Source organism: Tamandua tetradactyla, chromosome 6 (genome assembly GCF_023851605.1).
Source record: "Tamandua tetradactyla isolate mTamTet1 chromosome 6, mTamTet1.pri, whole genome shotgun sequence".
Classification (NCBI taxonomy): Eukaryota; Metazoa; Chordata; class Mammalia; order Pilosa; family Myrmecophagidae; genus Tamandua; species Tamandua tetradactyla.
Window position 1 is genome coordinate 60,502,628 of NC_135332.1, and position 138,866 is coordinate 60,641,493.

Below are 138,866 nucleotides of genomic sequence, written 5' to 3' on the forward strand. Positions count from 1 at the left end.
CCAGTCACCCTGGGCTGCTGGAGAGTGTGTGCATGTGCGTGTGTGTGTGCGTGTGTGTGTGTGCGTGTGTGGTAATCCTCCAGGGGTGGGACTTCTGATACGCTGTTTCTGCGAGAGAAGCCAGGCAGCAAGCTGATGCCTGTGGGATTCCCTGGTCTGAATAAAATCAAATCCACAAGTCCACAGTCCCAGCCACGGATTCCTCAGCGAGGTGCTGTCCTGTAGGGTGATAAATGGCTGGGACCCACGCTGCAGCGGAGGGGGCTTGGGGGTCAAGGGAGGGAGATTTCCCCTCAACTACTCGCCTCTATGCAGGCTGCTGGTCCAAATGCGGTTTTGACTCATTATTGTACTTTACATGGTGTGTGTGTGTGTGTGTGTGCATGTGTGTGTGCACGCACGTGCAATATACATGGTGTAGTGATCACGGTTCAATTGAGGCCTTAGTTCACAGGTTTGAGAATGGATGAGACAGTACTTAAAACAGAAAACAAATGGACTCTGAGGTAGAGAGTTTTTTGCAGAGCCCTGCCACAATCACTTTTCTCTTTCCTTTGGGGGTGGGGTAGGAAGTACATGGACCTGGAATCGAACCCAGGTCTCCCGCATGGCAGGCGAGCATTCTACCACTGAACCACTCATGTACCCCCACAATTAATTTTGGAAGCCAGACTTCAAGTTTCCATCCTGCTGGGGGAGGATATGGTGAATTTCCAGTTGTAGCAGGTGTGAATGGGATTGTGAAGGGGTATCTTGGGCACAGCTGTGCAGGAAGCAAGGCAGATTAATTGGGACTGATAGCACTGGACATGTGGCCCAACGCAGGGCCTGCCACACCCTCTTGTCCAAGACCCTGCCCTGTCCACTCCAGCCTCCGGGGCAAAGGCTGTATTTGCTGCATCTGCACAGAAACGCCAAGAGGTTGATGTGAGGCCAAGAGCGTGGTGGTATTATGTGGAGGCTGTGAGAAAGCAAACAGAAGCTACTCAGGAGAGGAGAGAAGAGATGCAAAGCGGAAAGAAAAGGCAGCTGGCTAATAGCAGGGGGAGCGCTGACAGAAGGGCAAGGGCCCAGCGAGCCGGGAGGGGTGGGTCCCCAGAGCTGCCTCGGCCTCTGGCAGTGGTCCAGTTTGCTCAGTCCATGTGTAAACATATTGTTAAGCCTAAGTAAATCTTGTTTTTCTTAAGATAGAACTGAGAGGATGTTTCGTGTAACACGCAAAAAAGCTAAGTAGCACAGTAGCCTTGCTGCAGCCTCCATGGCTCCTGTGTTTTGCTCTTTTGACAGTTTTGGGTTCACTGTTTTCAGATCTCTTCATTAAGCTAAAACTCCTTGAGACCATGTCCTGTTCACCTCTTTAATCACAGCATCTGGCCCTGGGCAGGGAACCCATATCTGCATTTGTAAGAGCTCCACTCCAACAGCCGCAGAGTCTTGCCCTGCCCTCCCGGCCCCCAGGCCCCCAGCTGCAAGTCGTCCCTGCGTGCTGGCCCCACCTACCTGCTCCTGAGAGCTGTGGCCTGAGACGCCCCCATGTAGGTCAGCCCCACTGCCTCTGATTCCCAGAGCCCAAAAGAATCGGCCCGCAGGCTGATTGTACGGGGTCCCGGATAAGACAGGCACACAAGGCATCTCCACCCTCACCTCCCCTGCCTCTCCCACCCGGTGTCCTGCCAGTGCCTTGACTTGCTCTGGGCTGGAGGGCTGCTCTGGCCCTGGTTTCCAGCCCTTTTGCTGCCTCTGCTGACAAACCTGCCCACCCCCTCCCAGGCCGCTCTCGGCGTTGGTGCTTGGCCCTGGGGGCTGTGCCTCACTCAGGTGGCCCCGTGCCCCCAGCCTTTAGGAATGGGCAGCACCTTGCTTCCAAGAAGCCCCTGCCAGGACACCCCTCAAGTCCAGGAGCCAAGGGCTCGCTGGAATGCGGCAGGGCCAGGTCTGGGCCCCACTGCTCGCAGAGCTCAGGGAGTCCTTAGCCTGAAACATGCCTCTTTAGGCAGCAATTTCCCCTTCTATCTGCACCCACCCCCCTGGGGAACGGTGGCGTGCGGGACCCCCAGTGGGGTGCGAGGCCGCCTTCCCCCGGCTCCATCACTAACAGCACACGCAGACTTGAGCATCAGAACTCAGAATCTTAGTATTTCAGGACACACAGCTGCTTCTGAGCTGGGCTCACGCTGCAAGTGCAGTTAGCAGTGCTGGGAGCCTGTGGGTGACAGCTGCCTCTTCTGGCCCCCGGTGGGGGAGCCCCGCCGCTGCCGCCTCTCCTCTTCTGGGACTGAGACCAGCGCGAACACTCTTCTCCCATAAAAGTGGAGGCGGGAGGGGGCCAGAGTGTGCGAGGCCCAGCGGGTGCCCGATTTCTAGGAGGGGACTCGGTGCTGTCGGCTCGTGGGCAGCTTTCCGGGAAGGCTGGCAGCAAGGCTGGCAGCAAGGCTGCCCCTGCTCTAGCAGCCAGCACTACTGCTGCGCCTGGGAGCTGGGAGGGTGTCCCGGGCCGGACGCGCCCAGATCTGTGACTCCTGCCCCCGCAAGTCTGGTTGCCCCTTTGCCTCTCCCAAGACAGAGACACGCTATTTGGTCCACCGGGACAATATCACTGATGCAGGAGACAGACGCTGAAAAATACCCAGCTTTAGACACAGACACACAGGGAGGCAGGGACCTGCGCCGCCCCTGAGGAGGCAGGGCCACCCTCCAGCTCCTTCATCTCTCCTGAGCAGCTCACCCCATCCCTCCCCAGACAGAGGTGAGGAGTTGCGTCTTCTTCACCACCTCAACTACGACCCCCAAAGCCGCCCAGTGAGGGGGCCTGAGGACACTGTCACCATCTCCCTTGTTTCTAACCTGCTTTCCTGCCCGCCCTGCAATCTTCCCATTCGACGGTTGTGTCCATACACCTAGTGTGTTTCTCATCTCCCACCCTTCACCCCTATCACCGCAGCGAAGCCTCGCTTGTCTTTCTGTCTCAGTCTGCATCTCAGTGGTGTGCATTGGCCCCAGGCAGCTGCCGGCCTGGCCCTTTCCCTGTAGGAACCCCTCTGGGTGCTCAACTCCACCTCCAGATGCTGGAATGAATGAATTTATATTATAAAATAATATAATATATATATATATATATATATTTTAAGAACTCCACTCCCCAGAGCCACGGAATGAGCAGCAGCACCAGAGTTTTGAGACAGGACATAAATCAGCCATAGGCAAAGAGATGAACTGGGCCACAAAGATTCCTTCTCAGGATCTGAATGAGAAAAGCTGGAATGATAAGGCAGTCGGCAGCGAAAGCAGAGGCTGTGAGGAGGGGTGAGGACTGGACAAGCCTCACATCATCACGAGGCCCTCAAAGGCAGGAGAAAGGGACCCACTAGATGATGGACATAAAAGTATTTGCAGAAATTTGAAGTGGTGATAAACAGGTGTACATGATCAATAAAGTTGATTGACAAGTCTCGTGCATGATTGTCAATCTACTTGGGTGACCTTGGACCTCAGCCTTGGAGTTCTCTTCTGTATTCAGAACAGTAATTGCTCTTCTAGATTGGGGTGAGGAAGTACAAGTGCTTAGCTTAGCACTTCCTTCTTGGTGCATAATACCTGGATACTTCTTAAACATAGATTCTTGGTACTCCATCTTCCTAAATCAGAACTCTCCGAGAATGTAGCCTAGGGATGTGCATTTTAAATAAGCATCCCAGGTGACGGATTAGGATGGGCCAAGAAGTAAGCTTGAAGAGACACTAAAAGGAGCAATTAAGGTAGTGGGAGAGTGAACTGCACTATCTGTGGCCACAAGGTGGCAGCAGGGAGAGGTACGGTGAAACCCACCTCTGACTGGTGCCGGATCCCAGAGGGGGTCGGGGGGTTGACCCGGCAGAGCTCAGGTCCAAGTTGTGGAAGGAGGTGGGGGCCCCTGTATCGTTGACATTCACTCCTTTGCCGGGGAGGAGGAGGGACAAGAGCAGGGTTCTGTTATTGCAAATTAATCCTCTCTTTGGGTTTGTTTTTGTATTTGGGGTGTGTGTGTGTGTGTATGGGCTGGGAATCGAACCCTCATGGCAGGCAAGCACTCTACCACTGAGCCACCTGTGCACTCCTCATTGCAAGGTCTTTACGGAAACCTTATTTTGCCAAACCGTCAGCAGGTACCACATGAGTGTGATGTGGACTGGGTTGTGGATGATGTGCCTCCCACGTGGATGAATGTGCAAGGTGAGCGGTGAGTCACGTCCTCGGTGTGTTCACCAGGCAATCACCTACATAGGGCAGCTTATTCAAAGGGCAGTGGTATATGTCGAAAGCAGGGTCCCTTCACACACACACACACACACACACACACACACACACACACACACACACACCGCTCACTGCCAGCCTGGTGTTCCAGGTGCTAATGAAGGATCTGCCTACCTGCACCCAGCATGCTCTAACCAGGAGAGGTGCAGATCTGTGGCTGGGGAGCTGCTGAAGACCAGACAAAAGATACTGGGGTGGGGCAGGGGCAGGGGGCAGAGGGCAGGGAACGCAGGCTGCAGCAGCTGCCTCTGGAAGCAGCCAAGAAAGATGTCCTTGGCAGCAGCAGGGGTGGGAAGAGGATTAGATGACAGTCCCCTAACCCAGTCCGGAACTAACAGCCTCCTCCCCCTCACACACACACACACACACACACCCTGGCCTGCCCCCACCCCCACCCCCACCCCCGTCAAAGCTCAGAATAACCCTGAGAACCAGACAGCAGGATGGCAGGGGTTCTGCTCTGTGCCCTGCTCCTCTTGGGACTCCTCGGTATGGCCAGCAGTCAGGGACGGCAGGGAGGCAGTGGGGGACGCACACACAGACATTGATGTAAAGGGATAATAGCAAATCAGACCACGACAGAGATACAGTATTTGGTCCATGGGGACAAGATCACTGATTCAGGAGACAGACGCTGAAAAACACGCAGCTTCAGAGACAGACACACAGGGAGGCAGAGACCTGTGCAGCCCCGGAGGGGACAAGCCGCCCTCTAGCTCCTTCATCTCTAACGAGCACCTCACCCCCACCCCATCCGCAGACAGAGGCGAGGGGAAGAATGAGGAGTTGCGTCTTTATCACCACCTCTTTGACAACTACGACCCCCAAAGCCGCCCAGTGAGGGGGCCTGAGGACACTGTCACCATCTCCCTCAAGGTCACCCTGACCAACCTCATCTCGCTGGTAAGTCTTCCCTCTCACTCCCCCAGCCCCAACCCCGAGCCTCAAATCCCATCCCTGGCCCTGAAATCCCACTCGTCACCCCAGTCTCCCGTTTGCAGAACGAGAAGGAGGAGACCCTCACCACCAGTGTCTGGATTGGAATCGTGAGTCAAATCTGGGGAACAGGGCGAGGCTTGCGCACCGGGCCCCGCGCTCCTCTCCGCCGCCGTGTGGGCGCCGCAGCGCAGACGTCTTCCGCCCCTTAGGACTGGCTCGATTACCGTCTCAACTACAGCAAGGAGGACTTTGGGGGCATAGACGCCCTGCGGGTGCCTCCAGAATACGTGTGGCTCCCAGAGATTGTGCTGGAAAACAAGTGAGGACCTGGCTGGCGCTGGACCTGGAGAGAAGTCCAGTCTGGTGGGGGGGGGGAGGAAGGGGCCTGGACCGGGTCGGGGCAGGGGGTGCCTGGAGGGGGGGCGCGGCGCGCACCCGGGATGAACACGGTTTCCCCGGACACAGTATTGACGGCCAGTTCGGCGTGGCCTACGATGCGAACGTGCTGGTCTTCGAGGGCGGCTACGTGAGCTGGCTGCCCCCGGCCATCTACCGCAGCACCTGCGCCGTGGAGGTCACCTACTTCCCCTTCGACTGGCAGAACTGCTCCCTCGTTTTCCGGTGGGATGAGTTCCTCCGGGGGCCGGGCGCGTTACCGAGGCGGACTGGAGCAGGGGGCGGAGTCAGAATGGGAAAGTCGCGCCCCTGGGGCGGGGCTTTCGTGCTGTGGGCGGAGCCAAGACGGGGAAAGGGGTGAGGCCACCCAAGCGGGGTCCCTCGCAGAGATGGGAACTGCGCCGTGGGGGCGGGGCCTGGCGGAGGGGCGGAGCCTGAGTAGCCCGCGAGGTCTAGGCTCTCCGAGTCTGGCCGAAGCGGGAGCCGAGGTCCGAGCTTCTCAGGCCCGGGCCCTGCTGCCGCAGCTCTCAGACGTACAATGCCGAAGAGGTGGAGTTCATCTTTGCCGCCGACGATGCTGGCGAGACCATCAACAATATCTTGATTGACACTGAGGCCTATACTGGTGACGTCCCCTCCTGCTCCGAAACACCCGCTTCCAGACGGGGTCCAGAGAGGGGACCAGCGATATTGGGAATTTGATTTTGGCAACCGGGCTTTAGTTTGCCCTCTTCCCGAAACCATTCTTGGTGGTCAAACTCCTCCTGCGCCTCGCTTCGCCGTCTTTCCGTACCCTCACCCGCAACGCTGTCTGCGGCCTGCGCTGCCCCCATCCTGCAGCCCATGGCTCAAACAGTGCAGGCCACCTGCCCAAGCCCCCCGGTCAGGGCACCGGCGTCCTCCTCCTCCTCCGCGGGGCTGCAGGTCCCGGCCGGCAGGTGCGGCGCCGGGAGCAGAGCAGCAGGCTGACCGCGCCTCCTGCCCTGCAGAGAACGGCGAGTGGGCCATCGACTTCTGTCCCGGGGTGATCCTGGAAAGGGACTCCGCGGACGGCCCGGGGCACACTGACGTCATCTACATGCTCATCATTCGCCGGAAGCCCCTCTTCTACGTCATTAACATCATCGTGCCCTGCGTGCTCATCTCGGGCTTGGTGCTGCTCGCCTATTTCCTGCCTGCGCAGGGTAAGGAGTCACTCCCACCCTAAGCCCGGGCGTGCTCCCGGTGCCGGGCCCCGCACTCACCGGGGCCCCCCCTCCAGCCGGCGGCCAGAAATGCACTGTCTCCATCAACGTCCTGCTCGCCCAGACCGTCTTCCTGTTCCTAATTGCCCAGAAAATCCCCGAGACGTCTCTGAGCGTGCCGCTGCTGGGCCGGTGAGCGCAGACTGAGTACCCGCGGCGACCACGCGGGGGCGTGGCCAGTGTGAGGGGTGGGGCGGGGCCAAGAGGAGTTCGGTCGGGTGGCGGCCGGGACCAAAACCAAAGGACTCCGGGACAAGCTTTATTTGGACGCCAACTGGGACGGGGACTGTGGTGGAGTCTCCGGTCCTCCGTCCTCCGCACTGCTGCTGGATGCCACCTTGAGGTCTCCTGAGTAGCTCTGTTGAGGGACGGTCCGGCTCAGTGACTCCCCATCCCCGCCTCCTCTGGTCCTCAACCCACTTTGCATTCTGCACTCACCGGTTTCCCGGAGGGTCCGAGGCCCAGCTGGCGTCGCCATTGTTGGAGGAAAGAGGCGGACCCCTGCAGACCCCGTACGGACAGGCAGAGCCACGCCCCCTGGAAGAGGAGCCGGGCGCTCGCGCTGGCCGCAGCCCCTGCTCGTCGAGCCCCCTGCTCTGCGGCCTGGGCTACCCTGGCCAGGGCTCGACCCGGGTCTCCTGCGTCTGGGGTTGGATGCAGACTGCCATCGTCGCCGTCTAGTCGCCGCGCTTCCTGTTGGAACCACAGGGCTGAGATCTGTAATAGGGGTGCACCGGTTAGCAGGGATGCAGAGGTCCTATCCCTCCCTCGGACCCTTTTTCCCCGCCCTTCCTTAGCCCTCCCAGCTCCCCACCTCCAACAAGGTGGCGCCAAAGCTCATAACGCTGGCTGTGGCTTCTCGTAACACCAGACCCAGGGAGGGTTCCGGGGCCGGCGGCTTCTCCGGCTCCCTCGGCTCCCGCGGCTCCAGGGTGCTCAGCTCTCCGAATCTCTGCGCTAGATATTCATGGGCCGCGGCCAGAGCGAGTTCCAGGGAAGACATAAGTGGGGGCTGGAGAGCCACCTGGAGAAGGAGTAGGAGCTGTGGAGTCATCGGGTCATAGGCAGGGGTTACCTGTCCAGAGGGTCGCGAGGTGCCACCCCTGGAAGAGGCAACTGGCGTAGCCTCACCTCGGTGGAGCTGTGGAAGTGGTAGACCCACAGCAGGGTGTCCAGGGAGCTGGGGATCCCCTTCATGTTGGTTCCGGTAGTAGGAGACGGAGAAGGGCCAGGGGACGCGTCTGCCCCGCAGAGGGGAGCAGCTAGGAGACGTAGGGGGGTTTGTGAGGTCAGAGGACGAGTGGGGCCCTTGTGGCCCAGGGGATGGGGAGGCTCCGACGTCAGGTGAGTACGGTGACGTCACGCAGCCCGGGCTCCTCAGGTACCTAATGTTCGTCATGGTGGTTGCCACGCTTATCGTCATGAACTGTGTCATCGTGCTCAACGTGTCTCTGCGGACGCCCACCACACACGCGCCGTCCCCGCGGCTGCGCCACGTAAGCGCCTGGAGGGCGGCGGGGGGGAGGGGGGAAGGGAGAGGCGCGAGTGCCGGCTGAGCCCCGCCGGGCCCCCAGGTGTTTCTGGAGCTGCTGCCGCGCCTCCTGGGCTCCGGCCCGCCCCCGGAGGCCCCGAAGCCCTCCTCACCCCCGAGGCGGGTTTCGTCGGTGGGCATCCTGCTCCGTGCTGAGGAGCTGATCCTGAAAAAGCCGCGGAGCGAGCTCGTGTTTGAGGGGCAGAGGTACCGGCACGGGACCTGGACCGGTGAGCCAGGGGACCCGGGCTGCCAAGCGGGTGCCCGCAGAGGGGAGGCGCCCACCAACCCATCCCCGGTGTTCCCCCACCAGCTGCTCTCTGCCAGAGCCTGAGCGCCGCCGCCCCCGAAATCCGCTGCTGTGTAGATGCAATGAACTTCGTGGCTGAGAGTACGCGAGACCAGGAGGCCACGGGCGAGGTGAGGCCGGAGCCAGAGAGGTCCCCACTTCCTCCGGTGCCGCTGGCCCTGGCAACTCCCGTCACAGCTCCGCTTGTGCCCGTCCCCTCTTCAGGAGGTGTCCGAGTGGGTGCGCATGGGGAAGGCCATTGACAACATCTGCTTCTGGGCGGCGCTGGTGCTCTTCAGCGTGGGCTCAGGCCTCATCTTCCTCGGGGGCTACCTCAACCAAGTACCCAGCCTGCCTTACCCCCCGTGCATGCAGACCTGAGCCAGGGGACTTCCACTTCTACACCCGCCTCCAGGAGGAAAGAAAAGCTGCTGCCACTGCTGTATTAGGATCCTTTCTTGCTGCTAATAAATCTGCCTTTTTTCTTCTCAGCTGGGATCATGTGTGCCCAAGTGTGGAGGTCTCTACCCACCCAGACCCTCCAGAAAACAGGGATCATCCTCAAACCAGCCTTGTGGCCCTCCCAACATTTCTCAGGCCCCACCACAACACAACTGCAGCATTCATACATCTGTCTTTATCCATCTGGTAGCTAGGCTGTAGGGAACCCCCCTTACAGGCTGTACCCCAAGGGATGCTGAAGCCAGGAAGCCCTGTCCCTCTCTGGTCTGGCCCTTTTTGAGGTGCAGGGTCCCCACAGGTCCACAGGCTTAAGGCTGACGATGCCTGGGACTTGTCAGTTACTTCTTGGTTTTCTTGGCCAAGCAGCCCCTACCCCACCCCCTGCATCCCATCTCACACCTGACTCTCCTCAACTAATATCAGGGATTGAGAGAAAACAGAATAAAACGGGGCCCAAAATGGTGGGAGCTGGTTGAATTGTCTTTATTAACAAACGGGATCTCCAAGGCCACTACATTGAGGAGGGTTGGGGAAAGGGAGAGGAAGGGGAAGGGGCTACTTGCTGCTCACACTATATACAGATGCAAGCAAGGGGATGTGGAGGGGGAGAGCTCCCTGCTCTCTCCCTTCACTGGGGAAGGGCAGAGGCTAGAAGAGGAGATGGGGGTTGGAAGAGGGGAATGTTTTGGCTGGCAGGGTCCCCCCCCTCCATTCCCTGGGGCTTTGGGGGGAGGGGAATCATTAAAGTGCTTTCAGAAAATGAGGAAATGGTCCCTGCCCCTGGAGTGGCTGGTGACCCCCCCCAAACCTAGGGCCCAGTGACCCCCCCCAGGGTCTGGTACATTCAAGGGGGGAGCCGGCTCCCCTGACGTGCAAATGAAGGGGTCCGGGGCCCTGCGCAGTCAGCAGCAGTGGGGTAAGGGGTCCGAACCCCAAGCGCTCTCACTCTTAAGTGGAGGAAAGGGGGAGGGACTGGTCCCACTCAATTCCTGGTGAGGAAAACTGTGCCTGTCCCCCAAAAGTTGGGGGCAGGCACAGTTTAGGAGAGAGAAAATGTTGGGGAAGAGAATGGTCACGTGATCACAAAAGCATCAGGGGTCAGAGGTCACGTTCCCAGCAGGCTCCAGTGAATCAAACCAGTAAAAGCAAAAGCCCAAGGAAGGGACAGAAGGGCGGCCTGGGAGGTCTGGCTGTTGGGGGAGAGCCGGGTCCAGAATGGGACAGCCCAAGCCCAGGGCCTGGTCACCAATTCATGATGCAGTTACGGTTCAGAGTCATGAAGTAAACTTGGCTGCTGCCCCCAGAACGGACTGAAGCAAAAAATACCTAGGATGGGGTAGAGGAAAAAGTCACAAGGGGTGAAGTGGTGTGGGGGCGGGGGTCTTACATGACTGAGAAAGAGGCAGAGGGAGAATGTATCACGTGTGTCTGAGACAGAGAGAGAGATTCTCAGAGTGACCCCCACTGCTGCTGAAGGGCAGAAGTGTTTGGAGAAGAGGGTATGCTACAGGTGATGGAAGCTGGAGAATTCTCAGGAGTGGAAGGGGCAGGGTGGGCAGGCTGAGACTGTGCTCTGCTCCCAGTGGGGAAGAAGATACTACAGTCCCCCTCCCCCAAAGTTGGTCCAGGAGTCTAGGGTCAGGGGAGTTGGTCCAGCCAGCCCAGGACAGGGGCACAGAGGAAGAGCCTCCTACCTTGTCATTCCGCTCACACAGGAACTTGAGCCTCTGGGCTCGTTTGTGCATGAAGACCCCATCTAGGTGGCCAGTCTCCACTGAGCGGATCTCAATGGCTTTCTCGCCCCAGCCCATGATCTGGTTGGAGCAGATGTAGGCTGGGGGGGAGGAGTTGAGGGACAATGAGTGGGTGGGAGGCCACACCCATGGGCCCCTTCAGGGGTACGTGGCATGGAGGATAGGCACCTCACTCACCCACAGAGGTGGGCATCTCTCCCCACTGCAGCACCACGTCCTTAATGATGCGCCCATACGTGTTGACGTACACGCCCTCGTCTTCGTAGCACAGCAGCATCTCCAGGCCATCAGCGTTGGGGAGGAAGATGATGGCATGGGGCGTGATCTGGCTCTGGATCTGGCGGGAGAAGGTATGCCAGTCAGGTTACCAGGTCGGGTGCCAGACTGGGAGTCTCCCCACTGCCTGCAGTCCCCAAGCCTACGTGCACAGGGATGTAGATGTCATAGCTGTTCCCCGAGTCGACATCCACGGCATGGAAGCCAGCACTGGAGCCGTAGATCACCTTGAGCCGCTGTCCTTCCTCTACTGTCAGGTCAACCAGCAGAGGGCGGTGCGGGAGGTCAGCAAAGGACTGTGGGGGAGAGAACCACTCAGGGGGCTGAACTGAAGGAGCCTCCCCTGGGACCACGGTTGAGGGGCTGAGGCTGCGATTACCTTGAAGGCCATGAATTTATGGTAGGGTTTGGGGGCCCAGGCATAAACCTCCACAGAGCTCTTCAGAGCGATGACCAGGAACTTGATGCGCTCGTATTTCACTGGGGGCAGAAAAGGGTAGGGATGCAGGGATGTCCTTTCTTGGGCTGCCAATTGCCCTCTCTAGGTCTGTCATTAACCACCTCCAACCCCAGGTCCCAAGTCTCTGGCCTCAAGGTGGTTTTGGCCATTAAACCCAGGCCCTCCCAGTCTCCTTCTATTTCTAAAACAAGGTGCCCCGCCCACACTGGCACAGCCTCCTCACCAACGCGGTAGTGCCCACAGCCCTCCATGTCCCCCACAGTGGTCCAGCCCTGCTTCTTCTCCACTTCCGGATCATTGTGCAGAATCTTGTTCCGGAGCCAAGAAAGATAATACACCCGCAGTTTATTCCTTTTCCCTGAGGGACAGACAGACACACACTTCCTCAGCAAGGTCCAGCTTCTGCTCCCCACTTTCTGCCGTCCTTTTTCTACCACCCACCACAAAGGCCAAGGAAATGGGGCTCCATCTCTGGCTCTTGGACCCAGGCTGCTTTCCTCCCAGGCTGAAGATGGTGGCAGAGAGCCAAGGAGCTGAGCCCCCTGTCCCCACCCCATCCTCCCACCCTGGACTCCATTAAAATACCTGAGATGGTGATGAGCAAGTTGAGTCCTTCCAGCACATCCATCTGCTGGAAGCGTCGCCGCCCAATGAGTCCGTACACCTTGCCCTGCCCGCTCCGGTCCAGCAACATCAGCCCGTTCTCCGTGCCCACCAGCAGGTTGACCCCTGCAATAGGAGCCCTTGGGCAGGTCAGAGACAGCCAGGCCCTCACCTGACAAGGAGCACAGGAACCCCACCTGAACCCTTCTTTCACTCCCCAGCCCTGACTTACCCCAAAGAGCTGCACAGAGGATTTCGGAATTGAATCGCTTCTTGTACTTCCGAATCTCAGGGGTCTCACTGTGGGCTCGGGTGTTGGTGGGATTCACGTTGACCACAGAGCCCTTCCGCACATCGTACTGCAGCTGATCGAGCCTACCGCCCTCTCCACCCACCAGGGCTGAAGAGGAAAGGAGAGGAGAGGAGGGTGGACTGCGGCCCTCTCCCCTGTCCTTTTTTACCCTCACTTGGTCTTGGCTCCTCACAATATTCAGAAGGAAAGGAAAAGCCTGGAGAGTAGAGGTGCACAGAGGCGGGGAAGCAGAACACTGAACTCAAAGTCAAAAGGTCAGGTTAAGTCTTAGTTCTGCCACTCATTAGTGGCAGAAATTCTGCCCAGCTCCCCTGGCCACTCAGCACATTTCCTCTTCTGCCAAAGGGGTTTCAGAAGCTCTTGTCTGCCCCTAAATCAGGGGAAGTGCTAAGGCCCAGAGAAGAGGGCCTGGGGTTCTGCTCTGTCAAGCAGTATCATCAGAGGCCGCAGGAGCACTCAGCCCTGAATCTAAGCCAGCCTTCTGGCAGATCCCACCTCCTCACCTGTGATGGGGATGGTGTCCCCACTGCCTCCGGGCTGGTAGATCCCTAGATCCACAAACATCGTGAAGGAGCTCTTGCCAGGGGCCTTTACCAGCCCGCGAGACTGGTACTATGAGGAGGGAGGGGCAGCAGTCAGGTAAAAGAGCAGGGTTCCGCAAGACTCCAGGCTGTGGCCAGACCCCTGCTGTTACCACCAGGCCCCAGATCTCCCACTGGGAAACCCTGACCCCAGCAGCTCACCGCAGAGCCTCCCTTGAACCTCCCCCAAGATCTCCTGCCAAGGTTCTTCTCTTCTGCCAGATCCCCCATGGATCTGCCTCCACCCCCGCTTACATCACTGCCTCCATCCTTCGAGGGGGGGCTTTGACCTTTGCTGTTCTCAGTGGGAGAGTGGCTGGGCTGGACCACGTCGGGCAGGTTTGTGTAACCATTGCTGTCAGCATGCAGCAGGCTTCGCTCCTCTTCAGGAGTCTAAAGGAATGGAGGGAAGGGAGGTCACTGCTGGGGTAAAGGAGGGGACAGGGCAGTCCCTGGCGAAGAACGGGGATGGGGGAGGGTGCACTCACACGCTGGACCACCATGGTACCGCCCCCGTATGGAGTCTGGGTCCCAGACATCTCCTCAACATCGTGGACCACCATGGTGCTGACGCTGTCCGTGTCCCCATCACTGCTGTGGGAGAAAGGCAGGTCAGAGCCCTCCAGGTCCCGTCCCCCACATGAACACCACCAGAAGCAGGGGAGGGCCAGGCCAGGGCTTTCAGTGCCCATGGTTCTGCTCTGTCTGGCACTCCACGCATAGCACCTAGGGGAAGCTGGCGGCATAGAGGCAGAGACACACCTGAAAAGGGAGCCCAAAGGGCACCCCACTGACAGACAGTGAGGGAGAGGTGGGAACACCTGCAGCCACCCCATTCTCTAGGAAGGGGAGGATAATGTGACCAGCAATGGGGACTCAGGCTCCCCACTCTGGGAGAAGGGGAACGACCTTCCCTCAGAGAGGCTGCACGCCCCATCCCTTCCTCCCCTGCCTGCATCCCTTCTCTCCCCTGGGCCTGAGATGTGGGAAGACCCCTGCCCTAGAATGCCCCATACCGAGCCCCAGGGGTATCTCTGCTCCCCTCTGATGGCTCGCCATCGCCTTCCTCCTCGTCCTCATCACTGCTCTCCACCTCCTCACTGGATGACGAGTAGTCCATGGCTTTTTTGGGAGGCCGGGGTGCCTCGTCCAGGGTCCGCTCTTTCAGCAAAACAAAATCCTGCAGGGGAGAAGATGCTTGAAGAGAGGAGGTGGTACAAAGGAGGCCAGAGGGGAAGCCAGGGCAGGGTAACCAGAGAAGGCTCCCACAAGCCCAGCCCACCTCACTAACCTCACCAATTGCACGTTTATAGCTCTGAGAGGGGCCACAAGGGAAGAAAGGCAGCCAGGAAGAGGCAGGAGAGAGGTTAATAAAGGTTAGTATTGTGAGAAGTGCCAGTCCCAAGTCCCATCCTTCCCTCTCACGTGGGTTCATGAATGCCCCACCCCTCACACTGGCTCCTGGGGTGCCACATTCGGCCCCTACTCCCCAAACCAGGATGACTCACTGCGGGCCGGCCTGGCCGGGAGCGGTGGTCCTCAGGCTTGGCTTTGTTCCCAGGGGAGAACACTGGGGAGCTGTCCAGTTTGGAGGAGGCTGGATAGAGCAGGGTAGGAGAAGGGACATTGTGGACACATGGTCACGATGGGCTTCAAGCCCACACCATGTGCTGGCCCTTGGCCCCAAGGCCCCGAGCCCAGCACCATGTTACATGCCTCCTGGGTCCCCACCTCAACCCCCAGAGGGACTCAGTCTAAAGTCTGTCAAAGGCAGGACCCACCTTGACAAAACCCAGTCCCCAAAGCAAACTGCCCCTGCCCAGGCTTACCTCCCACACGGTTTCGCTCCAGTGAGCCAGCCTGGGGGAGGTGCCCGTGAGAGGCTGGGAGGACACTGTCCGAGCGCTCCCAGCCAGGGTCGCTCCTCCTGAGGTCGGGGTTACTGTGGGAGAGGCAGAGTCAGGGTCAAGGAGACTGGGGCGCCCCTCTCCACTCTCTCCAGAGTGTTGAGCTGAACTGCAGAGGGGACCCATCACCAAGGTTGGAAAGAGCAGGTGGCAGAAGTGAGGAGCAGGAGTGAGTGGGAACAACTCCATTACCTACAGGCGTTGGGCGGGCCAGGGGGCTGAGCAGGGGGCCCTGGAGGCTTGGGGGTCCCCCGCTCTGCCCGCCTTTGCAGATAGATTTGCCAGGCGGAGTTGCTGCGAGGTCTGTGGAGGGAGCACAGGGGTGCCGGGGGGTGGCGGTGGGGGTGGCTAAGGTGACTGGACTGTGGCTTACCCACCCCTGAGTGGGTAACCTGGTAAACTCCCCTAGGCCCACCCCCACTCCCCAGCCTGCCACATAACTGCACCAGGTGTTACCTGGCACGGACGGCCTGCGCTGGCCGGGACCCTGCGGCCCCACTGGTGTTAAGGGCAGTGGCAATAGATGAGGTCCTCTGAGGCACCTGAGGACAGAGGGAGAAAAAGTAGTCAGCATGCTCTATACTGGCACCATGCTGAGCACTCACCAGCACTTCACCCTCACTGTGCCCCTGAAAAATTTTCTCCCCAGTGTTCACACGTGAGCACTCCGAGGTTCAGAGACACTCACTAACTTACATAGCGTTATGAAGCTAAGAGGTGCTGAGCTGGGATGCTAACCCACAGTTTGCTCCCCGATGCTCCCCAAAACACCCTGGTCATTCTTCCATCCCCACACTTGCCACTGGGATCAACAATACCAACTGACGTGCCCTCCTACCCTCTAGGAGCAGGGCTTAGAAGACACTGTAAACTTTCTCCCTTTTAATGCTGAACCCCATCTCTACCTTGCCTGCTTCTTCTATTCTCCCTCCTTTTCCTCCCCTTTTTCCTGGTTCCACAAGACTGTACTTACCTTAGGTGGGGCCTCATTATCTGGCCGGACCCAGGTTGGGGGGTTTGGGCTGGGGCTGGGGCCAGGTCCTTCAGACGTGGGGTCTGAGTTCTGGCGGATGATAGCTCCTCGGGCACCGGGCGTGGCGGTAGGGGTAAGGGTGGCAGGGTCAGGGTCATGGGAGGCTGGGAAAGCAGCCAAGTTTCGGGTGGGCTGGTCCTGCAGGGACTGGGATCTGGGTACAGGTGCTGCGTATGGCTTTAGTGGGACCCGGTGTGCCACCAGGCTCTGCAGGGAGAGAGCAGGGTGGTCAGTAGCTTACAATGGGGAACAGCCCCACGTATAAGTTGGGCCTGGGCTAAGAGAAAGGGATAGGACATGTCTTCTGGCCTGATTACCCATCAAAGGACAAGACCCTCATAGAGCCAAGCACAGGGAAGCAATGGGAATGGACATGTGCAGCAGTAAGCAGGTAATGACCTCTGCCATGTGACCTGAGGTCTCTGCTAAGAGCTGAGTGTGCCTGTGTGCTTGTGTGTATACCGGGGCTCTGTATGTTAAGGCAGGCATGGGGTGGACTCACCTTGTGTGGTCCCTCCTGGGGCTCTACTGGCCTCTGCATAGGAGGGGTTTGGGAAAGGGGTCCTGGGGGTCCAGGGGAGGCCTGGGGGACAGGGGGCTCAGGCCCTGTACTGCTTGGCTTGGTCTTGGCTAATGGAGAGTTCTGCTGCTTGTTCATCCTTGTTCTCTCTTCTACCTGTGATGCCAAATGGTGTCAAGTAGGTCAGCTCTTTCCTCCCTGTTCTCAAAATTTAGGACCCCAACTGCCCCAACAGTTCCAGCCCTACAGCCTGTGCTGTGCATCACTTTTCCCTTCTCAGTGTCTGCTATCGCAGAACAACTACTTCTCAAAACTACCCTGGCCTCGGGAGGACAGATTGGGAGGCAAAGGAGGTAGCTGAGTACCTCTCGGGCCCAGGCAGGTTTGTCGGCAGGATTAATTCCCCGACCATAATGATACAGGGGCTTCCTGTCCCCAGGCAGGATCTGCTGCTGCTGCTGCTGCTGCTGCTGTTGCTTCTGGAGCTGCTGCTGCTGCTGCTGCTGCTGCAGGGACTTGAGGTAGGCGTGCTCCTGCTGCAGCTGCCTCTGGAGACGTTCTGACTGCCGCTGCTCCTCCAGCTGCTTCCGTTTGTATTCCTGGGGCCAAGGGTAGGGAGAAAGGGCTTAGCAGGGTGTGGCACTGGAAGTCAGAGCAGGCATGCCCTTTCTTTTCTCCAACTGCCTAGGGAGAAGTTTGCCCCTGATGTCTTGGGTGGATCCCTTCCCCTGAAGTGTTCCCATCCCATTCTGGCAAAGGTATTCTGAACAGCATCTTCCCAGAGGAAGCTGAGGGACCCCGTTACCAGCAGTAGGGCCTGTTCCTGGAGCAGCTGTTGCTGAAGGATCTCGAGCTGTCGCTGCTCCTCCTCTAGCCTGTGACGAATATATTCCTGGGGGGTGGGGATGGGGTGGGGGGCAAAGGGCAGGGAGAAAGGAAGAGGAGGACGGGCGGCGGCAGCAGTGGCGGAGGCAGAGGAGTTGGAGGAGGAGAAAGGGATCAGCAGGTGAGGATGAGGAAGGGAGGAAAGGAGCAGTAATAGAGAGGACCGGGAGGGATGAGCCCCAAAAAAGGGCAATGCCGCACAGATGGGAAAGTAGGAGGAAGCCAGGGTAGAGCAGCCACGAGAGAAGGTGCAGGGAAGAGGGGTCAGGGGTGGGGTAAAGAGATGGGGATGAAGGCACAGAGACAGGAGGAGGGTAGGGAGCAGGGTTGGGGGTTGAAGGGTGGGAGAAAACAGAGAGAAAGAGTGAAGCTGGAAAAGATAGGGGGAATCTAGGGGAAGGGGAAAGAAGGGAAAAGGTCCTGGGGAGCAGGGGAGGCAGGCGGCAGAAGGGGAGGGAGGGCAGGGGCGTGTGCAGTGGGTGCTGGGGCTGCTGTACCTGCTCCCGTTCTGCCTGCCGCCTCTCCTCCTCCCGCCGCAGGGCCTGCCTGTCCTCCAGCCGCCGCTGCTGCTCCTTCTCCTGCAGCTTCCGCTGCTCGCGCTCACGCCGCTGTTGCTGAGAGAGAGAGATGTACTGTGAAGTTGTCTCAGGTATGAGACAGCATGGCCTAAGGTGGGGAGCCAGGTACACCTCCAGGTACCTCCAGCAAAGGAGAGTCTTCCATGGACAGAGAGAGCAGGTCCCTTTCTCATTAGGGGTAGTGGTAAGAGAATGGCTTCAATCTGTTTTTATAAACCTATCTACCCCTGTACAAAGGTCCACAGGAGCTTGGCTCAGGAAAAATTACTTGCCTAAGGTAGCCGTGGGCAAGAGACTGACAAAGGCTGAGGCTGACCTGGATAATACCTTCCCCTGCCCGCTCCCCCACCAAACAAACAAACAAACAAAATCAAGAGTTAACAATAAACCCCACACACATTCAGGGCCTCTCAAATCAACCCTTGCCTGGAAGTCCGACAGTAGGCTGTTATGACAGCCTGTGGCCACAAGAGGGACCCAGGGCACCTGCGCCCAGGAAAGCAGCCTTTAGAAAGAAGGCAACCTAAAGGAGGAGAACTTGACCCATCAGTAGCCCAGGCTGCATTTTGCTTTCACAATCTTTGTCCCAAAAAACAAAGTTTATCACAAGTCCTAAGGAGCCATGATGCTCCAGGGAACTTGTCCATGCCTTTTTGTACATGGAGGATTTGGCCGGCCTTTTCCAGGATGCCTGGTTAGATATGATTTTGTTACCCTGCTGAAAGTTAAAACTTAATTTTTTAAAAAACCCTGTGGTTATTTAAAAGTAAGCCTCTCTATATTAAGTAAAACTAATTACTCCTCACTTACCTCTAATTAGTCCAAATTGACAAGACCACTTTAAAGAAAATTGAAACCAAAATAACCAAAAATAGAAAGACGGTCTTTAGAAAGATCTTTTTCACCATCAGATCAGAGAACCGCTTGACAGAGCCATACACCAACAGCCAGATGCCAAGTTTGGGTAGGGCCCCCTCGCCACCTGAGATTTCAGTTCAGTGAACCTAGACAAACCTAGAGCAGAGGTCTATATGCAGAAACAAGGCTGGGCTTTCCAGAAATGACTCTGATCTAAAGGAATGCTGATGGCAAAACCAGCCCCACAGGGTGGGCAGGGGTGGAGAAGCAGTGTGCCTGGGGACTGGCCTGACAGTGGGGGCCTCTAATAATGGACTATAATCTTTCCATAAAAGTCTCAAAGGAAAGGGTCCAGGAAGCCCCAGATTACCCCTTGTTCTCCTGTTGCCCATGTGGAGCCGGGGATGGAACCAGGACACATCAGTTGGTAGCCAAGTCAGGGGGCCCCCTCTGCCCTGTGAAGACCACTCACCTCCTCAACCCTCCGCCGCTCCTCCTTCTGCTCCTCTATGCGCCGCTGCCGCTGGTGCAGGAGGTGCTTGATGTGCGCCTCAGGGTCACGCTGTTGCTGCTGCTGCAGCTGCTGTTGCTGCTTTAAAGCCTCTGAGTTGCTCTTGTTCTCTTGCTGAAGCCGGAGAAATTCCCGGCGTAGCGTTGACTCCCCAGGTACATTCATGATGGAGCTGGACCAGGGTGGCACAAAGGAACTTTGAGATCAGCATCAGGATATTTCCCACCCTCATCCCTGGGGACCTGCCTGGGTAGGCGCTAAACCTGGACCAGACCGGTCTGCCTCTGGTCACTTTCAGGCCCAATCCTGGCCCTCTCTTCTGCTCAGTCTTTAACCCTGCCCTTCCTTAATATCCAAACCTGCTCACTTCCGCTCCATATTACCCCTCCCTACCTCCTTGCTCATTCATTCACTTCTTAGCACACAGGGATTCAGTTTATCCAGCTTTCTACCTCTTCATGCCCACCACCCCTAGACTGAGCCAGGCGGTGATGGCCCTCAGCCTCCCACCCCCATCGGCCAAGCCCACCTTGGTTCTCCCTCCTCTCCGTGGCTGTCATCTTCCTCTTCACTGCCGCTGTATTCATATTCTGTCTCCTCTGCAGGAGGGGAGATCACTGCTGTCTCTTCACCCAGTGCCCCAGACCCCACCCTGGGCTAGGGAGACCTTTGATGGGGATAACCAATAAGGCATGTCTGGGCCACCAAGCGCCGGGATGCCCACCCCCCTCCTTGGGTCTTTTGAGTTTGAGCCTGGACAGAAACTATAGAAGCTTCCACCGTGGGTGGAATGTGTATGTACATTAGCATATGCAGGGGGTCAACATGAAGTGTATAAGAATGGAACAGGGAGATGCTCATTTAGAAGGCTGACTTGGATCAGGCAGCAAAAGAGGAAAAACCCCTGGGGGATGGAAGTTTAGGAAAGGAGATCTCCTTGGACAGGAAGTGCTGGGGCCTGGGAAGGGAGCAGGAGGGGGAGGTAGGAGGAGTTGGGGCTGGTGGAGACAAGCAGGGGCTGAGGTGCCCCCTAAGACCCACCGCCTCCCACCTTGCCCACTGACCCTTCTCGCCCCGCTTCTTTCGAGACCGGTCAATGTGGTCCTTGAGCTGGATGCGGACCTGCCGCTCCGTGGGCTGGTCGCGGATGAAGGGGAACTTGAGCAGCTGCTCCGTCGGTGGCCGGCTCAGGTAAGTCTTGATGAGACACGTGTCGATGAAGTCAATGAACTTCTTAGACCTGGGAACAGTAGCAGCTCACACTGGGAGGGCCCCATTGGAAGGACGAAGTGGCAGGAGGACGAGTGCATTCACCTCCTTTCCATATCCCAGCGTCAGGCTCATAGACCCCCAGCTGCAGTGCCGCCCACTCTCCAACACCTCTTCCATGGGTCCAAGCCAGACATAAACACTGAGGGTGTTAGGTGGGTCTGGCATTGTCCAGAGACCTTTATTCCTAGATACTAGATGCCCAGAGACCTACCATTTCTTGGACTTGAGCCTGGGTGGAGGGTTCCGGGGGATGAGGAAGAGGGCTCGCATAGGATGCATGTCACACAGAGCTGCGACACCAAAGAAATACCACCAGTCCCTTTGGTCTTGCTGAGAGCCTAAAGAACACCTTCTCAACCTCCCAGAGCCCACGGACAGCCACTCTTGGGCCTCCGTTTCTCTCCCATCACACCCCTGCAGACTCAGCACTTACGGGGAGCTCCTTCTGCCATCTCAATGGCTGTGATTCCTAGAGACCAAATGTCGCTCTATAGGGAAAAGGGAAAAAAAGGACTGGTGACTATTCCAGAGAACTCTGTCCAGTAAACTCTTCACCAACTAACCCTGGCCTCTTCAGACCACTTCCTAGTCCACACCCCTGCTGGGGGAGCCTCTCCTCCAACACTGCCCTGTCCTCCAACTCACCCAATCTTCCCACCTATACTTTCCTTGCTGTAAAATGTTACCCTACCTCCCACTGCTCACACTTTATTAACCCTTCAATTTGTTCCCCACCCTGCTCAAATCCCCAATATTTTCAACCTACCCATCACCCCCATCTCCCTTTATGTCTCTGGCAGTCCCCATGCTGCCTACTTTCCACTTCATACCCTGTAATCATAGGTGGCATCAGGGTTTTCATCACAAGCGATGACCTCTGGGGCCATCCAATAGGGGGTCCCAATGAAAGTGTTCCGCCTGCCCACGGTGCGGTCCAGCTGAGCACTCACCCCAAAATCCACTGTGAAGACACAGAGGGGAGGGTCAGGACAGAGTCATGTCTGTTCCCCTTGCCTCACACCCTGTACCCATGTGCGTCATGAGAGCTGAAGTCCTTGCCCTACCCAGAGACACCTCAGGTGCCCTCTCCTACCCCATCAACTTTCTGAACCTGGTGTGGTCTTCCTGGGTCTTGGGGTGAAACTGAGTTGAAGGACCAAGGGGCAGTGCTGTAACCGAGGAGGAGGGGTCATAACACCCCATCTCCCCAGAGGGACATGTACAACACCTGATACATAATAGGTTGCAGGCAAAAAGCTTCTTGAGTGATTTTCAGCAGGTGGCAGGGCATCCCAGAGGAGGAGATGGGAAAGGAGAGGGAATAAGCCTCCTGAGCATATGGGAAGTTGGACTTGAGCCACCCAAGGGGAAAAAGTGGGCCTCCTATCTCTGTCCAGGAGGTAAGAGGGCCCAGCTGGCCTCAGGAGGAGCCAGCGCACCTAGCTTGACCTCGGCGTTCTCTGTCAGCAGCACATTCTGTCCCTTGATGTCTCGATGGATGACCTTATGGGCATGGAGATGGGCCAGACCCTGGGACAAGAGAATGGGGGAAATCAGCCTTGGTATTAGAGGCAATGGGAAAGAACAAGGTGTATGTGTGCTGAGGGGAGGGGGATTAGGTCACTCTGGACAAGGCTGGGATGGCTGAAGGAACAGACCCTCTCACTAGGGAGCCCAACTATAGGCTGCTGGAGTTTCCTCAGAGTGGTGACTCCTTGTGAATTCCCAGCAGTTGCAGGGTTACAAGCAAAGAAGTGGCAGAGCTTGGAAGAAACAGAAGGGCTTTGTTCCTCCAACAGACTTAAAATCCCCCAAATCTAAAAATCTTCTCTCCCCCATCAGACTTGTTCCTTAAAGAAGACACTTATAATCTCTTTCCCAGTGCTGGGAAGGGTCTATGTCTACACAGAAGGTCCAGCCAGGGGTGGCACAGCCCAGGGCCCTGGGCATGTGTGTTGAGGGTGGGGCTCAGGCTCACCCTGAGGATCTCCCTGCAGATGTAGGCAATACAATCCTCCTTCAGGGCATTCCCTTTCGTGTTCTTTACCAGGTCAGTCACTGAGCCAGCACCACAGAACTCCATCACCAGCTGCAGTCCCAGGAAGCATCAAAAGGAAAAACATCAGTCAGGTAAGGCTGCTCCCTTTCCCTGCTCGGGCCCCTGGAGGAGAGGGACAGGGGACTGAGGGCTGGCCGGGACTGCATGAGCTGGAGAGCAAGGGACATGTGACCCCCTCATAAACACTGCAGAACTTCATGAGATTAGGAGAGAAAAGGGGAAAAGAATCCAGGAGAGAAGGACATGGCAGGATAGGACTGACTTTAGAGCAGGTATCCAAGGAACCCCCTGAAATTATAGATAAAATTATGAGTTATGTTCCTTGGGGAAGGGGCCAATGATTTCATCAGATTCTCACTGGAATCTATAACCCACAAATGGTTAAGAACTATTGCTCTGGAGTAGAGCTTGTCCTACACGCAGTTTTTTTTTTTACAGCCAGTGAGCTAGGAATGTTTTTTTACATTTTTTTTGTTTTTTTCCTTATGCTTTTATTTTTTTTTTACATTTTTAAATGGTTGAAAAAAAGTCAAAAGAAGAAAAATATGTCATGACACATGGAAATTGTATGACATTTAAATCTCAGTGTCCTAAATAGTTTTTTGGGATAAGGTTATATTCACTCATTTGCATATTGTCTATGACTGCTTTTGTGGTTCAACAGCAGAGTCCAGTAGTTACGACAGAGGCCTTGAGGCTCTTGATGCCTAAAATATTTACTATCTTGTCCTTCAGAGAAAAAGTTTGCCAACCCCTGACCTAGAAGCAAGAAAGAGGTTAAGTGTCAAGGGACTGAGAAATCCTTCTCAACCAAAAGGGGGAAGAGTGAAATGAGAAAAAATAAAGTGTAAATGGCTGAAAGAATCCAAACAGTCGACAGATTATCTAGGAGGTTATTCTTATGCATTATATAGATATGACCTTTTTAGTCAAGATGTACTGGAGAGGCTGGAGGGAACTGCTTGAAAACATAGAGCTGTATTCCAGGAGCTATGTTTCTTGAAGATGACTGTATAATGATACAGCTTTCACAGTGTGACTGTGTGATTGTGAAAACCTTGTGTCTTTTTTATCTACCTTATTGACAAATGAGTAAAACATATGGATTAAAAATAAATATATAATAGGGGGAACAAATGTTAAAATAATTTTAGTAGATTGAAATGCCAGTGATCAATGAAAGGGAGGGGTAGGTAAGAGGTATGGTATGTATGAATTTTCTTTTTATTTCTTTTTCTGAATTGATACAACTATTCTAAGAAATGATCATGATGATGAATATACAACTATGTGATGATACTGTGAGTTATTGATTATATAACAAGGATGGAATGATCATATGACAAGAATGTTTGTGTTTGTATGTGGATATGTTTCATAAATAAAATAAATAATAAATAATTAAAAAAGAAAAGAAAAAGAAAAAGAAGAGGCTAAGTATTGGTCATTCTCCGGGTCTTCTAGAGACGAAAACAGTGTCTGGAGTCTACCTAGAGAGCTACAGGAGGGAACCACATAAGACTTCAGGAGAAACTCCCCAAACAGAGACACTGTCAAGCCAGGGAGATGAGGAGAGCTCCTGTCTGTACCTTAGGGAAGTACCACTGACTCAAAGTGGCCAAATGGGAAGATGCTTGAACCAGCCCAGCTAGGAATTGGTATGCCTGTCCAAGGGTGTTCTTCATTAGACCTTTTCTAAAAGCAACATCCAATACAGCAAAGTGCTGGGTAGGTCACGTACTTGCATATGCAATAGTTATTTGCAAACACCTGGTCTGGGCCCTCCCCTTCATCAGCAGAGCACAGGGGAAGTGAGGACTATGCTGAACAGATTCGGAAAGCAGCACCTGGTCTCCAGCACTTACCCTCTAGTCCTCAATGCTTTCCTATCACACACATTGGCAAGTAAACCCACCTGATGTATTACTTATCTTTCTTTGGGGTTGTGTGCCTGTGCATGTGTGAACCCAAAAACCAAGTGCATGGGAAGCAGGGACTGTGGCTCACGCTGATCTGTGCAGGATACACAGAAGGTGCTCAATCAGTACGTGCTAGCTGTCTGACTGCTGGGAGGGGACACCAGGAAGGAGCTCCAAAGCCCACAGCTGTTGCCATGCCCTCAGCTGCCCTCTCCTCAGGGGTTGAGGACCACCAAGGGCGAGGTGGGAGGATCAGTCAGCACCAGGAGGGAATGTGGGGGAAGGCCAAAAGAGCTACAGCAGGGTCTGGCAAGAACAAACCACCCAGAGGGGCCTGTGTACTGACAGTGGGTATCCAAATCCTGATGACCCCCACAAATATTCTGGTTCTGTTGCATTCCCAGGAGCTATACTCAAAGGTGGGAGAATCAATGGACTGATTGATCTGTGGTCTCTTCTAGTCCTCCAGGATTAAGTTGCTATTTCATAAGTGCCTGCCTGACTCCATGTGAGGAACTAGTTACGGCAAAGGTTGGATCAAACACCAGGGCCCCTGCCACCAAAACACCCAGAGGACAAGATACTGCAATGCATCATCCTGGGCTGGAGTGTGGGCCCCATGTGAGTCATGAGGTCCCTTGGATTCAGAGTGGGGAAAGGCTGTCTAGACTCTGGTCCTGACAATGAGCTCCATAAGCAGCCTGGGGATAGGGGAGCGTGAGAGGGGCAGGTGGGCAGGTGGAATGGCAAGTCTCACCCAGAGCTGGTCATCGTTTCCTGGGGGGCTCTTCTTGATGAAGGCTCCGTAGTAGGTGGCAATGTTACGGTGGTGAGAATATTTTTTCAACATGTTGATCTCCTGTTTAATTTCTTCCTCCTCATCCTAGGAGAAGAAGAAGAGGTAAGCCCTGAGGTTTCCCCAATACCCCCTTTTCAATATTCTGACTCTCCCTCTGCCCAGGCTCTACTCCCTACCTCTGTGACGTCCATGACCTTGATGGCAGCCAGCTGCCCCGTCTTGACATGTCGACCCTGCAGGACAATATGCCAAGCTTGGAGGGATCTGGGTCTAAACCAGGGATCAGAAAGGCTGAAGGGACTGGTTCTGGGAGAAGCCATATCCTTTGGCTGTTTTCTGTCTTAGAAAGTGCCCTACACCATGACCAGATTCTTCAATTTATATGTTGGTTGTTTAGGTGGGGACACAGAGGAAGAGTTCCCAAGCCATCATGAATAATAGAAAAACTATCTAGACTATACTTTCAAGCGATAAGTTCAACAAAGAGGAAGGGTCTCCTTCCATCAAAACAAAACAAAACAGGGCAGTGCAACCGTGGCTCAGCGGCAGAATTTTTGCCTGCCATGCTGGAAACCCAGGTTCGATTCCCGGTGCCTGCCCGTGCGGAAAAAAAAAACAAAAAACAAAAACAGAACAACCACAAAAATACCCTCAGAGAGATGAGAAGCGATAACTTGTGTTCTGTTCCAGGCTTTCTGGCTCAGCCTTCTGTAATTTGAAAGTTATAGCAAGGAGTGAAAGATACCTTCTCCATCCTGAGATGGGGGGTGGAAAGAGCTGACTGGGGAAGGGGGCAAGGGAGAGAGGGGCTCTGGTGTCTCCCTCATCTTCTGTTCAAGACAAAATGCCTTGGTGCTTTCCTGGCTCCCTCTCCTCTGGACCAGCAGCCTTTCCCAGAGCTAACAGCACTACCCCCTCCCCCAGGCTTTTTATTGTTGATAACGAAAGAATAAAGACGGAGCTGAGATTTCTAGAGAACTCAGGGAAACACAGAGGGGCTGGTTGTCATCACCTGTCCTAATGGGAAGAAACTTCCTTTTCCAGAGCATGTCCCTGCCAACACCCCTTCTCCGCCACCATTGTTCTGAAATTCCTAGCAGGAGCCACATAAGGCCAGACAGGAATGGCCAAGGCTTCCTGGGGAAGAGCAGGTGGTGGAAGGCAGCCCCTGGTGGAGAGGAATGTAGGTACTGCCAACCCATGGATTATTTTATCCTCAGAAGCCATTTAAGACCCTAAGGCCAGAGAAGTAGCAGAACACAGCAGACCTACTATTTCCATGGCAAAGACGAGGTGAGAGACAGGGGATAGGGTGGTGTGCCTGTTTCTCTAAAGCCTTCAAAGGAAGAAGGGGAAGAAAAAGGCAGGTGGGCCCAATGACCCAGAAAACCCAGGAAGATACAGGGGCACTTGTGAAAATAATATGTGTCTGATCTAGAGATAAAGCCCAGGGTGTATGCACCAGGGGGTTTCTCCAGCTCCGGGGCAGCATCCACCTTGAAAATTCCTCCTTCTGGTTGTGGCTCCTTCTCTCATCCAAGTGTGACCAGCGGGCAGGCCACTTGGGAGGGCTGGCCAGGCTGCAAACTATAATCATGGCCAGGAAAATACCATTTCTGTGGGTAGAAAGGTACCTCCAAAGCAGAAGACCTGAGTTCTGCCTCCAGCTCTGCCTCAGGGCAACTGTGAGAGCTAATGAAAGCTACTTCCCCTGGGAAGGTGACCCATTAGGGCCCACCAACTCCAAGTACTGGGTCTCTCTGTGGTCTTGGAAGGACCAAACCTGCACTCTGACCTTTAGCTCTGACTCTGAAGTCCCAGTTGAGCTCTGACATATGCATATTCCCACACCCCTCCCGTCCCCTGTCCAAAGCTCTAGGCTGCACTCCTGCTTTTCTGGCCCACCCCCCAACTGGCTCCACACCTGCTCTTGCCACACCCAGGATTAGTGCTGGACAGAGGCCAGCAAAAACACCCCACTTCTTGCTGCTCCCTTTCTTCATTATTTTTATTCTCTCCTTTCTCTCCCAGGTCCTCTCTTTCTTTCCAGGGTAACCAACCCCTGTAATCTCCCATATAACTCCTCCCAAATCTTCAGCTCTGGGGCGCCCTTCTCACACCCCTCTTGAGAGGGCCCAATGGACATGGAGGTCACATTTCTGCACCACTAGTCTCACCTTGTACACTTGTCCATAGGTTCCATTGCCAACTACTTCCACCAGCTCAAAGATTCCAGCAGGGTCCTGGATGGGAGGGGAGGAAAGAGGAGGGAGGAAAAAAGAATATGGTGTCAGGACTTGAGAAAAGGATTATATAGCTAAAGGGGAGTGTGGAAAAGGTATTTGGTGAGAGTGAATACTAAGTCTATTACTAGGGGACTTGAAGAGGGAGGAAATCCTGATGGCCAGCTATCCTTTCCTGGGCTGTCTGACTTCTGTGGAAAAGTCAGAAAGAGGTAAGAGAAAACTAAAATCAAAGTCTAGCTGGTTTTTCACACACATGTCCCTAATTTCAAATTCAGTGAGTCTGTCCCCTCATCAGTAAAATGGAAATGCTAGAGCACTGCCCTCCAGAGGAGGTTTGAGTTTCAAATGAGGTAATGCCCATAAAATGCTTAAGATAGTGCCTAGCACAGAGCGTGTTGCTCAACAAAAGTTCATTATCATTATTGTTTCATTTTTAAAAGCAGGGATGAGGAAAGTTAGCAGAGGGTAGGAATTTGAGATCCAGCATCCTTTGATTCTTTTCTCCCCTTCTCAGACCTTTGCAGACTGAGGGCTTCCAGGCCAGGTATTTGAGGCATTTGGGGACAGCAGATAGGATTTCCAATGGGAGAGGGAGCAGGTGACAGAGAAAGGGCTACAAGGAGGGGCAGGCTGAGCTGGGAGAACTTTCAGATCCTACTTTCCTGAGCCCTGCCAGGAGAAGAAGGCTCAAGAGGCTCAAACAAAGCCTCCAAAGAGGCTCATCCTCCTGCTGGCCAAAAGCAAGAAGGCCTGGCCCCCAAGCAACACAACTGCCATGAGGAGACCACCCCCACTGGGCTGGCAGGGCCCTTTTTTTTTTTTGAGAGGTGGAGCTGCAAACTGAAAGAGAGAAACCCCCCTAGTGCTATGCACACTCCTGCACAGCAGTCCTTGTATTTCACAGGGTAGGCCCCTCCCCAGTACCTGCAAAGGCTGAGAGGAGAGGCAGAAAGTGAGGATGGCATTTAGGAAATAAACTCTCCAGGCAACGCTGAGACCTCTGGGCTGATAATTCTGAATGTGATCCCTGATTCTGAGAACCAATACAGGATTTCTGAAAACAACAACAAAACTTCACCCACTGAAGTGGGCCTACAGAAGAAGACTGGGCATGTTGTGACCCAGGGAGAGAGAACGTCCTCTTTGTCCATTTCCTCAGAAAGGGGAACTGGAGGACAGGCAATGTAGCCCTGGCTCCCTGTACTTGCCCTCCCAGAGCCTCCCTCACAGTGCATTGTCACTGGACCCCTACTTGTCTGTAGAGCCCCCAACCGCAAGGAGGACTGAGTCCTTGTTCACCAGGGTGCACCCAGTACCTAGGCCAGGGCCTGGCACACAGCAGCCGGAAAGGACATCCCAAATCCTGTCTCCTCCTGCTCCTTGCAGAGGGTGAAGAGGGGGTTCTTTCTATGTGCTCTGAAAGGGGCTGAGCTGACTAGACAAAGAACTTCTTGGCTCTATGTTTAATTATTAAGCTCTAGCTGAAGCTACTAAAAACTTTTAACAAGTCTAAAAATCTGCAGGCCCCACAGGAAAAAGAGAAGTTCGTCACTGCAGTGGTGGTACTAATGAGTGGTTCCTGAGAGCTGCAAGGAACCTGGAAGAAGTTGAACTGCTATCTACGATTCTAGACTTAGAGGCTCAGAGAACCTAGTTCCCTAAAGATCAACCCAAAAGCAGAGCTCATCCATTCTGGGGCCTCTTATCTCTACAGTCCTTTCTTGCATCTAACTCCACTTTTTTCTGAAATGGTGGGAGATAGGAAAATGGAGATATGGTCATGACTTTCTGGAAACCCTTAATCTCTAAGAAAGGAAATGAAATACGATTGGCCTGTATCATAGTGAAACACCACCATCACCTTGAATCTGCACAAATAAATTTAATTTTATAACATTAGCTCTCAACCTGTCTCTTTCCCACAAGTTTGGACAGTACTCAAGGATAAAGAACAATCTCTGAGGTCAGACACACGGGCTTCAGATATTGATTTTAGTGATTTCAAGCCTGTTTTCTTATTCATACGGTAAGGATAACCACACTTACTCCCTGAAAAAGTCATTCTTACAGTTATGCTGAAACAATGCAGGTAACACACTGGTCATGGTCCCTGACTCCACAGTGGTCTGCTCCCTTTCCTTGTTTCAAGAGCAGCACCATTTTTCCACACCAAAACCCACCTTTGCTGTATCTCCTGCTCCTCCTTCCTTCTCCACATCACAATTGCCCAGTCTTATTTCCCCCTTCAAAATGTCCCTGATTTGTCTCTTTCTCTCAGTCACTGGAGCTGATGCCCAGACCAATCTCTTCTCTCACCCTTCCTGGAGCTCCTGCCTCCCTACACCTTTTACATCTTTCTCTTCTGCCACTGCCACTGCCACATTTAATCCTCTTAAAACAGAGCTTTCCTAATTTTACTCTTCTGCTTCAGAACCAGCGTGACCCCCCACTGCTTACAGAAGGAACCAAACACCTCAGCCTGGTATTTAAAGTGGCTCCATTATTCATCAACCAATGAAGATTTTTTTGAGCGAGTGTCCCAGCTCACGTTTATCCTGCCCTGGGCTAGGTCTTAATCGAGGAAAATTGATAAGGCAATCTTATCTTATTTCATCCATTCATTAAATATTTCTTGAGCACTAACAACATGTCAACCCCTGAATGAGGCATAATGGGGAGCTCAAAGATATATAAGAAACATTCATATTCCCTTAGGACCTTATGATTTTATAGAGGACCAAGTACCCACATTTGGATAGAAGGTGGTATATGATTTATGCCCTAAGAGCAACCAAAAACACTAAAGGCAAGAAGAAACTGCATAGTGTGGTAGAGAGAGCACTGAATCAGGTGCCTGAAAAGGGATTTCTAAGTGAGAACTTTGACACTTGCTCTGCGTCCCTGGGGAAGTATTTAACTGTTCTCTGACCTCATTTTCCTCACGCAAACAAGAGGGAGCAGGATTGAATAAAAAGTCTGTTTTATGATTCCAGGAGACAGAAAGAAATTGTGATTGGGAATCTGAGGCAGCCTCCCTGGAGGAGATGGTATTTGAGCTGGGCTTTGGAAGCCGGATACGTTTTCAATTGGTGAGACAGGAATTTAAGCACGCGGAAGGCCATGCTAGGCTGCGGGACAGGAACTTGGGTTCGGATGTTGAGTATGAGATGTTAAGAAACATGTAGAAGTAAATGTCTATCAGGTAGTTAGAGAGAGACAAGGGTCTGGAGATAAGGTTTTAGGAGTCATTTATGAGTATGAGAGTTGGAGACAAGAAATCAAGGAGAGTGTCTAGGGAAAGAATAAGGACCAAACCTTCATACCAAAGGAATGGCCCTAATTATTAGAGAGCAGAAGAAGGGAACCCAGAGGAGGTGGTCATGAAGGGTGCCCCTCAGGAAGGACAAGGTAACGAACGGCTGTACATGCTGCACAGCACTCCTCTGCAGGACTAAGAAAATACTGCTGTCCAAAAACAGGCCAACTCACTCTCTAAGCCAAATTTGCAGGTGAACTCACAGCCTTCCCCCCTACATGGGACAGGACTCCCGAGGGTGTAAATCTCCCTGGCAACATAGAACATGACTCCTGGGGATGAGCCTGGCCCTGGCAATGTGGGAGTGAGGAAGCCTTTTTGACCAAAAGGGGAAAGAGAAATAAAATAAAATAAAGTTTCAGTGGCTGAGAGATTTCAATTAGAGTCGAGAGGTCATTCTGGAGGTGTTTCTTATGAATGGATAGATACCCCTTTTGAGTTTTTGGTGTACTGGAGTAGCTAGAGGGAAATACCTGCAACTGTTGAACTATAATCTAATAGCCTTGACTCCTAAAGATGATTAAAAAACTGTAGAGCTTTTAAGATCTGTCCGTGTGATTGTGAAAACCTTGTGACTGACACTCCCTTTAACCGTGTAAGGACAGATGAGTAAAAAAAAAAAAAAAGAACAAAAAATAAACAATGGGGAGGATGGGATGTTTTAGGTGTTCTTTTTACCTTAGTTTTTATTTTCTTAAAAATAAATGTACAGAGCTCCTACTTGGAATGATGGAAATTGTTTGGTAATGGATGATGGTGATGGTGGCACGACACTGTGAACATAATTAACAGCATTAAAACATATATCTGAATGTGGTTAAAGGGGGAAATGTTATTTGTATATATGGTTAATGGGATAAAAAATTTTTTTAAATCCATGAAACTGCACAACACAGTGAACCCTAAGTTAAACCACGGACTGTAGTTAATAATACAATTATAAAAATGTACTTTCACCAATTGTCACAAATGAACCACACCAATGCAAGGTGTTAATAACAGAGTGGTATATAGGAATCCTGTATCTTACGCATGATCTTTCTACAAACCCACATTTCTCTATTAAAAAAAAAAAAAGGCCAAGGACTTGAATAGACATTTCTCCAAATGACCAATAAATACATGAAAAGATGCTATACATCACTAGCCATCGGGGAAAGGCAAAACAAACCACAATGAGATAACCACTTCACACCCATCTAGAAGGCTTACTATTAAAAAATAATAATAAAGGAAAATGGAAGCATTGGCGAGGATGCAAAGAAATTTAGAAAACTCTCATGCCTGGTTGCTGAGAATGTAAAATGGTGTGGCCACTGAGGAAGATGGTCTATTGGTACAGAGTTATCATATGACCTGGCGATCCCAACTCTACACACACACACAAAATAATTGAAAGCAGGGACTCGAATAGGTAATGTTCATTGCAGCATTATTCACAACTGCCAAGAAGTAGAAGCAATCCAAGTGTGCATCAACAGATAAATGAATAAACAATATGTGGAATGTGCATAAATGGAATATCATTCAGCCATAAAAAGGAATGAAGTTGAAAAAGAAGTTCAGGTACATGCTACAACATGAATGAACCTTAAAGTCATAACTGTTGAATGAAGTCAGACACAAAAGGACAAATATTGTATGATCTCAGTGATATGAAATAATTAGAATGAGCAAATTCACAGAGGCAGAAAATAGACTACAGGTTGCCAGGAGAGCGGATGGGAGTGAGATATGGGGAGTTAATGTTAATTGGTAAGAGTTTCTATATGGGGTAAGGGAAAAGTTTTGGTGTTGGAGGGTAATACAACATTGTGAAATGTAATTAACACCACTGAATTGTATATGTGAAACTGGTTAAAATGGGAAATTTTATGTTTGTAGATATGTTACCAAAAAAAGAAAAAAGAAAGAAAAACATCTCCAGCCTTGGCACCTAGGAAACCACTGATAACCTCTACAACAACTGTCGCTGTGAGAATAGAAGGCAGACCGTGGGATTGGAGGCAAAGGCTGTGGGTGCAGCACACTTTCTGGAGAAGTATAACTTTCAAAGGAAGTGGGGGGTGGAGGGTGGGATCAGATGATGGCCAGAGGAGGCAGCAGGGTCAGACAAAAGGGTTTTCAAAATAGGGAAGATCTCTTACAATTGCGGAAAGAAGAAGCCAAAAAGGGGAGAGACTGATGGTGCTCAGAAGAGGGAAGATAACTGAGGAAGATGTATTTTTTATGTCAAATACACATGCATATTTCTTAGTATATAAATTTATCTTCCACTGATTTACAGTACCAATAAAAAAACCACAGTGCCTATTTCTCTTTTAAACACACATCCAAGGATTTCAAATGCTCAGAAATGCACAACCACCACTCAAATATGATTTATACATTGATCTGGCCCCAAATAATTTGGCCTTCAAATCCTGTACTGTCTGTGTGCTCTCCAGAGAGAGCCACCAAGGCAGGCCTGGCCTGCCCCTACACACTAGCGCAGCTTTGTAAAGATGTTGCTGCAGATCTTCTCCAGCTTCTTCACCCGAGGCTCAAATTCTTTGTTTTCAGCAACCTGATCCAGCCAGCTGCTGGAGGTGGGAAGGGAATAGGGATAACTAATGAGGATGAAGGAGTGAGAAGGACAGGAAGAGATGAGCAGTAAAGAGACTGTTCTGTTGAGATAAAGAAGGGAGATGGGGGAGCTCAATAAATACTCAATAGTCTCGACCTTGCTGATTCAGTGGTCGGGAAGATCATCTGTTCAGTAGGAGCAAAGACCTGCACAAGGTAGAAAAGCTTGGGAATAGATAATGTACAGTAGGCTTTAGGACAGTGGTTCTCAAAGTTCAGAGTACACTTGGGAATCACTTGGGAAACAAGATTCTCAGGACCCACCTCCAGAGATTCTGATTTAGCACCACAGGTCTGAAGTGAAGAACTGGAAACACCTGGGTGATTCTACTGCAGAGAGTCGGGTGGACCCATTTTGAGGAACTCTTTTAGGAAGTTACTCATAGGTGAATAGAAGTTGTAGGACCATCTGGGAGCAGCAGGGATCTGACTAAAGACAGGTAGCCTGAGTGAGCAGGGTGGGGGGTGGAGTGACCAGCAACACGCTAGGTGACCAGCGACTGCTTTCTCTTGTGTTCACTCCACACCACCTCTCTCCTTACTGACTCCCTTCCCCAGCACACAATTCATGTCCATCTTTTTCCGTGTTGATGTAGTCAACCCTGCCTAAAAATGACCTCTCTCCTCTTTGTCAAGCCAAACCACAAGTTTTTTCAGGAACTCTTCCCCAGCTACTCTAGACCACCACAAACTATCCCATCCATGACTTTCAATCTTAATTTCACATATTAATCTCATCTCCACCATGAGTTTAAATTCCTCAGGAATTAGACTGAGGATGTATATATTTTTTAAAGCAATCCAAAGAAAAAGACAAAGATGTTCACTCTTGACACCTTCTATGAAATATTGTACTGGAGGTTCTAATCAGGGTAATTAGGCAAGAAAATGAAATTAAAGGCATCCAGATTGGAAAGGAAGGAGCAAAACTATCTCTATTTACAGATGTTATGATCTGTTTGTATAGAAAATCCTAAGATATTCTTAAAAAAAAAAACCTCATTAGAATTAACAAACCAATTCAACAACCTTGAGGATACAAGATTGATATAAAAAATTACTATGTTACACTGTTTCCATATGTTACAATGAATAATTAAAAATGAAACTACATAAACAATTCCATTTACAATGGCATCAAAGGAATAAAATAAATAGGAATAATATAAAACTTGTATACTAAAAACTACAAAAAGACAGTTGGAAAAAAAAACATAAATAAATAGAAAGATACACTATCTACAGATTCAATGCAAAGCTATCCAAGTGATCCCCAGTCAATGCACTGCCATCAATATCAAGATCCCAGCCAGCGTTTTTGTAGAAACTGACAAGCTTATCCTAAAATCCATACAGGAATACAAGGGACCCAGAATATATAAAACAATCTTGAAAAAGAACAAAACTGGAGGACCCACACTTCACGATTTCAAAATTTACTACAAAGCTATAGTAACCAAGACAGTATTATACTGACATAAGGACAGACATACAGATCAACTGAACCGAATTGAGAACCGCAAAATAAATTTTTACATTTACAGTCAATTACTTTTTGACAAGGGTCCAAAGACATTTCAAGTGGGGTTGGGGGGAGAGTACTCTTTTTTTAAATACTGGATAGGGGTCCAATTTCAGCCATCATAAGAATGAAATTGGACCCCTATCTCATACCAGATACAAAAATGAACTAAAACGGATCATAGACCTAAAAATGTAAGAGCTAAAATTATAACTCTATTAAAAGAAAACACTGGAGTAAATTCATGACCTTGGAACAGGTAATGGGTTTGTAGTTATAAACCAAAAGAAGTAAAATCAAAAGAAGCAACAACAGAAAAACAGATAAACTGGACTTCATCAAAATTTAAAACTCTTGTGCTTCAAAAGGCATCATTAAGAAAGTAAAAAGGCAACCTATGGAATGGGAGAAAATATTTGTAAACCTGGTAAGAGACTTGTGTACAGAATTATAAGGAATTCTTACAACTCAATAACAAGACAAATATTCAAATTTTTAAAAATGGGCATTATTGATAAAAATGGGGAAAGGATCTGAATAGACATTTCTCCAAAGAAGATATACAAATGACCAACATGCACATGGAAAGATGCTCAATGTCATTTGTCCTAGGGAAATGCAAAACAATACTGAAACAATATACCACTGCAGTCCCACCAAGATGTCAACAGTCAAAAAGACAGACAGTCACAAGTGCTAGTGAGGATATGGAGATATTGGGACCCTCATAAATTGCTGATGGAAATGTAAAATTGTACAGCCGCTTTGGAAAACAGTTTGGCAGTTCCTCAAACCATTAAACATAGAATTACCATAGACCCAGCAATTCCACTCCCAGGTATGTACCCAAGAGAACTGAAAATATATGTTCACATAAAAACCTGCACATGAAGGCTCAGGGCAGCATTATCCATAATAGCCAAAAAGTAGAAATAACCCACATGATGAATGCATAAACAAAATGTGGTATATCCATACAATGGATTATTATTTGGCCATAAAACAGAATGAAATACTGGCAGATGCTAAACATGGATGAACCTTGAAAATATTAAGCTAAATGAAAGACACCAGACCCAAAAAGCCATATATTGTATGATTCCATTTATGTGAGATATCCGGAAGAAAAGTAAATCTATATAGCACAAATAGATGAGGGCAAGGACTGGGGAGTGACTGTTAATGGGTACGGGGTTTCCTTGGGAGGTGTTAAAAATGTTCTGAAATTAAAATAGTGCTGATGGTTGAGCAACTCTGTGAATTTACTAAAAACCACTGAATTGTATATTTTAAAAGGAATTTTATGATATGTGAATTACATTTTGTGCTACTTTTAAAGTATTGTACACCCTAGAAAAGCCATGTCCTTTAATCCTCATTCAGTATTGTGGGATAGAAATCCTTTTGATTAGATCATCTCCACAGAGTTGTGACACACCCAGCTGTGGGTGTGATCTTTTGATTAGATTATTTCCACGGACATTTGACACACCCAATTGTGAATGTCTTTTTGGTTAGATGAAGATGTGACTCCATCCATTCAAAGCGGGTCTTGATTAGTTTACTGGAGTCCCTTTAAAAGGGAAACATTTTTAAGAAACTTCAGATGCAGATGCTTGGAGAATAGCTGCTTCAGAGCTGACAGAGACACAGATGTTTGGAGATGCTTAGAGTGCCAACAGAGAAAGCAAATGCCTAGACACAGGCAAAGCCTAGCAGATATCACCATATGCCTTCCCATGAGATGCTAAGTAAGCCAGAACCCAGAGTTGTGTCCCACAAGAGTTAAGTGAGGCCCACAGACACTTCAAGAGGAAACTACTGGCATCAGAAGCTGGAAGTGGTGGAACCAGGAACAAGGATCAGCCTATACCAACCACATGCCTTTCTAGCTGATAGAGGTATTTTGGATGGCATCAGCCATTCCTAAGTGAAGGAAACCTCTTGCTGATGCCTTAATCTGGACATTTTCACAGTCTTAAAATTGTAATTTGCAACTTATTAAATTTCTTTTTCAAAAGCTGTTCCATTTCCAGTATATTGCATTCCAGCAGTTTAACAAACTAATACATAGCTCAATAAAGCTGTTATTAAAAATAATAGTCGGAGAAGATGGCGGCTTAGTAAGACGGGTGGGTCTTAGTTCCTCCTCCAGAACAGCAACTAAAGAAACAGAAACAATACGAAACAGCTCCCGGAGCCACGACAGAGACCAAAAAGACAGCGTACCCCATTCTGGAACGGCTGAACGGGCAGGGAGAATCCGCTGCAGTGAGATACCCGAGGGGTACGCGCTTTCCCGGGCCAGGGCGGCTGGCGACCGGGGTCCCTTCCACACACGTGGCTTCCCGGTCCGACTGGGAACGTTGGATAGCGGGGCCCTCCCGCCACACTTGGCGTCTCGGGCCAGCTGGGCAATTTGGACCAGCACTCCCCCAAGCCGCGGTGGCTGGCGACCCCCACTCCACGCGCGGTTTCCCGGGCCGACTGCGAGATTCGGATTGACAAGTTAAAGGAGCCACAGCATCTTTTACTGGTGGGACCCGCAGACAGACAAGCGCCACGAGCACCACCTACTGGGCAGGAAAAGAAAAACAGAGCCCAGAGATTACACAGAAAAACCTTTCAACCAGCCGGGTCCCACACCCGGGGAAACCTGATCAAATGCCCAGACACCAGCAGAAAATAACGGATCACGCTCGGAAAATTGAAGATATGGCCCAGTCAAAGGAACAAACCAATAGTTCAAATGAGATACAGGAGCTGAGACAACTAATTCTGAATATACGAACAGAAATGGAAAAACTCTTCAAAAACCAAATCAATAAATTGAGGGAGGACATGAAGAAGACATGGGCTGAACAAAAAGAAGAAATAGAAAATCTGAAAAAACAAATCACAGAACTTATGGGAGTGAAGGACAAAGTAGAAAAGATGGAAAAAACAATGGATACCTACAATGGTAGATTTAAAGAGACAGAAGCTACAATTAGTGAACTGGAGGATGGAACATCTGAATCCCAAAAAGAAACAGAAACTATAGGGAAAAGAATGGAAAAACTTGAGCAGGGGATCAGGGAACTGAATGACAATATGAAGCGCACAAATATATGTGTTGTGGGTGTCCCAGAAGGAGAAGAGAAGGGAAAAGGAGGAGAAAAACTAATGGAAGAAATTATCACTGAAAATTTCCCAACTCTTATGAAAGACCTAAAATTACAGAACCAAGAAGTGCAGCGCACCCCAAAGAGAACAGACCCAAATAGGCGTTCTCCAAGACACTTACTAGTTAGAATGTCAGAGGTCAAAGAGAAAGAGAGGATCTTGAAAGCAGCAAGAGAAAAACAATCTGTCACATACAAGGGAAACCCAATAAGACTATGTGTAGATTTCTCAGCAGAAACCATGGAAGCTAGAAGATAGTGGGATGATATATTTAAATTACTAAAAGAGAAAAACTGCCAACCAAGACTTCTATATCCAGCAAAATTATCCTTCAAAAATGAAGGAGAAATTAAAACATTTATAGACAAAAAGTCACTGAGAGAATTTGTGACCAAGAGACCAGCTCTGCAAGAAATACTAAAGGGAGCACTAGAGTCAGATACGAAAAGACAAAAGAGAGAGGTATGGAGTAAAGTGTAGAAAGAAGGAAAATCAGATATGATATATATAATACAAAAGCCAAAATGGTAGAGGAAAATATTATCCAAACAGTAATAACACTAAAAGGTAATGGACTGAATTCCCCAATCAAAAGACATAGACTGGCAGAATGGATTACGACCCAGCAATACCACTGCTAGGTATCTACTCAAAGGACTTAAGGGCAAAGACACAGATGGACATTTGCACACCAGTGTTTATAGCAGCATTATTTACAATTGCAAAGAGATGGAAACAGCCAAAATGTCCATCAACAGACGAGTGGCTAAACAAACTGTGCTGTATACCTACAATGGAGTATTATGCAGCTTTAAGACAGAATAAACTTATGAAGCATGTAATAACATGGATGGACCTAGAGAACATTATGTTGAGTGAGTCTAGCCAAAAACTAAAGGACAAATACTGTATGGTCCCACTGATGTGAACCGACATTCGAGAATCAACTTGGAATATATCATTGGTAACAGAGACCAGCAGGAGTTAGAAACAGGGTAAGATAATGGGTAATTGGAGCTGAAGGGATACAGACTGTGCAACAGGACTAGATACAAAAATTCAAAAATGGACAGCACAATAATACCTAATTGTAATGTAACTATGTTAAAACACTGAACGAAGCTGCACCTGAACTATAGTTTTTTGTTTGTTTGTATCTTTTGTTTTTGTTTTTTTCTTTTTCCTTTTTATATATATATATTATTATTATTATTATTTTAATTTTCTTCTCTATATTAACATTCTATATCTTTTTCTGCTGTTTTGCTAGTTCTTTTCCTAAATCGATGCAAATGTACTAAGAAATGACGATCATACACCTATGTGATGATACTAAGAATTACTGAGTGCATATGTAGAATGGAATGATTTCTAAATATTGTGTTAATTTCTTTTCTTTTTTTTAATTAATAAAAAAAAGTTATATAAAAAAATAATAATAATAATAATCCAGGGTGTATGGGTAGCTCAGTGGTAGAATGTTCGTCTTACATGTGGGAGATCCGGGTTCAATTCCCAGACAATGCACCTCCAAAAAAAAATAATAATCCAAAGAGCACCTACAATAGTGCTCAATAAATTACTGCTGATAATATTATAGTTTCCACTCTAAGAAAGCTACCCTATTACATGGAAGATGTGGATTCCCTCAAAATGCTTCTGTAGATACAACCCGTATGAAAAAACCCTGAGATAAACACAGAAAATTATAAAACAACATGGTTTCTAGTCTTGGCTGTGGTGCTACCTGGAGCTTCTAATTGGCTATGTGTTTGGGGCAAGTCACTTAATCATTCTGGGTTCCCTTTCAACAAGATAAGAAACTAGTTCTTTCCAGTTCTTACTTGATGAGTCCAAATGCTCAAATCCACACTCAATGAAATCTAATGGTTATTCATTGCTTCTTGGTGGTGTACCAGGAACTGTGCTAGACTTGGAAACACAGTGGTGAACAAAATGAGGCAGACTGTGCTGGAATGATGTTTCCATTCTAGTGAGGAGACACACATTAAACAATTCTACAATGAATTACTTCACTGTAATTGTGGTGAGTCTTACATGCTACAAAGAAGTAAGACAAAGTGCTAGGAGAAGAAACTTGACCAAGTCTGGGGAATCAGGGAAGGATCCTCTAAGGAAGAGAGAGTCAACCTATGGTCTAAAAACTTTCCAGAACTCTCTTTGTGAACAATGAGGGCTACTTTCTGTCCCATCCTTCTAGCCCTTATCTTTGTTGCCTTATGTTGCCTCATATTTCTTGTCTCAGAGATGTCTTTCCTTATCCACCCTCCCCACATCACCTTAATAATTATGTTAGCCAAAAGTTTTGACCATTTTCTTTGTTCCTCATACTGCTGAACACTTTAGAGGTACAATCTCACAATAAACTTTAAGGTAAGTACTGTTGTTACACCCATTTTACAGGCAAAGGAAGTTTAGAGCAAGCAAATGACTTGCCTAGGGTTACACACAGCTAGGAAGTGATGGAACCAAGGTTTGACCCCCCCAAATTTGGTCCCAAGGCCTACAACGTGTTCTACCCTGCTTATAGTAAATCCTGCCAAGGGACCATGTTTTGAACCATTTGGTCTTCTTTCTCACCCAAGATGGTTCCTAAGCCACAGGCAGCCAGTCCTAGACTGAAGAAAGAAGACAAGCTAGGGCAAATCTCCCCCTTACCCATTCCAGAGAAGAAACCCAGAGGGAAGATTCCAGGTAGTATATACAGAGTTAAGGCTGGAGAGGCCATTATTATTTCAGATAAAGGAAAGTTGAGGCTGTTTATGAGCAGAGGGACAGCTTATATATAGACGATCAAGAAAATGTAACGGGAGAGGGAATGAGAGTGGCAGTGAGGAAAATAGAATTGGGAGAGAAACTAATTTCAACAAGATAATAACCCAAAGAGCACTTACTATAGTGCTCAATAAATTATTGCTGATTATATTATAATTTCCACTCTAGCAATAATTTATTGAGTACTACCGTAGTGAATGTGAGGATAAAGGACTGAAAGAAAAGAAGACGGGCAAAGCTTGGTGGGAGGAGAGGAAGACACAGCCTGAGGGCGGCCAAGGGAACAGAAGTGAACCAGTTGTTGCCCCTCCTTGATTATTTCAAATGTGTTAATCTTCCCAACTAGCCCCCAAATTTCCTGAAGATATGCCCCCAGCATTTGGGACATGAAGGGGTTAAATAAACACAGGCTGAACAAAGCTTAGGCAGGATACCTTGACCCTTTCTGAGTCATCAACTAATGCCTCCATCATGGAGCACTCACTGCAGCCGACCAGAAGGGAACCAGGCACAAACTGGCATGAACACTTTCTTCCTTGCTCTGCTGACCCTCAAGGAACTCTCTGGGCTTCTCCCACAGTTCGCAACTGGAGAAAGAGCCAGGAGGAAATGACAAGCATAGCTCTGACAAACAGCAATCGTAGTCACTCTGATGTAAAATACAATAAATTACAATTCTCCTTCACAGCTGGTGAGTGGAAAAGTTTGCAGTTAGCAGAATCCAGTTTGAAAGGGGTGGGTAATAGAATGGGCAAATGGAGATAAGCACCTTAGGTCGGGGGCCAGATTTCTTGGACCTGGCCCAGGGCTGGAAGATTAGAACCAGGGCCTCCAGTCCTCACTGCACTAATAATACCTTCTCTATCAACGTGCCTCTCCCTTTGGTACTTCAGATTGCTCATCTCAAATGGGAAAGTAATTCATGTTGTGTCTGCTTTGCATGCAGTTGAAATCCCTGGAGGGATAAAGTTTTTTTCTAAGTACTTGAACAAATGCAAACTGTTATTATCAACATTACCCAGCATCTTTATTAAGAGCCTGTCAAAGAATGCCTCCTTAAACTTTAGCTCTGCCCTCTGGGAGCTTATAAAGCAGACACCAACACAAAAAGAAGAGCATTAGCATGTAGAGAAAAGTTACATATGCTAAAATATGAAGGGTGAGATTGCTTGTGAGGCAACTGTAGAAGCAAGTAGCATAGGAAAATGCATCCCCCACTTTTTTTTGCTCATCCATGAGACTTACATAATTTCAAACCTGGAAGGGATCATTAAAGATTCCAGGAGATTCTAGGAGGTTGCTAGAATGGTAGAAAGAAGCAGAACCATAAATCCCGCTGAAGGGCTGTAAGTCCTTGGCATAGAAACATTAAAAAAGAAAAAAAAAAAAAATCCAATGGAGACAAGGGAAGGACTGGTCCCTCCTGTGCTTCAAGCCCAACAACAATTATTCACTCGAATATGCCCTGGCAGGTACTGCTGCTGTAACCAGCACTGTTTCCCAAAGCAGGAAAGGTGCCATCCTACTTCCGACAAGGAAACAGCTCCAGGAGGTGGGGCTGCCATGGCATGTGTGGGGACAGGAGGACAAGTCAGGGTAAACCAACCATGAGACCGGGGAGGGGGAGGGGAACCTTCCTTACCTGGGCCACAGCTCCAACTCCTCAGGCTTGTAGGAGACAGGCCTCCTCCTACCCGCTTATTACCATCCATCACTACCACCACCACTCCCGCCCACTGCCCCAGGACTGCTCAGAAGACAAAAAAGACATAGAGAAACCTGCAATAGTGGAAAAAACAGATAGAGGAAGGAGAAAAGGAGTATGAGGCCCAGTAGGGAAAGAGGAATGGGAACTTGTGGTCTAAAAAGGGAACCAACAGGGCAGTGGAGCCTCTATTTCTCTGATAACATTTCAAAGGGGAGTGAGTCTGGGCAGGGTGGAGGCCTTCCCTCTCTCCCAAAAGAAAACAATAGGCCTGTTTTCCTGAGCTCTTCCTGTAATCCAGAAGAACTAAGCAAGAGGAAGCCGGGAGGTGGGGGAGGGTGATGGTAAAGGCTGTGTCTGTACCAAGCGATGCCTTGGGGGAGGGGTCTTTTACTTCCCATAGGCTCCTTCAGCTCTCTCAAAACCATCTCCCCCCAAAACTCCAACAATCTAAGTACTAAGACATGACTGCTACGTAAAGGCAGCTTTAAAACCCATCCATCCCTCAGACCTGCTACCAACCAGATTACCATCCCTTAACTCGTATAGGAGTTATGCTAAACCACCACCAGGTGAAGGCCTAAACCCAGAGAGACTAGGGGCAGACGGAGTTTTCCCCAACAGGGACACAGCACTTATCCAGCACCAGGGGAGAAAATGGAAAGGAGTGGGAGCTGGCAAGTAGTCTGGGTAGAGAATGAGACATTCTTCAATTGCTATAAGTAGCTAAAGAATGTGTGTGCACAAGAAAATATGGAAGAGTACGTGTGTGCGAGAGAAATGGGATGTGTGAGTGCATAAGAAAGAAAGAAAACAGGAGTGGATTTGTGGGCTGGGGGAAGGGGATTGGGGATAAGAAAAGTCTTATTAGGTAGCCTCCTCCATCCTATCCAAGCAGAGAAGCTAGACACAGCTCCCAAGGACCCAAAGGGAAACTAGAGACTCAGATGGCTGCCTTTCTCAACAGGACCCCTGAGTCAGTCTCCCTCTATCCCAAAGCCAACCAGGGGAAATATGTTCAAACCCAAAGGGTTCAGCAGGCCCAAAGCCAAAGCATGAAAGACGGATGAAATTGTCCTACGAAGAGAAAGGAAGTAGAGAGAGGAAGAGGGGTTATCAGAGCATCTCTTAATTGAGCCAATAAACTGGAAGAGAGAATGGAGGTAAGGTTAAAACCCTCCTCAATTCCCTATTGCCTATCATGCCCAATAACAAACTGGATTCTTTAATAAAGCCTTCAAAAACCCTTTCCCACCTTTCATTACTCTAAAACTGACTGTCCACTCTGGATTGGGTTAACCCTATCTCTCACACTGTGGGACTGAATCAAATCCCTTTTATTCTCATTCCACACTGTGATGTCCTAGTCCTCTGTGTATCAGCTGCTATCCATGTTTGAAGGGTTTTTACGGGAATGGTGGGCAGGAGGAAAGGAAATCAAGTAGGCTCCATGAGTAGAGGGGAGGGAAAAAACCCAGGAAAGATATTTGTGTGCTGGGGCATGGAGGCGGGGAAGTTTTTAAGTCACTCCTCCTGGGTCTGTGCCAGAAGGACCTGTAACACACATACATACTTGCCAATACACGTAGAGGCAGAAACAAGTTCAGACGTAACACAGACATGAACATAAATACCGTTCTAATCAGAGACCAGCCAGAGCAGAGGGGGCCCTGCCTGGAGCACAGAAGTTGCTTCTCCTCTACCAAGCTGACTTTGCTACCTCTATGCCTGGGTTCCCTACAAATCCAGCTGCCTCAGACAGGAGCCCTGGGGTGATGGCGTGATCCAGACTGGAGGTCTTCACAGATGGAGAGGCCCACAGGAGGTGGGCAGCTGACACATGAAGAGATGAGAACAGTTTTAGGAGGGAGTGCAGAGTAAGAGAAAGTCAGGCTGGGTGTGAGGGTTGGTGGGGAGACGAGGGGACCAGAACTCAAGCAGCTGTGTGCTAGTTCTAAAATGGCCGCAGACAAGGCAGGGGACAGATGGTCCCTTTCTGATGCCGAGCTGGGGAAGTGGGGAAAGAGAAAAGGAAAAAATAAACACCATCACAGTCAGAAATTAAAAATAAACCAAAAACCTAAAAGATAAACAGCTTGCTTCTGAGCTTCCGCCTGCCTCCAGAGCCTTCTAAGGGAAAGTAGAGAACTGCAGGCCTGGGGGGCCAACCCCTTGTCTCAGGTTTGCAAACTGTTAGAGGTCCTTCTAGCCATCCCAGACTCGCAAAGTTTTCTAGGCAGCTGAGACAACACTGCACCTTTGCCTCCCTAACGTTCACTTTCCAAGTCTCACCTTAGGCAAGTAAGGCTTTTGCTTTAAAAATGTTACAAGCTGTCAGAACAATTTAATTCTGCCTCTTCTAATGAGGTGTAAAGCTGATATGTACTTTATAGCAACCGTCTAAAAGGTTTTGAGAATCAGTGGCCAGCAGAACAATCTCACTGCCTCACAGTTTGCTGTGCTGCTGCCACCCCAACCGCCCAACACTTTCCAATCTACAAGATGCATTTACAGTCCTCTCATGTGGGTCCCAGACCTGTGGGGAAGCAGGGCAGGAATAGCAGCCCATTTCACAGATGAGAAGTTAAATGATCATGAAGGTACAGCTAGAACTCAAGCCTAGTTAGTCTTCTGAGGGCAAACCTAAGGTGTCTTCCCATGGCACGTACGACATTGCCTTCCCCAGAGCTTTGTCCCTTAGATTCTATTTGCTATCTGTGGACCAGAGAGGTTCTTCCTCAGGTTCAGATTTGACTGCCTTGCAATGGATCATCCCAGGGAAGGTTTGATATTGGAGCCTTGACAATTCCTATCGTGGTGTCATTTGACTTTCTGCTAGTGCAAGAATCAGGCAGAGGAGCAGGAGTCCTACATTCAATTGTATTTCTCCCAGTTCTTCCAACACTCGATGTTCTCACCTCAGTCTTTGCACATGCTGCTCATTCTTCCAGATACGTTAATCTCAATTCTCCTGGATGCCTCATGTCCATGTTTCCAGACTTCTACTCATATATCACCTCCTCTAGGAAGTTTCTCTGACTATCCCACTGTTTTCACAGCACTCTAAACTGTCCCTACACCACCCCACTTTATGGCACCAATTATATTTCTGTGACCGCTTGTTTTTTTCCAGCATAAACCTTCTTTATTTTATGGTTCAAAGGGTGATGCATGGTCATATGACTGTTGACAGCCCAAGATTTAAGTCTATCATGATATAAACTGCAATTTTAAAACCTAGGGAAGAAATCATAATAACAGGTCTATAACAAAAAAGAATTGGGGCGGTACAACGGTGGCTCAAAGGCAAAATTCTTGCCTGCTATGCTGGAGACCTGTGTTCGATTCCCAGCGCCTTATGACTGCTTCTTTAATTGTCTGTCTCCTCTGAGTTCTCAGAGTCCAGACTGTAGTCAATACCCATCCACTGAATGAATGATTATATAAATAAAAGAAAGTTAGCATTATCTAGAAAATTCTTCCCCTCTCCTTAATGCAATGGCTTCTAACATTTACTTTTGGCTTCTGTCCTTTCTTCCAAAATGATCTGTGAATATTCACTTAAGTGCAATACACTAGGACAACTGGTAAAACAAATCCTTTTTTGTCATGTGAATCAGTGCCCCCTAATTTATTTGTTTGGTAAATACGCATTACCAGAAAGTGGATTTTCTTAAAGAGAATTCCCATGTAGTCAGCAAAAAACAAATAGGAACATTAATAAGGACAACAGGGCAAGAAGAGATGAAGGGAAGGCTTCCTGGAGTAGGGTAAGCCTTTTGGAAAGGATAAAGAAATGAGCAGAAGCTGGCCTGAGTGAGAAGGGCAGAGGAGGGTCCCACCTCAGTGTGAGGATGACTTACGAGAAGGTTTAAAAGCATAAGAAGATGACTCAGGGACAGATGTTCTTAGCTAAAGCAGAAAGAAAGAAGAACAAACCAGAAGCATAGCAAGATACTACATAGAGTATCTATGGTTAATGGGTTATACTGTACTAAGAATAAGAAGGCCTGGGCATTGGTTCTGAGTCTTTATGCTATTTAGCAAACCAGCAGATCACTTATCCTTTCAGGTTTTTCCCTTATCTATTCAATCCCATCTCACAAGAATTCATGGACATAAAAACATTTTGAAAACCACTAAGACACTGGCTCCACAGATCAAGGAAAACTGTTAAATGGTGATTTACTCAGACCACTGATGTCACTAGGATTTAGGGTGAAGAGTGGAAGCACAAGAGAAAAGAAACAAGATAAAAAGGGAGAACTGGGAATCTACTCAAAAGACTTAAGGGCAAAGACACAAATGGATATTTGCACACCAATGTTTATAGCAGCGTTATTTACAATTGTAAAGAGATGGAAACAGCCAAAATGTCCATCAACAGACGAGTGGCTAAACAAACTGTGGTATATACATACGATGGAATATTATGCAGCTTTAAGACAGGATAAACTTATGAAGCATGTAATAACATGGATGGACCTAGAGAACATTATGCTGAGTGAGTCTAGCCAAAAACTAAAGGACAAATACTGTATGGTCCCACTGATGTGAACCGACATTCGAGAATAAACTTGGAATATGCCATTGGTAACAGAGTCCAGCAGGAGTTAGTAACAGGGTAAGATAATGGGTAATTGGAGCTGAAGGGATACAGACTGTGCAGCAGGACTAGATACAAAAACTCTAAAATGGACAACACAATAATACCTAATTGTAAAGTAATCATGTTAAAACACTGAATGAAGCTGCATCTGAGCTATAGGGTTTTTTTGTTGTTGTTGTTGTTGTTTTGTTTTTTGTTTGTTTTTGTCTGTCTGGTTGGGTTTTTTTTGTTTGTTTGTTTTTACTATTATTATTACTTTTATTTTTTTTCTCTATATTAACATTCTATATCTTTTTCTGTTGTGTTGCTAGTTCTTCTAAACCGATGCAAATGTACTAAGAAACGATGATCATGCATCTATGTGATGATGTTAAGAATTACTGATTGCATATGTAGAATGGTATGATTTCTAAATGTTGGGTTAATTTCTTTTTTTTCTTTTTTCCGTTAATTAATAAAAAATAAATAAATAAATAAAAAATAAATTTAAAAAAATGGGGAGGATAACGGGCATGGGATATTCTGGATGTTCTTTTTTATTTTTATTTTTCTTGGAGTAATGAAAATGTTCTAAAATTGATCGTAGTGATGAATGCACAACTATACGATGATATTGTGAACCACCAATTACACATTTTGGATGATTTGGTGTGTAAATATATCTCAATAAAACTATTTAAAAAAAATTTAATATAAAATATTAAAAGAAGATTGCTGACTGCTGCAGTCTGCAAAAAAAAAAAAAAGGGAGAACTGAGAGAAAGGCAAGTGAGAGAGAAGGGAGAAAAAAGATCTATGATATTAAGGCAGGGCTGAAAGGGATGGAAGGAGGGATAGTCCCAGGAGGGCAGACACTAGAGAAAGCAAGAAAGGGCAGCGAGTGGAGTCAAGAGGCAGGCAAGGAGGGAGATGTCAGGCCCATTCAAGCTGCAGATTCCAAGCTAACGGAGGAGGACGGTACTAGTAATCAGGGGTTGGATAATAATAAGGTTTCTCTCTGCTGGTTTTCAATGGTAACACAAACAAATCATTACACTTCATTGCCAGCCTCCTTCTGGGGAAGTCAGGTGTCCACAAATCCAAGGGAAGAGAGTGGGGAAGTTTCATGACCAAGGAAACCTATGACTTGCCTTACCCCCATATTACTCCTAATTCCAGGGAGTGTCAGGAGACAATCAGACGCCATGAAGGAGAACTTAAGGAAGAAACCAGTGAAAGGCTTTCACAGGAGACTACGAAGAGAGAACCTGGAAGGAAGAGCAGAGGGTGCAAAACTGAGTCAGGTGGGAGAGCAGGAAAGGGTGGGGCCAGCAGACATAGGGAGGAAGTACTGAATCACAGACCTAGAAAGGAATATCCGGCTTCTTCTCCAAAGGGTGGAGACCACATATTCTCTGGCCCCACCAAGGCACAGCCCAGAATAAATTGCAGAAAGGATGTAGGTGAGATAGGAGGAGGAACTTCCCGACCAGTGGGATGGAGCAAGCATGCTCATCCAGTTTTCCACCAGGCCTGTCCCTCCTCTTCTTCCTAAGAAACCTTCCCAACTCCCTTCATCCCAACTCCAGGGCCTGGTGAACTGGTTTATGCATTCACTAAATAAATACTGCTATGTAATAGAATATAGCCATGAACAAAATAGAAATGGTCGGTTCCTTCACAGAGCTTACAGCCTAGACGAAGGAGCAGGCATTAAAGACATAAAGAACTACTACAAAAGTACAACTGTGTTAGAGACTCTGATGAAAATGTAGGGAACTAGAGAGTTTAAAGGGAGGACATGGGTGCGTGTGTGTCTAGAAAGGCCTGCTGGGGAAGAAATATTTAAACTAGAACCTAAAGGACAAGTAAGAGTCAGCTCAGCAAAGGCCAGGGTGGGGCGGAGTGGGGTGGGGCAGCCAGGAGGGCCCAAAGGCTCTAAGGCAGGAGTCAAATCTCCTGGCAAGGCTGTAGGAGGAGCCCAGCATTCCCAGCTACCAAACCCCAATTCTGTGCCTTTCCACAAAATGCTTCATAGGTTTTTATGCCAATGTCCTATCTCTCATATCAGAAAGAAGCCCTGTTTCCACCCCCCATCCCCGAATGTCCCCAAAGGTGAGGTGCAAGTTTTCTCCCCCAGACGAGCTCTTCCTCTGGGTGGACCCAGAGTGAAAACAAAAAGACACACAAGGCTGGAGTGACTCCCTGCAGGAATTCCTGACTCAGGGGGCAGGACAAACAGGAGTTTCATGTTCAGATACAAGATTGTGAAGTTACTTTCTTTTCCAGGGAAGCTGGAAGGCTTTCGGGAGGGGAGAGATGGCAGAGGGCAGGGAACAAGGAGCCAGGCTCACATGTGTCCATGCCTACACCTGGGGGATTGGTGACTCACCCACAGCCATTAACAGTGAAATCAATAGATTGGACGGTTTTCTCGTTCTCAAACTAAACACTAATCCGGGAGGAGAGGAATGTTATGAGAACCCCAGCAGACACCCTTTCTGGGCACTTTCCTCAATAAGAGAAGTCAGGCAGCTATTATCTATCTAATGAACATTTAACAGCCTAATCAGTTTACATACATTTTTATTTAGTCCTTTTAAAACCTTATTAGGTGGATCTTGTTACCCTCATTTTACAACTGGTGAAAATAAAGCATAGGGGTATTAAGTACTTGACAAAGGCCACACAGCCAGTAAGTGACTAAGCAGCAGAACTAGGATTCGAATCGGAGTCTGTCTCCTAGGCCTACACTAACCACTACGCTTTACTTTTGGGGCAGCAGGGTGGGGGCAGGGGGGGCGCAAGCGTTGATGAGGAAGGACCTACCTCCTTCCCTAACCTCAAAACCCAAGTACAAATTCCCTTTCTTCCCAAGCCAATCCTCACCTCGTTCTGACTGCTCTCCCCTCCTCAGCACTAACAGACTCGGGCTCTCAGGAAACAGTCCCTGGAATGCAAATGGACTGAAGTTCACACTGAGAACGGTCCTTCAGACTTTCTCTGAATCTTCCCTTTATTGTGTCCTCCCACAGGTGCCTGGCTCCACGACAACACCCCAACACCATCTCACTCCAAGACCCCTGCACAGGACGTACTGGGGTTTCCCAGAGCAGCTCTAAGACAGTCACCCAACCCTGGCCACACCAGACCACGTCACTCCTCTCCTTTGCCCAGCTTTCCACACAGTCACCACCCAGGAAGTACTTTTTTTTCTTTTGTATGCTGTTTGGCCGGGTAACATTTCATTATTTTTCCACATGAGTATCCGTTATTGCAGCGCCATTTGTGGAATTTGTTTGTTTGTTTGTTTGTTTTTGGGGAAGTGCATGGAAACAGAAATCAAACCTTGGTCTCCCGCATGGCAAGTGAGAATTTTACTACTGAACTACCCTTGCACCCCCAGGAAGTACACTTTTGACGATGTTTACTACAATGCAAACCACACATCTGATCTATTCATGTTTAAGTCAGTGCTGAGAACAAATAGTACACTACAAAGTGGGCACTCAAAGACTTGGAACGTAGAGAAGAAAGAGGAAAGCAGAGGGATCCTAGATCTAGAACCTTAGGGATTATCAATCAGGTCGAGTAGTTCTCAGTAGGAAATTCACATCAGAATCATCTGGTGAAATACACAAACCAGGGCCCCATCCTGGACCCACTGAATCACCTGGGTGGGTGGGTGGGGGTAGCGGTAGGGGAGGGTGGGGCCTGGAATATGTAGGTTCCAAGGGACTTTTCCTAGTCCCTCACTTTGCAGGTGAGGGAAATCCCAGAGAGAAAATGCTCAGTCTGTAAACAAAAGGTGGAACTGAAACCAGAACCAGGTCTCCCAGCTCCCAATGCCAGGCCTGGTCCATGCCACCGTGTGGCCTCAAAGACCTACATAACCACCCCTCAGCCGGGAGCCCCCTAAAGAAGAGTCACTGCACCTGCTCTGCAGAGGTTATGAGGCCAGGCCAGGGGATGCAGACTGTGTATGGGGCTTCATTGCTGACTTGTGAAACACACCTAATCTGCACCGACTGCCCCCTGAGCCCCAAGAAGACCAAACACATGTGAGCCACTGGTTTCTGGTGGGGAAGACAAATCTAACTAGCTCTGAGACCTTGGCCTACTGCTGACACCTTCTTTTCCCCCTTTAAACTTTTTATTTTTTAATAAACAGGACAGCTGCAAAAAAATTCCAACCTACTCGATCCCCCTATCCCCCACCGCCACATACCCAGACCCACCAATTTTAACATTTTGCCACACTTGCTGTATCATTCCATCTATTACCTATCAATCCAGTATCGGCACCACTTAACATATAAGATAGCCCACAGATGCTATGCTTTAAACATAGGCACTTAAACCACACTTTTTACTTTTATTAATGACGGTGATGATAACAATACCCAGGCAGTACATAATGCCAGACTACAGGTTAACACCTAAGGAGGACAGTATTTCGAGGTATGATTAGAACATTCTTTCATTTAAACTTTGAGCCCAAGAGTTGGGTGGACTAGGCTCAGTCCAATGAAAACAACAGCCTTGATTCACACCTGGCTCAATTTAAGAAAAGAGGAGGCTTTCAATTGCAGGAAGAGGAACTGCGGGGAGAAGGGCATTTAGTACTGGACCCTAAAAGGTAATGCTAAATGTGTAGCTTCCTCTAAGGCTGAGAACAGGGGAAAGAGAAAAGATCATGTGATCCTCCAGCTTTCCCTCAATTCTTTGGATCCAATTTTGAGGAAATACAGAGGTCTCTTGTGCTGTAGGCTTTTACTTGGTGAGCTCAGGACACAGCCCTGAACAATAGGCCTCTAAGCTACCATCCCAACCTACGAGCTAGAGGCATCTGGGGCCTGAGAATTCACCTCTAAGACATAGGGTTCTGCTTTTCCTGCAGTGACTTGGGTGCCAAGTCTGATTCTCCCTTTAATTTACCCCTTTCTCCATGAAGGTTAAGGAAGAAACTATAAATGATGTGGACAAGGGAAAATAAGGAGGTAGGAAGGCCATTGGATTGGTTACCTCATGCTAAGAAATTCAACTCAATTCTAGGTCATGCCCAGGGTTGTGGACACCTCAGAGGAATACAGAGCATGACCTGACTTCAAACTGTCCAGGCCTGGAGGCCCAGGAGGTTGACATCAAAAGGGTCTCAAAGGCAACCCAAAGTTAACCAAAAACTTTTTTAGCTTCCAACCCACCACGTCCTTCCTCCCTTAAAAAATCAGGCCTTTTACCTGGCCCACCTTCCCTAGGAGAGAAGCGTCAGAACTCCTGTTACCCAATGTAAAAACTTTCCCTCCTTTTGTTTGACATTGTACATGTATGTGCTTTCATCACCAAAAATGTCACTAACAATCAATAAATAAACGCTTGTTGAATAAAAGCTTCCTGTCAGAGATGCACCACTGGTCACTCCTAGGAAAAGGTGGATGACAAGGACAAAAGACACTCTTTCCAGACCAAGGTACTCATCAAAGGGGGTTTATCTCATTTATAGGGAGACTTCCCTTTTACACATATAGCCCTTTCACACACAAATGCTGAAATGCTGCTGAATTTTATCTTCATGCCCTAAATGACTTTCTTTCCAACCTCCTCTAGGACCTACCCACCGAACCCCTAATGAAAAACAGTAAGAGGCTAAGAACAATCAAGATGATGCTGACAGAAACTGTAGAGCTGTGTTCCAGTAGTCATGCTTCTTGAAGATGATTGTATAATGACATAGCTTTCACAATGTGACTGTGTGATTGTGAAAACCTTGTGTCTGCTGCTCCTTTTATCTATAGTATGGACAGATGAGTAAAACATATGGGATAAAAATAAATAAATAATAGGGGAACAAATGTTAAAATAAATTGAGTACATTGAAATGCTAGTGATCAAAGAAAGGGAGTGAAAAGGGGTATAGAAAAAAAATAGGGGAAACAAAGGCTAAAATATATTGGGTAGATGGAAACACTAGCAGTCAATGAGCAGAAGGGGTAAGGGGCATGGTATGTACGAGTTTTTTTCTTTTTTCTTTTTATTTCTTTTTTAGAATTGATGCAAATGTTCTAAGATAATCATGATGAATATACAACTATGTGATGATATTGTGAGTTATTGATTATATACCAAGAATGGAATGATCATATGGTAAAAAAAGGAAAAAAAAGATGATGCAGATAAGCACAAAAACAGAACCAGAAACAATGTATAGCTGGGAGATGGCAAAAAGAGCTGATTGTGAAAGAAACCCTTAACTTCTCCTTTCACCCCCAGTGGTCTTGTGATTGTGTGCAACTATTTCATTTAAAATCCTATTCAGAAACCCAGATTTACCAGTGTCTCCAAGGGCATCAACCAGCTGCAACCCCCTACCCCATAATATCTACACCCCTTTTCAACATGAAGAAATTAGAATGGTCACTCCCCAAATACCCCTAAAGATTGGGAAAAGGATCAAAGGAGAGGGAGGAATTGTAACATAGAAGATAGAATTTAGCAAATGAGTATAACTGTTGAATCATTATATTGATATTGCTTTTTAGTCTCCAGTGTCTTAGAGCAGCTAGAAGGAAATACCTAAAATTATGGAAATGGAACCCAACCATACTTTGAAATTTGTTCTATAACTGCTTGTTAGAATGTATTTTGAAATTTATCGCTTTCCTGTGTATATGTTATATTTCGCAATTTAAAAAAGTTAAAAAAAAATCCTATTCAGAGTCCCATCACCTTTCATTAAAGCCCAGAGGGAAGGGAGTATTCTGGGTTGGCTGATGACACATGGACTTCTGAGACAGTTCACCTCACCTGACTCAACAGATATTAAGAATCTACTATGCCAGACACTCTGCTCAACTCTGCACACACCAAAGGGACGAGTCGGCCCTCCTCTCCTCTCTCTGAAGAACGGGCCTTTTTCCGAATCATTCCACTCTCTTTTCTCCATACCAAATCTTCTAAATTCCTTCTCATCAGATAGAAGTTTGTCTCCTCCATCATCAGAGTGCTCTGCCTGGCAGCCCAACAGGCAGAAATCTCTTGTGAGCTCTGGGCAGAACCCCACAGAGTTTTGTATCCCCAGCATGTGGTAGGTACGGTCAGGTCACCAATGCCAACCTGTTAGCAGGTACCAAAGGCACTTACTCCCTCTCCTCTCAAAAAAACTGCCAAGTCTATGAATGACAGCTGTCCTTTACCAAGACCCATATCCACACTACATGCTCCTCCTGGAAGACAGTAACCATTTCTCCTATCAGCTGGCTCAAATCCATGAAATAAGCCATATTCCCAAAGTCTCTAAATACTTTACACAGAAACACTATGGATGGTGTTTTAGCCCTAAGCAAATTCACTGCAGGTCACTGAACTATAAGACATTTACAATTAAAGACAGTAGAAAACAATACTACTCAAAGCACACATCTAGAATGTCAACTACACGCTGCCTTCCGGTCCTTCCCACAATACCCACAAGATATATACCCTACATCTGGGAGCAGGCCTGCAACAGCACAGGGAGAAACAAGCTCAGGCTTTGGAGTGAGTCAGACCTGAGTCTGAATCTGGGCCCCACCTCTTACCGGCTGTCCAACCTCAGGCAATCTATTCACTCTCCAAGTTAAGTTCTTTAAGACTTGATTTCTTCACCTCGAAAATGAGTATAACGCCACACACCTCAAAAGGGTATATCATGAAGGATAACGATATTAAAGGAAAAAACAGGTGCACGGTAAGCGATTGTTATTATTCTTATTCCAACTCATTTTAAAATGAATCCACATTAAAACACATTTGTATCAGAGCAATTTTTGTTCTGAACTGAAGAAAAAAAAAGAAACGTTTACTAGGGCTCTGAAGGGATAAAGGAACTGACAAACTTCCAATCTACCTGGTGCCTGTTGCACCCTCCTTCCCCCAACTCCCCCACCCCTGGCCCCCAGAACCCGTGCTTTTGCATGTGTGTATAAGATTGTTTCCATGGTGAGGAGTTACCTTGTTAAGGTTAGAGGGACTTTCTCCAGCTTTTCCAAAACTTAGCTAGATGAGGCCAAGAGCCTATCAAGTTCTGCTCTGCTCACTCAGATTAGGAGATACTGAGAGGTGGGCCAGAAGCTCTAGTGCCAGCAGCTTCATCAAATTGTCCTGCTCAGCTCTCCTATTCCCGGACACTCACCCAACTCCAAAGTCATGTTTTCTCTGACAGATACACTAGGGCAAGTTGCCCTCTACCTTTGGGTAGCCCCCTCCCTCTCCCAAACTAGAGTAAGGACACTTATTCACCACATCTCTGCTTTTGGAACAACTCCAGGATGAAAAGGCCTAAGAGAGAGACAAATACGCTGGCTTCCCCTTTCAAACATTGCATTCACACCAATCCCTACCTCTTCCTGCTTTGACTTTAGGGCACTCTACCCAGTGGTTTTCTTGAAGACTCTTTTGAGCCTCCTAAGAATTAAAGACCAGTACCAAATGATTCAGACACTTTCTTACAAATGTGCCTTGAAAGAAAGAGTGGGTAGGTGGTGAGGAGAGAACATGAAAATCCTCTTCCCTAAAGTCTGGCTTGGATCCTATCCATCTTACCTTCAGAGGTGTGCTGACAGACAGACACATCAAAGCTGTTTGAAGAGATATGTGCCATGTATAAAAGTAAGTTAGAAGGAGTTAAAAGGAAAAATCTGAAATAGTAGAACGGTAACCCATAACAAACTCTGAAATCTGTTCTGTATCTACTTGTTGATGTGTACTTTGATAATCAGTTTTTTTTCTTTTCTTCATATATTCGTTATATTTAACAATTAAAAAAAAAAAAAAAAGTAAGTTAGAGCCTCCATTTCACTCTCTACCCAGAAAGAAGTAAGCAAGGGGACCAAGAGACTACTCCTGACTTCATGTAAGAAACCTACTTAGTCTTTCCCTGGCCTTCCTCGTGTTCATAACAAGTTCACGAACAGCACGATTGGTATTCTGGGTAGAATAACAATTCTTCAAAGCACTGTCCCAGACACTATGGCTTTGTGTCCCCACAGGGCGTATACTAAGCACTGTTCAATTATTTGTGGATTAAATCTTTGTGGGAAAGGATAAGTCACAAGGTAATATCTCTTACCAAATAAATAATTACTGAATCCCTACCCTGTGCTCAGCATTTGTGTAGGCACTGTGCAGGATCAATGGGATATATAGATCATGGTCCTAAATACAAAGAAGTTGTGGGAAATACAAGAACAAAAACATTATTCATTAATACAAGGCAATACATTATTAAACACTAAACTGTAAGAAAGTGGAGAAGGTAATAAATGAGAACTAGCATAATCAGAGGAGGTTTTGTGGAAAAAAACAGAAGTTGAAGTAGTTCTTGAAGGAAGCCCATGAATTCTCAGTCTATTCCGCAAGGACTGTTCATAAAAACCTGTGGTTGCAGGAGAAATTAGCAACCCAAGCCCTTCAAATCTCATCCTCAAATGGTTCCTGGTAGAAGAGGGTGTGAGAACTTTCCCATTCTCCCCTCAAAACAGAGGAGGAATGAGTGAGAACAGACTGTGTCCAAGACAACCCCCTCAGGCCTGCAGAGTAGGGGGCCAAGAGAAAACTGAACCATTGTGTCCTTTTCTCCAGGAAGGGAAAGGAAAGGAACAGCTGAAGCTACTAGGCCAGCTTAAGTCAGGCCTGCTTTAGAGAGGTCTTTTCATGCTAAAGGCAAGGCAGAGGTGCCCAAGTCGGAACTAAAAAGCACTCACTGCCACAAGTACTTACTGAGTCATAGACTCCGAGTGGAGGGGGTTCCCAGTTGTATCTGCAGAAACTCCCCGCTTGGCCTGGCAACTCGGGCCCTGTAAAATTGTCTCGCCGTGGATACATACACTTACCAGATGAGGTCTGAGGTCCCTAACTATATTTCCCGCCAAAGGTCTCGCCTCCTCCCTTACCAACCATCACCACTCTCCTTAGGTATTTAGTCTCCATTTCCTCCACTCATCTCTCTCTAGCCACAAAGGACCACCCCAAGTCTATACCACCAAACGCTGATCCCAATCCAACCCCTGCTCTTCTACGCTGCTACCCTCCTGACATTCAAGCTGCTAGAGTCGGCGAGCTCTTCCAAGAAGCCCAAGACTTCAGCTTCCCTAAACTCGTTTCATTTTAAACATGTAAAATCAGTAACACTTCCTCTACACACCCCACTCATCCTTACTTTTACGTGTACACAATGTAAATTGAGAATCTCATCTATTTATGCATAGTATCTATTTAATGTTAGGAAGAACCCTACTTCCCACAGACCACAAGCCTAAGGCTGGGCCTACTTGTTTTTGTTTCTGTGAGGCTACCTACCAAACCACTCAGACTAATAACATCCAGTGATATGTCCTTCTCCCTCACACACCAGTGCCAGACATCATGCACACTCACCAGGCCTCTGCAGAGCCACATGAGTCCACAGACCCACTACTAAGAGATCCACCCCCTGTAAATAAAAATGAGGATCATAGGAATCGCATGTCTTTTCCACACGTCCCTTACCCTTTAAAACAAACATGTCCCCCTCACAGGAAGGTTCAGAAGAAATCCTTGTGGAAATGAAGCCTGGAGTTCCCACCCCATCCTCAGGCTCCAAGCCTCTGGTTGCTGCCCAGATGCTCCACCCTAAGAATGGCCCCATTTCAGGTTCTCCTAATCCGGGCCATCCACAAGCTATCTGCTGGCTCACTTCCTCTTACCCTTCCCAGGGCAACGTCAGTCTGGCTTTCTGATATGTGACTTATTCTTCTGTTAATCAACAAGCCAAATATTTTTGTCTCGTAAAAAGTAAAAACTAATCTAGTTATATGCTTTCATGGGATCCTAAAGTGCCCATCATGGTTTGCAATTTGAAAGACAGATAGATATCAGATATGATTCAAGCAATGTGTCTCCTGCTACTAGACTGTAGAAGCAGTCTGTCTTGTTTGCCACTGTGTCCTGTGCCTAGTACTAGATCTCTCCTCAAACAGAACAAGAAATCCTACCCAGTGAGAAAGCACATCCTTAGTTTGTCTGGTCACTGAACAAAATCTCCAGGACCTCCCATGGGTCACTATAATTCCGTCTTCATTCCTCCCTACTCCAACACCTACTCCTATTAAAAACACAGAGCCTCAAGTAGCTACTCAATTACTCTCTGGAGAAGGTTCCAATAGTTGGGAGAATCTCAGAGCAGTCGGTTGGGAGGAGAATGGCAAGAACAGTGTGTACTCCACTGAAATAGCAAGACAAGGAGAGAATGAATGTGAACCGTGGACAGAGTCCAAGTCTTCTACCAAGTCAACATTTTTATATCTTCTCATATTCAGTGGGCATTCAAGAAATGCTTTGAGAAATGACATAGTAACCTGATTACTTTTTGTTCTATTTCTTTAACCTTAGAGAAGAAAAAACTGAGACAGATGGGGATGTAAAGTGGGCATTCAGGAGGGAAAGAGAGTGGATATCAGATTTCAAGAGATCTTGCTCTTTAAACCATTGACCACGGGACAGCAGAAAATGAGTATAATTCATGGCAATCAGATTTAACAAACACTTCCTGACCTTGAGGGTTCTAAGACATTGAAGAAAGCAAAAAATAGCTTTTCATAACAGTTAAAAAATGGGGAGCCTGCTTGCAAAGGAACACCTTAGGTAAATTCACCCAGAGCTCTAATTAAATACAATGAGTACAATGAGACAGTTCATAGTATCTAGAATCCAATTCTCAATATAAGGATTGACTCCATGAGTGACTGAAACAGGAAAGGATTTTACTGATAACTTTCTCTGAAGGCAGGAAGACTAGGCAAGCGGACTCTCTCAATGGCTTCTGGAAATGCTCTCCAGTCTTAGAATTGTTTCAGGTTCAAAGTCACTGCATTCTTTACAGACCTACACCAGAAGGCAAACTTGTAAATAGCAGCTATCTACTTCATGCCATCTTGTCACCTAGATGATAAGTGAAGACCTTCTACAAATTCAAGCTGTATAAGCTACCCTGTCTTAGGCACCGAGTTCAAAGTTGAAAGGAATGGAGGTCACATTTGAAATCAAGATTTTATACAGCATAGAGTTAATTGAGCTCTTGGGGCAAGAGTGAAAGGGGTGGCCCAAATGGCCCTCTTGCTGATCCTCTGACCATTATCCTAACTGTTTGAACTTTACTTTTCCAAAGCACTTCATCTCCATACCAGTGAGGGCTATGACAACCTGTTCTATTCCATACCATAAAGGGTGGTGGTATCAATTCCTCATTTGGGGAATAGCTGAACACTTAGTTTCAGCAAAGTTCTCTGCAACCTTCCTCCCGTTATTTTGCCAAAGCACCATCTCACTGCACTCCAAATGCCACCAGCTCCCCAAGCTGCAACTGTTCCCACTATATGCAGTGCTCTACTGGGAAAAAGACACTACTTAATGCCATTACTGCTGCTGCAGATCAATCTCCCCATTCCCTTGCCTAAGGTATCTATTATCAATATTTGGACAGCCAGCACATCAGAAAATGGTAGCAGCCTAGAAATACATTCCCAGAACTGCCAGCTTTCCAAGTGATACTAGCTCCACAGCCACATGAAAAGGAAAGGAAGAGAAAGACTTCTCCAAAGAAAAAACACAATAACAAAAAATCATTTGAAAGTGAACATCTCTGTCAGCAACTACCACCTAGCAACAAGTCCCTCTTAACAGTGCTCTAGCTACTGTGAGCACAGCTTCATTGTTGCAAGAACACTGCAGTCTAAAACTTCTATTTTAGCTGGTTGGACCGTAAAGAGAAGATGTTTGATTTATGAAGTGGGTCAAGCAAAAGGAGGAATGAAAAAGGAAAGAGGTCAGCCTGGGGTCTTCCTCCTCCATGTCTCATCCACTTCGGTAAATGCCAATACTTATTCCTTATGAGAAGCCAAGAGTTGCAAGTCAGAATATTCTTCTGGAATATAACCAAGCTTGGACTCAGAGAAGGTTTGAAACAAGAGGCCCAAATCTTCTCTTGGATGATTCTAACTTTACTTCAAAGGCATCTCTCAGATGGAGGCTTCCAGAATTCTGTGATTCAAAAAACAACTCAGAAAAGATAATTCTTAATTGTGTGTATATAATAGAGAGGCAAGAGGAAGCCTAACAAGCCTGACTAATGAATTCTTTCTCTAAACAAGCTTTGTGCTAAGAGCTTTCACTTGTTGAAACATGCAGTTATTCAACAAACATTTCAGCCCCCATTAGGGGCAAAGCACTGGTAGAGACACTGGGGATGCAAAACTGACCAAAACAAAATCCTAGCTCTCACTGAGCTTACATTCTACTCAGGGTGGACAGAAATAAATATGTTAGTTGCTGCTAAGTACTTTGAAAAATATATAAAGCAAACAAAGGGAGTGCTATATAAAATTTTATATAAAATACATGAAAATAAAGCAGGGGAGGGCGTGCTATTTTAGAAATAATTGTCCCAGAAGGCTTCTCTGATTGTAATTTGATAACATTAATAACAAAGGTCATCATAGGGTGACTATGTGCTGGGAACTGGACTAAAATCTTAATGGCAAGTATTTCATTTAGTCCTTAACAACAATGAGCTCAGTGCTATTACCATCCCCACTACATAGATGAGAAAACGAAGCCTTAAAGAGGTAAGGCTCTATGCCGAATCTGTAGTGAGTAAGGGGAGAAGGGGGAGTAAGGCCATGGTTACACAGTAAGTGAGGAAGCCTGGACTTGAACTCAGGGTTCGGTGCTGCGCTGGCTTAGAATTGGAGCTTCAAAGAGGTCAGGTGGGGCTGTGTATCACAAAGTGACAGCCCATCTAGGCTTCCCACAAATGGCTAAGAGTTTAGTGCAATTCAGTTATCCTTACTATCAGACTTTTACTCTCATCATCAGTTGAAAATCAAGCCTTATCTTGAAATTACAGGAGAAAGACAACTTCGGCTCTTTAAGGCCAGCTAATAAATGCTGAACATGTTCCTGTCCTATACCCCCCCACCCCTCTCAACACAAGATGATGGAGTGAAGGGAAAAATGTTTTGCTGCTAATTCTCCAGGTTTCCATTTCTCACTAAGAAACAGGACAGAACAGAAGATGACAGAGCTAGCAAGAGATGACAGTGCCACAGCAGTTTTCTGAAATGGAATGGAGGGAAAAGGCACTGGGAAAAGGTCAGCAGCAAGGAGAAAGGAGGCCCTCTCTAGCCCCATGTTAAAGAAAGCACACCTTTCCCTCAAGCCCTGGAATACTGGGGTGGGAATGGGGGAAGGGGAGTGCTTTCCTAAGAAGCATGAGGCAAGGCAGACAGAAGCACTGGGAGCATGTCACCTGGCTCTCCTGAGGGAAGGAGAGAATAAGGCAGGAAGCAACTAAGGAGGGAATAACATTGCTTCAAGCAGAGAAGTCCAGAAGGGAAATACCACATCCAAGGTCAGAGGATTCTTGCAGAATTGCTGGAAATCCCAAAATGAGGGTCCAGGCGAAACTATCATGGGAGGCTAAAAAGAAAAAGAAGCCCAAGTAGAGTCCCACAAGGTTCAAGCCAAAGGTCATGGTTTGGACCCACCCATTTTTTAAACTGTATTTCAGTTACTACAGCCACAGGAACCTGAATAGTCAGAGTTAATCAACAACCAAATGGGAAGGGAAGATAGAGCACATAAGGGACTTGAACTCAGTCTGGATTTCCATCTTATACTCCAACTGACTTAACTTGAGAATCCCAGTTTAAACCCTGGTGAGCGGACCTTAAAGAATCTTCCTCCTAAAGCCTTCAGGCCCGCCCTGTGCTGCCACCCTCCCCCTGCCCCCGCCCCCAGCAATTCAATGCTTAGCCTTTCTCCCTAGCAACTTATCACTTCCAGCAAGCCATATCTCAGCCCAACATTGCACCAAACAAATTATGACCTGAATGGCAAGAAAAAAAACTGTGTCACCTAGAGAAACCCAATTAACGACGTGACTCTGCTCTCTTCAATTCCCTTCTCCCCTCCAGTCATATCCGGGGCACCTGCATGACTGACCGCCTTTTCCCGCTACTGGCTGTTTCCCTGGCTAAATCAAAAGCCACGAGTCAATTTGAACAGGACCTCCAGTAAAGCAAACCTAGAGGGGAGAAGCCCTGCTCTCCCCACACCTTAGTCTGCTGAGAAAGCTCCAAGGGCAACTTTCCTGGCTGACAGTCTGTGGAGTATTCACCTTGAAACCACTGAGTTGCCCCTTAAGTCAAAGCTCCCTGCTGAAGGAAAATGAGTGAATACTACTGAAAGCTCCTCAATGTCAGAGACCCCATGAGAAGCAATAAACGGGTATTTCGAAGAAATTCCTGCTGCAGTTGTTTCCCCTCACCAGCCTTTCTAATTATTTCCTCCCTGGATAGATTTCCAGGGCCTGCTCCTCCCACCAGCCAACATACCCACCGCTTTTCCAAACCTCCTGACTGACCACAAGCAGCACGTTTTGTGTATGTATGTACATATAAACATCCTCTTCTCAGCCCATGCTAGTTTCTGAAGAGAATAAATGCTTCCCCTCCTCCCCCAGTGCACTTGTCTTTCCTTCCAGTCCCACACTGCTGCAGAGTTGGTAATGTAATATTCAAGGACCCTGACACCGGAAATGCCTGGTTCTGGACTGCTACACTTGAAACAGGAGAGAAGGGATAGGGAAAACTGAACAAGGAGATGAGGGAGAAGGTAGAAGGTGTGCGGCGTTGTGGGGAGGCTGAAATTCCGACCAGGGAGGAGATGCAATTCAGGGGTGGGTGAGGAAAAGAAATGGTGATGAGGGGGAGGCTGTCAAGATGAGTTGCGATCAAAATTCGTAGGGGAGAAACAGGAAGAGAAGGAAGGATAAGTAAGGGTAAAAGTGGAGAGAGGGTCAAGAAGAGGTAAGGGGCCAGAGAAGATTCTGCAAAGATGGGGGGGGGGTATAAGTTTAGAGGAACTAAAGGGTGGCCCTCAAACTGGGAGGGAGAGGTCCCGTACCTCCCAGCAAAAGTAGGGGTGGTAGGGCAATGTGGGGGCGGGGCACCACAGGGTGGGGACCAAATTAGCTCCCAGAATCTGCCGCGAGTCGGGGGGGGGGGGGGCGGGGTGCAGAGGGGGAGCCCTGCAGCACGAGGAGCCCGGGAAAAGGGCAGTGGTCGCGAGGGGCACGAGGCTGGCGGAGGGGGCTCCCGGGGAGCATGTGAGGCGTGCGGCCCCCTCAGTCTCCTACAGCGGGGTTGCGGCCTAGGTTGAGGCTGGGGGGGGGGCGGCGAGCTCACCCGCAGAGCGGACAGGTCGATGTCGTCCAGGCTGCGGGCGGGGGCTGGGTCGCCCATGGCCTCTGCCGGGAACCGGGCCCCAGGGCCGCTCACGCTCCGGCTCGGTTATTCCACTGCCGCCGTCGCCGCTTCTCCCCCATCGGGGGACCAAGGGGTCGGGCTCCACCGCGCCTCCCCCGGAGATCCGGGATGGGGGAGGGCCGGCAAGAGGTCCGACCCACCGACTGACAGGAGCTACCGCCCGGAGCCTGCAACCCGAGCCGCCCGACTCTCCTGCGCAGGCGCAGAGCGTCCGTGTACCCGGAGGGTGGAAGAGGGAACGTGATGCGAGCGCGCCGGGTTCCCCCTCCCCCTAAGCGCCGACACCTGCGCGCAGGCGCAAGAGAAAGAGCGAAAGGCGCGCGCGAGGACTTAGCGACCGCACAAGCCTGGCGTGAAAGGAGTGGGCGGTGGCCGGGGCGGCCGCGGAGCGCGCCCACCAGCTGGCGCGCGTGCGCACGCGCGTCTCCTTCCCTTTTCCTATTTTTTCGTCTTCCCTCCCCCATTTTCCTTTTAGAATTCTGTTGGTGCCTTGCCTTTCTTTTCCCTCCTTCTTTCGTATGCCCAGCTGCCAATCAAGCCACCCACCTATCTAGTTGCGGGGGAAGGGGGGCGGAATCCAACCCCCTTTATTACTTGGGGGGTTGTTATGGAAACTCCCCACGCGAGGGCTGGGTAGCCTCTAGATGGGATGGGCTGTCTGTCCACCCACCCAATTGCCATGGCAACAGTGGAGCCGCTGTGGGAAGGGCCTCTGGGTGAGAACCTAGGGGAGAAGCCTTGTGGGGGGGGGTGGGGACAACTAGCAGCCTCAGAACAGACCTTTACCCCCTTCCCTACCTGGCATGGGAGCATTGAAAAGGGGAAGTCAGATCTCAGGATAGGGATTCCTACCGCAGACGTGTATCTCTGCACCTTTCTAAAGTTCCTTTGCACAAAGGAACTGTTTGAACATTTACTCACTGACTGATCACTAAAACTGCACCGGAGGAGAGTCAGGGAAAGAGGAGGAAGCTGTCACCAACTCCTTCAAATCTCGCTTGGGTCACCTTCGATCTAGTCATGTTGGCACAACACCCCCAGTCATTAGCCTCACTGGAGGCTGGAAAATTCTACCTAAAGAATAAGGAGTCATATTCTGCTACTAATATGCTGTGTGACCTTGAGCAAGTTGCTTTGCTTCTCTGGGCTCTTCTTTCACTAAAGTTGAGGGGGCAAGGCTGTATGATCCTGAAATCCCTTTCACCACCACAGTTATCTCTGAAAACCCCCCCCACCAGCCTTAATATAAACATTACCTAGGAAAGTTTGAAATTAAGGTCTTTGGAAATGGGCTGAATACTCTCCTTCCTTGGCACATTAAGTGGACATCCAGTCTTGCCCTCCCTCTCAATTCCTATTTACACTGCCACTGCCCTTATCTAAGCCACAATCACCGCTTGCCTCCACTACTATCAGCAAATTCTCCAAACCCAGAATAATTTTTCTGAAACTCAAATTTGATGCCACTCCCCTGTTTAAGACCCACTGTCTTCTAGGTAGAGTTAAAGACTCAAGATTCTGCCAGTTTCTTCTGCCTTATTATATTTTGGCATTTTTCAAATATAAGAACAGTTGTAGGTTTACAGAGAAATTATGCCGAAAGTACAGAGTTCCCATATAGGACCCACAAACATGCACACACAGATTTCTCTGTTAAAATTTTGTAAGTATGGTAACTTTGTTACAATTGATGAACCACAATTATTATAATTCTATTGTTAACTTTAGTCCATAGTTTACATTAGGGTTCACTTTTTGTGTTATACAGTTCTATGGGGTATTTATTTTTATATTCTGGTAACATAAAATTCCCCATTTTAATCACTTTCAAGTATGCAATTCAGTGGTGTTAATCACATCCACAATGTTGTGCTCCCATCAACACCACCGGCTCCCAAAGCTTTTCCATCAATCCAAACAGAAACTCTACCAATTGAGCATTAGCTCCCCATACCCTCCCCCCACCCCTCTGGAAACCTGTATTCTAATTTCTGACTATAAGAATTTGCATATTCTAATTATTTTATATAAGTGAGATCATACAATATTTATCCTTTTGTGTCTGTCTTATTGCACTCAACAAGGCTCATCCACATTGTCTCATGTATCAGCACTAGCACTTCATTCCTTTTTTACAGTTGAATAATATTCCATTTTATGTCTACAACATTTTGTTTATCCATTCTTCTGTTGATGGACAATTGGACAGTTGGATGTCTCCACCTTTTGACAATTGTGAACAATGCTGCTATGGAACATCTGTGTAGAAGTCCCTGCCTCCAATTATTTGGGGTATATATCTTGAAGTGGGATTGCTGTGACATTTGGTAATCCTATACTTAGCTTTCTGAGATACGCTAAACTGTTTCTCATGGTGGCTGCACCCTTTCACATTTCTGCCAAAAATGTACAAGTTTTGCTATTTCTCTACATCCTTGCCAATACTTGTTATTTTTTATTTGTTTTTAATAGTAGCTATTCTAGTGGGGGTGAAGTGGCTACCTTATTTCTTAATACTCTGCCACTAAACCTGATATAGTCCAGCCATACTGAGCTATTCTATTTATACATCCCAAAATTCGATATACTTTTCTCCAGGCTTTGCACTTTATTTCTTCTCCCTGGAGTACTCCTCACCTCCTGACCAGCTCACTCTCATCACTCTTTGCCTTGTCTTCATGGCTAAATTGCCTCTTTCAAAAGGCCTTCCTTGACCCACCAAGACTGATTTTGGCCCCTCTTCTGTCAGCTGCCAGGTTTAAGCCCATGGTAACATTAAACAATTTGAATTGTAAATGTCTTGTTGAATCTCCTTTAAGGCAGGAATGAGGTCAGTCTTGCTCAGCAGAGGGCCTGGCACCCACTAAAAGGTCAATAACCCTTAAGTGAATGGAGGCATCCTGTTGTCTGGGTAGGTACCGTAAAAACATGGTAACTCAAGGTCAAGACCATTAGCTAGTACGGTAGGAAAAAAACAGAATTTGAAGTTAGCACTTTGGACAAATCGCTTATAACCTCTGTGAGGTTCAATTCCATCGTGAATAAAATAGGGATGATAATTTCTACTTTATAGAGGTAAGATAAAATAAAATTTGGGACATAAACCCCTTGGTACACATTAGGTCTTCCCCAGCGCCTGATACACAGAGTGTTTAATAAAGAGATACTGAATGATTAAGCAAATCAAGATTACAGGGATGGGATAAATGGTCACCAAGCTCGAGACAGTGTCTTCTGAAGGGGACAGAGAAGCAAGACTGGTCCTCAGTTGGTAATTTTTGAAGCAGGATGATGGTGTGATACCTAGATGCATGAGCCTTCATTATGCTAGCCTTTACTTTTGTATTTACTTGAAATTGCCCATAATTAAAACCTTAAAAGAGACTATGTGGTGGAGTGGAGGGAGTCCCGGACCATGTGTCAAAAAATATTAAAAATAAGACCAATCATAAGACACCTGGAAAGGGGGGCAAATGAATCCTTTGCACAGACCCACCCATCTTCAGAGCCTCCCAACTCCCTTGGGTGGTTGGACTCATTCTTTCAATTCCAGATCTTCAGCCAGTTCTCTTGATTCCAAGACCACTGCTTTTTGGCCCCTGCGCTGTGTAGACTCCATTCAACAAACTCCAGGCCTGACTGAGGAGGACAGCTGCATCCACAGACAGTGTGGAGAAGCAGCTTACCTAGAGCTTCGCCTAACCTGGGGCAGCTGCTGTCTCCACCTCACTCCTCAGCTAAGGAGGTAATGGTCCCCCTAGGGGAAGAGGCACTTACTGCTGATAATGAGGCCAATTAGTAGAATTCCAATTAGCACCGGGAGACCACTACACCAAGTGGGAGGGGGATTTTTTATATGGAAGTGGCTGCTAGAGAGGAACAGAGGGCTGGAGTCAAAAGAAAAGATGAGGGCCAAGCAAAAGCGTTCCCTCTCTGCACGGTATCACCCCTCTGACCCTTCCCTCTTCCAGGAATGCTCCTAACTTACTAGTCCCCTCCATTTCTTCATGCTACTAGGATCAATTCTGAAACTTGGAGGGAGAAATGAGGCTGGAGGAGTGAAGGGCAACAGCCAGGGCCTGCACTAAACCTTTTTAAATTGTTATTATTTCAAATATTTCAGACATATGTAAAGCTTATATATATAATAAAAATCTGTCTACCCACCACTCAAAGAAATGTTACCAGTTTAGTCAAGGCTCTCGATATACTTCTTATCTTTCTCTCCACCCACCCTGGGAGGCAACCCCATCCTCTGTCCCAGGCCTGCTATACTCTTTCACAGACTATGCCATTTAGTTCTCTCTTCCCCTAGAGCAGCGTTGTTTACAGAACTTTCTAGTGATGAAAACAATCTGGGCCTGAGCTGTCCAAACACGCTGCCCACTGGCCATGAGTGGCTATGGAGCCCTTGAAATGTGGCCAGTGCAACTGAGGAACTAAATTTTTCAATTTTTTGTTAATTCTAACTCATTTAAATTTAAATAATCAAATGTGACTAGCGGCTACCATCTTGGACAGTGAGACACCAGAACACAGCACCACGAGGCGGGGAAACCTTGTCTGTTATGCTCGCTTCTGAGTCGAGAACGATACCTGGCAGATAGTGGGTACTCAAGAAATGTTTTAGTCAAGGCCTGAATCCTTGCAGCAAGTCAGGCATTTAAATATTATTCTCACTGGGGACCATCAAGGCCCAGAGAGGGGATGTGGATGGACAAGGTCAAGTGACAAATCCAGGATTTGGATCTAGTTCTTCCTGACTGAAAGCCCCCACCCAGGCATCGCTGTGTGAACACCTCCTTCTCTCAACAACCCGGTGACCGAGATCCCGTAGAGCGGAGAGGGAAATGGGAGAACAAACAAAGGAATGGGCTGGAAAAGTTCCCCTCCCATGGATGAGGTGAAGGGCACCAGGGCTACATATGGGCAGGGAGGGGTGACTGAGAACAGCACTCAGTTCCACTGAGGAAGAGGCATGGACATTTTTTTTCACTTTTATTTATGAAACGCTTATTGGACTGATACAAAGTTAGTGTCTGTCAGTAGGCTGGTGGAGGGGGTTAGTGTGGCCCCTCCCAGGTGGGGCTGAAGCCTGAAGGCGGTTTCACCCTTCCCCCGACCTTGGCAGGAAGGGGCTAGGGGAAGCCCTTGAGCAAAGAGAGGCTTCAAGGGCAGGAGGAGAGGAGAGATGGGGAAGGCCCAGGACACAGCCCCCTCCTTCTGGAGTAACAGGCTTGACCCTGGCTTCCTGCTCCTCTGTAGCAGTGGCTTCAACCAGACAGTGGGGAGGCTGCTCTGCTCTGGGACCCTTCCTGCCTCCCCAGCCTAAGGATGGGAGCGCCCTCTTTAGCTGCATTCCAAGGGAGGGCCCTCTCTGACTTCTCTAGCCCTGTCAAGGATGCCTGCCTTCCCAGGTCTCCAAGGGCACTGCCCTCAGTTGTCAGGGGTTAAGGGGCAAGGAGCCAGACGTGGTGGAGCCCAGTGGCCAGAAGCCTCTTCCCGTCTGGAGCCTCTGCTATGTCCACACTTCTAGGGGCATCACACCTTCCTTGCTGCCCAGGGGGGGCAGCAAAGACTCATCCTCCAGAAACTTGAGGGGGAAGTGAACAAGGTGACCCTGGACCTGGGTGAGCTGAGACCGTGCCAAGGGAGGGCTGACCAAGGCCAGGGGCTCCACAGCCACGTACTCCCGGAGTGCCCGCATAGAGCGTGTGGCGTTGGACGGCAGGCAGCGGAAGATCTGTGGGTGGGAGGGACATGGAAGCCAATATGGCTTGGGAGACTTCCCCAAGTCCTACTGGGCTGGACTCCCTACTCTTCCCCACCCCACCCCATGCCATCTCTCCATACCCTCCACCTTGACCGTGGGCCACCGAAACCCAAGATAGTGAATGCCCCCCCCAGACCCACATGCCTGTCCTGAGAACGGCTGTACGGTGAGGCTTCCCTCCATCCCACCCTGAGCCCAGGATGCTCCATAAATTTCCCCCAGGCCAGCCCCTCTTGGCCCCAACCTGCTCATAAATATTGGCGTTGTTCTCAGCCGTGTCTTGCCACAGCTGGAAGAAGTCGTCACAGACAGGGTCTCGGAGATCAAGGTCTGGCCGGGTGTCTGCCCCGAGTATCACACTATGGGAGAAAGGGGTCCCAGCAGGGTCAGACTAAGACCATTGGGAAACCCACAATGCAGAAAAGTTAGGTGGCTGCTATCCAGGTAATTCAAAGTAGATGCAATAGTAAACAGTAAAATAAGTGCAAAGGAGTCCAATAAAGTTTTAATCTGTTTCTACTTTGGTGACTACTTTGATGCTCTTAAATATATATACATATTAAATATTTTTTCTCATCTTTTTGGTGTCCCTAACTCGCTGGAATCCTAAATTGGATAAACTTTCTGCCTAGGGGAAAAGTCAGTGCTACCTCCCACCTGGTGCAAAAGGCAGAAACCTCCCCCTCACCTCCACCCTGTAGCACCCCACACCCATCGCTACCTGAAGCAGTGCTTCCGCAAACTCAAGGCAAATCTGCCTGCCTGATACTCTGCCCCATCCATAAGGGATGGCTCCAGCTCCGTGTCCTCGATGAGCACGGCCAGTTCACTGTCCCGCTTCCCCAGCAAGCTCCGGTCATTGATGTTCGCGGAGCCTGGAGTGGATGCAGCACAGACTATGTCCGCCCAGGCCCAGGAAGACCCCTCACCCTATCTCCACCACCAGAGCACCTGCCGGTGGGCAACACCCATTCTGTAGCCTCCACCCCCAACTGGGCCTCAGCTCCAGTCTCCATCACCTACCCCCGTGTCCCTCCTCCACCCACCCCACCTCTTCTCACTGCCAGGGCCCCAGATCCAGCACTAACCAATGATGACCGTCCGGTCATCTGCAATGAGCATCTTGCTGTGGATGTAGATGAGCTCTGAGACCGGGTGCCCACCCAGCTCCCCATGTGTGCGAAGCCCGCAGATAGACATATAGTCTCGCCATGCTGTCCCCACTGTGTGCAAGAGACATGGGGGAAGGCTGAGGAGAGAGGGATCCTCTGCGTGCAGATGGAGCCCTATCCGCCTGCCTCCTCACTTCTGAGCCCTTCCTCAAGTCTGGTGTATATACTCCTCCACTCTTCTCGGCAGTGGAAGGGCCCCTGTGGTCCCAGGTCAGTAGCCCCAGAAGCACACAAGAGTGACAGCCTCCCCCTCCCATCCCAGGCCTCTAGCTCCCAATACCCCTTCCTTGGGGTCCAAAGCTTCCACCCCCAGGCCCCAGCACTCACTGGCTGCTTTGAGGCGGTGCAGGATTGAATACTCCCCACGACACAGGGTCCTGGGGGAAAAGAAAGGATGAGGAAGGTGGGGGTAAGGGAGGGGGATGCCAGAAGAGAAGCGGACCTCAGAGTCCCACAGGAAGGGATCAAGGTGGAGTCAGGAGTGGGGATTAATGGATGAAGCTATAGAGAAGCAGAATCTGGCTGGGGCACGGGGCGGGGAGGGGTGGTCACCTGTAAGTGAAGTGCAGAATGGCCTGGATGGAGTTACCTCCACCTGTGGAGATGTCCCCCTCAAAGCCAGGGAGCAGAGGCAAAAGCACGTATACCCGGAAGCACTGCCCTTGTCTGGGATGAGGGGTGGAGTCAGAGGTGAGCCCCTCCCTAAAGCCCTATTCCCCTAATCCTCCCTACCCCCCCGGCCTCCAGTCATACCCCCAGGTGCCCACCTCCCTGGAGGTCCTTACTTGTGGGCCTTCAGGATTCGGTCTACAATCTCGTCGCCCACCTTGTTCAGAACCGTCCGCCCATCTGAGCAACTAATGAAGAACTGATTCTGGTGCAGGTAAGACAGGTATCAGCAGCCTGGCCCCTGCCCCTGCCTCAGCTCCCAGCGCAGGCCCCACCCCAAGGCTCCAGACCCCAGCCCAGGTTCTGGCCCTGGACCTCGGCTTTTCCTCCAGGCCCAGCTGCATCAGTGCTCAATGATCCCCAGTGATATCATAAGTTTCTCTCCTGGGGCCTCAGGTGCACCCTCTAGTATCACCTCCTGCCCTGACCCAGGCAGACCTCAATGTACAGGAAGTGCTGGCTCTCCCTGATGGTGTGCAGGTAGGCATTAAGGATGGAATTCTCCAATGTCCCTGCCGACCAGCGGTCCACTGAGCGCAAGACCTAGGGGAAATGGTGGCTGTGATGTGCAAAGGAAGTTCCGAACTGCAGAAGAGGAGGAAAAGGGAAAACAGGCTGAAGGGAGGAGGTGGAGGAGGCAGGCTGAAGTTGGGAGCCCTCACCTGCACGGTGACGCACTGCCCCCCAGGCAGCGTAAAGGGGAGCTGGTTGGCAGTGCTAGCGGACTTGGGCAGCAGGTAGGGGTATGTGGGTATCTTGTACTTGGCCTTGGTGGTCTGTGGAGAGATGGCGGAATCAATGGGAGGTGGGAAGAAGCTATCCCTGGGCTTCTTCCCAACCTTCAGCCCCCATAGGAAGGCATGAGCACCTTGGTGAAATTCCAGCGCTGGATGAAGTGCCGGGCAAGATCCCGGGCAGGTGGGCCGTGAACAACCACCCCAACATCCCGCCATGGCATCCGAGGTGTGGTCTCCCTATCAATGAAATCTGGGGTTTCCGGGAGAGTCAGGAGAGAGGTCAAGACTGGTTCCTTGGGGAAGCTTGGGGCAAGAACCTACCAGAGGGAAGGCTGCACTATCCCTAACCCATCTCATTCTACTCTCAGTCCCAGCCCCTATTTCTGCCCCCACTCCCAGCTCTCAGGGGATTTAGAGGAGGCAGGCCCTCACCCTCAAAAGGCCGGTCTAGTTGCACCCAGTCCTTGGTGATAAGATTGCTGTAGTCCTTTCCCAGCCAGAAGAATTGGTTGTGAGAGAAGTCTGGGGTGGCTGAAGAGTCTGGACTTGGGGTGGGAGGCTGTAGGGGAACACGCCCAAGCCAGGGGCAAGGGGCTGGGTCATGGGGGCCATACAGAGCCAAGACCAAAGAGAAGACAGGAGCTCTGAAAGATTGTGAGATAGAGAGACACAGAGAAAGAATGAAACAGAGGAAATTCCACTCCCTAGCCCTTCCCTCCAGCTGCATTTGATATCCCTAGAGGAATGGGGATGGCTAGATAGTAGAAATGGGGAAGGGGCTGGGTTACAGCATCTTCAAAGTGGGTTACTGGGGTCCTAAATAGGACAAGGAACTCTGAGATAGAAAATTCCTGAAATGATTGGAGGAGGAAGACTAGAGCTGAGAAAGAGTATGGAGTTTAGGTTAGCTGAGTTTAGGGAAGCTCAGGAAGGTCCTGGGGATTACCTGTGGGGTAGCTGATTCAGAGGCATCCCCAAGATCAGTCAGCCGGTAGTGCAAGTCATCCCAGCGGCCATAGGCAAGGTCCAGCCCCCCTAGGAAGGCCACTACTTGGTCCACCACCAGGAGCTTCTCATGATGGGCCCACAGTGTCACCTGGTCTGGGTGGCGCATCACCTGGGGCAGGTATGAGGGAGCTCATGAGGTTGGGCTTAGGTGATGGAAGGCAAAGGAGGCACTGGGGGGGAGGATAGAAAGTTGAGACACTCAGGGAAAGGGAAGGCTTAGAAGATGGAAAAGTGTGGTGAGACGGACTATAATGTAGGAAGGTCTCTAAGGCCTGAGAGTCACCTTTATGTTGGGGTGCAGCAGCATCAGAGCCCTCTTGCTATAGCCACTGTTGATGCCCAAGGCCAACTCCACTTCTTTAAAGAGCAGTACAGACACACGGACACCCTCTTCCTGGTGGTGAATGGGGGAATCAGATCCTAGTGCCTCTTCCAGAATCTCCCCTCCCCACCTTCTCAAAGTCCTTCCCCCATGCTCAGGATTCCCTCCAAACTACCAGGAGAGCCTAGACACTCTGCCCCTTAGTCCCATGCTTTGATGCTTTCAGAAACTTAGAATGATGTCACCTGTCTGCTCACCTACTCATCCATCCAAGCAGCCATTACTCATATATCTCCCATACACTCTCTCACCTATCCATCCACTCATCCATCCACTTCTTTTCATAATCTATCTATCCATCTCCCCAACCACTGACTCATCCCCCTAGCTGCCCTCTATCATTCATCCATCTACCTACCCAACCTCCATTTATTCATCTTTCCAGCTTCATAGCATTCCACTCATCTCCCTGTCCATCATCTACCCATCCACTCACCCAACCACTCTTCTTCATCCATGTATCCTTCCTCCCTCCTATCAAAATCCACAGATGCCCCCTCTTTGCAGACACTGCGTCTTCTGCCTCTAAGGGAACTATCAGTCGAGTGAGAGAGACAAATATGCACACCCCCCAGGATACTATACCAGGTAGAAGGGGAGCACGAAAAGGGAAATGTTTGTTCTCCCTATGGAAGAAGATGATGTTTGCGAGACACTGAACCAGGATGGGCATGTTTCTTCCCCTACTTTCTCCTATGTTACAGGCCCTTCTAAGCAACCTCTACCCACAAGCAACCCCCACTGCACCCCTCTCCAGCCTGACCACTCTCCTCACCGCCTTCCTTTTGAGCATAATATCCAGTCTCCAGTCATCTGAATGGGCTGGACGCTTCAGGTAAACCTCAGGACTCAACCTGGGATTAAAGGCAGAGGGGGAAGGCAAACTAAACCCTAGACAACCAGCCCAAGACAACTTCCCCTGTACTCCCTCCTCTTACCCACAGGCTGATATGCCATAGACCCTATCCCATCCCTCTTGCTCTGACTCACCACCAGTCTGTGATGAAAATCTCCTCTCGAGCTCGCAGGATGGCATCTGCCACAGCCGCAAAATAACCTGCCCCATTCACAAACCTGGGGGGAGGCCAAGCCAAGGAGATCAGGGGAGTCAGAAGCCAGAAAACTCTAGGGAGTGAAGATCGGAGGACAGTCATGGGTCAGAAGTGACAGCACAGAAGTCAGTGATGACAGAGGTCAGATGGTCTCAGATATATTGAAAGGGATGGATTTGCCAGTATGGGCTAAATAAAAACAAACATTACCGAAGATACAGTAAATTAAGAAAATGATGCATTGGGAGTATTAACACATCATATATAAAGAGCTCCAACAAATCAATAAGAAAAAGACATATAAGCCTACTGAAATTTGAGGAAATAAGAACGGACAGTTCAGAGAGGATATTAAAATGATCAATTGTGGGAAAAGATGTTCAATTTCACTAGTAAACAAGGAAATTGAAATTAAAATGAAATAAGTTTTTTTTTTTTATCCACTAGAGTGGAAAAAATTAAAATCACTGGTAACATGCAATATAGCATATAGGCAAATGGGTATTCCCATAGGCTGGTCACAGCTTTTTAAGGACAGTTTGGCAGTATCTATCAATATATTAAATGTACACACCCTTTGACACAGTAATTCTATTCCTAGGAATACTATCCTATTCATGCTTAGGCAAAGATTGTACTAATCACAGCATTATTTATAAGAGTAAGAAATTGGAAATAACCCAAGTGTTTAATCTCTAACACGTAGTAAGTGAAAAAATAAACCATAGAACAGGGTGTAATCTCATTTATGTTATAACAAAGTAGATGTATATGCATGTACATATGAAATAAGCAGAAAAGAGCTGGGAGTGTCCATCAATTGATGAATGGATAAATAAAATGTGATACATACATACAATGGAATACTATTCAGCTGTAAAAAGGAAGTGTTGATACATGCAACAACATGGATGAATCTTGAAGACACCATGTTGAATGAAGTAAGTCAGACACAAAAGGACAAATATTTTATGATCTCACTGATGTGAAATAATAAAAAAAACAAACTCAAAAAGTCAGAATCTAGAATATAGCTACCAGGGGATGGGGTAGAGATAGGGAATAAGAAATTAAGGCTTAAAATGTACAGTATTTCTATTTGAAATGATGGAAATGTTTTGGTGATGGATGGTGGTGATGCTAGCACAATATTGTGAACATAATAAACAGCATTTGAATATATATCTGAGTGTGGTTAAAAGGGGAAGTGTTAGATTGCATATATGGTAAAATAAATTTTCTTTTAAATCCATGGAACTACACTGAATGAAGCTGAATGTGAGAATGACAGAGGGAGGAGGGTGGGGGCACAAATGAAATCAGAAAGAAAGATAGATGATAAAGACTGAGATGGTATAATCTAGGAATGCCTAGAGTATATAATGATAGTGATGAAATGTACAAATTTTAAAAATGTTTTTTCTTGAGGAAGAACAAAGGAATGCCATTACTGCAGGGTACTGAAAATAGATGGTAATTAATATTTTAAAATTTCAACCTATGTGTGAGACTAAAGCAAAACCTGTATATTTGGCACGAAATCTATATTTTGACTAGTGCATTTCCTAATATAACTTATTTGACAGCTTAACTGAACACCATAGGTACATGGAACCTTGAGTAGGACATGAGATTTTGTTGGTTGGTCCAGAGTGATGCCCCAATAAATCCCAGAGTGATTTGAACAGTGAGTAAAAAAGTATTTGCAAAGTCCCCTCTGGGGAATGGTGAGAACGGGGAGAAATTCAACTTCCCCAAGTTGAATTCTTGATATTCTCACAAGCAGTGTGGACAACCAAAGCTGTAGGCTGAGCCCCCAGTCTTGGGGTTTGTTCATATGAAACTTAACCCCACAAAGGATAGGTCAAGCCTATTTAAAATTATGCCTAAGAGCCACCCCCAAGAGAACCTCTTTTGTTGCTCAGATGTGGCCTCTCTCTCCAGCCAACACAACAAGCAGTCTCACCACCCTCCCCCTGTCTACGTGGGACATGACTCCCAGGGGTGTGGACCTTCCTGGCAACATGGGACAGAAATCCTAGAATGAGCTGAGACTCAGCATCAAGGGATTGAGAAAAACCCTAGAATGAACTGAGACTCAGCATCAAGAGATTGAGAAAACCTTCTCAACCAAAAGGGGGAACAGTGAAATGAGACAAAGTGTCAATGGCTGAGAGTTTCCAAACAGAGTTGAGAGGTTATCCTGGAGGTTATTCTTACGCATTAAGTAGATATCACCTTGTTATTCAAGATGTAATGGAGAGGCTGGAAGGAACTGCCTGAAAATGTAGAGCTGTGTTCCAGTAGCCATGTTTCTTGAAGATGATTGTATAATGATATAGCTTTCACAATGTGACTGTTTGTGAAAACCTTGTGTCCGATGCTCCTTTTATCTCCCTTGTCAACAGACGAGTAGAACATATGGAATAAAAACAAATAATAGGGGGAACAAATGTTAAAATAAATTTAGTTTGAAATGCTAGTGATCAATGAAAGGGAGGGGTAAGAGGTATGGTATGTATAAATTTTTTGTTTTAATTTTATTTCTTTGTCTAAATAGATGCAAATATTCCAAGAAATGATCATGATGATGAATATGCAACTATGTGATGATATTGTGAATTACTAATTATATATGTAGAAAAGAATGATCAAAATAGGAATGTTTGCATTTGTTTGGTGTTTTTTGGTATTTAAAAAAAATTAAATTAAACAAAATAATCCATAGAACTACACTACACAGTGACCCTAAATTAAATCATGGACTACAGGTAATAGTACAATTTTTAAAATGTACTAATGACCACTTGTAACAATATATCACACCAATGCAAGGATGATATATGGGAATCCTGTATTTTATGCATGATTGTTTTGTAAACCCACAACTTCTCTCAGAAAAAAGAAAAAGAGCTGGGAGGACAGATTTCAAACTGTTGTCAGGATTACTTCTGGGGAGACAAATAGGATTGCTGAGAGGGGGTGCTAAGCAGCAATAAGAAGGAGAAAGGGGTGTGTGATGAATGAGAATTTTAACTTCTTTATTTAATATGTTTTTGTATTGTTTGACTTTTTAATAACTGTTAGTCTACCATGGTGGTTAAGAGCAGGGTCTCAACCCAAACTACATAGATTTGAATTCCAGTTCCAGTGTTCACTAGGTATGTGAGCTTGGGTGGGTTACTTAACCCCTCCTTGCCTCAGTTTCCTCATCTGTCAAATGGAGTTAATTATATAGGCTTGTTATGAAGATTCAATGAACTAACACATGTAAAATACTTCTTGGCACACAGCAAGTGCTACATTTGTTATTAGCTATTATTAGTTATTATGTAAAAAAATCACAAAACCAACTGCCACAAAAAATTTCTTTCATGACTTCCCAAATTCTTCTCTGACTGCTCCTTGGCACACAGCAACAATCAATCTTCATAGTTTCCAAACACATCAAGTTATTTCTATCTTCTCTGCTAGACCATTCTTCTCCATTTTCTTTATCTTGCCAAAGCTAACCTTGGGGTTATGGCCTTCTGAAAGCCTGTCCTGACATCCCCACGCTGGGGCAGACACTCCTTCTCTGAGCTCATTTCTCTGTATCTATCACCACTACAGCAAGTTCACATCGTTTCATGGCTGAATCACCTACTAGTCTCTGAAACCAGATAAGCCTGTGTCTGATTCCCAGCACTGGACTTGGCACATAGTAGGCACTTAAAAAAGCTGTTCACTAAGCAAATGAACCAATCAGAGAGACGTAAGGACAGCAAAGAGAATAGAGGGGGTCAGAGGGCAAAAGGGGGTTAAAAGGTCACAGGAAGTCAGAGAGGTCGGAGGTCCGGTCCAAGGAGATTACCAAATTGGGGAACCACAAGGATAAAGATCAGAAAGATCAGAGGAAAATCAGAGAGATCAGAGATCAGTGTGGTTAAAGAGATGAGAGAATCATGGAGACGACAGGAGTGAAAGTGTATGGGGGGGGTCATGAGATCAGAAAGGGTGAGAAGAGACAGAAGAGAGAAAGGATCAAGGAGTCAGGGAATACCAAGGGGGTCACAGATAAACTCAGAAGGACTTCAATATCTCACCACCGGGCCAGGGTCCCAAGCCGGGGCGGCGCGTAGCTGTCGTGCCGGTGCAACTGCAGGAAGTCTCTACCTGGACCCTGAGCCAGCTCCGTGATCTCCTGGCCCCACCACCGTGCCTGCCTGTAGCTGCTGCACTTGAGAATCAGGGATCTGTACAGAGAACAGAGAGCTGGACCACCAGTCCTCCCCCTCCACACCAGAGACCACACCACAGCCACAACACAGACCATCCCAGCGGGGCTAGCACCTCTTTCCCACTTGCTCCCTGAATCCCTAACTCACACCTCTACAGTGACAGGGCATATATTTGCCTCATTTGCAGCTGGGTTCCCAGCACCTGGTGCTGTACCAGGCACTCAGGTTTGCTGAATGAAGAATAACAGAATGAATGGAATTCCTTTTCTTTTATATCAAGAGCCCTTCCCCTGGGCTCCTTATTTTCAACCCCCTTTCTCTAGCCCCAGACTCGAAGAGCAGCCCCAGGCATCCAGCTGGGCTAAGCAGCCTGTTTCAAAATCATGGCCAGATCAAGGAGGATGGAAATTCCTTCCTCTTTTTTCAAGGTCTCTCCCCCTCATCAGCCCTCGGGGCCCTAGGGCTGGCTCTCCTCTCCTCAGAAAAGTCTTACCTGTGGGAGGTGTCGATCCGGACCCCATACCGTGCCTCTGTGCTCCTCTTCCCCACCTGCACCTCGAAGCCAGGGTCAAAGAGTTGAACAAACGAGATGGCGCCGGTCTCGAGGCACATGTACAGCAGGAAGGAGTCCTTCACCACCAGCCACCTGGAGCGGAAGGGCTCCAACCGTTCCTCCCTGCCTTCAGGATCTCCCTCCTCACCCCCACCCCCCACCCTGCCCGGCTGCTCTACCCTAGCTCTCACCTCTTGGACCAGCGATAACAAACTTGGTCTCGGCCACAGCAAGTGAGGCCAGGGACCCGGTGGCCCCCTGAGCGCTTCCGGATCACCCCCTCCCTGTGGGGAAAATCAGGAAGAGATGCTTGATGAGGAATCCAGAACCTCAGCCCGTCCCGCACTGTCTTTTCCATTCGCAAGTCAGGGAGAGATCTAAAGAGATCTTGCAGATGGCCGGGTGAAGGGTATCAGACACTCACAGGCCTTTGGAGCCAAGATCTGGAATAAAGGAGAGCTGACTGACTTCTAGGAACTCCGTCTGCAGAGGGAAACAAAGGCTCAGAGAAGAGACCCCAAACTTTCAGTCTCTCAGCCCCAAGCAACTCTGGCCCTCTGCTCCCTTGGAGGTCTGATTATACTGCTCCTTCTCAAAGGACCCAAGCATCCAGCTCTTGAACCTTACCATAGCATGGTAGTTGCGGTAGAAAGACATGGCCAGGAGGCAGTTGAGATAATTCTCCAGGTATTTCTGGAGTGGGGATGAGGGGAGAGAGAAAGACAGATGGGCCCAGAGCCATTTATATGCCAAACCTTCCCAGAGGCCCTGGTGTCCATTCGCACCTGCTTGCTAGCTGCATGTCTGGTGGAACCCTCGGGACCCACTCGGGGTAAAGAGGGCATCTCCCTGTTGGCTGCCTCTCGGGCTGGAGAATAGGCAACGGCAAAGCTGTGGAAGAGATGGGGGAGGGACAGGTAAGAGTTGGGAGGCTGGGTGCCTGGATCTCTGGAGTATTGAAGGTGGGACCTTTGGGGAGGGCAAGAGGCCTAGAGACTGGCAGAAGGGAGCACACCCCCAACCCCCACCCTGCCCCGGGAATGGAGACAAGGGAAGGGGGGAAGCTGCCAAGGGCATTTCGGGCATCCAGCCCAGTTGAGATACTGGCACAGAACCATGGAGAGCTGGGCAGGGAAGTTTTCCCAGCCATCAACGTTAGCGGAGGGGGACCAGTGGCCAGAGTTAAGGGGAAGGAAAGCATCTGGGGGTGAAAGAGGAAGAAAGGAGAGAAGAGGGCTGGGGTAGTCCATGCTGCCAGAGTGAGGGGCACCTGCCCTTCACAGGAAACAGCTCCTTCCCTCTCACCGAGCCAGAGGGAGCAGACTCATCAAGACTTTGTGTCGCAGGAGGTCCCGGTGCAGCTCCTGGAAATGGCGAAACTTCTTTTTGGTTGTCCAGGTGAAGTTTCCATGAGTCAAACGGACAGAATATAGAGTGCAGGTTCCCACCTGGGGGAGTGAGGAACAGGGTCGACCGGCCCTGGTCAGGTCCCAGCCCTCCACTCTGGCCACCCCTCCCTCTACCCACCACCCTGGTACCAGCCCAGGCACCTTGGAGCCACTGGTGTATCTTTCAGTGCCCACCACCTGGGCTGTGACAGGGACTCCAGAGGCAAACACCAAGGGGTGCATTTTCAGAGGCTGAAGGTCATAGATGGCCAGAAAGGGGTGCATCCGGTCAGCTAGGAGGAAAGAAAGCAGAGGAGTGCAGATCCCAGGAAGCCACAGTCCCCTGGCCCTCCTTTCCCTGAAGGTCTTCATTCCTGAGTACCTGGGTCCTCGCCCTCCCTCAGAGTGTCCACCTCATCGGGCTCCATCTGCAACTGGCTTGAGTCCAGGTCACCCCCACTGTAGAATGGGCTCCCCGGGGTCGCCATCATCCTAGGAATACCAGGAGGTATCAGGGAGGTGGCCTGCCTCAAGTATCCCAAACCCAGGGATCTCCAGCTCCCACAGGCCCTCTCCTCCACCCACCTAGACCACAACCTGTAATCACCGCCCAAGGGTCTGCAAAGTTCCGCAGACTCCCCTCTAACTTCCATCCTCTGCCGTAGTCCTTCATCCCGAATCCCTCCGCCCCGCCCCTGTCCCGTAACTAGGGCACCGAGGGGCCCCCAGCCAGGTCCGGACGGGACAGAGCAGAAGCTGGGAGGAGGGACCTAGGGTAGCGAGAGGGGCCTGGGGCCGCCGGGGCCAGAGTCGGGCCCAGCCAGCTGCGAGAGGGGGTCCGGGCGGGAGTGAGGAAGTTACGCGCCCGCAACCGGGGAGGGAAACCCCGAAATCTGAGAGTGGGGGCTGAGTCAGGAGGCCCCGCAGCCGAGCCCATCCCGGTCCCCGCCCGATTTCCGGGACCCAAGATTTCGGAAGGCAATCCCACCCCGGTCCTCTCACCCTGGAAGCCGAAGGCGACGCCCGCACGGGTTGGCGTGCTGTGGGGAGCAGCGCGGAGCTCTGAGCCGGAGCCTCCACCCCGGCGGCCGGGGCGGGGCCGGGGCTCAGGGTCTGCCTTCGGGGGCGGGACGGTCCCCGGCCTCACCTCCGCGGGATTCTCGTCTGTCCTGTCCCGCCCCCGCCGCCCTCGGCCCGCCCCGCCGTGCTGCGCGTAGCCCTGGGTCGGGGGGTCGCCCTGGGCCGGGTGGGGCTGGATGCTCGGCCGGGTGCGTCCGGCTGTCGGGGCTGTCCACCAGTCTGTCGGTCCATCCCGCGTCGTCCGTCCCAGCGGACCTTGCCGCCGCCGGGTGGGACTCCGCGCTGCGCACACTGCTCACTGCTCGGGCGCCGGGCTCTCCTCAGCCCGCGGGCGAGGCGGGTCTGCCGGGTCCCCTTCCCCAGCCAGCTGCGGACCGGGTCCGGCCTAGTCCAGCCAGCGAAGTCGGTGGAAGGAATGAGGGGACTATACAAGGCCGAAGGGATGGTGGCTACAAATGTATGCTTGCGTTCATTCATTCGCCCAACTTGCGCACCTGCTTCAGGTGGGACGGAGTACGAGGGAACCTGCTCTCCTGCAATTTATAGTCTGGGGGCAAGCAGGGAAATCCTCAGGTCCTAAAAGACGATTAGATGGATGGATGGATGGATGGATGGATGGATTGGATAGGTGAATTTTTCTCTCTTTTTGAAGGATATTTAGATTTTGGTTTTGGCAATTATGAATAAAGCTTCTTTACAAGTTTTTGTATCAATTTGCATTTTTATTTCTCTTGGGTAAACAGCTAGGAGTGGAGTTGCTGGGTCCTAGTAATGTGTATAAGAAACTGCCAGACTGCTTTCCAAAATGATTGTGGGTTTTTTTGTTTGTTTGTTTTTTGGGCACGAATCTTGCCACTGGAGGGTGCACGGATGGTTCAGTGGTAGAATGCTCGCCTTTTATGCAGGAGATCCGCAATCAATTCCCGGACCATGCGGGGCCGGTCCCCCACCGCCCCCCAAAAGAATCTTGGAACTGGAGAGTTAGTTTAACATCACTCTTTCAAGCTATAGTTTTTACATTATTGCATTTATATATACAAACTACTAAATGCACTTTTTTTTTTGCTGTAAACAGTCACAGGTATTTAGAAAAGTAGAAGAGGAAAATGTATCTTTTATTATTACCGTGTTTCTGAGGAATTGCACTTCTTCCTGAAATCTGAGTTCTCATTTGTCTCATTTCTCTTTAGTCTGAAGAATTTGATCAAAAATTTTTTCTTTGTTGGGCAGATTTGCTGGTAATAAATTGTCTTGAATTTTATTTTTATGAATATATCTTTATTTCGTTCACTATAGGATATTTTCATTGGGCATAGGTTTGTGGTTTGACAGTTTTTTCCTTTTCAGTACTTTAAAGATGATGTTCTCCTGACTTTTAGCCTTTATCATTTAAAAAAATATTTAAAACAGTTTTTTTTTTTTTTTTTACATGGGCAGGCACTGGGAATCGAACCCAGGTCTCTGGCATGGCAGGCGAGAACTCTGTCACTGAGCCACTGTTGCCCAATGTTTAAGACAGTTTTATTCACACACCATACAATTCATCCAAAGTGTACAATTAATGACTCAGTGTAATCACAGAGCTGTGCCTTCATCACCACAATCAATTAAAGAACATTCTGATTGCTCCAGAATGAAAAATCCCATACCTCTTATAACTCCCCCACCATTTTTGACACTTTTTATTGGTATAGTACCTTTGCTACAATTTATGAAAGAACATAATTCTAGTCTATAGTTTTAATTAGTTGTATTTTTCCCAGATACCACCCTATTATTAACACCTTATAATAGTGAAGTACATTTGTTTCTAATTCATGTGAGTCCATTCTTACATTTGTACAACTAACCACAGTCATTGTCTACAACACGATTCAGTATGTTATATAGTCCCATGGTTTTTCTCTAGCTTTCCTTCTCGTGACATACACAATCCTAAACTTCCCCTTTCGACTGTGAACACACTCATAATTCAGCGCTGTTAATTACACTCATGGTAATGTGCCAGCATCTCCTTTATCTATTTCCAAATATTTACAATCAACCTTATTAAAAATTCTATACAAATTAAGCATTGGCTCCCCAATCTCTATCCATAATTCTATCTCCTGGTAACCTATACTCTAGATTTTAACTCCTAGAGTTGGTTCATTTTAATTAGTTCATATTAGTAAGATCATACAATATTTGTCCTTTTGTGTCTGGCTTATTTCACTCAAAAGAATGTCTTTAAGCTTCATCCATGTTGTTTCATGCATCAGGACTTCATTCCTTCTTACAGCTGATTAATATTCCATTGTACATATATACCACATTTTATTTTTCATCAGGTGATGGACAGGCTCTTTTCATCTTTTGGCAATTATGAATAATACCGCTGTGAAAATAGGTGTGCACATGTCTGTTTTAGTTCTTCTGCTTTCAGTTCTTTTGAGGATATACCTAAGTAGCAGACTCTCCAGATTATTTGGCAATTCTACATTTAGCTTCCTGAGGAACTGCCAAACTATCTTCCACAGTTGCACCATTTAACATCCTCACCAGCAGTGAATGAGTGTTCCTATTTCTTCACATCCTCTCCAACACTTGTGTTTTTCTGTGTTTTTGATAGTGGCCATTATAGTTGATATCTCACTGTGATTTTGATTTGCATTTCACTAATAGCTAGTGAATTAAACATCTTTTCATGTGCTTTATAGCCATTTGTAGTTCCTCTTCGAAAAATTTTCTATACGAGTCTTTTGCCCCTTTTTAAATTGGGATGTTTGTCTTTTTGTTGTTGAATGGTGGGATTTCTTTATATATTCTAGCTATTAAACCCATATCACATATATGATTTCAAAATATTTTTTCCCATTGAGTAGGCTGCCTTTTCATTTTCTTGATGAAGTCCTTTAAGCACAAAAGTATTTAATTTTGAGGAGGCCCAATTTGTCTATTTCTTCTTTTGTTGATTGTGCTTTGAGTGTAAAGTCTAAGAAACCACCTCCTACCACAAGCTCTTGAGGATGTTTCCCTACAATTTCTTCTAGGAGTTTTATGTCCTAGTTCTTTTATTTAGGCTTTTTTTAATCCGTTTTGAGTTACTTTTTTTTATAAGGTGTCAGATAGGGATCCTTTTTCACTCTTTTGAATATGGATATCCAGTTCTCCCAGCACCATTTGTTGAATAGACCATTTGTCCCAGTTGAGTGGATTTGGCAGCCTTCTAAAAAATCAATTGACCATAGATGTGAGGATCTATCTCTGAACTCTCAATTTGATTCCATTGATCAATATATCTATCTTTATGGTGGTATCAATATATCTATCTTTATGCTGTTTTGACCACTGTAGCTTTGTAATATGCTTTAAAGTCAGAAAGTATGAGTCCTCCAACTTTGTTCTTCCTTCTCAAGATGTTTTTGCCTATTTGGGGCCCCTTGTCCTTCCAAATAAATTTGATGATTGGCTTTTCCATTTCTGCAAAGTTGGGTTTTGGAATTTTGATTGAGATTGTGTTGAATTTGTAAATCAGTTTGGGTAGAATTGACTTCTTCACAATATTTAGTCTTCCAATCCATGAACACGGAATGTCCTTCCATTTATTTAGGTCTTCCTTGAGCAATGTTTTATAGGTCCTTTACATCCTTTGTTAAATTTATTCCTAGATATCTGATTCTTTTAACTGCTATTGTTAATGGAAATTTTTTCTTGATTTCCTCCTCAGATTGCTCATTATAATGTATGGAAACACTGCTGATATTTGTGTGTTGATATCTGTTTTTAGTTAGCTATAGTTTCTGAAATGCAGTAGACCAGAAATGGGCTGACTTTTTTAAATTTTTTTTTTAATGGGCTGACTTTTAACAATGTGGATTAAATAGTTTACAAGCTAACCGTTTTCAGGCTGTGAAAATGTTCAAATCAAGGTATCCTCAAGATGATCCCTTCTTCCTTAAGACAAGCTGGTGATCATGGGATTCACATGTGGCATGTGCTGGTTCTTTTGTCTTGGGTTTCTTTTGTTTTTAGTTTCTGGCTGCATTGTCTTTGGCTTTCTTTCTGAACTTCTTTGTCTTCCCTTAGCTTCTGTGTGTGCTGCTCTCAAAGCTTTTCGATTGTTTCATTTTATACTTCCATAATAAGGTATGAAAGTTCCAGTTGCTCTACAGCATCACTGACACTTGATATTGTCAGTCTTTTCAATTGTTAGCTATTCTAATAGATGTGAAGTGCTTTGTCATTGTGGTTGTATTTACATTTCTCTGATGATAATAATGTTGACCATCTTTCTGTGTGCTTACTGGCCATTTGTATACCTTCTTTTGTGACGTGTCTGTTCAAGTCTTTTGCCAAGTTTTTTTTTTTTGAGAAGTGGGTTTACAGAACAATCATGCTTAAAATACTGGATTCTCATACACCACACCGTCATCAACACTATGCATTGGTGTGGAACATTTGTTACAATTAATGATAGAACATTTTTATAATTGTACTATTAATTAAAGACCATGGTTTAACTTAGGGTTCACTATTTGGGTAATGTAGTTCTATGGACTCTTTTAAAAATGTTTATTGTTTATATAGAGACAAGCTAATATTCCCGCCTTTAAGCATATTCAGATATATATTTCAGTGCTGTTAATTGTGTTCAGCCAATTTTTTAAAAATCATGTTTTTTGTCTAATAACTGAATTGTAAGAATTCTGTATGTTTTCTGGATTTAAGTCCTATATCCGATATATGTGTTGAAACATATGTCTATATATAGATAGAATGCAGCTTTTCTTGTAATAATGGTTACTTTTGAAGAGCAGAAGTTAAAAATTTTTTTCTTGTTTTTTCTTTTTCTTTTTCAATTTATTTATTTTTTTGCTGTTTTAGAAGTTTTAAATTTTGATTAATTTGTAAAAATGAATGATCTGTAAAATGGTGCAGCCACTTTGGAAAATACAGTTTCTCAAATGTTTAACACAGAGTTACCATATGACCCAGCAATTCCACTCCCAGGTATATATTCAAGAGAACTGAAAACCTAGGTCCACACAATCTACTAAATATTAACGGATGAATGGATAAACAAAATGTGGTCTGTCTAAACAATGGAATATTATTTGGTCTGTGCTGGTTTGAAAGGATGTATGTACCCTAGAAAACCCATGTTTTAATCCTAATCCCATTTTGTAAAGGCAGCCATTTCTAATCCCCGTTCAGTACTGATGTTTAAAACTTTAAATAGATCATCCCCCTAGAGATGTGACTCAATCAAGAGTGGCTGTTAAATTGGATTAGGTGGAGATGTGTCTCCACCCATTCCAGGTGGGTCTTGATTAGTTTACTGGAATCCTATAGAAGAGGAAACATTTTGGAGAAAAGGGAGATTCTGAGAGAGCAGAGAATGACATAGCCATGAGAAGCAGAGAGTCCACTAGCTAGCGACCTTTGGAAATGAAGAAGGAAAATGCCTCCCTGGGAGCTTCATGAAACAGGAAGCCAGGAGAGAAAGCTAGCTAGTACATGACTCCGTGTTTGCCACATGCTTTTCCAGATGAGAGAGAAACCCTGACCGTGCTCACCATGTGCCTTCTCACTTGAGAGAGAAACCCTGAACTTCATTGGCCTCCTTGAACCAAGGTATCTTTCCCTGGATGCCTTAGATTGGACATTTCCATGGATTTATTTTAATTGGGACATTTTTCTCAGCCTTAGAACTGTAAACTTGCAACTTATTAAATTCCCCTTTTTAAAAAGCCATTGAGTTTCTGGTATATTGCATTCTGGCAGCTAGCAAACTAAAACAGGCCATAAAAAGGAATAAAGTACTGATAAATGTTGCACTATGAATGAACCTTTAAAACTTTATGCAAATGCAAGAAGCCAGACACAAAAGGCTCAATGTTATAAGATTCCATTTTTTTCTGTCAAGAATAGGCAGAAAGCAGATTAATGATTACTAGAAGTTGGGGAAAGAAAAGAATGGGAAGTGACTACTAATGGACATGGGGTTTCTTGTTGGGGTGATGTAAATGTTTTAAAATGAGTGGCGATGATTGCTCAACTCTGAATACACAAAAACCCACAGAGTTGTTTACTTTAAAAGGCTGAAGTTTTTGGCATGTGAGGTACAGCTTAATAAAGCTGTTAATTAAAAAACAAAATGCAAATGAACTGTTAATAAATGCAAAAACATGCATGAATCTCAAAACTATCATGCTGAAAGAAGCCAGACATAAAAAAGTAATGCTATTATTATTCCATTTATATAAAGTCCTAAAACAGGCAAAATCAATCTATAGTAATGGAAATCAGATCAATGGTTGCCTGGGGCAGTGAGCAGAGAAAAGACTATGAAAAGGCACACAAGGGAACTTTCTGGTAATGTCCTATAGTTTGGGTGGTGGCTGGATGGGTATATACAGTTGTCAAAACTCATGGGACCGTACATTAAGATGTATGCATTAAAGTGTACATTAAATTTTTTTTTTTTGGAAGGGCAGGCACCGGGAATTGAGCCCAGGACTCCGGCATGGCAGGCGAGAACTCTGCCTGCTGAGCCACCATGGCCCGCCCGAAAGTGTACATTAAATTTTTACTTCAATGAAGTTAATTTAAAAAAACAGAAAACAAACCGATTCCTGAGTCAGGAGCTACAGTGCAGTCAGCAGTGCTTCCCAACAGTTCACACATCCTGGCACCCTTAGGGAATGATGATACAGCATTTGCACAGCTTTGGTACAGAGCATTCAGGGTCCCTGGCCAAGATGCAGTGGACCCCCAGCTTGGGCTCTTGGCTGCCCGACGCCTGTCGGAAGGGATCAGTGTCCTGCCAGGGATGTGCTGCTTGGGAAGCTCAGTGTGCTGGTTAACTGAGTGGGTTCTGGGTCAGACTGACTTGCGGCAGGGGGTAGGGGTGAGTGGGGGCAGGGGGATTCCCTGCTCCCCTGATGCTGCCTGTTTGCTCTTAGGCAAGTTACCTACTCTCTCAGTGCCACTGTAGAATCCTCAACTGTAAAATCAGGAGAGCAATAATATTTACCTCAAAAGATAATTGTTAAGATTCGATGAGATGAGAGAGCATGCAAAAGTTCCTAGCATCCGCCTAGCCCCGCATGATTCATCATTTTCAACCATCTTCATAAAAGGGCATGACTACTACTAGATCATTTGGTGAGAACATAACATTTCTCTTGCTAGTAAAGTTTCTTATTCTTAAGAAAAAAAGACTTCATTAAAGTTTTATATCTTGAGCCCTCCAAATTTTCATTCTAAAGAGAATCTAAAATACAACGAATCCCTAGCAGTATCCAATCCTGCACCAGGAAGTCACTTGGCATGGCTGTACTGAATTCTCACTGCAACTGTCTGTCCCAGCACCTCTGCATCTGTCTGTCATGCCACCCCTCTCAATCTCCTTCTTCTTCTCCATGAGGCTCAGAGAAAACCTCAACATTAAGGGGGCACAGAAAGGACAGGTGTTTGGGCAGCAGTATCTTCCCCCCACTCCTCCCCTTTCTATCCCCTGGTGCCTATAATCACCCAGTCTGAAATGAAGTGGTTGTTTTGACAACAGTGGTGGTGGGGTATCTAGAAACCGCACCCTCATCAGGGACCTTCTTGGCCACTCCCAGCATCCTGGTCTCCGTTGTTGAGATGGGTCTGAAGTGGGCGTGGTGTTACCTGTGTGTGGTACTGAAAGAGGAGCAGCTATGGAGGGAGACTGAGCAAAAGGGGGACTGCCAGGCAGACTGACAAGACAACTGCACTGGAGAGAAAGATACATATTCAAGCCAACCAAGGGCAAAGGGTTATCTGCCTCTCTGGGTGGCGTGTGGATCCCTCACTTGACTATAGGACCAGCTGAATAATTTGCAGGGCCCAGGGCAAAATGAAAAAGTGGGGTCCCTGTTTTAAAAAACTAAGAATTTCAAGATGGAAGCATTTGATCCATAGACTGGAGTAAAAAGAACGATTGGGGGGTTTTAGTTTAAGGTATATTAGAGAAGCTAGAGGGAAGTGCCTAAAACTGTAGAGCTGCATTCCAGTAGCCGTGTTTCTTGAAGATGATTGTATAATGATATAGCTTTCGCAATGTGACTGTGTGATTGTGAAAACTTTGTTCCTTTTATCTACCTTTTTGACAGATGAGTAAAACATAAGGATTAAAAATAAATAACAGGGGGAACAAATGTTAAAATAAATCTAGTGGATTGAAATGCTAGTGATGAATGAAAGGGTAGGGTAAGGGGTATGGTATGTATGAATTTTTTTCTGTTTTCTTTTTATTTCTTTTTCTGAATTGATGCAAATGTTCTAAGAAATGATCAAGATGATGAATATACAACTATGTGATAAAAAAACAAAACAAAAAACTAGAGGCTCACTCTTGTCCATCCGAATCACAGAAATGGAAGCAACTGAATAAAAAGAAACTGTGAATCATAAAAAAAAAAAAAAAATTCCATCTACAGATAAAGTCTGCCTTTCTCCCCAAACCCAAGAAAAGTTACTCTGCTGCTTCTAATCACAAGATGAGGTGACAGAGGTGAGTGTGGAGAGAGGGGATATTGAGGCTGGGTTGGAAGAGAGCTGCAATGAATCTGGCCTTAAGGCCGGTAGCTACCCATGTAGACTGGCAGGGAGCAGGCTAAGATGAAGTGACCTCTGCCTTAGCCACACTCTACCTGGGGCCCCTACCTCAATCACACACTGGTGGCATGAGGACCTGGATATAGTGAGGGAAAGGAAGTGTATGGAAGGTGGCCTAGCAAAAGAAGTTCAAAAATCACCTGTCCAGAGGCTTAGTGGGGAAATTATATATTCAAAAACTCCATCTCTTCACCAGCTCTCTCTGAGCTCAGTGTAGTGGTTTGCGAAAGGTAAGTGGGCCAGATAAGTTCAAGTCTGAGGTCAGGAAAAGAAGCTGAAGACACACAGATTCTTTTTGACAAACTGTTTATTGAATTTTGGGTCCTTATGGGGTTTCTCACTCTAGAAGCCTACTATTTAGGGGGTGGTAAAGTGGCGATGCTGAATTTGGGGATCTGGTCTCCCAAAAGTACCTGCCGCTCTACTCCTGATTCTGCAATGGCTGCCAGGCGGATTACCCCTCCACTGGAGCCATCCCGCTCCATGGCCAAAGCAAGAGCTGTGGATAAAAGGAGAAAATTGGGGTTAGATGCTGGACCTACTGCAAGGAATGAACAATATTGAGCTGGCTGGGTTGAAGAGTTAAAGCTCACAGGCCCAGAAATCCAAGTTCTCACCATTGGCAGTGAAGTGTAGACACTCTTCCTTGGTCATGCCCTCCCGGTAGGTAGCATCGACATAACCATAGATATAGGAGCTTCCGGAGCCTCCGATGGCAAAGGACTGCCTTACCATCATACCCCCCATGGGCACTGAGTACACCTGCCAGAGAGGGGAGGAATACAATCACCAGTTATACCCTCCCCCTGACAAGGGTACATTCACCTGTCCAGCATGGAATTGGTCTGGGGAGAGATAATACTAGGAATAAATGAGGTAAAGTATAAAAGGAAAAATTGAAAGTGGCCGTGGTGGGGAAAGGATCAAAGGTATGGCTCCAGTGTGCCATCCTCCTGAGGTCTGACCTGCCCTCCTTCTTGGGGGTCCCAGCCAGCAATGATCATTCCTGCCATCAGGTCTTCCCGGTATCGGTAACACATCTCCTTAAAGAGGCTGGCTGCTGTATGTACCAGTGGAGGCTCATTCAGTTCGATGCTAAAGAGTGAGGAAAGTCAAAGGGAAGGGAAGGTGTCAGGACCTGGAAGTCAGGCCATTTAACTCCTTAGGCCCCATCTCCCTTCAGATACTTGTCCCTCCCTTGCCCACAAGCACCTGTGGAAGCCAAGCTGATAAGTGACAGCATCAGCTACTGCCTGGGTATCAGCTGCTGAACCTGATCGGCAGCAAAAAATTCGGTCATGAATGGGGGTCAGCTTGTCAGTCACTCGATTGGCGATGTAGGACCTGCAGGATGACAGAATGGAGTAGGGGGAGAACTCCATTTATCTCTTACTCCCATTTCAACACCATCCACTCCCTCAAGGCACAAGAATAGAAATTCTAGTATAGGCATACCTTGGCGATATTGCAGGTTCGGTTCCAGACTACTTCAATAAAGTGAATATTTCAATAAAGTTTTATCTCAATAAAATGAATTTCTTTGTTTCCCAGTACATATAAAAGTTATGTTTACACTATACTGTAGCCTATTAAGTGGCAATAGCATTATTTCTGAAAGAACAGTATACATACTTCAATTAAAATGTGACACAGAGACACAAAGTGAGACATGCTATTGGAAAAATGGTGCCAAAAGACTTGCTCAATGCAAAGTTGCCACAAACCTTCAATTTGCAAAAAATACAATATCTGAGAAGCGCAAGAAAGAGAGTATGCCTATTAGTTCTCATCCAAGTTGAGGCTGGATGAAGAAGACTTTTGTAGGGATGTCACTAAAGGATGAGGGGAGGTGAAAATCGGTAGAAGCTGGCAAAAATCCTTATCTACCTTCCCACAGTGTTCTATGTAGGGCAAGAATGGGTTAGCAGGAAGGTCAGGGAAGGAAAGATGGGAGGGCCTTTAAAACAGTTATCCCGAGCTCACCCAGTGGTTGTCCTGGAGTCGGCCCCTAGAACCACGCCCCCGTCAAACTGCACGGCCATGATAGTGGTCTAGGAAAAGGGAGACAGGAATGAGTGTGGGCCTTTCCTCGTTCTCCAAGATGCATTAACTTCCATGATACTTCTACCCAGTTCCCGGGATACGAAACTCGTGTGCCCCCGACCCATTTTCATATCTCTCCGGGGCCTCCCCTCTGTCTCCCAAACACAGCACAGTTTCCAGAATCCCATCTCTCAAATCCCAAAAGGCCCTTTCTGGCTTTAACTCCTGGGGCTTGACTTACTCCGCAGTACCCTAGAACTCCCTGTTTCTGTCAACTCTCTACCGCCCACCACGAATGTCTCACACAACTCCAGCATCCTTGGAAAACTTGTCCCCCTATCTGAACCATATCACAGACTACTCTACCCCCAAGTTCTCCCAATCCACTCAGGCCTTATTCTTTCATAATTTCAAGTTTTGTGTACATCTTTACAACCCCGACCTCTTACTCACCCCTGTGGAAACTTCCCGGTTTTCCCAGTCGGGAGCGATCGCCTCCGGCCCCCAGGCCGGAGCCCACCCGGCTCCTCGAGAAGCTACTAAGGTTGCCGCCATCTTCCTCCTCTGGAGCTGCCACAAAGCAACTGTCGTAAAGCGCTAGGTCACTCTCTCTAGTCGCGCTTTGAGGCTTTCCGGGGGGGGGGGGTCGAAGATACACCATGGTTGACGGCAGGACGGAAAAGAACAGGCTACGGACGATTCTTTTGCGACAGTGAGCCCTTAGTAGCAGTGCTGCAGGCAATAATTTTTTAAATCTTCAAGGATTGTGTTTCTTATATCCCTGCGCGGTTCTGATCTGTCTTACGGGAGTTGTAGTTAACAGTTCTCTCAAGATGAATTGAATGTCTCTGGGTTGGAAGGTCCACACTGAGATTCTGAAGAAATTGAAGGCTCCTAAGCAAACACTATTTCTTGGCTTCTTCTCTATTAATAATTCCTTAATCGGATTGATGCTTTACACTTCTAATGCTTTCCACGTGTTTCCCTTCATTAGATCCTGGCAACATGATTGAACGTGATGCATGTGGAGAAAGAAGAGCAGGAGTTTTTTGGATTGCTTTTAGTATTCTGCTCTGCTTACTTTTTCTCTTATTTTACTTAAGGGGTAGTTGGCCAAGAAAGGTTAAGTGACTCTGATACATTCACATAAAATAGGGGAGGAGTCTGGCTGAAACCTAGGCAGGCCTCTATTTTTACACTTTCAATAAAGAGCTGTTGATCCTTGCTGGCCCCAAACCACTGGTTCAAGGCTGGAGGTATTTTGCTGCACGGGGATATTTGGCAATATCTGGAGACATTTTTGGTTGCTGCAGTGGGTGTGGAGGCTTGGGGGAGCAGCTACTACTGGCACCTATGAGGTAGAGGTAAGAGACGCTGCTAACCATCCCACAATAGAACTGCTCCCCTGCAACAAAGAATTATGCTGCTCACAATGTCACTATTGCTGAAGTTGAGAAACCTTGCCCTAAACCAAGCAATGGGGTTACAATATTGTTAAATGGGCTCCTTACCACACTCGTTCATCTCCACCAAACCATTCTATATGGCCAGAGCCCGTTTCTCTATCTTGAAAATCTGATCCAGACAATCCTCTGCTTAAAATGAGCTCTTAGGATAAGGTTCAAAGTCTGTAATATGTTTTATAAGGCCCTTCATGATCTTTCTCCTGCCCACCTACCCAGAACACATCCTCCTTTTCTTCTTTACTCTCTTGGTTCCTTACACCTGAAGTATTTGCTGTTCATGCATTCAACAAAAATTATTGAATGTCTACTAGGGCAGGCACTGTTTTAGGCACTAGCAGAACATCATGGACCAAAATAAAAATTCCTATTGCGAGAGACACAATAAACAAAATAAACCCTGAAATATAAATATGCCATGTATTAGATAGTGGATCAAACTACAAGACAAATAAAATAGGGAAGGGAGATAGGAAGTGTATTTGGTGGAGGAGTGTTAAAATTTTAGGAAGAATTATAATCAGGGATGGCATCACTGAGGAGGCAACAAGGAAGTGAGGGGGGAAGCCATTTGGCTATTGGGCAGAAAAGACTTCTGGACAAAGGGAACAGCAAATATAAAGGTCTTGAGGCAGGAGCCTGCTTGGCATGTTCAGTGAATAGCAAAAATGCCAATGTAGCTAGAGCAGAGTCAAATGTAGGGCCTTTAAGAAGACTTTTGCCTTTCTCAACTGAAAATATAATTCTGAAAAATATGCCTAAAATCATTAAAATTTTAGTCTGAGTTAGATGGGAAGGCATTGGAAGGTTTTGAACAGGGCAGTGACATGTTATAATCTACATTTTAAAGATCACTTTCCCTGCTGTATGAGTAATACACAGTAGGGAAAGCAAGGATGGATACAGAGAGACAGTTAGGAAGCTTCTAAATAATCCAGGTGATTGATAAAAGTAGCTTGGAGTAGGATGGTATCAAGGGACATCTAAGAAATGGTCAGTTTCTGATGTATTTGGTACAGCCACCAAGATTTGCTTACAGATTGGAAGTGAATGAAATGAGAAAGATTAGAGTCAAGGATGACTGCAAGGTTTTGGCCTAAGGACCTAGAAAAATTGTCATTTACCAAGCTAGCAAGGACTATGAGGGGAGTAGTTTGGGGGGTCGGGGGAGGGTAGTTACCTTTAGAAGCTCAGTTTTGGACATGCTAAGTTTGCTATGTTTAGGTGACATTCAAGTGCAGTCTGGAGTTCAAGGGAAAGTGGGTTGGGATTATAATTTGGGAAATATCAGTGTATAAAATGGCCAAACTCTTTCATTTTCTCGTTGTCATTTATTAAATATACAGTAATGGAGTTGAGGACTTGCTTGGTGTGATGAATGACACCCAGGTTTTAGGTTAGGGCAGCTGAAGGGAAGATAGTGCTGTCCTATTATTCACAGACATAGGAAACACAGGGGAGGTGGTGGGCTCCCTGTCGAATCTGTTGTGTTTACGGTGCTTGCAGTGTTTGCAGGAGGTGTCCAGGAAAGAGTAGGCTATACCGGGCTGGAGCTCAGGGGACGGGTCTAGGCTGGAGACTTGGCAACTAGTTGGCAAATGAAGTCATGGGAGTGGCTGAGATAGGCCGGAAGAAGCGTGAGTCCCTCGGCTGTCTGGAACAGGGATGACACATCTATCCGCATCCATTTTTTTCTTTCTCCCTTCAGCGCTTGCTGTCATCACACAAAACGTTGCACATCGACGATTGCCAAAAAATACTATTTATTCCCCACAGCTCCTCCCATCTACCCTGGAGCTACGGATGGGGGGAGGAGCCAAAAATTATCCGCCGCTGGGGGCGGGCCTTCGCGTGGTGACGCGATTTCCCAAAGAGGCGGGGCTTACCAGAGCTGCCCGGTCCCCCATCGTCGCCCACTCGGGCTGACTGCTCTTCCTATGGTCTAGCGCTCCTTCCCCGGCTGGTCAGCAGTTCTCAGACCAGGTGGAGCAGGCCGCGCTCAGCAAGCAGGCCTTGGGTGCGGTTGTAGACATCTTCCAGAGTGTTCGCGACCCCGGCCACCGCGGCCCGCGCATCCGCCTCTCTGGTTCCGGGACACGCCAGTTCGAGCAACCGGCCGCGACCCGGGAAGGCGAGGAAGGCGAGGCGGGCAGCCTGACGGATGAGCCAGGGGTGGTGCGGCGCCAGGGCGGTGCGGTAGGCGTCGCTGCACTGCACGCCTGCGTCCGGGCCTCCGACCGTCCCGGTCGCCACCCGGTGGAGGCAGAGCTGGGACCAGCGCAGCGCGCGGTGCAACAAGAGTATGGTGCCTGAGCCCGAGGTCCCGGGCCGCTCCAGCACTCCCGCCCGCCGCTCCCACGCCGCCATGGCTGCCAGCGTCCTGTAGTGTGCGGCCTCCGGACCGTGCACCCGGACCTCGAGGTCTGTGATCTTGGCGGAGGCCTCCCTTGTGGCGAAGGTGAAGATGGAGCCGAGGGGAATCAGGAACCTGTGTGTTTGGTGGTAGCAGGGATGGGGGAGAGGATTTGAGAGGGGAGGCTATAGCACCATACAGAGGTGGGGACTGGATGAGTGGAGGCGACCACTCACTTGACGAGCTCCCTCCATCCGGCCAGGTACTGAGACAACACCACATCGCCTTCCTTGTTCAGACTGGCGCGGAACTGTCCGGCCATGCGGCCCAGCAAACCGTGGGGGCCCAGACACTGAGGCTGTTCCCGCCCCGGGGCCTCCAGGGGTCCTGACTCTTGCTGGACCTGGGTCGGGGAGGAGGTAGACATGAGGGGAAAGGGGCGAGGGTAGATTCCCCAGACTGCTAGGCCTCCTAAGCCAAGCAGCCCAGTCGGACTCTAGAGAAATTGTTTCTAAGGTCCAGCTGGCGCCCCTCCCCCTGTGGCCCTCTCACAGGAGAGAAGAAACAAGTGCCTGGACCTGCCCTCCACCAGATCCTCCAGCTGGCTCCACCTCCCCCTGTTCAGGGTCCTGTCTGGGTTCCCAATCCCAACCCTTCACAGGGCGTACCTGGAAAGGTAGGGGTCCCTCAGGAATGCAGGACTGTGCCCCGGAACCACAGCCTGACAGCGTGCCTGGGAAAAGGCGAGGCAGGGCCCTGAGAGCTGGAGGAGGAAACTTGAGTCCAGAGGGCCTGGACTTCTGGGTCCCTCCCTCAACAGGTGGGGGAAGAGGCCACTCACGGAGGCTCCGAGTACTGAGATAAAGAAGCAGCAGCACGAAGATTACCAGAGGAATTGTGTGGCGTACACAGCGCCCCCGGGCCACGGGCAGCAGGGTGATGCCCATGGCTGCTGCTGGGACCACCAGCCCCTAGCTAGTCCGTGTCTCTCCGCCTCCAGAAGGGGAAGGAAGCCCACGGTCCCCAGAGGCACAAAGGGTTAATAATTAACCTTCTAAGGCCCCCTCCCCTGCACCTTGTGCCCTTTGCCCCAGAGGGCAGCTACACAGCTGATCTTGACAGATCAGATAAAGGGGATTTTGGGGACTCGGTAGCAATGACACATTTCTGCATTTTCCTTCCCTGTAGGGCCAATTTGCAGTAAGAGGTAGCCTGGCTATTGGTAAGAGAGGCCATGGTGTTCACCTTAAGTTAACTCTGCCTGAGTTCCCTCTACTGTAAATTGAGGATAATAATAGGTACTTTGTAGGCCTGTGTGAGGATTAAATGATAAAATATGTGAAAACATTGTAAATGGAAAAGTTTACCACAATTTCACCATAAATCTTACCTATTAAGTTTAAGCTTTGAGCACCTGGGATCCAGGGAACACCCACATCTAAATTCCTCATCCTATTCCCAGGGTACCTTGGCTTGATCTGGGTACATGGCTTCTCAATTACACACTTTAGGCTTTATCCTTTTACATTTCTGTGGTTTAAATTTTTAAATTCCAGATTAGCTCCTCATTCAGTCATTGAACAGACCTTTATTTAACCACTTCCACACACCAGACCCTGGTCTAGGCTTCAAGAATACAAAAGTGCCTTCACAGAGCTCAAGGTTCATTGGGCAGATTTTATCTATCATCTTCCTCACTGGAATGTGAGCCCTGGTGAAGACAGAGTTCTGTTTGTTTTTCTAAGCCACTGCTTCACTTCCAGCACTTAAAATATTGCCTGGGCCCAAACACACTATTAAGACTAAATAAATATTGAATAAACGACTGTGAATGAGGGACAAATGAAGGGCTGCCCTCTAGTGTGTGAGCCAAATTTTTAGGCAAATTAGGAGTCCATCTGGTGCGGGTGGAGGTGGGATGGAAGCATTTCAGGAGACGATTTGAGATGTGGCAGAAACAGCTTCTTCGCGGTTCTCGCCCCTATAAACTTCTTAAAAAATTGTTCCAGTCTGTGTGTGTATGTTTTTTTTTTTTTCTGGCCAGAGGAGGGGTGTTTCAGATTCTCAAAGAATCAGGGCCCCAGTGTCTAAAATCATTCCCAGCTGCATGGATTCTTGCCCTATCTGTCATTCTCAGGCCCGTCTCACATCCTGGATGAATGTTCCTGGGGTGGAACCTGACTCATGGTGGCACTGGTGGGATTCCCGATCATTCTCAGTCCAGTTCTGCATTTCCCTGTGTTGGAATGTTTTTCTGTTTGTTGGCTGTAACTTTTGGCAAGCTGCTTTTCCTTTCTGAGCTCCAATCACCTCTTCAAAAGAGAAAGATAGGATTAAATACGATACCTCTGCAAAGCCACAAGCACAATTCCTGTCCTAAGTAAACCTGTGTGGTGTTTATTTTAACTCCGGGGCCGGGGATCCTGGGACTCAGCGCAGGGAACCGAGTCTGTAGGGTTACCAGTACAGATTGGTTTGGGGTTTCACTTAATCTGGTTGGCAGTTCTGTAATCCGAGCCCTTTTGGGGCCCGAGGTGATATAAAGCCACCGTAAATCGGCCGGCTTGGGTGGCTGCGAGATGGAGTCAGGCGCGGGAGCTAAACTGCTGCTGCTGCTGCTGCTGTGGGTGACTCGCTGCGGACATGCAAGGTCGGGTGGGCCAAGCGACTACACGTCCGTCATCGAGGTGACCAACGGGGGCCCTTGGGGTGACTGGACATGGCCTGAAATGTGTCCTGACGGATTTTTCGCCAGTGGGTTCTCGACCAAGGTGGGTCTTGGACAGGGCGGAGGCTCGCAGGACCCTCAGAACCCAGAAACCTCAGAACCTCTTCCCTCCTCCCCTCGTCGCCCAGGTGGAGCCCCAACAAGGCATTCCTGGCGACGACACCGCCCTTAATGGGATCCGGCTACACTGCGCGCGCGGAAACGCAGAACGCAACACGCACGTGGTGGAGTCGCAATCTGGAAAGTGTGTGGGCGGGTGGGGTGGGGGTGGGCCGGGACTAAGGATTCCCTAGGGTGGGATAGAGTTCCCTTTCTTTCGATTGCAAACCCCTTCTGCCTGCGGGCAAGCTCTTCCAAAGCTGTGAGGCAGTTAAGGCCTGGGCGGAAGACCACCTGTACCCACCTCCTTAGGGTGAGGTGACTAGTCCTAACCCGCCTGGGTTGCACAACCTGGAGGTGCGGTGGGGGAGCCCGCGGGCCAGCGCGACTCTACTTTCTTCGCAGGTGGGGCGTGTGGAGTGAGCCGCTGTGGTGTCCCGGCGGGGGCTTCATCGTGGCCTTCTCGCTTCGCGTGGAGGCCCCGGTGACCCCCGGGGACAACACGGCGGCAAATAACATGCGTGTCCGCTGCTCCGACGGTGCAGAGCTGGAGGGACCTGGCCTGGTCTGGGGAGAATTTGGAAGTTGGAGCGATCCGTGCCCCAAAGGCGTGTGCGGTTTACAGACCAAGATCGAGCCTCCCAGAGGTCTCCGCGACGACACCGCGCTAAACGACGTGCGCTTCTTCTGCTGCCGTAGTTGACACCCTCATCGTCCACTCCCCACCCCCAAGATTTGGTCCACCTCTCACTAGTAAAGCTTCTGCGTCCTGGCTGTGGTCTTGCTTGTTAGGGGTGGGAAACTGCATTTCCTTGTCTTCCTTATTGGGCTAGGCCCGCATTCAGGTTTACTTTCAGTGGTCCGAGGCAGACTGCTAAAAGTTATGGTTCCCTAATCCTACAAATCTCACTCAACACACAATTTTGCATGCAAGTTAAGGAAGTCCTTGGCTTTCCGAGGGTATCCGTGGACCTCATGCCATCCTTAAGACCCTAGGTTGTCTTCTTTCTGAACCACCAGGAACCCCAGATTAGGAAACTTCTACAAATCAGCAGGTGAAAAACCTATAAGGACCATACGTCTGCATTTTCTAGACTGTAAAATGCTGAAGTGTCTTTTCTATAGCTTTCTTTCTTTTTTTTCTCCTCCCTGCAAAGTCAAACAGTGGCCTTTCAAAATAGTGTTTCTCACTTTAAGACCTTTGTCCTTGCTGCTGGCTCTGCCTGGAATCTCCCAGTCATATAGATGGTTAGTTAGTCCTTTTTTTTTTTCAGTTCAGTTTTCACCAGATTTCAGCTCGAATTTCACTTTCTCAGAGAAACTTTATCTACCTTATAAAAATATAGCCTCACCATCTATCAATATCTATCCCATTACCAAGGTAATTTTTAAAGGTGCTATCACTAATCGAAACAATCTATTACCTCTTAAAAACTGCCCACCTTCCACAACTGCACCCTTAAGTTCTTTAAGCTCATTGAACTTGTCTGTGTTGTTTACCTCCTGTTATCAGCGCACACTACTTGTCATTTAGGAAAATAAGCAGGATGCAAGGGCCCCAACCACGAGGGACCTAAGCCCAGGTTCATCACGAGGCTCTCAAATACTCTATGCACAGGGCACAATCTGAGACGAGGAGGAGCTCAGAGCAGTTTATTCCAACGAGCCAGAAGCGGGGTAGGGCAGAGACCCGCCAGACGAGCGTCCAGGAGCCATCAGGTGCAATGCGGGCGCTCAGCCGAGCCTCAGTGTGAGGCGCCCTGCAGAAGAAGAAAGTTGAGAACACACCCGGGAGCCAGCAGGTTCCCTCTACTTCCCCACCTCCCAGCGCCCACCTCTTTCTTCCTGCAATCGCCACAGAAGACCCCAAGGGTCGCGTTCACCAGCTGCACCCCGCACAGCACCAACTCCAGGCTCGAGGCGGCCACAAGCAGCGAGAAGAGCGTCACATTCCAGGGGACCACGCGAGGCGGCTTCAGACACCAACTCCACAGAGTGTCGTTGACCAAATAAGTCCCCCTGTGGGCGTGGCAGGGTTATGGGAGGAAAGGAGGTCACGCTTGCGTCCCAGAGGGATTGTGAAGGGCTCGCTTGGCCTACGTGCACGGAACTCTCTGGAAGCCCACCAGGCTTCCCGGTCCGCGAGGGAAGGGCAGGTGGGGGAGAGGCAGAGGATGGGGGACACGAATGCAGGCAAGGCTTACGCGAGGTTTTCGAAGGGATATTCCCACGTGCGGTTGGTTAGGCATTGGGGTCCAATTCGGAGCCCGGCTCCGGATACTGAGAGACAGTAGATGGCGCCAAACACCCCGAAGGCCGAGGAGAAGACGGAGCGCAGCATCTGGGTGTGCAGTGGGTGGTGAGAAGAGCCCTGCGATTGAATCTGGCTCCGCGTCTCACGTTACCCAAACTACCTTCGAGTCACATTAAAAATACATTTCCCGTCAGACCTCAGGGTCTGGGGTTAGGCTAATCCTAAAAGCCAGCAGCCTTGGAGGTTATGGGGGGTTGTAGTACCCTCTGCTGTAGCCCACAGAGATCTAAGACTTGTGGGTGCAAGGGAGGGGTGAGGTGGGGTCAGAGACTCTGCAAGCGAGCGCTCCAGGGGGACAGAGACTTTTGTTGTGGTTCTCTAGGACGAGTTCAAAGGCTGAGTGCTGAATTCTGCCTTAATTTGGATCTTACCCTGCAGCGATTTCCACAGCAGCCTGCACCACAGCAGCCCTTGCCACCTGCCCGAACAGCTGAAATTCCTGTACATAATACCTGTGTGAGGAGAGTCAGTGTGATAGCCTGTACCCCCAGATCTTCAAGTCTTTGATTTCATCAACGCTTACCTCCTCCAGGAAGTTACCTGTGATACCCTTTGGACCCTAGGAAGACATTATCTCTACTTCTGGAGCTCTGTTGGGCCATATCTTCATTTATTGTTATTTGTATGCCTACCTTATCTCCGCCCAGATTGTGGTCTCCTGGAGGGTAAGGGTCCAATCTCATTATATTACTCATACATTTTGACTCATAGTAGGTGCCCACTGAGCAGGAGTCAGAAGGCCTGAGTTCTAGTCCCAACCCTCTACTCATTTCACACTCCATGAATTGGTTCATGTCTCTTGGTCTCATTTTGTCCTGTGTAATATGGGCCTGTAAGACTTACCTCTCAGGGCTGTTCTCAGGATTCACGGAGGTAAGAGGTTGACTTGAGGTTAAGACTGGCTCACAGTAAATGCCCAATAACTGTAAATTCCCTCCTTTATCCACAACAGTGGGAAGCCAGGAAGGGGATGGCAGTGTTGGAGTCCCTGGTGAGGTGGGATTATGGTGAAAGGTTAGAGGAGTCTTTTAGTGGAGGCTCTTGAGATGTGAAGTGTGGGATTCCTGAGATTCAGCTTGTGGTCTTCTGTTCTTTCTTTCTCCCCTTGGCCTCCCTCACAAAGCCCATTCCCTCCAAGAGTGTCGGCTGTTTCCTCTACCGACAGTCACCTCCTGAACTGACACTTCTAGATACAAATCTAACTGTCTGCAGAGGATGTTCATTCAAATGTCTTGGTTTCGTCTTGAAGTCAGCCAACCTCATACTGACCTTGCAATATTCCCCAGATTCATCTCCCTTTGATTTTATTGTCTTCATCAGTAAATATCCCTTGGACCCCCAGGCTATAAAACTATAGTAGGAGCCTCTTCACCTAGCCAGACCTCAAATCTTATCAACTTTTCCTTAAATGGTTCTTAAATCTATTTATCCCTTCTCCTTTTTCACAGAGTCAGTCAGTCACTAATCACCTTTCATGAGGATGACTTTCTCAGCTTCTCTAACAGATTCTTGACCCCCCCCCCCACTTCATCCTACACGCCACCACCACCAGATTAAATTTAGTTTCCACCTTGTCATTTCTCTGCTCAAATCCTTTAGGGTCTCCTTACAGAGTAGGCCATCAAGACTGATCTTTTACAAGGCATTTAAGGCACTGTGGCTTTGACCTTTTCTTGTTTCACCAGGCTAGGTTCTTTGCCCATCTCCCATCTCTGGAATTCCATAGCTGTCTTTGCTTCCCTGTGTCTGACATACTTGGTACAGACAGCATTTCGTTCTTCTTCAGAGAAGACCTGAGCGTTTTCGTTCTTTTGTATCAGCCCACCTCACAAAAACATCTACTGAGTTGAATTAACTTTACCCCAAACAAGGCTCTTTATTCCCTCTTCTATTTCTCATGGCAGGCCCAGGATAAGTGCTGATGCCCTGGCTAAGCCTCTCTGGTGAGGTCACTTACTGGGGAGGTTCCTGGATCCAAGGACAACTAGGATTGCATTCTGCATTTACAAATTCTGAGTGACCTCTCGGTTTGAGATTTTTACTTTGTTGGCTGAGCTTCTCTGTGGTGCTCTCCGCCATCTCCTTGTCTTAGTGTAAAGAGTAGGGTAATGTTCAAATGTAAGAGGAAATGCTGAATTTATAGCTGAAATCTGTTCTCTTTTCTTTGTCTCTCTGGCCACTGGTCAAGCCACTATCATTTCTCCTGGACAGCTTCAGGCACCTCAGTCTGGTCTTCCTGCATCTGTTGACCGCCTATTAACCATTCTTCACACAGCGGCCAGAAGGATCTTCTTAAATCCCTCCAACTGAATGTGGAGAAACTGGAACTGTCATACATTGTTGGTGAGGGTGAAATTGGTACAAGATCTTTGGAAACTGTTTGGCAATACCCATTCGGACTGAAGATTGAGCACATTTTATAAATCAGCAGTTCTGCTCCCAGGAATACACCCAGCAGACATGCCCACACTTGCTCCCCTAAAGACAGCTGCAAGAATGCTTATGACAGCGTTGTTTGTAATAACCCCCCACTGGGAACTATCCAAGTGTCTGTCATCAGTAGAATGCTTAAATAAATGGCGATACATTCATGCAATGGGATGCATAAGAAATAATAAACTACCGCTACATGTAAGAATATAGATGATTCAGAAAACATAATTTGAGCTAAAGAAGCCAGATTCAGAAGAGTACATACTGCATGATGCCATTCATGTAAAGAATAAAACAAGCAAAACTAAACTATCATGTTAGAAGTCAGGATAATGGTTACCCTTGTTGGTTAGGAGGGAGGGGTTTCATGCCTAGTGAAAGATATATCTGGAATTTTAGTAGCTGTCTCTTTCTTGATCTGGGTGCTGGTTCCATGGCGTATTCACTTTGTGAAAATTCACTAAGGATCCAGGCACTTGTCTATATTATTTAAATGATAAGTTCCAAAAAAGTTGAGAAATTTCGAAAAAGGTCAAAATAAATCCTTTGATGATTTTCTCTTGTAGTTAAAAGAAAACCCAGCTTCCTCACTGTGACTTTGTCCTGCCCATGACCACCCAGATCTCATTAAACCTCAGCTGCACCAGCTGCCTGTCTGACCCTCATAGGTGCAGAGCCTGTGCTGGCCTCCTGGATGGCCTCCCTGGATGCCAGCATCCCCATCCCCACCCCCGGCATGGGTAGGCCCCGGGAATTGAACCCAGGTCTCCAGCACAGCAGGCAAGAATTCTGCCACTGAGCCACCGTTTCACCACCCAGCCACCATTGCATCACCCAGCCTCAGGCTTTCGTACCTGCCAGCCCACCCTACCCCACCCTATTCCTTTTCACATTCAGGTGGGGTCTCAGTTCAGACACCGCATCTAGAGGCCTTCCTTGAAAAGGCTGTAAAAAGTCGCCTATTACCTTGCTCTAGGTCTTTAACACAGCAATCTGTTTTATTTTCTTAGGGGTCACTAAAACCATCTGAAGTCATCTTTCTTATTTATTTACTTCATTCATTCAATGACTATTAATCGAGTGCCTGCTAAGTGCAAGGCAGCGATCTAGGCACTGGGCGCACAGTTGTCAACAAAACCGGCAGTCCCTGCTCTTGGGGAGCTTGCCGGCCTTGCGTCCTTGACACTGTTAGCCTCATCCATGGGGGACACATGCTTCAGGACGTGCAGGGACCTTGTCTGTGTCCCCGTGGTGCAGCATGATGCTGTGTGTCCAGACTGCTGTGGGCGTGGTGGGGGAGTGGGAGGCGGAGTGGGGAAGGTAGCTGTGAATGGGTTTGCTGCGAGGACATCCTGGGGGATCTCCCCAGAAGCAGGCCAGGTAGACTGGGGAGAATGGGGGCCGATTTAGACTGGGGAAGGGGCATGATGCAAGTGTATAAGATTGTGCCACGTAGGAGTGCGCTGAGGTCAGTGGAATGGGGTGGAGTCATCAATCCATGCATCAATCCATGCAGGAGGGAGTAGGAGAAAAGGTCCCACAGGGTAGAAAGAGGCTCTGGGTTTAAAGAGGTTTCCCCATCTAGGTAATAGATGTGTGACCAGCAAAAGGGACAAAGGTGGGACCTCTCTCTCTCAGAGAACTTTCATAAATCAACTGTCCTGAGAAAGGGGAACTGTGCTGGGTAGGTCTTTTGTCTTCATTCCTGAAGATGTTAACCTGGCTTGACCTACAAAAACCTCCCTTATGTGGGGAGGGAGTTGGAGCATGGGGGTTCAGGAATCTGCGTCTCCCCTTCCTCCACTTCTCCGGATACAGCCTCATCACAGGGAAGACTTAGGGGCATCTTCTCCACCATACTGACCTAGGTGGGGTTTCTTCCACAGAGCGGGCAGCCAGCATTGTGGGCCAAGAGCGGGCAAGGAAGCAGGGCACGGTGACGCCAAGCCACCCTCCCTGACCCCGTGTCTCCAGGTGGACGTGACACATCCGCGATGTCGCTCCCTGGCTCCACACATTTTCACCCACGCCCCCCTTCATGCCCATGATTATCCTGCCCTGATAACCTCCCACACAACCAGCTGTCCTTCTGCCTCACCCCTTGCAGTGAGATATCCCAGCACCAGCTCAACGGAAGGGGTGGGGGTGGGGGGTTAGGACACACTCCCTCCCAGAAGGGAAAAGTGAGGCTCCTTCCTTCTTGCTCCAGGGCATCCTACAGAGTGCCAGTGTGGGGACCGGGGAGAGGAGGCAGAGGGGTGGGGAGAGGGGGAGATCTCTGTTCCCACCAAGCCACTGCCATCTCTTCCCAGGCTGCCGTCTTTCTCCGCACCCTCTCCCTCTCCCTCCTGTCTAGAACCCCTCAGAGTGGCACCTAGCCCCCTGGCCCGCGTCCCCTTCCCCCCCACCCCCACCTCCAGTCTTCTCACCATCAGGCCCCCGCCGAGGAAGCCTGCCATGAGCCAGACATGCAAGCTGAGATGTCCGGTCCAGCCGGTCTCCCCGTTAGGCACCAGCAGGAGGGCATTGGCCACGATGCAGACCAGGGACAGGGGGAGGAGGGAGAGCCCCACGCACCGGGCACACTTCCCCGTGCACATGACGAGTGGCAGGTGAAAGTGAGCCCGTGAGCTCCGGATCCGGAGGAAAACAAAGCTGACGCCAGGAGCAAAGGTCGGGGAGGAGGTGTGGCAGAAACTGGCAGGATGAGAGGCAGGGAGAGAGGCAGGAGAGAAGAACTGAGGAGGTGGGCCCCGAGGGGCTGCAACCCAGTGAGATGAAGGGAAGGATGTGGTGGAGGAGATGGGAGAGCTTATCACACAAAGGAAGTTGCCTGGGGCTGGCGCCCGCTTCCTCTTTTCTGCACACATCTTCCCACAGTCCCTCCACAGCCCCCAGTTCCCTGCCCACAGTGACTTAGCTGGGCCCCTCAGTGTCCCTGGGCCGGAGTTGCCTGATTGGTATCAAGGGTTTGGTGATGCCACTTGCTTCGTGGGCCAGTGGTGAGGATTCATAGGGACAAAGTGAAAAGTATTTTGTAAACCAGGAGGCACTAAACAGAAGTGTGGTAGCCTCATCGATTCTACCAGCAGTCACACAGAGAGGGTTCCTCCTGGGAAGAAACCGAGAAGATGGTAGCGGGAATGCCTTGTCCTTTACAGCACTCGTTTCTCTTCTGGTAGAAAGCATCTCCGTCTGTCCTTGGGGAGCCCCGCCTCTTGTTGAGGCCACCACCTGTCCCTCCTGACCGACTTCTGGCTGATTAGCTCATTCCACTCCCCTGGCCTCAGACACGGCCATCTGGTCCGCACCAGTCCCCCGAGAATCCATTTCTGTGTCTTCGTTGGCATGCTGAGTTAAAGAAATTCTGTCTCCATTGGGGTGCCGATGTTGCCGGTGGCATTTCATCGCCTGAGGGAGGGTTCGCTCACCAGTGAAGAAAAAAAGGGGGTGCACAGGTATTTCAGTGGTAGTATGCTCGCCTGCCATGCGGGAAATCCGGGCTCAGTTCCCAGCCCATGCACCACCACCACCCCCCCAAAAAAAGAAAAGAAAAAAAAAACCAAGTCAACCCATTTCAGAGTATCTGCCTTGAGAAGCCCTGCAGACTAAAACCCAAATGTCAGCCTCTGTGAGGGATCCCCCACTATCTATATAAGACAGAAGGAACTAGATTGAGAAAAATGGATGATGAACTTATTGCAGGGCACCTGAAGAAAAGAAAATATTCTGAACCTCCCCTACTATCTGCCTCTGACTCAGTCAGTTATTGTGATATCTGAGATTTGGTCTTGCTTCTGTTGTCTTGTCTAATGATTTTTATTTTTTTAATCTTTTCATGTTGTTTCTAATATTTTCTCTCTCTTTTCATTAAAGGTTTTATTATTCTTCAGTGGCAGTTGCGATTTTACAGGAAATTCATGCAGAAAGTACAGAGTTCCCATATTAAACCCCCCCGTATTTTTCCTCTTGTTCACATTTTGCATTAGTGTGGTATGTTTGTTATGGTTGATGAATCAATCTTATTAAAATTTTTATATTATTAATTAAAGTCCATAGTCTACATTAAGGTTCATTCTTTGTGTTGTATAATTCTATGGTAATTTTTTAATCCCCAAAGAGAATTGAGTTTTTAAAGAGAAGGATATCTCAAACTTTCCCACTTCTGTGATGATTATTTTCCATTAGTTTGTGGGTAGATTTTTACAAATAACTGCAGAAACTCTGTTTGCTAGATCTCGATTCTACTAGCAAGCTGGTTACACCAAAGAGCGGTAAAATTAACTATTAAAGGGATAGCAACAAACATTCAGCAAAAAAATCTTAGCTCTATTAAAGCAAGAGGTTTTTCTATTTTCTTTCTCTGCACCTACACCCTCCCTGATGACTTTCAGTAGCCTTCAGATTGTTGGCAAAATGAACATGTCAGCTTTCATTGTACATCACTGCCCAGCTGTATTAGTCAGGGTTGTCTAGAGAAACAGAAACAACAGGAGATATCTGTAAATAAGAGATTTATAAAAGTATCTCATGCAGCCACGGGAATGCTAGAGTCAAAATCTGTAGGGCAGGCTGTGAAGCTGGCAACTCTGTTGAAGGGTCTCAACAAATTCCACGGGAGAGGCTCGCTGGCTAAAGAAGCATGAAAATTCTTTTTCCTTAGAAGTCTTCAGCTAACTGGATCAAATCCAAATGATGAGGTTTTCTTGCTTGCAGAAGGCATGCCCTTAAATTGATTGTAGATGTAATCTGCTACCGCTGCAATCAACTGACTTGATGATTTAATAAACCAGCCTTCCGGTTTATCAACCAGCCACTAAAATAACCTTGCAGAAACGGTTAGGCCACTGCTTGCCTGACCAGACAACTGGGTATCATCACCTGGCCAAACTGACACCAGAAACCTAATCGTCACACCATCTAAAATGGGATTTTTTCTTTTTTTTGGTGCATGGGCTGGTAATAGAACCGGGGTCTACCTCATAGTCTGCAAAAATTCTACCACTGAACTGCCGATGCACATCTAAAATGTTCATCAATAATAAGATCAAATTATTTGTTTCTTGATTTGTTTTATAGATATAGCTATCTCTGTTCCACAGATCATTTCTTTACATGACTGTGAATCTTCCTGCTCACATCTTGGCTGATATTGCTACCCTGTGACAGCACATTTCACCTGAACCCGAAACAGAGTTCACAAACAGGCAAGTTGCCTTCTTTCAGAGAATGCTCCCCTCAAGGCATGCAAGGACACCTGCAGTAACAAGAGGCCCCAGGACTGTGTTCCTGGCTAGAGTAGAATCCCATGGCAGCACTGGGGGTGGCTCCAAGGACAGAGCTCCATCAGGAAACGGTTTGGACTCCAGCTCAAAAAGAAACACATGCAGTTTGGAAACTTGGCTCACAGACTACCAGCTGTCAGAATCTAGACAAGTTACTTCATCTCTGTATGCTCCAATTTTTCATCTCTGAATCTGGCTACTGGGATCAACTCTCACATTTTTTCTGGCAGCCCAAGATATGTACAGTTCTATGGTATTTAAAAATTTTTTTATTGTGGTAATGTAATACATCATCAAGTTTCCCATTTTAAATTTTCAGAGTTGCAAAAGTATCCTTTAACTTGTTACCCTGCCTGTTTCCAAGGTGCCTCAGAATGCCTGTCACAGCTGCAGCCTCCTTTGAGGAGTTCTATATGAAGTTGTTTCCCATTTTAGAGCCATATGGTCATGTAACCCTGGGGTAACAACTGAACTCTGCTCCAATTCTTCAGTCCTCCCTGTATCCATGCTTTTTGTTATGTGATTTTGTAGTCTCTCCCCCTAGAGGTTGAATGCATCTCCCACCAGGTGGGCCAAATGGAATATGGGCATAAGTAACAATTTGCCCAGTTTTGAGCCTAGGTTCAAAGAGGCGATACATGTTGCCTCTTCCCATCTCGTGCCACTGTCATTGCCACGGGAAGATCGTGCCCAAGTTAGCCCACTGGTAGAAGGAAGATGGAGAATACAGGGAAAATGTCCAGATCAGTCCCAGCCTAGATGAGCTGACCTCCAACCAAACTGCAGATGTGTGAGTGAAATAAATGTTTATATATATATTTTTTGTCACTAAGACTTTGTGGTTGGTTGTTACCTGGGTTACCTGACTGATCCAGGCCCCATTGTCCAGGCCACCACTGAATGAACCTGGAATGAGTATATGACCTAAAAGCAGGCACATAGAGACCTGTGTGAGGCAGCTTAAGGTAAGAACTCTGCCAAACAGAGGTTCCTTAACTGAACAATGACTGCTCGATCAATTGGATCTTCATTCTTGGGAATGCTGACTGTGAGGCAGTCTGAGAGAATCAGCAGAGAAGGGTGGCTTAAAATTGAGAGATGTGTAAAGAAAGAAGTAAACAAAAGCCATATTTAAGGCTGGGAATGGTGGCTCAGTGGCAGAATTCTCTCCTGCCATGCTGAAGACCCGGGTTCAATTCTCAGAGCCTGCCCATGCCCCCCCAAAAATATAAAATAAAATAAAATAAAATAAAATAAAATAAAAATTTTAAAGCTATATTTACTGGAAGATTTAGAAGAAATTCTTAGGAAGGATTTTGGCGACCTCACTAGAATATTCCAGAGCAACTTAGGGTAAAGAAAAGGCTGAGATGAAAAGATGCTAGCATGTATTTGGGGGAGAAAGGAAAAATTGCAAGAAAACCAATAAGCATAAAGAGAATTATGGCCCACATCTGAAGCACTAAAGAACAGAATTGCAACTGGGGAAAAGTGACGGAGTGATGCAGAGGACAGACTTGAGAAATTCTCGAATTCAGAGTACAAGGTAGAAAAAAAGGACCAGAGATGATAAAACGGTGAAAGGGAAGATGATTGGTGTGGGGAGAGAACAGAAATATATGGTAAAGAAACCGGCTGCTCCCAAAGGCAAGAACAGAGCGGCTGGAGGTGGTGCTACAGGTTAAACGTCTGTGCCGGGAGGAAAGGTCACTGAGCTTAGATTAGCTTGTTTAGCAGGTTGAGGCATATTGTGTTGCAAGTAAATTATTAAAAGTGAACTGAATCCAGACTCATCTTGATAAAATAATGCAATTAAAGGATGTGTCTAGACCAAATTAAGAAGGCTACTTTGACAGGAACAAAAGGCAATCTCGCCCCAGACTTTTCTGCAATAGTAAATGGCAGAAGACTGAGGATCATCGTCTGTAACTGCAACAGGAGATAAGTAATGACACATCCAAGTTGTTTTTTATGTGTGATGGGCAACAATTGCATTTCTAAAAATACTCAGGTTCAGAAATTCTACCATGTTCTTCTCTTTCTCCATATACATATATTTTTGTTAAATATCAAATAGTCCTTGTTCATTGCTCATACACTAAGGCATTAATTTAGGAAAAAAGAGAATCAATTTCTTATGTTCTCTGGAACTTTTCCTGGTTCTTTAACATTAAAATTTTGATTGGAGAAGGATTGGAGATTAAATTACTGGTGTTTGGCTCAGAACAGTTTCCTTGTGTAAAAATAGCTAACATTTTAGATTAAAGTCATAACAGGAGTCATCAGACCAGAATTAGAATCATTCTTTTGATAATGATTATAATAATTCAGTTTATGTTTTGAGTTCTAATACAGCAAGTAAAGGCACTCTTTCAGAATGCTGTCCCCAGAGATATCTTTGGCATCCACCCTGGGGTGGGAAGGGTCCCCTCTTGGCGCAGTTGGAACCCCTTAGGGGCAGCCGTGTTTGATCAGCATCATTTAGTCATGCAAGGCTTTTAAACTATTGGAGTCTTCTGTTGTTTGTTCTTAACTTTAATCACTTGGTAATAAAAATTTCTTAGAGAAAATAAATCATTTTGGAACATGTTACACTTTCCTCAGACCAGAAACTAAGATAACGTGTTATACAATTAGCCACAAATACAGGCAATACAGGCCTTTACAACTAATCACAGATAACAGTCCTCGAGCTTTTTGCCCATACCAAGTGTTGTCTAAAGCACGTCTATGTAGCAATTAGGCCCTGTCACCACTGTGCTGAGTTCACAAGCCTGTTGTAGCCTGCAGCATCCCTGTCACTTCTCAAGCTCTCCTCTCCTGCTACGCTTTAGTTCCTGGCGGTAGTTAAAACCTTCTATCACTTCCATAGCTACTGCTGGTACTGGAAGCACCATAGCTACCTTGGTTTTGTGGTTTGACAAAATCTAGGCCACATAAGGGCTAAAGCTTCTGCCTTCAAGGTTTTACCTCTAATGGGTCCAAAATTTGAAGATTGATTGATTCTTGTAATCGCCAGAATCATTGTAGTTTCCATCACCTGCAAAACTGCTTTCCTCATTACCAAATCCATTATAGCCATCCCCATCACCACCTTATCATACACCACCTCAGCTGCCAATATAGCCACCACAACGACTGAAGTTTTCTCTTCCACCAAAGTTGTCATTCCTGCCACAGCCACCCCCACAACCACCCCCAAACTTTCCAGAACCACCCCAGCCCCTTTGGCTGGGTGAAGCACCCACTGTCTCTTGCTTAGACAGTGCTTTCCTACTCCACAGTTGTAGCCATTCCCAGGAGGGTATTTCTGAATGACAATCTTATCCACAGAGTCATGGGCGCCAAAGCATTTTAACTATTTTTTAAGTAGATAATTCAGTGGCGTTAATTACATTTACAATGTTGTGCTACTGTCAGCACCATCTGTTAACAATATGTTTCCATCACCCAGACAGTCACTCTGTACCCATTAAGCAATAACTCTCACTTTTATAACCATGGAAAAGTTAAAACTTTCATGACCATGGAAAAGGTAAAATCAGAGGCTTAAAATACAGAATATAGAGGAGTTAGTGATACATGGAAGCTAGAGATGGGTGAACCGGTTAGCTAATGAGGTTGAACTCCAGTGTAAGGGAACAGATAGGAGCGAAGGTAATTCTCCAGTGGGTCTAGAAGTAATATTGCCATATTGAAGATGAACAAGATTGAAAGAGCTTGTATAGACCTTGTGCCCCACTGATTAACACTAGAAACACTAGAAAGTCGTTTTTGCAAGAACTACTTCAAAGTTATGATTCGTGTACAAAGGGTGTTTAAGTCCAGGGTACAGGGGGGAAACTGCTATTGCATGCTATGAGCTATGTTCAGAAGGAAACCATCAGCACTAGCACAGCAACAGCAGAGGCAAATAATGGGAGGAGGGACAAGAGTTAAGAGGTTTAGATTTCCTATTTGACGAGGATGTGTTTATTGGTTTTCTTCCTTTTGGGGACAATGAAATTATCTAAAATTGAGAGTGGTGATGGACTGTGGACTTTGGGCTCTCTACATGATGCCTGATGAACACAGGTGGCTGAAGGATGCACTGACAGAGAAGCATATTGGCGAACGATGGTGTATACTGATGAACGAAGACTGTGCTGCTAAAAAAGGAACAAAGTCGTGAGGCATGCAACGATGTGAATGAACCTGTGAGACATTTGGTGAGGTAAAATAAGCCAGAAACAAAGGAACAATGGTATGGTCTCCTTTAGAAAATGCTTACAAGAAAGCAGGGGCCTAGCTTGTGAGCTTTTAGAGCAGACACATTTAGTCTGGAGTGGTGATTATTATTTCAGAATTTCGAGAGGCTGTTTTATATATATATAGTTAGAGATAAGAATGAAGCTGATCAGGTTGAGTTAAAGTAATTCAGAACACAGGGAGAAGGAAGATAATGTCTATATTTTAGAACCACACATACTCTTCGAGACCAAAGAAAGAAAGGTTTATCTGGCCTGGAACTGAAATTTTCTGTAGTGCATGATCTAACTTAACCTATCTGTATAACTCATTTGAACAATTGAAACACAGAGACCCCAGAATAAGAAAGAGGCCCTTTAATCTGGTACAGCATTATGTGATGCCTGGATATATCCTATAATATATTGAACAGATAATAAAAAAAGTACTGGCAAAACCCCTTGAGGGATGAGAGAAAAAATATGGAACTATTAAACTTTACCATTAAGAAATTCCCTGACTTCTGGGTCAAGATGGCGGCTTAACAACATATGCGTTTTAGTTCGTCCTCCAGAACAACTACTAAATAGCCAGAAACAGTACAGAACAGCTCCCGGAGCCACGATAGTGACTGAACACACAGTGTACCCCAGTCTGGACCAGTTGGACCGGCTGCGAGCACCCCCCAGAACCCAGGGAGAGTCTGCCAAAGTTAAAGGTACCGCATCATCTTATGCTGGTGGGACCTGCAGTCAGACAAGCGCCACAAACAGGGCAGGATAAGAAAAACAGAGTCCAGAGACTTCACAGGAAAGTCTTTCAACCTGCTGGGTCTCACTCTCAGGGAAAACTGACGCAGGTGACTCTTTCCTCCTGATAGGAGGCCAGTTTGGTATGGGAAAATCTGGTTGGGGTCTACATTATCTAAGTAGACCCTCCTAAGTGTGTGTGTGTGGGGAAGGCACCACACAAGCAGAGCAAGAAACAAGAAAACAAGAACAGAAAAATTCTCCTCTGTTAAACAAAACTTAAGCTAAAGGTCCAGATAAAGCTGAATGGAATGACAAAGAACAGACAGACAACAAATTCATCCAGCAAGAAAACCCTAGATAAAAGAAGTGAAAGCAATCTCCAGGATAAACTAATTAAGGTAATTAAATGCCTAGACGCCAGCAAAAAATGACAAATTACACTAGGAAAATTGAAGATATGGCCCAATCAAAGGAGCAAACCAGCAATTCAAATGACATACAGGAGCTGAAACAATTAATTCAGAATGTACGAACAGACATGGAAAACCTCATCAAAAACCAAATCAATGAATTGAGGGAGGATATAAAGAAGGCAAGGAAAGAACAAAAAGAAGAAACTGAAAGTCTGAAAAAAAAATCACAGAACTTATGGGAATGAAAGACACAGTAGAAGAGATGAAAAAAAAAAACAATGGAAACCTACAATGGTAGATTTCGAGAGACAGAACATAGGATTTCTAAACTGGAGGACGGAACATCTGAAATCCGACAAGAAACAGAAACTATAGGAAAAAAAATGGAAAAATATGAGCAGGGACTCAGGGAATTGAAAGACAATATGAAGCGCATGAATATACGTGTTGTGGGTGTCCCAGAAGGAGAAGAGAAGGGAAAATGAGGAGAAAAACTAATGGAGGAAATTATCACTGAAAATTTCCCAACTCTTATAAAAGATTTAAAATTACAGATCCAAGAAGTGCAGCATACCCCAAAGAGAATAGATCCAAATAGACATACTCCAAGACATTTAATAATCAGAATGTCAGAGGTCAAAGAGAAAGAGAGGATCTTGAAAGCAGCAAGAGAAAAGCAATCTATCATATACAAGGGAAGCCCAATAAGACTATGCGCAGATCTCTCAGCAGAAACCATGGAGGCGAGAAGACAGTGGCATAATATATTTAAATTATTAAAAGAGAAAAACTGCCAACCAAGAATTCTATATCCAGAAAAATTGTCCTTCAAAAATGAGATAGAAATTAAAACATTTTCAGACAAAAAATCACTGAGAGAATTTGTGACCAAGAGACCAGCTCTGCAAGAAATACTAAAGGAAACACTACAGACAGATACAAAGACAGAAGAGAGAGGTGTGGAGAAGAGTGTAGAAAGGAAGACTATGAGTAAAGATAAAAAGAAGGAAAATGAGATATGACATATAAAATCCAGAAGGCAAAATAGTAGAAGAAAGTACTACCCATGCAGTAATAACACTGAATGTTAATAGATTAAACTCTCCAATCAAAAGACATAGTCTGGCAGAATGGATTAAAAAACAGGACCCATCTATAGGCTGTCTCTACTCAAAGGACACGAGGCCAAGGACACAAATGGATATTTATACACCAACGTTTATAGCAGCATTATTAACAATTACCAAGAGATGGAAACAGACAAAATGTCCATCAACAGACAGTTGGCTAAACAAACTGTGACATTTACATAAGATGGAATATTATGCAGCTGTAAGGCAGAATAAAGTTATGAAGTATGTAGCAACATGAATGGCCCTTAAGGACATTATGCTGAGTGTAATTAGCCAGAAACAAAAGGACAAATACTGTATGGTCTCACTGATATGAACTGACATTAGTGAATAAACTTGGAATATTTCCTTGGTAACAGAGACCATCAGGAGATAGAAATAGGGTAAGATATTGGGTAATTGGAGCTGAAGGGATACAGATTGTGCAACAGGACTGAATATAAAAACTCAGAAATGGACAGCACAATATTACCTAACTGTAATACAATTATGTTAAAACACTGAATGAAACTGCATATGAGAATGATAGAGGGAGGAGGGCTGGGGCATAAATGAAATCACAAAGAAAGATAGATGATAAAGATTGAGATGGTGTAATCTAGGAATGCCTAGAGTGTATAATGATAGTGACTAAATGTACAAATTTAAAAAATATTTTTGCATGAGGAAGAACAAAAGAATGCCATTACTGCAGTGTGCTGAAAATAGATGGTAATTAATATTTAAAAATTTCAACTAATGTGTGAGACTAAAGCAAAAAATGTTTGTTTGGTACAAATCTATACTTTGACTAGTGCATCTCCTAATATAACTTATGTAGATAGTTGATTGAACACCTTAAGTACATGGAACTTTGTATAGGACATGAGATTTTGTTGGTTTTTCCAGGTGATGCCCTGATGAATCCCAGAGTGATTTGATCAGTGAGTGGAAAAGTATTTGCAAAGTCCCCTTCGGGGAATGGTGAGAACGGGGGAAAACTCAACTTCCCCAAGTTGAATTCTTGATATTCTCACAAGCAGTGTGGACAACCAAAGCTATAGGCTGAGCCCCTAGTCTTGGGGTTTGTTCATATGAAACTTAACCCCACAGGGGATAGGTCAAGCCTACTTGAAATTAAGCCTAAGAGTCACCCCCAAGAGAACCTCTTTTGTTGCTCAGATGTGGCCTCTCTCTCCAGCCAACACAGCAAGCCTACTCACCGCCCTCCCCCTGTCTACGTGGGACATGACTACCAGGGGTGTGCATCTTCCTGGCAGCGTGGGACAGAAATCCCAGAATGAGCTAAGAGTCAGCATCAAGGCATTGAGAAAAACTCTAGAATGAGCTGAGAGCCAGCATCAAGGGATTGAGAAAACCTTCTCAACCAAAAGGGGGAAGAGTGAAATGAGACGAAGTGTCAATGGCTGAGAGATTCCAAACAGAGTCGAGAGGTCATCCTGGAGGTTATTCTTACGCATTAAGTAGATATCACCTTGTTATCCAAGATGTAATGGAGAGGCTGGAGGGAAATGACTGAACATGTAGAGCTGTGTTCCAGTAGCCATGTTTCTTGATGATGATTGTATAATGATAAAGCTTTCACAATGTGACTGTGTGATTGTGAAAACCTTGTGTCTGATGCTTCTTTTATCTACCTTGTCAACAGATGAGAGGAACATATGGAATAAAAATAAATAATAGGGGGAACAAATGTTAAAATAAATTTAGTTTAAAATGCTAGCGATCAATGAAAGGGATCAGTAAGGGGTATGACCTGTAAAATTTTTTTTTTCTGTTTGTTATATTTTTCTTATGTCTTTTTATTTCTTTTTCTGAATTGATGCTAATGTTCTTGGAAATGATCATGATGATGAATATGCAACTATGTGATGATATTGTGAATTACTAAGTGTATGTGTTGGGAATGTGTGGAGAGCCGCCTCCCGGGTCTGGCCTAGTGGACACGCTGCGGCCTGCTCTAGAGTTCCCCCCCGCCCATCGAGTGAGTCAAGATGGCGCCCGCATCCTGTTTCCGCGTATGACGCACGCGCCCACCAACCCTATCTTCCAATCACCTCTGTATACGTGGCACTAACCTATTGGGTTTGGGCACAGTATATAAGAGGTTACCCGGACAGGGTGGGTGGAGACGACCCATAGGGAGCCGTACCTGACGGCCGCATAGAGGTTGTTCCCCCGCGGGGTATTCTGTCCCGCGCGGAATTTGTAACAGAGCTTGCAAGCTTAGCTCCAGTAAAGGTCTGTGCTCACAACTGCAGCGTGTCTCGAACCCGTGTCTGTCACTTGAGTCGGTTTGTCTGCGTCTGTCTCTCTCTCCCTCCTGTTCCCTCCGCCGGCCGGGGACCAGAAGCTGAGCGAGACGGCGCCGGACAGTGTCTCCATTGATGAGTGTGCTCCCGTGGGCCTGAGTGGCCCACTACATGTTTTGGTGCTTTGGGGAGTCTGGACTAGGCTTGCTAGGCACCAACCAGAATGCCACCTCATATAGAGACCGGAGAGCCCGTGAGCTGGAAACCACGTGACTCTCCCTGCAGTGCTTCGCCTCGCAACTGGGTTATGAGGGGGGGCAGGAGAGCGGCAACCAGAATCGAGAGTGTCGCTAGGTGTCTCTGTGCAATGGCTGGAGTCTAGTCTGGCCAGGACTGCGACTTCGCCTAAGAGATCAGCCTACGACCAAAATTATGACTGCTGGTGCCGCCTTTTATACCCGGGACACAGCCATGGGCCTTGCAGCGGGTCTTGCTTTCGAGCGTCCCGCCCTGAGTGGCCGGGATGGGTCATACGGTGAAATGGGGGACTGGGCAGCAGGGCGGTCGTTGTCAGGAGCACCAGGGGCGAGTGACATAGCCAACATGGTAGTAACACGCAATTGCTGCTGTGTCTGGAACAAGCGTTCTAACAAGCATTTAACAGTGACTAATCCCACTAATAGTCCCACCGCTACAAGAATCCAAGTAGTCAAATTGGGCCAAGAGAACCAAGAGGTGACTCGGTTCCACAGACTTTGTACAGTCTCGCCCAGTTTGGAAAGGTCGAAGGCAACGGGGGTTAACTTGATCTTCCCAAGCACTTTAAGGTCTGATTCCACCTGTTGGGAGAGTGGGGGGTATTAAAACTGGTCCCCCCTTCTAAACAGTCGAAGGGTGACCGGCGTTTTCGTTGCCATCTCGTCAGTCGCCGCCGTCATCAGCAGAGTTGGAGGCCTGATCTGATGGTTCAGGTTGAAGGCTTGTTGGTTTTTTGGGCAACAGCTCCGTGGCCTCCTCGGGCGATGTCACGGTTCTCACCAGTCTTTCCGGAACCCACACTGGTTGACGTCCTGGCTCCTGGGGAAAAACACAAACAGAGCCTCTGGCCCAGCTGAGCACTGGGTCAGGGCCTTGCCATTGTCCTGACAGGACATCCTTCCAACGGACTAGACCTCTATGTGGAGGACTCGGAGTAGTGTGCTGAAGAGCAGGTGTCATTCCTAGTGAATTTTCATTTAAAAAATTATATGTAAATAAGGCTACAGACAGTTGAGCCTTCGGGGACAGGCCGTGGCCTATTCCCCCTTTCTGTTTTTTGAGCAAGTCTTTAAGAGACCTGTGTGCTCTTTCAATGATTCCTTGTCCTTGAGGGTTGTAAGGGATGCCATGTTTTAATTGTACTTCCATATTATCACAAAATTTTTGGAAGGTTCTACTGGTGTAAGCAGGTCCATTATCTGTCTTTAATATTTTTGGCTTACCCCACGCTGCCCAAGCGGCAAGGCAGTGTGCAATGACTTGGTGGACTTTTTCTCCTGTCTCAGCAGAGGCAAATAATATCTGAGAACATGTGTCTACTGACACATGCAGGTATTTAATTTTACCATACTCTGAATGATGAGTGACATCCATTTGCCAAATGTCTCCTGGGATCCTTGCTTCCTTTTTCCACTCCAAAACCATATAACCCTCCCTAAACCAGTAAAATATAGATGGAAAGAAGGAGAGGTTGCTAGGCTAAGGTGGAGGCCTTGAGCTTGGAGAGACGAACGAGAGCGGGAGGAGACAGCCACCCGCCCTCTGTCAAGGTGGTTTTGCCTGCAGTTTTTATTATGCATCGATTTTCTTATCCATCTTCTTTAGAGCCTCTTAGATCTTCAGGCTGCGGCTGTTTCTCCAAATTGTCATTCACTCCAAGCTCTCTAGCTCCTTGCAGGAATGTTTGTGTTTCTTGTAATTTTTAAAATTAATAATAATAAAAAAAATCCCCTGATACTTTATCAAACTTCAGGGACACCCAAATATACCTACCCATAGGTATGCCTATCTTCTAGAGGACCTCTTTTGTTGCTCAGATGTGGCCTCAGTCTCTCTAAGCCCAACTCTGCAAGTGAAATCATTGCCCTCCCTCTATGTGGGACATGACAGCCAGGGGCAAAAGTCTCCCTGGCGATGTGGGAGAGGATTCCCAGGGATTAATTCAGCCCTGGGATTGTGGGATCAACAATTCCATCCTGACCAAAAGGGGGAAAAGAAGTGCAGCTAATAAAGTGGCAAAGAGAATTCAAATAGAGTCGAGAGGCTACTCTGGAGGTTGCTCTTACGCAAGCTTCGGGTAGACCTTGCTACCTATCATAACATGCCAACCCCCAACCAGGACCATTCCAGCCAATCCTAAAGAATACCAAGGGCAATATATAAGCTTCCACAAAGGTTCCATCACTACGGTAACTTTCCAGAAACCCACAACGTCCAGATGGGTCCCTGGTCCAGATAAGTCCTGAAACCTAGTCCAGCCTCTCCAGAACATCAGATAGTTCCATCTCCCTATCCCATATTAGTGACAGACCCTCCAAACATGAAAAAGTTAGAAGAGCCATAGCCCAAACACCCTTAAAGAGAGGGATAGAAAGATCAAAAGCGATGGTGGAGTTACACAGAGAAGATAGGATTTAACAAATGAGTATGATTGCTGAATCATTAAATTGATATCTCTTTTAGTCTCCAATATCTGAGAGCAACGAGAAGTAAAAACCTAAAATCGTGTAATTGTAATCCATGTCAAACTCTGAAATATGTTCTACAATTAATTGTGGTGCTGTGCTTTGAAATTTGTTGCTTTTTTGTATATATGTTATTTTTCACACACACACAAAAGTCGACTGTGGTGATAAAGAAATATCTAAGCCTTCTAAACTCCTATATTCTGAAGCTGCCAGAAGGAGAAATCTGAGAGGATCATATGGTAGCCCATGACAAACTCTGGGATCTTTCCTGTAACCACTTGTTGAAGAGTGCTTTGAAAACTATTGCTTTTTTATTTCTCCGCTTTGTATTTATGTTATACTATACAATAAAAAAGTAAAAGAAAAAAAACAACTCTTTCTTATCTCCCCCCAACCCCTGGTAACCTCAAATCCACTTTTTGGGGGTGTTAGTTTGCTGTTCTTTCTCTGGTTCTTCTGAGTGAACAGTTAATTGCTCTTTTTTCTTTTTTAATATAGGCACTTAAGGCAATGAATTTCCCTCTCAGCACTGCCTTTGCTGCATCCCATAAATTTGCCTCGAGATATTTACCAATTTATCTTGTAATTTCTTTCTTGACCCACTGGTTGTTTCAGACTGTGTTGTTTAGTCTCCATATAGTTGTGTGTTTTCTGGCCCTCTACCTGTTATTGATTTACAACTTCATTCTGTAATGATTCGAGAAAGTGTATTGTATAATTTCAATCTATTTAAATTTATTGAGACTTGCTTTGTCAAACACATGCTCTTAATCTTAATCCACGTCCCTGTGGGTGTGAACCCATTGCAAATAGGACCTTTCGAGGATACTATTTTGGGTCAAGATGTTGTGGGGTTTTTTGCATTTTTTTTTTTGTTAAGATGTTGTGGAATGAAGTGGGGAGTCCTTAATTTGGATTACTGGAGGCCTTCTAAAGAGAAAATCACAGGGAGAAGCAGGGAGTCAGCAGTTACCTGGAAGCGAAAGGAGAGGACTTTGCATGTATGGGAAAGCTGGGGAACCACAAGGATTGCATACAGCAGGCATCAGAATGCAACGGTCTTGGACAAAGCAAGCCTTGCTGATCTCTAGATTTTGGACTTCACCTAGATGCAAAACCATAAACCGTGAACCCTGGCTTAACAAATGCCTGCTGTTAAGACCAAAACCAGTTGGTGGTACTTGTGATAGCAGTTCTGATGAACAAAGACACTATCTAAACCACAAGGCAGGGAAGTTAGGGGCACTCTTAGAAAGGAGGAAGAGGGGAATGAATGATAGGGAGGCATCCTCTCCAGGGAATCTGTCTTAATTGCATGACCCCATAACTGAGTGGAAAAGAGGGGCACACCCAACTCAATATCTGGCAGAGAGAGTGAGCTGGCTCATTCTTCTCTTCTTACGTGGTAGTCGAACTTTTTAGCTGGGTGCATGGCTGCTCAACTCAAGAGCGTATTTCCCAGCGTCTCTTGCAGCTAACTGTGGCCATGTGACTAAGTTATGGTTCATGAGGGAGCAGAAAGGTTATGTTCAGCTTTGGGGCCGAGCTTTAGGGAAGGCGCATGCCCTCCCCTTCCCTTTCTCGCTGCCCGGAGGTGGACCTGTTGGACTATGTGGTGAAGACAAACCCTGGAGATGGTGGAGCAATGTCATCACTTGAGTCTGGGTCCCTGGATGAGCTTGAGGAACAGGAGCACTGTTCCAGACACGGGCCACCGGCTTATGGTTTTGTGAGAACGAAGTAGACTTCTGTGCTATTTGAGACATTGTTAATTTGGGGTCTCTGTTAGAAGCAGCCCAAGTTACAACCTAAATAATACACGGAGGCCAGCCATAAACTGTACCAAAAGCTGAGTACCTGGGGTGGTAGATTTCCTTTCACTTTTGATAGAAACTAAGAAAAATGGAAAACTTCCTGTTATTTCTGGACTTGAAGTTTTTGGTAACAAAGAGGCTGTGAGAGTCAATCATTCCTTCCTTAAACATTTAACTGTATTTCCTCAATTCTAAGTCACGCATTTTCTTTTAAATGTTTTTTATTGTGAAATATATATACAAAGAAAAGAAAGAGAAAGCAATGATTTCAAAGTACACTTTAACAAGTGGTTTCAGAACAGATCCCAGAGTTTGTTATGGGTTACCATTTCACTATTTCGGATTTTTCCTTCTAGCTGTTCCAAAACACTGGAAGCTAGGAGGAATATCAGTATAGTGATTCAGTAGTCATACTCATTTGTTAAATACTATTTTCTCTGTGGTAATTCCTCCTTCTCCTTTGACCCATCTCTCAATCTATAGGGATCTTTAGGCAAAGTCCATTCCGTAAATCATGCACTTTTGCACATTTTAGTGTCTCTGAGATTAGGATACGTTGCACGGTGAGGTTTTACAAACATGATCCATATGGCCTGAATTTGTGAGAACTTGGTCATTACTGTTTATATTGGTATCACTTCAGCCCAGTTAAGCATCCTGTTAGTGCGATGTTCCTTATTAAATGCCTGTTTAAAATGTCTTCAGAAAGATTACACTGTAGCTTAAGGTTGAAACCAAAGGCTTATTATGTATTTAGAAAGGCAAGAAAACAAATCGAAGGGCAAAATTCTGCATCTGATAAAAAAGAAAATGTTAGCATCAAAACTTGCAGAAAGTTAGGCCTAAGGGCCACCCCCAGAGAACCTCTCTTGTTGCTTAGATGTGGCCTTTCTCTCTCAGTCAACATGACAAGCAAACTCACTGCTCTCCCCCTGGCTACATGGGACATGACTCTCAGGGGTGTGGATCTTCCTGGCAACGTGGGTGTTCTAGTTTGCTAGCTGCTGGAATGCAATATACAAGAAATGGAATGGCTTTTTAAAAGAGGGATTTAATAAGTTGCTAATTTACAGTTCTAAGGCCAAGAAAATGTCCCAAATTAAAGCAAGACTATAAAAATGTCCAATCTAAGGCATCCAGGGAAAGATATGTTGATTCAAGAAGGCCGATGAAGTTCAGGTCTCTCCAGTGGAAAGGCACATGGTGAACACGGTCAGGGTTTCTCTCTCATCTGGAAAGGCATATGACAAACACGGTGTCATCTGCTAGCTTTCTCTCCTGGCTTCCTGGTTCATGAAGCTCCCCAGGAGGCATTTCCCTTCTTCATCTCCAAAAGTCATTGGCTGGTGGACTCTCTGCTTCTCGTGGCTATGTCATTCTCTGCTCTCTCAGAAATCTCTCATTTTCCAAAATGTTTCCTCTTTTATAGGACTCCAGTAAACCAATCAAGACCCACCCAAATGGTTGGAGACATATCTCCCCCAATCTAGCTTAACAACCACTCTTGATTGGGTTCCATCTCCAGGGAGATGATCTAATTACAGATTCAAACATACAGTATTGAATAGGGATTATTCTGCCTTTACGAAATGAGATTTTGATTAAAACGTGGCTTTTCTAGGGTACATACATCCTTTCAAATCAGCACAGTGGGACAGAAATCTTAGAATGAGCTGGTACTCAGCATCAAGGGATTGAGAAAATCTTCTTGACCAAAAGGGGAAAGAGAGAAATGAGACAAAATAAAGCATCAATGGCTGAGAGATTTCAAACAGAGTAGAGAGGTTATCCTGCAGGTTATTCTTATGCCTTATATAGATATCACCTTATTAGTTTAAGTATGTTGGAGAGGCTGGAGGGAAGTGCCTGAAAATGTAGAGCTGTGTTCTAGTAGCCATGTTTCTTGAAGATGATTGTGTAATGATATAGCTTTCGCAATGTGACTGTGTGATTGTGAAAACCTTGTGTCCGATGCTCCTTTTATCTACGGTGTGGACAGATGAGTAAAACATATGGATTAAAAATAAATAAATATTCGGGGGAACAAATGTTAAAATAAATTTAGTAGATTGAAATGCTAGTGATCAATGAAAAGGATTAGAAAGGGGTATAGAAAAAATAGGGGAAACAAAGGCTAAAACATATTGGGTAGATGGAAATACTAGTAGTAAATGAGAGGGAGGGGTAAGGGGTACGGTATGTATTAATTTTTTCTTTTTTCTTTTTATTTATTTTTCTGAATTGATGCAAATGTTCTAAGAAATGATCATGGTGATGAATATACAACTATGTGGTAGGAAAAAAAAACTTGCAGAAAGTGCCAGCAGTTTGGAAGAAAATCTTGGAGACACTAGTGGAACACTCTTTAAAGAAATGTTGCATCCGCAATACTCTCGACGGCATGGAAGACAATATCGTGTGGGAAAACATAGATAGCTTGATTAGAAAGGAGTTCAGAAGAGAGAGTCTGAAGAAACTTTGGGAATATTTTAGCCCGTTTATTTGACTTATCTTTTATGTTTTACATGTGCGCTGGCTTGATAAAAGAAAAAAGGTCTCAAGAAGCTTTTCATTATTCTGGATTGAGGTTTTGTACATAGCAGAGTAGCTCCCTTACAATGATCTATTGAAAATCAGTCCTCGACACAAGCATTTGTAACAAAAGAGCAAACATAAAATAGTAAACACACAAACACACACACACACACCAGAAATATTTTTTAAAAATTAAAAAGAGCTTTTCATTTTAAGTGTTAAAGAAGCATCATGTTGCAGTTCAACTGGCAGCATTTTTTTCTCTTTTAGCGGTTCAAAAAATAATGTCTCTGTTACAATTCAAAGTGCCTTAGATTCTATGAAATTCAGTGGTGAGCACTCTCTCTCTGTAGAGGCCCAGTTCTGAACCTGGTGGATACAGCACTAAACTTGACAGACAAGGCCCCTGCCTGTGGTTTGGGGAGACAGACGGTAAAGCAGAAATCAGTGATCATGCTCCCTGATATGAAGGAAGTAAACAGGGTGACATGCAGGAGGGTGACTGGGTGGCAGCTGCCCCAGACTCAGTGGTCAGGGAGCCAGAACCACACTCAGGTCTGAGCAAGAGGACCCCCTACCCAGGCTCTGTGCTTCAATTTCCCAGCTTCTCAGACTTCAGCTTGCAAACAAGTCTCCTGCAGATCTTGTTAAAATGCAGGTTCCTATTCTCGGGAGTTCTGGGTGGGTCCAGTCATTTTGCATCTCTAACAAGCTCCCAGGGGGGTGCTGATGCCACTTTCTCCACTTGGGATTGCAAGGGTGCAGGGGGGCCCTGCATGTCACAGATACCCAAATGCGAAACCTCACCCTACCCCCCTTTTGGTCTTGTGGGAAAGTTTTTGAGACTTCAGTACCTGCCCAAGCAGAGGGGAATGATGAAATACATCAGCTGAACCGGCTGTGGGGCTGAGCCTGCAGGCATGTGCCTTGATGGGTCTCATCAGAAGTCCAGGCCCACAGCTGCTATGTCCACCTGCACCAGCAGGCCTGGGCTATGGCAACTGTGCAGGGAAGGGTTTGACTCCTTTAGCCCCTGCTTGTGGAGGCAATCTCAGGGGAGCAGCCTCAGGATGCAAGTGAGGGCCAGACCTTGGCCATAGCTTGGTTTATACGTTTAAATTTTTAGACTGACCGTGTCTGGGCCTCCACTGGGGCTACTGTCCTGGGCTTGACTAGTATCAGCTATGGACCTGCAAAATAATAATAACAAGATGAAAGAAGCCAGGCTCCGTTCTGAGATTTCACATATATTAACTCCCATAATTTTCATCACAAAGCCTATGAGGAATCAGAAGTATCATCATCACCTGCATTTTGCAGCTGAGTATAGCGGGAGAGTCAGGATTCAGAGCCAGGCAGGCTGGCTCTTGCTGGTACTGCCGAGCCCCTCTGCTCCGGGGAGCCATTCTGAGGAAGCCGGGCAGGACGGCAGTGAGCTGGAGGAAGGGCACGCCCTGGGTTGAGGGGAGAAAGCACTTGCATTAAGGAACCAAAAGGAGGCCAGCATGATTTGAGTGGGCAACAGGGGACGGAGGAGGTCAGAAAGGCAGAAGCTGAGTCATGTAGGGCCTTGTGAGGCACTTAGAGGCCACTGGAGGGTTTTAAGCAGGGGAGTGACATGATTTTAATATTTTTTTTTCAGCTTTTTTTTTCCTCTGTGTTTTGGTTATTTTTGAAAAGACCGTTTTGCGGGGAGAAATTCAACTTCCCCAAGTTGAATTCTTGTTATTCTCACAAGCAGTGTGGACAACCAAAGCTATAGGCTGAGCCCCCAGTCTTGGGGTTTGTTCATATGAAACTTAACCCCACAAAGGATAAGTCAGGTCTACTTAAAATTTAGCCCTAAGAGTCACCCCCAAGAGAGCCTCTTTTGTTTCTCAGATGTGGCCTCTCTCTCCAGCCAACGCAACGAGCAGTCTCACCACCCTCCCCCTCTCTATGTGGGACATGACTCCCAGGGGTGTGGACCTTCCTGGCAACTTGGGACAGAAATCCCAGAATGAGCTGAGACTCGGCATCAAGGGATTGAGAAAAACCCTAGAATGAGCTGACACTCAGCATCAAGAGATTGCGAAAACCTTCTCGACCAAAAGGGGGAAGAGTGAAATGAGACAAAGTGTCAATGGCTGAGAGATTGCAAGCAGAGTCCAGAGGTTATCTTGGAGGTTATTTTTACACATTAAGTAGATATCACCTTGTTACTCAAGATGTAATGGAGAGGCTGGAGGGAACTGCCTGAAAATGTAGAGCTGTGTTCCAGTAGCCACGTTTCTTGAGGATGATTGAATAATGATATAGCTTTCACAATGTGACTGTGTGATTGTGAAAACCTTGTGTCTGATGCTCCTTTTATCTACCATGTCAACAGACGAGTAGAACATATGGAATAAAAATAAGGAATAGGGGGAACAAATGTTAAAATAAATTTAGTTTGAAATGCTAGTGATAAATGAAAGTGAGGGGTAAGGGGTATGTTATGTATAATCTTTTTTTTTCTGTTATCATTTTATTTCTTTTTCGGTTGTCTTTTTATTTCTTTTTCTGAATTGATGCAAATGTTCTAAGAAATGATGAATATGCAACTATGTGATGATATTGAGAATTACTGATTATATATGTAGAACAGAATGATACATTAATGTTTTTGCTTGTTTGTTCTTAATTTTTTAAATTAATAAATAGATTTTTTTAAAAAGACCTTTTGGGGGGATGTCCAGAGAATGGATTGTAGACAGGCAAGAGAGGACGCACCTGCAGGGAGAGCAGGTGGTTAGAAGGCTAGCCCCGGGGTCCAGGAGAAATGATAGAGGTGGCATATGGAGAGAACCAGATTGGGGATGGAGTGAATGGAGAAGAAGCCACCAGTTGGACAGGGGTTTTGTTTGTTAAAGTGGGGAAGTCAAAACCGTGGAAGCGAAGGGTCTGAGGGCGACCCAGGGGTAGCAGTGATGCTATTAGAGGACCCCGTGAACTGTCACTGAGGACATTTTGTAGTATAAACTGAGGTGGGGGTGAGGTCGTGAGCGGTGTCAACAGGCGAGGCCAGGGCAGGGCATCAGCTCCTGAGAAGTCAGGTTCCATGAAGAACTGATGGAGTCTTTTAAAGGAGAAAATGATGATTTGGAAATGGATGGGGATGATGGTGTCGCGACACTGTGAACGTAATTAACAGCACTGAAATGTATATCTGAATGTGGTTAAAAGGGGAAGTGTTTTCTTGTATATATAGTAATACGGTACAATTTTTTAAAAAATCCATGAAACTGCACTATACAAACAGTGAATCCTAAGTTAAACCATGGGCAATAGTTAATAACACAATCATAAAAATGTGCTTTCACCAATTGTAACAAAGGTACCACACCATTGCAAGGTGTTAATAATAGGGCGGTATATGGGAATCCTGTATTTTTATGTACGATTTTTCTGTAGACCCACAATTTCCCTAGTAAAAATTTAAAAAAATAAAAAGGAAAACAGTCCTCAGATGGTAAAGAGTGTTTGCATTCAGAATTTCCAGGAGAAATCCTTCAAATATAACCACTCTGCATGTCTCTCCTCTTCCCTTCCATGCTGAGACCTGGGGCCAGAGTTCACTGACCCCCCCCCCCCCACCCCGGCCCCATCCACTCTATGTTTGCGGTGAGTCGACACTGAGATGCCAGAAAAAAAAAAAGGCATTTGGCTGTAACATGCACATGATCCAAGCATGTATTGGGGATACTTTATTTCCATAGGAAGGAAGGGGTAGCATTTCCTGAGAAAAGGGCACCAGTCAGCGGGAATTAAGGAGAGAATTGTGAGCTCTCTGAGAGTTATCTGCAAGGGAATCTTCATCTTCCAGGAGCTGCAAGGAACAAGATTGCTTGGGCCAGGGTCTCCATGCCCGGTGTCTCTCCCCTCCTTATCCCCGGGAGAAATCGCGCAAACAGCGCAGTAAAGACGGCTTAATGCTTTACAATGTAGCGTCTGCTCATTTCAGCAGAGGCTGGAAAGGCAGAATGCTGGGCAGGACAGGGTACCCCCGCCGCTCCTTGTCATCTAAAAGATATTCCTGCATCCTCACGGGGGATCCCTGAGTCGCAAGGCAGAGCTGCCAGCAGGTGGCAGGCGACAGGGAAAGCACTGCACTCCGTCCGCCGGCAGATGCCTTCCTCCAGAGTCGCTAGAGACACGGCTGGTGTTAAGAGGAGAAGAGGCTTGCCTCGTGGTTATTCTTAAAATTGATCTCCCCCTTTTCCTTAAGTTATTTTGGTTGTAACCCTTCCTTACAACCATAGAGCCAGATCAGGACAATCACAATAGCCCATATCTGTAATTCCAACTTTTATCAAAATTATCTAGGGAGGGAGGAAAGGGGCATGCTAAACTTTCTGCCTTAAATTGGGGGGTATTCATAGCATGTTATTTATCTTGACTCCAAGAAGTCAAGAAAAACAAGTTAAGAATGTTTTTTTAAAAATATTTTTATTATAAATAATGAACAAACATAGAAACATTCTTGACATGGTTACAATCAATAGCTCTCAATATCATCACACAGTTGTGTATTCATCACCATGATCAGTTTTTTGAACATTTGCATCTCTCCAGCAAAAAAGAGAAAAAAGAAAAAACTCACACATGCCTAAGAATGTTTTTGAAAAATTTATTTAAAAATACTAGAGGAATAAAAAAAAAAAGGCATATAGCCCCCCCAAAGCATCAGAGAATATGAAAGCAAAGAAGATAAACCATCAAGGAAATATAAAAAAAGAGAAAGCATAAAATAAGATGACTAGTTATCCAAATATATGGGTAAAAATAACGTAAATATTTCAAAATCCTCTGAATAAAGTGATTTTTTTCCATTTGAGCTAGCCAGAAAAATTATATTATATTAATATTGGTTGCCACAGGAGAGGAGTAAGGGGTAGTGGGAGACAAGGAAGGAAGGGAAATTACTTTTCAGTCTTGCAAAAATGTACTTTTCTACCTTTTTAATTTTATGCTCATGTGTTGCTTATTTAAAATAAAAAATAGATAATAAAATTAAACCTTATGTTATAGATAGAATTTTATTAAAACTAAAGTGTGGTAGTTAGATTCAGTTGTCAACTTGGCCAGGTGAAGGTACCTAGTTCTGTTGCTGTGGACCTAAGCCAATGGCATGTGAACCTCATCTGTTGCTGATTACATCTGCAGTCAGCTAGGAGGTGTGCCTGCTGGGGTGAATGATGTTTGATTTAATTGGCTGGTGCTTAAATGAGAGATTTCAACATAGCACAGCCCAAGCAGCTCAGCATACCTCATCTCAGCACTCGCAGCTCAGCCCAGGCCTTTGGAGATGCAGAAAGAAATCACCCCGGGGAAAGTTGTTGGAACCCAGAGACCTGGAGAGAAGGCCAGCAGAGATCACCCTGTGCCTTCCTGCGTAAGAAAGAACCTCAGTTGAAAGTTAGCTGCCTTTCCTCTGAAGAACTAACGAAATAAATCCCCTTTTATTAAAAGGCAATCCGTCTCTGGTGTGTTGCATTCCAGCAGCTAGCAAACTACAACATAAAGCAATGGAACAACAGCCATTTTATATTAATACAAGGTATACTTATATTGATTCTACAACAGCCACAAACTTTCAGGCCCTAAATCATATTGTATTGAAATATATAAGCAAAAGTAATTAGAAATACACAGGGAAAGTGTCTGAAATGTAATCGCAGTGGGACTTTGCAACATAACACTAATCTTTGGCAGGTGACGTAAGAAAAAAATGCAAAGATATAGAGGATCTAAATGGTAATAAAGTTGATTGAATAATTAACCACTCATTCAACAAATATTTATTGAATGCCTGTGACGTGCTGGGTACAGCAGAGAACATAAAGTTTACTTTCATGCTCTTGGAGCTGGCATGCAAATGATATTTATTGAACTTTGTATCTTATAAATGAAGAACATGTCGTTTTCAGTGCCAAGAAAACATTTACAAATATTGATCAAATATAAAGCTTTGAAGAAAATATCAAATTCCAAAAACCTGAAGTTGTAGTGGTCACATTCTCCAACCATAATGCAAAAAAGCAGACATTTACAAAAGTTTAAGTAAGTAATAGAACCCAAATTTCTTAAATACCCCCAAACAGTCCTAAGTGATTGCTTGATCAAAGAGAAAAATCCAAACTGCAAATACAGATACCCGTAAACACATAAAGAGAATACATCATGGCACAAGTTGAAGAACGGGCATAAATCATGATCAATTGCTGAGTACTCACGATGGGTCAGGCTTTGTGCTAGGGGTGTAGCATACCTGACCTTACATAATCCTCACAATAGACCCAGCACAGTGCCCCTGTCACAACGTAGGCACTCAGTGAATATTTGTTGAATGAGTGGAGCTGGCTCAGAGAGTTTAAGTAATGTGCCTAAGACCACACAGCAGAAAGCCAAGCAGGGACTTGAACTCAAGCCTGTCAGACTCCTGTTCTTGAGCTTGTAACTGTTGAGCTACATGGCCAACATGATGGGTGACACGTGCAGAGAGGGGAATAGCTGGGGATTGAAACTAGGTTTTAACCAAAACCAATCTGAGGCTCTTTGCTTATATGCTTGTTATTTCGCTCTCTTTTTTCCCTCCCTCTCCTTCTTTTCTTACTTTCATACAACAAAGGTTTATTGAGTACTTACTTTATACCAGGCACTATTCAAGCTGCAAGGGATTCAGCTCGAGGATGATAGAGTCTGTCTATGGGGAAGACAGACAACAAACAAGTAAACCAGTAAATATGCCTCTCTAGAGAGTGATGAGTGTTATGAAGAAAAGTCAAACAAGCTAAAAAGAATACCAGGTAGTGAGGATTCTTTTAGTGAGGGAGGTCAGGGAAGGCCTCTCTGAGGCAGTGTGATCTTCTCTCTGGGGAGTGAAATTTGGGGCAATGTGGTCCAGCAAAGAGATCAGCAAGTGTGAAAGCCCTGAGGCAACGGGCTTGGCCTGTTAGGAGAGCGAAGAATGGCTGGAGATTGATGAGTGAGGGGAGAAGCGCTGGGAGGCCACCAGAGTCAGAGCACTTGCTCACCGTATAGGGCATGGTGTGAGCTTAAGTGCTGCCCGAAGTGTCATGGGGAAGCCACTGTAGAGTTTGGAGCAGGGGCTGATGGGATCTAATTTATCTTTTTTTTTTTTTTTTAACTTTTTTTATTAATTAAAAAAATTAACAAACAAAACATTAAGATATCATTCCATTCTACATATACAATCAGTAATTCTTAATATCATCACATAGTTGCATATTCATCATTTCTTAGAACATTTGCATCGATTTAGAAAAAGAAATAAAAAGACAACAGAAAAAGAAATAAAACGATAACAGAGAAAAAAAGATTATACATACCATACCCCTTACCCCTCGCTTTCATTTACCACTAGCATTTCAAACTAAATTTATTTTAACATTTGTTCCCCCTATTATTTATTTTTATTCCATATGTTCTACTCTTCTGTTGATATAGTAGCTAAAAGGAGCATCAGACACAAAGGTTTTCACATTCACAGAGTCTCATTGTGAAAGCTATATCATTGTTCAATCATCATCAAGAAACATGGCTACTGGAACACAGTTCCACATTTTCAGGCAGTTCCCTCCAGCCTCTCTGCTACATCTTGAACAACAAGGTGATATCTACTTAATGCATAAGAATAACCGCCAGGATAACTTCTCAACTCTGTTTGGAATCTCTCAGCCATTGACACTTAGTATCATTTCACTCTTCCCCCTTTGGTCGAGAAGGTTCTCTCAATCCCTTGATGTTAATTCTCAGCTCATTCTAGGGTTTTTCTCAGTCCCTTGATGCTGAGTCTCAGCTCATTCCAGGATCTCTGTCCCACGTTGCCAGGAAGGTCCACACCCCTGGGAGTCATGTCCCACGCAGAGAAGGGGAGGGTGGTGAGACTGCTCGTCATGTTGGCTGGAGAGAGAGGCCACATTTGAGCAACAAAAGAGGCTCTCTTGGGGGTGATTCTTAGGCCTAAATTTTAAGTAGACTTGACATATCCTTTGTGGGGTTAAGTTTCATATGAACAACCCCCAAGACTGGGGGCTCAGCCTATAGCTTTGGTTGTCTACACTGCTTGTGAGACTAATTTATCTTTTGCAGCTACCCTTGGTCGTGTGGAGAGGAGACTGTAGAAGGGCAAGACTGGAAGCTGGGAGACGAGGGAGGAGGTCATCACAGTACCCCAAGGAAGGGACCGAGTTTGAAGGCAGAGCTGCTGGGACTTGGTGATGGCTCTCATGTATTATGGGAGGAAAATAGAGGAATCATGGAGGAACCCTAAGATTTGGACCCAGTGATGAAATGGGTGGTGCCATTTATTAACATGAGGAAGCTTGGGGAGAACGAGTGTGTAGGGCGGGGCTGGGAGAGTGAATGCAGTCAGATAAAAGAGGGTTAAGGATAGAGAGATTGGCGAGAGGAGAAGGACTAGCAAAAGAGCTAGTGCAGGAAACACAGGCAAGGCAGGAGGAGAACCAAGAGAATGTGATGTGAGGCCAGGTCAGTGTTTCAAAGAGGGAGGGACAACTCTGTTAAACGCCTCAGAGAGGACGAGTGTGGACCATTGGATCTGGAAAGATTATCTTGACAAAGGTGCTTTCGTTGGTGTGGTGGGGATATGAATGGAGAAGAAAGGATGACCAGACATTTGAGAGCAGCATTCAACATGAGAGTCCAAAACCAAAAACAAAAAAGACCCACACAAAAAACAAAGGAAAAAAAAAAAAAAAAGAATCTGCAGGGCAAAGACAAAATAGAAGAGGCACAGGTGGGAAAATGAGGAAAGCATTTCTGGCAAATCATCTCCCACCTGGCAGGCCCAGACTGTCTTGGGTTTTTCTGTTTTGTTTTGTTTTGTTTTTAACATGGGCAGGCACCGTGAATCAAACCTGAGTCCTCGGGCATGGCAGGCAAGCATTCTTACCTGCTGAGCCACCATGGCCTGCCCTGTCTTGGGTTTTGATATGGTTCCAAGCTGGCACACTTTCTACCTCCTCCTTCACTTATAAATTGGAAACTGCAAAACTAGGACTGAGTCAATAAATTATGTTGCATTCATAGAGTAATTTAGTATATAACCATCATGGAAAGAGACTGTCCAATGACATGAAAAACTGTTCATGATATTTTGTTTTAAAAAAGAAAAAAAAAGGCATGTTAGTATTATGTACAGTAGGATTGAATTTTTGTAAAAATATGTATATTCTGATAAAAGAGACTGTGAATACACACACTGATGTGGCAGCAAGTGCTTATCTCTGGTGCTGGGATATAGGGTAATTTAAATTTTCTTTGTAGTGCTGACTGGATCTTTTAAATTGCTCAGTTATTTTTTGTCAAATATTTTCGATTGCTTGATGCCTCTTTCTCACTCCCTTCATGTCAGCCCATCATCCTTTTCTTTTCTTCCTTTTCCAGCTTCCATACTGTTTTCCCTCAACTCTTCTCAGCTCCTTTATTGCATGCCTGTCTTCCCATTTGGCTGGACTATGGCACCCTCTGTCTTCTCCTTGCCTGGACTGCTGACAGGGGAAAATCACAGAATGGGGCAGGTTGGTGGTGGTCTCCAGCCTCAGATGGCTCCCAAACCTTTGCTTTTCCTCCTTATCCTTCCCACCCACTATTCTCAGCAACTCTTCCAAGAGTTTCACAGTCCTCAGTTCCATCCCCCCACCCCCAGGCGCTGAGCAGATGATCTCCTTTCTTCCTTCCCAGGAGATGAGCAGGCCATCAGATGGACGCCCCCTCAGTGTCCCCCCATCTCTCCTCCTCCACACTCCCCCTCCAGCCCCAGCTCCAGCCTCATTTCTCTTTTCCCTTCATGGCCAAACTTCTTCGAAAGACTCATAGACACTTGCTGCCTCTTGTTCACCTGGAGGCAGCCCCCTCCACTCCACTGAGTGCTCTTTTTTTTTTTTTTTTTTTTTTTTTAAAGGAAAGACAGAAAGAAGGAAGGAAGGAAGAAAGGGAAACATCTTTTTTAAACATTTTCTTGTTTTATTGTATTCTGTTTCTCCGTATTTGTTACATGGGCTGGGGCCGGGAATCGAACCGAGGTCCTCCGGCATAGCAGGCAAGCACTTTGCCCGCTGAGCCACCGCGGCCCGCCCCTCCACTGAGTGCTCTTTGTCCTTATTGCTAAGTCCAAGGACACTGCTGTCCCTTACCATCCCTGACCCAGGCAGCATTGGACAAAAATGGCCATCCTTTCTTTGTTTCTGATCTCTCGTTTTCCTGCTACTCTCTGGCCTCTCTTTTCAAACTCCTTCCTTGTTCTCATTTCTCTGGCTGTCCTTACGTTTTGGTGTTCACCAGGTATATTAGTTTTTTTTGCCCCATAATAATTTACCACATCAGGTGGCTTAAAATAATGCACATTTATTCTCATACAGTTCTGGAGCTCAGAAGTTCGAAGTCAGTTTCACTAGGTTAAAGTCATGGGGTCAACAGAACTGATTTCTTCTGGAAGCTCCGATGGGAGAATCCCATTTCTTTGCCTTTTTTTCAACTTTCAGTGGCTGCTTGTATTCCTTGGTCACTTCCTCCATCTTCAAAGTGCTGCACCCTGATCTGTGCTTCCATCATCATCCCGCCTTCTCTTTGGCAGTCATACCTCCCTCTGTCTCCTTCTTATAAGGACACTTGTGATTGTATTATGGCCCATAGAATAATCCGACAAAAATTCCCTTATCTTTTTAAAAAAAATTTATTTATTAATTAAAAAAATTTAACAAATGATATAAAACATTAACACAGATAATCAGTAATTCACAATATTATCACTTAGTTGCGCATTCACCATTTCTTAGAACATTTGCATCCATTCAGAAAAAGAAACACAAAGACAATAGAAAAAGAAATAAAACGAAAACAGAGAAAAAAAAATTATACCTACCATACCCCTTACCCCTTGCCTTCACTGATCACTAGCATTTCAAACTAAATTTATTTTAACATTTGTTCCCCCCATTATCTATTTTTATTCTATATGTTCTACTCATTTGTTGACAAGGTAGATAAAAGGAGCATCAGACACAAGGTTTTCACAATCACACAGTCACACTGTGAAAGCTGTATCATTATTCAATCATCCTCAAGAAACATGGCTACTGGAACACAGCTCTACATTTTCAGGCAGTTCCCTCCAGCCTCTCCCTTTCATCTTGAATAACAAGGTGATATCTACTCAATGCATAAGAATAACCTTCAGAATAACCTCTGGACTCTGGAATCTCTCAGCCATTGACACTTTGTCTCATTTCACTCTTCCCCGTTTTGGTCAGGAAGGTTTTCTCAATCCCTTGATGCTGAGTCTCGGCTCATTCCAAGATCTCTGTCCCACGTTGCCAGGAAGGTCCACACCCCTGGGAGTCATGTCCCACGTAGAGAGGGGGAGGGTGGTGAGACTGCTCGTTGTGTTGGCTGGAGAGAGGGGCCACATCTGAGCAACAAAAGAGGCTCTCTTGGGGGTGACTCAGGCCTAAATTTTAAGTAGACTTGACCTATCCTTTGTGGGGTTAAGTTTAAGTTTCATATGAACAAACCCCAAGACTGGGGACTCAGCCTATAGCTTTTGTTGTTCACACTGCTTGTGAGAGTATCAAGAATTCAACTTGGGGAAGTTGAAATTCCCTTATCTTGAGCCACTTGACTCAGTGACATCTGCGAAGCTCGTTTCTCCGTGTAAAGCACCATTCACAGACTCCGAGGATTAGGATGTGAATACATTTGGGAACCGTTCTTCAGCAGCCACTACCAGGATTCTGTTTTTAAGGCCTCTTCACTCTCTCCAGGGACTTTCATCCCCTCTCCTGGTTGTGTGAGTCCCAGCTCACCCACCAACTGCCTACAGGAATCTCCACCAGGTTGTCCCACCAGCATCTCACACTTCAGTCCCATCCTGAATTCATTATTTTAAAAATTCTAACCCGCTCCCAACTTTCAGCCCCAGCCCTGCACCTCCTCTTCTTGTGGCCCGCATGCAAACAGATGGCTCTTCCTTCCATGTAGACACCCTATCTAAGAACAAAGGGCCATTCTTCATTCCTTCATTCCTCCCTTCCTGCCCTCCCCATCTCCTAGTATTTATTCATTGATCATGACCTGCTATTTTTACTTCCCCATTAATCCTAGGATCTGTTTCTCTTTAACATCAACGTACCATCAACTCTAGAACTTCCTAGCTGGGCTCTCCAGGTTTAACCTCCCTATAGTCCTTTTTGCCCCAGGATAGAAGAATTATCTTTCTAAAATGCTGTTCATAATTGCTGAGTGGCTAGTATATCCTAAGGCATAGTAATAAAGAAAGACAATATCTCCCTTTAATTAAACTTACTTTTTTTTTTTTTATTGGTGCATGGGCTGGAAATCAAACCAGGTCTCCTTCCTGGCAGGCGAGCATTCTACCACTGAACTACCAGTGCACCCCCTAAATTTACTTTTTAGTGTGAGTGTGTGTGTGTGTGTGTATGTGTGTGTGAATAAACAATAAAAGAAGTGTGATAAGTGCCCAAAGAAAATAAATGAATAATGTGATGGCAATAGGGGAGACAGAAAGTCATCTCATTCTAAACTCCAGTTGTACTGAACTTCATATAGTTTCTCCCAAGTGACTTTCTTACTTTTGCCTCAGGACCTTTGCACATGCTGTTTTCTACTATTTCTTTCTCTTCTTTACATGATTAACTCCTACTTGTCCTGCAGGACATTGTTTAGACGTCATTTTTTCAGGAAATCATAGCCTCGAGGTTTGCTTAGGTGCCTCCTCTGTGTCCCTTTGAATCCTGTAACTTTCCAACCTAGCACCAATCACACTGTACTATAATTTTCTAGTTACTTCTCTGCTTCTTCAGGGCGTCCCTCCAGGCCAGTGACTTTATTATTTTAATAATAATGGTGCACAGTAAGAAATACATTTTACATCACGATACAGCACACATGCAAACACATTTTATACATATAAGTATAACAAATGTTTCACAAAATAATATCTACTCTTATTACATGTTATACACACTAATATTTTATTCCATTCTATTTCATTAAAAAATAATGCTGTCTGTGGCTCACATTACCTTCACGATCCAGACAAAATTTCAGAAACTTTTTTTTACCTTTTTATTGGATAATATATGTATAACTCATAATGTCCTCTTTTAACCACTTTTAAGTATACAATTCAGTGGCAGTAATTACATTCACAATGTTGTGTCACCATCACCACCGTTCATTATTGCGATTATTTCGTCACTTGAAAAAGAAACTCTGTACCCATTAAGCAAGAACTCCCCATTCTGGTCGTCCACCCTTTTCTGTCTCTATGACTTTCCATACTCTAGGTGCTTAATGTATGTGGAATCTTGCAATATTTGTCCTTTTGTATCTGACTTATTTCACTCAACTTGATGTCTTCAAGGCTCATCCGTGTTGTAACATGTATCAGAACATTGTTCCTTTTTACTGCTAAATAATATTTCATCACATGGGTATTCCACATTTTGTTTATCCATTCTTCTCTTGATGGAAACTTGGGTTGCTTTCACCTTTTTGCTGTAGTGAACAACATTGGTGTACAAATGCTCTGAACATTAGTTTACAATTATCCGTCAGGTGTCAACTTGGCCAGGTGAAGGTGCCTAGTTCTATTGCTGTGGACATGAGCCAATGGTATGTGAACCTCATCTGTTGTTGATTGAATCTGCAGTTGGCTAGAAGGCATGCCTGCTGCAGGGAATGATGTTTGACTTAATTGGCTGGTGCTTAAATGAGAGAGCTCAACGTAGCACAGCCCAAGCAGTTCAGTATACCTCATCTCAGC

At 46.8% G+C, this 138,866-nt stretch overlaps 8 protein-coding genes and 2 long non-coding RNA genes across 25 annotated transcripts; 3 read left to right on the forward strand and 7 right to left on the reverse strand.

Moving 5' to 3' along the window:
• Positions 1-4,705: 4,705 nt before the first annotated feature.
• CHRNE (cholinergic receptor nicotinic epsilon subunit) lies at positions 4,706-9,183 on the forward strand. Of its 3 annotated transcripts, XM_077165670.1 has the most exons (12): positions 4,706-4,782; positions 5,054-5,196; positions 5,295-5,339; positions 5,442-5,551; positions 5,698-5,853; positions 6,153-6,253; positions 6,618-6,812; positions 6,890-7,004; positions 8,254-8,368; positions 8,447-8,633; positions 8,717-8,823; positions 8,918-9,183. In XM_077165670.1, the coding sequence occupies exons 1-12, from the start codon at positions 4,737-4,739 to the stop codon at positions 9,071-9,073; spliced, it is 1,476 nt and encodes a 491-aa protein (XP_077021785.1). In that variant the 5' UTR covers positions 4,706-4,736; the 3' UTR covers positions 9,074-9,183. The 3 variants fall into 3 exon arrangements, with proteins under 3 accessions (XP_077021785.1, XP_077021786.1, XP_077021784.1); XM_077165671.1 differs by lacking the exon at positions 4,706-4,782 and having other exon boundaries at positions 4,794-5,196; positions 8,447-8,610; positions 8,918-9,032; XM_077165669.1 differs by lacking the exon at positions 4,706-4,782 and having other exon boundaries at positions 4,797-5,196.
• Positions 7,119-8,205, reverse strand: C6H17orf107 (chromosome 6 C17orf107 homolog). Of its 2 annotated transcripts, none has more exons than XM_077165672.1 (4): positions 8,004-8,205; positions 7,687-7,914; positions 7,311-7,589; positions 7,119-7,230 (listed from the first exon to the last, which is right to left on the reverse strand). In XM_077165672.1, the coding sequence occupies exons 1-4, from the start codon at positions 8,067-8,069 to the stop codon at positions 7,132-7,134; spliced, it is 672 nt and encodes a 223-aa protein (XP_077021787.1). In that variant the 5' UTR covers positions 8,070-8,205; the 3' UTR covers positions 7,119-7,131. The 2 variants fall into 2 exon arrangements, with proteins under 2 accessions (XP_077021787.1, XP_077021788.1); XM_077165673.1 differs by having other exon boundaries at positions 7,687-7,896; positions 8,004-8,189.
• Positions 9,184-9,621: 438 nt separating the features above from the next.
• On the reverse strand, positions 9,622-64,058 carry MINK1 (misshapen like kinase 1). 11 transcript variants are annotated; one of them, XM_077165660.1, is made up of 34 exons: positions 63,705-64,058; positions 27,660-27,725; positions 25,659-25,715; positions 25,441-25,566; positions 22,684-22,794; positions 22,145-22,235; positions 21,536-21,666; positions 21,139-21,193; positions 20,917-20,995; positions 20,498-20,673; positions 19,963-20,032; positions 19,395-19,605; positions 17,984-18,094; positions 17,407-17,493; positions 16,967-17,200; positions 16,584-16,757; positions 16,022-16,288; positions 15,505-15,590; positions 15,241-15,351; positions 14,971-15,083; positions 14,650-14,738; positions 14,433-14,456; positions 14,158-14,321; positions 13,630-13,735; positions 13,397-13,534; positions 13,064-13,172; positions 12,480-12,647; positions 12,230-12,373; positions 11,868-12,002; positions 11,564-11,664; positions 11,331-11,480; positions 11,086-11,245; positions 10,849-10,988; positions 9,622-10,480 (listed from the first exon to the last, which is right to left on the reverse strand). In XM_077165660.1, the coding sequence occupies exons 1-34, from the start codon at positions 63,759-63,761 to the stop codon at positions 10,397-10,399; spliced, it is 4,125 nt and encodes a 1,374-aa protein (XP_077021775.1). In that variant the 5' UTR covers positions 63,762-64,058; the 3' UTR covers positions 9,622-10,396. The 11 variants fall into 11 exon arrangements, with proteins under 11 accessions (XP_077021775.1, XP_077021774.1, XP_077021773.1 ...); XM_077165659.1 differs by having other exon boundaries at positions 13,630-13,732; positions 17,984-18,100; XM_077165658.1 differs by having other exon boundaries at positions 17,984-18,100.
• Positions 22,753-26,003, forward strand: LOC143688099 (uncharacterized). The gene is made up of 3 exons (XR_013177825.1): positions 22,753-22,835; positions 25,145-25,304; positions 25,645-26,003. It is a non-coding gene; the product is annotated as an uncharacterized LOC143688099 (long non-coding RNA).
• Positions 64,059-68,758: 4,700 nt separating the features above from the next.
• PLD2 (phospholipase D2) lies at positions 68,759-81,838 on the reverse strand. Its single transcript, XM_077165674.1, has 25 exons — positions 81,742-81,838; positions 81,122-81,231; positions 80,902-81,032; positions 80,657-80,799; positions 80,137-80,242; positions 79,979-80,044; positions 79,776-79,834; positions 79,543-79,635; positions 79,292-79,444; positions 78,664-78,813; positions 74,517-74,600; positions 74,302-74,380; positions 73,428-73,538; positions 73,083-73,253; positions 72,569-72,695; positions 72,268-72,386; positions 72,062-72,175; positions 71,838-71,942; positions 71,516-71,604; positions 71,283-71,396; positions 71,058-71,107; positions 70,647-70,781; positions 70,280-70,433; positions 69,803-69,917; positions 68,759-69,528 (listed from the first exon to the last, which is right to left on the reverse strand). The coding sequence occupies exons 2-25, from the start codon at positions 81,228-81,230 to the stop codon at positions 69,304-69,306; spliced, it is 2,802 nt and encodes a 933-aa protein (XP_077021789.1). The 5' UTR covers position 81,231; positions 81,742-81,838; the 3' UTR covers positions 68,759-69,303.
• An 8,898-nt stretch (positions 81,839-90,736) lies between these two features.
• Positions 90,737-93,093, reverse strand: PSMB6 (proteasome 20S subunit beta 6). 2 transcript variants are annotated; one of them, XM_077163119.1, is made up of 6 exons: positions 92,944-93,093; positions 92,431-92,498; positions 91,660-91,791; positions 91,413-91,542; positions 91,065-91,209; positions 90,737-90,966 (listed from the first exon to the last, which is right to left on the reverse strand). In XM_077163119.1, the coding sequence occupies exons 1-6, from the start codon at positions 93,043-93,045 to the stop codon at positions 90,902-90,904; spliced, it is 642 nt and encodes a 213-aa protein (XP_077019234.1). In that variant the 5' UTR covers positions 93,046-93,093; the 3' UTR covers positions 90,737-90,901. The 2 variants fall into 2 exon arrangements, with proteins under 2 accessions (XP_077019234.1, XP_077019233.1); XM_077163118.1 differs by having other exon boundaries at positions 90,737-90,946; positions 92,944-93,092.
• A 2,186-nt stretch (positions 93,094-95,279) lies between these two features.
• Positions 95,280-97,328, reverse strand: GLTPD2 (glycolipid transfer protein domain containing 2). The gene is made up of 3 exons (XM_077165675.1): positions 96,975-97,328; positions 96,543-96,709; positions 95,280-96,441 (listed from the first exon to the last, which is right to left on the reverse strand). The coding sequence occupies exons 1-3, from the start codon at positions 97,251-97,253 to the stop codon at positions 95,928-95,930; spliced, it is 960 nt and encodes a 319-aa protein (XP_077021790.1). The 5' UTR covers positions 97,254-97,328; the 3' UTR covers positions 95,280-95,927.
• VMO1 (vitelline membrane outer layer 1 homolog) lies at positions 96,284-99,902 on the forward strand. The gene is made up of 4 exons (XM_077165676.1): positions 96,284-96,982; positions 97,127-99,077; positions 99,163-99,278; positions 99,539-99,902. Exons 2-4 carry the CDS (start codon positions 98,886-98,888, stop codon positions 99,834-99,836), a joined length of 606 nt encoding a protein of 201 aa, XP_077021791.1. The 5' UTR covers positions 96,284-96,982; positions 97,127-98,885; the 3' UTR covers positions 99,837-99,902.
• Positions 99,903-100,735: 833 nt separating this feature from the next.
• TM4SF5 (transmembrane 4 L six family member 5) lies at positions 100,736-106,662 on the reverse strand. Its single transcript, XM_077163120.1, has 5 exons — positions 106,310-106,662; positions 101,819-101,899; positions 101,338-101,474; positions 100,969-101,152; positions 100,736-100,893 (listed from the first exon to the last, which is right to left on the reverse strand). The coding sequence occupies exons 1-5, from the start codon at positions 106,478-106,480 to the stop codon at positions 100,879-100,881; spliced, it is 588 nt and encodes a 195-aa protein (XP_077019235.1). The 5' UTR covers positions 106,481-106,662; the 3' UTR covers positions 100,736-100,878.
• A 16,267-nt stretch (positions 106,663-122,929) lies between these two features.
• On the reverse strand, positions 122,930-126,512 carry LOC143686077 (uncharacterized). 2 transcript variants are annotated; one of them, XR_013176878.1, is made up of 4 exons: positions 126,325-126,512; positions 126,150-126,207; positions 125,872-126,018; positions 122,930-123,713 (listed from the first exon to the last, which is right to left on the reverse strand). It is a non-coding gene; the product is annotated as an uncharacterized LOC143686077 (long non-coding RNA). The 2 variants fall into 2 exon arrangements; XR_013176879.1 differs by lacking the exon at positions 122,930-123,713 and adding an exon at positions 125,220-125,427.
• Positions 126,513-138,866: the final 12,354 nt, after the last annotated feature.

Coding starts and splice junctions, on each gene's coding strand:
- CHRNE (XM_077165669.1), top strand. CDS start 4,894: ATGGGGACAAGATCACTGATTCAGGAGACAGACGCTGAAAAACACGCA. Junction 6,813..6,889: donor CTATTTCCTGCCTGCGCAGG/GTAAGGAGTCAC, acceptor CCCCCCCTCCAG/CCGGCGGCCAGAAATGCACT. Junction 7,005..8,253: donor AGCGTGCCGCTGCTGGGCCG/GTGAGCGCAGAC, acceptor CGGGCTCCTCAG/GTACCTAATGTTCGTCATGG.
- MINK1 (XM_077165658.1), bottom strand. CDS start 63,761: ATGGGCGACCCAGCCCCCGCCCGCAGCCTGGACGACATCGACCTGTCC. Junction 20,996..21,138: donor GATGGCAGAAGGAGCTCCCC/GTAAGTGCTGAG, acceptor TTGGTGTCGCAG/CTCTGTGTGACATGCATCCT. Junction 15,084..15,240: donor GGCCCGCCCAACGCCTGTAG/GTAATGGAGTTG, acceptor CCTCTCCCACAG/TAACCCCGACCTCAGGAGGA.
- GLTPD2 (XM_077165675.1), bottom strand. CDS start 97,253: ATGGGCATCACCCTGCTGCCCGTGGCCCGGGGGCGCTGTGTACGCCAC. Junction 96,710..96,974: donor AGGGACCCCTACCTTTCCAG/GTACGCCCTGTG, acceptor TCCCCGACCCAG/GTCCAGCAAGAGTCAGGACC. Junction 96,442..96,542: donor GGATGGAGGGAGCTCGTCAA/GTGAGTGGTCGC, acceptor CCAAACACACAG/GTTCCTGATTCCCCTCGGCT.
- PLD2 (XM_077165674.1), bottom strand. CDS start 81,230: ATGATGGCGACCCCGGGGAGCCCATTCTACAGTGGGGGTGACCTGGAC. Junction 71,943..72,061: donor GGCAGTGCGTCACCGTGCAG/GTGAGGGCTCCC, acceptor CATTTCCCCTAG/GTCTTGCGCTCAGTGGACCG. Junction 71,108..71,282: donor ATTCTGCACTTCACTTACAG/GTGACCACCCCT, acceptor CTTTTCCCCCAG/GACCCTGTGTCGTGGGGAGT.
- C6H17orf107 (XM_077165672.1), bottom strand. CDS start 8,069: ATGAAGGGGATCCCCAGCTCCCTGGACACCCTGCTGTGGGTCTACCAC. Junction 7,590..7,686: donor TTGGCGCCACCTTGTTGGAG/GTGGGGAGCTGG, acceptor CCCCTATTACAG/ATCTCAGCCCTGTGGTTCCA. Junction 7,231..7,310: donor TCGGACCCTCCGGGAAACCG/GTGAGTGCAGAA, acceptor GTCCCTCAACAG/AGCTACTCAGGAGACCTCAA.
- TM4SF5 (XM_077163120.1), bottom strand. CDS start 106,480: ATGTGCACGGGGAAGTGTGCCCGGTGCGTGGGGCTCTCCCTCCTCCCC. Junction 101,900..106,309: donor TCCTCGGCGGGGGCCTGATG/GTGAGAAGACTG, acceptor CTCCTCACACAG/GTATTATGTACAGGAATTTC. Junction 101,475..101,818: donor GCTGTGGAAATCGCTGCAGG/GTAAGATCCAAA, acceptor CTGCACACCCAG/ATGCTGCGCTCCGTCTTCTC.
- VMO1 (XM_077165676.1), top strand. CDS start 98,886: ATGGAGTCAGGCGCGGGAGCTAAACTGCTGCTGCTGCTGCTGCTGTGG. Junction 99,078..99,162: donor CCAGTGGGTTCTCGACCAAG/GTGGGTCTTGGA, acceptor CTCGTCGCCCAG/GTGGAGCCCCAACAAGGCAT. Junction 99,279..99,538: donor GTGGAGTCGCAATCTGGAAA/GTGTGTGGGCGG, acceptor CTTTCTTCGCAG/GTGGGGCGTGTGGAGTGAGC.
- PSMB6 (XM_077163118.1), bottom strand. CDS start 93,045: ATGGCGGCAACCTTAGTAGCTTCTCGAGGAGCCGGGTGGGCTCCGGCC. Junction 92,499..92,943: donor ACCGGGAAGTTTCCACAGGG/GTGAGTAAGAGG, acceptor CCCTTTTCCTAG/ACCACTATCATGGCCGTGCA. Junction 91,543..91,659: donor TATCAGCTTGGCTTCCACAG/GTGCTTGTGGGC, acceptor CTCACTCTTTAG/CATCGAACTGAATGAGCCTC.